The following is a 144,179-nucleotide window of genomic DNA, read 5'->3' on the forward strand; positions in this document are numbered from 1 at the left end:
CGCTCCACGGGACTCCAATTCCCAGAGTCCCGCGGGCGTAGATGACGCGCCGCGCCTCCCGCGACGCATCTCGGCAGGACGCTCGCCGCGCCTGCCAGCTGCGACGCATCCTCATCGCATCTTCCAGCACGTCTCCCGCGGGCCTCGTTTTCTCAGAGGTCCCGCGGGTGGATTCCGCATTGAAGCACCGGCGCACCCCGCACGGGGGTGCGGCCGGTCTATGGGCGTGGCAGAACTACTCCTCGAGCACCGGGAGTCTTCTAGGCAACACGCCCGATACACCTGACAATCCCTACTCCGGACCCCGCCCCCAGGCCCCCAGCCTCTCGCCTATTGGTTGTTGATCGACATAATATTGCAGATCACCCTTCAGTCAGTACCAGAGCGGCCTGGCTCCGGCATGTAGGTACCCCCCATGGTATTCCCTTTGGAGTGGTAAGTGTTGGCCTCCCTGGCCCCTTGGATATTTTCTTTCACCCTTCTTTCCCTCATTCTGCCTAGCTCCTACCCTGTTCCTTTCCCCCCCTTTTTTTCCTTTTTTCCAGTTTTTCTCCTTCTTCTCTTCTCTCTGTGTCCTTTTCCCCTCATTTTCTTCTTTTCTCCTTCTTTCCTTTTTTCTTTCTTCCTTTCTCTGTCACCAACCGCCAACCCTAGCCCCCCCCCCTCTTTTTTCCCCTTTTCCCTTCCCTATGTCCCTGTTTTTGCTTTCCCTGTCTTTCCTTACTTCCCTATCTAGGTCTTCCTTGCGCCCTTATGTTCTGCCCTTTCTCTACACATTTTTTATCTTCTTCTCCCCATTCTTCCCTACTTAAACGCCTAATCTCCTCAGAGTGTGACTAAAAGGGAAAACCCCTCCCCGGCATTAGCCAGACCAGAGGCAAATCGCCCCCTACCCCTGAGTAAGTCACATCTGCATGCGTGTGTGATTGCCTTTTTCATTATTTTTACATATTTTCACCTTGTGCTGTGTGCTTTGCCACGGTTTTTCTCACTCTAAATATGTTCTGAATAATTGTGGTTTATCTATCTTCTATCACAGACCTACCCCACCGTGAACTACCCGTTCAGGTAGGCCATTCATTATCCACTTTGAGCACCCCACTTATTGCGTGTGCTCCGACCCTGACGAATGCCCCTGACCTACCAGCACCTAGTGAGGGCAGAAACATGTTGGTCATCCATTTTTTATTTTAGACTCCAGGAGACATTACTCTCGAACGAGCCTTTTCCCCTTGCTTTTAGTCTTACCAGCATGCACCTATATTAAAACTAGCAGCAACTATCAGTGACATGCTTGGTAATTTTATTACTCACCTCAGCTGGATCTAAGTAACTATCCAGTAAGTTTAATTTCAGTACTCCCTCCGGTTCTTTTAACCAAGAGGTTGAGTCCGCCCAAGCAGTATCATCTTGCTTGGGTGGGGCTAGGTGGTCATATGATGAATCATGACACTATTATGTGTGTGAGACCACCTAGTCCGTAAGGGAGACTCCCCCTTCCCCTGTGGGACTACACAGCACCCCCCCTGTCTGGATATTCTCCAACAATGATTCCCCCGCGTTAGGATCCAAAGCCACCTAACCAACACCGATTTAAGACTGACCCAGTCTTACTTTCGGTTCCCTACTACCCCACACCTTTAGTGATTATATAGATTTCTTTAGGGAGGCGGTGTGGGCTAGCAACACTCCCAGTGCTCTTCTTTTGTGTATTTGTAGTGAGCACAGCAGCTAGCTGTGAGAGCCTTGTTACATATTTCTCCATACCTGTGACATACGCACAGGATTCTTGGATACCCTTACTTCCCTTCCCCTATCATGGCTGAAGGGCTTGCCTTCAGCGAGGAGGAGCTCCAAGCCATCCTCGCTGCACCCTCACTTTTAGGAGATGCTTCTCTTTCCAAGACAATAGCTCAATTAGGGGACTGGGACACTCTGATTGAACTTAAGAGGACACAAGTGAAAACAATATTACAAGGGGCTGTCCTAACTGAATACTTAAGAAAAAACGCAGCACCAAATGGTTTGATTATCACCACCGAACCACGTATCTTCCTAGAGGACAAAGAATTTAGGAAGGACTGGTCACTGATAGCCTGGAAATGCACACGTGATTGGCTAATCCTAATCATCAAGACAGCCACCAGACTATCAGAGGCTCTAGTGCTTCAAATTAAAATGGCAGAAAGTAACCTAAAGACTGGACTTACAGTCACAGCATTCAAGAAGAAACTAGAAGAAACTAACAAGACAATCGGCGAGTTCAAAGACTACTTGACTCACCGGAAAATTACCAAATTCCAGAAAGTTCTGGACAGGTTCTCCCTGGAGAAAGTACATCCCTACTCCAGGGAAGACTTTACAGCCCAATCCTCTTTGCCCTCCGACACATCGTCCGGAGGCTACTCGAGCTCAGACTCCGACGCCAGCCGCACACAACTTACACGGCCAAGGCGGGGCAGGAGGGGGAATACCCGGAACAACTGGCCCACTCCATTCACAGGCCACCCACCCCCCCACCCCCACCCACCTCTGTTGCTCAACATGCCCCCCTGGGTTTGGCCCTCCCCCTATGGGCCACCAAACCAATTCCAAGCCCCGTTGTATCCCCAGCCACAAACGACCTGGTCCTATCCCAATGTTCCTTTTTTTGGGAGAGGCCCCGGACGGGGAAAGGGCAGGAAAAAAGGAGTAAGTTGGAACCTAAAGGAGGGATTAACAGACGACGAATCCCCCAGTACAAGCAGAGTATAAGTAAGGGATCCACCACCGTTGTTAACCTGAGCCCAAAGGTATTAAATACCAACGAGCTCAAAGCCCTAGAGAAAGGTCTGGGTTTTGTCCCTACCCCAAAACTTGATATCTTCAAACTAAGGATAGAACTAGCAGAGTTCTTTCGCAAGATCAGACTGAGAACCTTTTTTCTTATGAACCCCGAATCAAATATAGAACAAGAAAGGAACACCGGGCTACGCCCCAAATCCAAGTTCACCCCCTCCCCTCACTTGATGCCACCAGAAGTCTTGGCATTTGAGAAATCAGTGAGTAGGAGGATCGACAACTTACAGGATACACAAAGGGAGATCTTCCACAATATAAGTACCGAAGAACTCTCAGCCCTCCAGAACCTTAGCAATGACTCCTCCATTACTATTAAACCAGCCGATAAGGGCGGGGCCATAGTGATAATGCCCACAGTGATGTACAATACTGAATGTCTACGCCTGCTGAACAACAATCATCACTATAAGAAACTATCGAGGGACCCGACAGAAGAGGTCAGGGAAGAAATCACTTTCCTGATTGACAAGGGTATGAACAACGGGTGGATCACTAAACATGAGGCCGCCTTCCTTAACCAATCTGACCCTAAAACTCCGTACTTCTACATCTTGCCCAAAATTCACAAAAATAAACACCCACCCCTGGGAAGACCAATAGTCTCCGGGATTGGCTCCATATTAGAACCATTGTCCCAATTTTGCGACTGGTTCCTCCAACCACTCGTGAAACAAATTCCCACATACCTCAAAGACACAACAGATGTGCTCTCCCTTCTAGATACCCTGGAATTTGATAAAGACAAAGAACATCTCATAACACTAGATGTGGAATCATTATATACCAACATTCCACAGGAGGCAACTCTGGAAGTGATCAGTGACCTACTAAATAGGGGTATCTGGGACTACATTACCCCCCCAGAATTTATCCTGGACTTAGCTCATCTGGCCCTTACTAGAAACTTCTTTGAGTTCGATAAGAACTTTTTCTTACAGATCCAGGGCACCACTATGGGTAGCACCTTCGCTCCAAGCCTGGCATGCCTATATGTGGATCACTTCGAGAAAGAAATGGTCCTCACTGAAGAGAACCCATATGTCAATCAGATCAGGCTATGGAAGAGATACATCGATGACATCCTGGTCATCTGGAGAGGCACAAGGGAAGAAGCAAATATTTTTGTTACTTGGCTGAATACCCTGAATCCCTTTCTGAGATTCACAGCCACACTGGGTGACCCAGCGGTCTCCTTCCTTGACTTATTAATCACAGAAAGAAATGGCTCACTGGCAACAGAAGTATTCTACAAACCTACTGATCGAAACACTCTCCTTCAGTTTCAGAGCTTCCATCCACACTCCCTCAAGGAAAACCTGCCAGTGGGCCAATTTCTCCGTCTTCGGCGGAACTGTACCGAACTAACGGATTATAAAAAACATGCGCAGCAGCTCACTAAGAAACTCCAAGCAAGAGGATACCCGGACCATCTATTGAGAAGAGCCGACAAACGTGCTCGGGTGAGCCCCAGGGACACTCTACTACATCCTAGCAGCAGAGCCAGTAAGGGAGAACCATTGATCTGTGTGACTACATTTAACCCAGCGTCTAATATGATCAAAAAGATACTAAATGAAAACTGGAAAATCCTCACTTCTGGGGGCCTCCCCTTTCAGATCCCAATGAATGCCTACAAAAAAGCAAAAAGTATTCGGGATATGATCATACATACACGCCCACGGGTAAATCCTACCACAAGTAGACAAAGGACCCTCTGGGACCTTCCTCCTCCCAAAGGACACTTTCCATGCGGCAACTGCAGCGTGTGCGCACTCACCAAGAAAACCCTTACACTTGATTTAGGACTACGGACGCCCTGGGAACTGAGACAATTAACGAATTGCAACAGCAAAAACGTGGTATATATGATTACATGCCCCTGTGACAAGAGATACATTGGGATGACAACGAGAAAAGTGGGCACACGCATCGTCGAACATAGGAGTACCATCCGTTGTAAAAGAGATGCCACAAGACTCACTGAGCATTATATCTCCAACAACCACCATCCTGACCAAATGCAATGGGTGGTGTTGGACCAATTGAAATCAACAACAATCAATGCCAAGCATAGACTACTACTATATGAACAGAGGTGGATATGGAGGCTGCAAACAGACACTAGAGGATTGAATGACAATATCCAGTGGTCATCTTTAGGTTGATGACTAGATATCTTTACGGTTCCCTCGCCACATGAGATCCCCCCCTGGGGCCTTACAATGCCCTACTATGGGTTCCACTACCCTCTCGTTTGTGTTTATTTTTATATTTATTTTTATTTTTACTTTTGACCAGGGGAGTACCCCTATTAACCAGACTAGTCTCCCCTCTCTCCTGCCATCAGAGCTATTGTCGCTCATTTTCTCTCTCTCTCTCACATCTTGTTACTTTTCTCTCCTGCACTTACCCCTCTATTCTCCCGTCGACTGTCTTCTTTTCCCTCCTCTTTCCCCGTTCCTCCTTCCTTTTCTTTTTTCCCCCCTTCTCGTCGCTCTCCTTCTCTGATACCCTCCCCTTTCCGCATACATCCCGGCTGTCTTCTCTCCCCGACCCTTGCGTTCCTTCCTCAACTTTCCTTTGTCTTTTTTCTTTCTTTTCCTCTCTTTCCCACTCGCCCTCTTTTCATGTTTTTTTACCCTCTTTTTTCTCCGCTTTGTTTCCTCCCCTTCCCCCCCCTTTTTTAGCCTTCCTTTCCATCCCTTTTGATCCCTTTTCCTGTCTTTCTTGTCTCTTTCCCCCTTTTCCCCCCCCCCCTCCTCCTTTCCCTCTTTATCCCCTGGCTTCACCTTTTTTCCCCTTCCCACAACCACACCCCCACAACCCCCCCCCCCCCCTTTTTAGTCTTTCCTCTTGTATCCGTTTTCTCCTTTTTTCTTTCCCCTTTTTTCCTCCCCCCCCCAACCCCCCCCACTCCTCCTTTCCCTCTCAGTTCCCCCGGCTCCCCCCGCCCGCCCCTCCTCTTTTCTCCTCACTTGGCCTGGGCGTCCTACATGGACTACCAGGCGCGCTCCACGGGACTCCAATTCCCAGAGTCCCGCGGGCGTAGATGACGCGCCGCGCCTCCCGCGACGCATCTCGGCAGGACGCTCGCCGCGCCTGCCAGCCGCGATGCATCCTCATTGCATCTTCCAGCACGTCTCCCGCGGGCCTCGTTTTCTCAGAGGTCCCGCGGGTGGATTCCGCATTGAAGCACCGGCGCACCCCGCACGGGGGTGCGGCCGGTCTATGGGCGTGGCAGAACTACTCCTCGAGCACTGGGAGTCTTCTAGGCCAGTGTTTTTCAACCTTTTTTGGGCAAAGGCACACTTGTTTCATGAAAAAAATCACGAGGCACACCACCATTAGAAAATGTTAAAAAATGTAACTCTGTGCCTATATTGACTATATATAAAGTAATTCTCTTGAATAGGAATCAAATAAACACAAAGAAAGTATTTTATAATTACTTTATTATGAAATAGTAAGTTAGCAGAAATATGAAAAATTATAAAATACTTTATTCAGTGCGCAACCTGGGCCTGTTTGGCTGAACACAAAGCTGATATTCTGGCTGGAATCGAAGAAAGACACACACGTAGCTCTTCGTCAACAGCTCTCAGTCTCTCTCTGTATTTAGTTTTTATAGCAATCATGCTTGAAAAGCTCATCTCACACAGATATGTAGTGGAAAATGGAAGCAATGTCAAAATAGCTTTGTTTGCCAGAAGGGGGAACTCCTTGGCAGTATCCAACCAAAAACTGTCCAAAGGTAGATCAGCAAATCTTAGCTTGAAACCACGATTTTGTCTCAGTTCAGTTAGTTCCTCCTGCTCCTGTAAAGTCATGTCCTTTCCACCAACTGATGCTGAGCTATAAGGGTCCCTAACCCAGTCAAGGCATTCAGTGGAGACTGAAGAGAAATAAAATGACAACTTCTCCTCGAGAGTTTTTAAATGTTTAACTATTATCTCACACAGTGCAGCAGTGTGAACACCTTGCCATTGCTTGGTGAGTGTGAACATTTCAAGATTGCCACTTTCCACGTGTTGATGCCAGAGTTGCACCTTTGAACGGAATCCATTTATTTTATCTGTACTTGTAAGCAGGTTTTCATTTTGGCCTTGCATTCGTGTGTTCAGTTCATTCAGATGATGAAATATATCTGCCAGGTATGCCAGCCTTGCACACCACTCATCACTTGCAAGCAGCTTTGCGTAATCTGACCTCTCATTTGTCAGAAACACTTTAAGTTCCTCCCGCAGCTCATACACACGAACCAAGACCTTGCCACGCGACAACCACCGGACCTCCGTATGAAACAGCAAGGTTTTATGCTTCGCTCCCATCTCCTCACACAAAGCTGCAAATATGCGAGTTTTCACGGGTCGTGACTTTACAAAGTTTACCATGCGCACAACATCATCCAACACATGAACTAGGTCTGCTGGTAAAGTCTTGGCTACGAGGGCCTCACGGTGTAAAAAACAATGCGTAACAATAACATCTGGATTTCTTTCCTTCACTCTGCTTACAAAGCCTTTGGTGCGCCCGACCATGGCTGCAGCTCCATCGGTGCAGACACTTGTGCAGTTTTCCCACTTAAGTCCTCCTTGTTCAAGGTATTCTGATGTGACCCGAAAAATTTCTTCTCCTGTTGTTTTTTCTGGCAATGCCTTGCAAAAAAAGAAGTTTTCTCTAATTGCATCACCATCAACAAATCGCACATTGGCCAAGAGTTGAGCATGTCCACTGATATCAGTAGACTCGTCAAGTTGCAATGCAAATTTCTCACTGATACGGATCTTTTCCAAAACCACACTTTCGATGTCTGCAGACATGTCATTAATACGTCTGGAAATTGTGTTGTCTGAGAGAGGGACTTTGGCTATTTCCTTAGCTGCTTCAGGTCCGAGCATCTCCTGTACAATAGCATTGCAGGCGGGAAGTATTAATGTCTCTGCCACAGTGTGCGACTTTTTTGACTTGGCTATAAGTTCAGCAACTTGATAGCTAGCTTTAAGAGCTCTTTCATTTACCTTTGTGGTTTTTCTCATGAAAGTTGCCTCTTTCTCCGTGTTTTCACGCAGGCGAACAAAATAGTCTGCATTCTTGTTTTGAAGCGAAGGGTGTTTCGTTTGGAGATGGCGTTTAAGTTTGCTTGGGACCATAGCACTGTTAGCTAGCTTTTCACCACACACCACGCACAGTGGAGTTGGTTTGTTTGCATCTCCGGTGAAAGTAAATCCAAATGAAATATAGCTTTCGCTATATTACCTTGTGCCAGAGAATTTGCTTGAGCTAACCATCTTTGCTTTCTTTTGATTCCCACTCATACTTGGGCTCTCATCTGGCTCCAAATTTTGTTCAGAGTCCAGTTCTTTCCTTTTCAAAAACTTTTCCATCACTGCAGTATCTCACTGTCACTCAGTACTTACTGCGCTTGTCTCCTCCAGATAGCCGCTGTCCGTCACACTCAGCACTCTTCTGCGCATGTCTCCATCCAGATCCATCAGTCAGCGCTCTTCTGCTCTTCTGCTCATGTTTCCTCCAAATCCAGATCCATTGGCGCTCTTCTGCTCATCGGCGATCTACTGCGATGTCTCCTCCTGTCCTCCTCCTGTTAGTGTAACAGTGACACCGGAGCTATTTATAGTCCTTAACATCAGTGGTGGGATTCAAAAAGTTTAGTAACCAGTTCCGACATTCAAGCATGGTTTAATATTTGTTTCTTTAATGGCAAACAAAAACGTTGCACACGCCAGAAGGATTAAGATAGCATGGTGTTTTTAACACTAACGGCGCAGTTTCAAGGGTCAAGTATCAGGTTTTGGAGACTGAGTTCAATCTGAAACCTCGGAGACGCTGGTTTAGAAGCATCTGGTTATGTAGACATCAAATTGGTTCAGCACCTCTGCAGCAAGTTTATGCGGCATCGGGGTCCCTGGAAGCCACACACTGTGACTATTCTAGGGCACTGAACCACTTATCTTTCTAATCACCTGAAACACCTGTGGTTTGTGTCATCTTTCTACAGTTAAAGTGCTGGAACTTTCATTGCTATGGGGCTCAATGTTACCAGAATAAAAGTACATATATGCATAACTCCATGATGAATTCCTCCATGAATTCCACCACGATGCCCCCAATGAAATCTTCAATGATGCCCCCGATGAACACTTCCATGATGCCCCCGGTGAACTCCTTCTGTGAGGTAAGTGCCATTCTAGTTTTGAATCCTAGGTACTCTGCTTGAGAAACAACTTGTGTTTTGGTGTGTATGAGAGAAAGAGGTGTATGATACATCCTTAATTCTTATTAACTCGCTGTAGCTCACCTCAATTTTGAGCACTCAATTTTACTAAAATTAGCTGTAACTACAACAATAATACTGTTAGACCTGGCAGCCTTGCTATGGTTTTCTCTAACTTTTTGCATTCAGACCACATGTTTTAGAACTAGACCACAGATATGTGTAACCTTACCTTCTCCGTGGTAGACCCCCTTCTCCTTGTCTCTCGTTACCGCCGCTCTCTCGTCCTCCTCGTCCCGCTCCTCGACGAGACTCCTTCGTCTCGTCCTGACCTCGTCGCGCTCTCCCTCTCTTTCGGCTCCGGCCCCCTTTTCACCACTCCCCCGGAAGTCCTGAAGCGTTTCCCTGGAAACAGGGAAACGCGTCATCGACGCCCGGAGCGTTCCCATGGAGACATGGGAACGCGCAACGGGCTTTCGAGAAGCTGGTTGGCGCTGGCGCTGGCGTGGACGTGGTCGTAACGACCCGTTCACAATGCCACAGTCCGGTGCCCGCCGCCCTAGTGGGCGGAAATGTGACATTTTTTTTTTTTTTTTAAATCTTTCGAATTTTTCCTACGGCACACCAGGCAACATCTCGCGGCACACTAGTGTGCCGCGGAACAGTGGTTGAAAAACACTGTTCTAGGCAACACGCCCGATACACCTGACAATCCCTACTCCGGACCCCGCCCCCAGGCCCCCAGTCTCTCGCCTATTGGTTGTTGATCGACATAATATTGCAGATCACCCTTCAGTCAGTACCAGAGCGGCCTGGCTCCGGCATGTAGGTACCCCCCATGGTATTCCCTTTGGAGTGGTAAGTGTTGGCCTCCCTGGCCCCTTGGATATTTTCTTTCACCCTTCTTTCCCTCATTCTGCCTAGCTCCTACCCTGTTCCTTTCCCCCCCTTTTTTTCCTTTTTTCCAGTTTTTCTCCTTCTTCTCTTCTCTCTGTGTCCTTTTTCCCTCATTTTCTTCTTTTCTCCTTCTTTCCTTTTTTCTTTCTTCCTTTCTCTGTCACCAACCGCCAACCCTAGCCCCCCCCACCCTCTTTTTTCCCCTTTTCCCTTCCCTATGTCCCTGTTTTTGCTTTCCCTGTCTTTCCTTACTTCCCTATCTAGGTCTTCCTTGCGCCCTTATGTTCTGCCCTTTCTCTACACATTTTTTATCTTCTTCTCCCCATTCTTCCCTACTTAAACGCCTAATCTCCTCAGAGTGTGACTAAAAGGGAAAACCCCTCCCCAGCATTAGCCAGACCAGAGGCAAATCGCCCCCTATCCCTTGGTAAATCACATCTGCATGCGTGTGTGATTGCCTTTTTCATTATTTTTACATATTTTCACCTTGTGCTGTGTGCTTTGCAGTGGTTTGCCACGGTTTTTCTCACTCTAAATATGTTCTGAATAATTGTGGTTTATCTATCTTCTATCACAGACCTACCCCACCGTGAACTACCAGTTCAGGTAGGCCATTCATTATCCACTTTGAGCACCCCACTTATTGCGTGTGCTCCGACCCTGACGAATGCCCCTGACCTACCAGCACCTAGTGAGGGCAGAAACATGTTGGTCATCCATTTTTTATTTTAGACTCCAGTAGACATTACTCTCCAACGAGCCTTTTCCCCTTGCTTTTAGTCTTACCAGCATGCACCTATATTAAAACTAGCAGCAACTATCAGTGACATGCTTGGTAATTTTATTACTCACCTCAGCTGGATCTAAGTAACTATCCAGTAAGTTTAATTTCAGTACTCCCTCCGGTTCTTTTAACCAAGAGGTTGAGTCCGCCCAAGCAGTATCATCTTGCTTGGGTGGGGCTAGGTGGTCATATGATGAAGCATGACACTATTATGTGTGTGAGACCACCTAGTCCGTAAGGGAGACTCCCCCTTCCCCTGTGGGACTACACAGCACCCCCCCTGTCTGGATATTCTCCAACAATGATTCCCCCGCGTTAGGATCCAAAGCCACCTAACCAACACCGATTTAAGACTGACCCAGTCTTACTTTCGGTTCCCTACTACCCCACACCTTTAGTGATTATGTGGAAGTGGCTGTCTTGGGTGCATGCTTGTCGGAGGTAGGCTTGTGTGTGGTGGGTGTTGGGTGGGTGAGTGAGGGCGTTTATGTGTCTTGGGCTGAGGGGGGATGGAGGTGCGGGGATGCTAAGTTGTCTGTTAGGGTGCTGACTGAAGATATGGTGGATGTGCTGCATATAGGTATGTCTGTGGTGTATGTGGGTGTGGTGACTGGGGTGGATGTCTGAGGGTCTGCTGAGGTGGTGTCTGCGGGTAGGATGGGTGTGGTGGCTGTATCAGTGACTGTTGTGGTGTTGTCTGTAGGTATGCCAGATGTCGTGTGTGTGATGCTGGGGGTGGGGAGTGTCAGGGCAAGTTGTGACTGTTGCTGTGTCTGCGGGTGGATGTTGTTTGTGTGTGTGCTGGTGTGTCTTGTGGTGCTTGTGTTTGTGTGCGCTACCCTTGTCTGTTGAGGTGGATGCATGCAAGTCTGTCTGTGTGCTTGGAGTAGGTCGGGAAGGGGGAATTTAGACTGGGAAGAGGAAGGCAGAGGGGGGACAGAAGACAAGGGGTGACTGGCTACCACCAGTATGGAGGCCAGAACTTAAAAAGATCTCTGTAGGCCAACTATTGCACTGTGAATGCCCTCCAGGAACGTGTTGCTCTGCTGGACTTGGGTTGCCAGTACCCGGATTGGATTCATGATGGCGGTCTGGCCCACAGAGATTGACCTCAGGAGGTCCTTAGCCTCCTCAATGAGGGCAGCAGGGGCAGAGGTGCCTGCAGGTGATGCCCGCTCTCTTGGATGAGCTGGCACGGCCAAATGGGTGGGGAGCAACAGGGAGGGCGGTGATAGAACGGGGAGTGGCGGACAATGATGGTACTGGGGGGGGGGATCCCCGATGGGTGCGCCACCACTAGGGAGTGCCCACTGGAGGAGGAATCTGAGGATAATGATGCAGATCCTGTCTTCCCTGTGGCACTCTCCTCGCTCTCCGGGCCACTGGGTCCCTCTGTGTCAGTGGTGTCTTGACCCAAGGTCCCATGGCCAGATGCTTCCCCACTCAACTCAGCCCTGTCTCCTTCGCCTGGTACTGATGCTGCCAAAAAAAGTGAAGTATGGTCATAACATGTACATGAAAACACTTCCATCACAACTCTGAGAGACAAAACATACCATCATGTCAAGTGCTGCCCCTGACCCCTCCCACCCCCGCAGGGAGTGCCAGCAAAGTGGTATCGTCATGTGCCAATACGAAACCATGCATGCCATCTGGAATTACAAAAGTAACACATGAGCAAATCTTGGTCTCAGAAAACTATAATAGCATGGGTGAAGTCTAGCTACCACACTAACCATACCACAACTAGGTGACCACTCCACTCCATACCTGTGCCACATGCAGCACACCCCAGTGAACCAGTAGCCAACAATTGGATCCCATTGTGAGGTATCTTACCAATTACACAGACACAAGCCTATGCACACATCTGAAATGCACTGATGTAATGTACCAACAAAAGCAGATGTTGCTAAGGAAATGCAGACAACACTGGTACAAATGTGCCATACCTGGATTAGGTGACATGGAAACATTCATATCACTATGGACACATCCCAACAATGTACAGCTCCACAAGTGATACCTGCCCAAAATGAGTCAAGGAGATAGTAGCAAGTTCACTCAGACGTACCCACATGTGGTGTGGAAAGGAACAACAGTGATGCCAGATCCTAAACCTCATGGAGAGATATATCCAGAATGCACACAAGAATGATCCTGTAATTCCCAGGATAGCCCCTGCCAATGTCTCACACCCATTTCCATGTTTACATCTGAGCGTGTTTGTAGTAGACAACTGTACTGTGGAGGAAGGAGTGACACAGACATTTCAATCACTAACAGAAGGACCCCAACTTTTTGTCCAGTGAGAAGCAACATCACTACCCACATCTCACACATGGCAAACATGGCATCTGTCTGTGGATGGATCCCTGACCCCAAACACATTTTATGCAAACATCACTGCAAGTCAAACCATGATGCATCCCAACAGTCAGGGGACAATCCCCAATCATCACATAGGTGCTGTGTACCTACAACCATCATTCCACATCAAGGGTACAAATTATCATGAAGTGGATACACACCCTGACCATACCTGTCATGTTCCTCATAGCTACTGCAGTTACACATGACTAATGACATGCTATGAGGCATGAATGTATCTCTCAGACAAGATATGATGGTGACACAGTCCTGTCTGGAGCATCATAGTAAATGGACAACCACTGCAGATGTACCATTACAACAACAGGACCCCACGCACATATATGTGAGAGATTCCAGACATCATCCCATCCGCATGTCTAGCACATGCCTATATCTAATGCATATATATGTATCCTAGTGGGAATGGAGCACATGCAGGCACATAGGCACAATAAATATTGGCCACACTGATGACAGATCATACATGACAGTGCACATTCCCCACATACCAAGGGAAAGTAGTTTGGTACAGCTGCCAAGATTTAGCCATGTAAGTCATGTCACATGTATGATGCACACCCATGCATCACAGACTTCTGCTGTGAGGCACCAGCACCCAACATACAATGGAGAAAACATGCCCCTGGGTGGCAGATGTCTGCCTACACAAATCCCCAGACATGTGGCAGAGGACAGTGAGCCACATCCTACCTACCTTTTTACTGTGACATTTGGGAGGAGTAATCTGTTGGTGAAAACTAACACCCACCAGAGTAGGTAAAGCAGAATATATGTACACTAAACACAGTCATATGTGCTCCCTGCTGTGCAATTGGACTGAGTGTTCCCCACAGTTTAGTCCTAGGTCCCAGCTCCAAAAGGATGAGCACATCAGTTGGAAACACATGGCCCATCCATACCAATTTGACCCTGGATTTTCTGTGACACATTACACATCCCACATTGTCAGGGGGAGCAGCCAGTCCCTCACTCAATCACCTGGCAAAGGGTCAAGCATAAATTTGCCTTGTACTCACCCCTTGTGGCTGCTGTGCTGCCCTTAATGCCCATCCAAGGCCGGGAGTCCCCCGACAAAAATGCGGGCCATTAGGGGGAGTCATTGTCTAACGGGCACCCCGTCCTCATTGGGAGGACAGTCCCAGCTGGATCTCTGCAATCTTCCGGGCCCAGCATCTCAGGTCCTCCCACCTCTTCCGACAGTAGGTGCTCCGCTGTCTCTGCACCCCCAGGGTCCGCACCTTCTTAGCGATTGCTCTCCAGATCCTTTTCTTCTGATGGGCATTGACCTGCATAAATGCAAAGGACAAGACAGGATATTATGTCCACAAGTCCCATGCAACATGGCTGAGTCACATGCATGTCAGTGCGCCAAGCTAATAACATCCTGTCTTCACAATCCTGTCCACCTGTGGCACATAGCAGTCATTAGACACAGGAAATGAGCTAGCAACATGACATTGACCAGGAACACTATGGAACATATCACACAAAGTGGCAAGTGACAGGTAAACCACCCAGCAAACAATGCACACAAGCATCCACTACCTCTGAATGTCACCCGCTGCATACAGCCCCTACAGGTTACTGCCAGCCTACAGACTGACCCATCACGCTTGGGCCACAATGAAGGGAGTCACATGTTGGGCACACAAAGAGTCAAGCCTGTCCATGTGTGGACATGTGCAGATACAGATGCAGGCTACTGCTACTAACGGGGGTGGGGGTCCGTGTGTCACATCAACATTTCAATACACACTTCCACGCATGTGTGTTCACTAAACATAGAGTACCTTAAGAGAAACCTGGCCATGCATTGTGCATGTCCTGCTATATGCCCAAACATCAGAGTCCGATATCATGGCACATCAGCTAACAACACTGTTTGGTGATGTGCAATGACCAAAATGCAACAGCCCTGCACAGGGCACATTAGAGGTGGATAAAAGAGACAACAGGGCTGTGGGATCAAGGGGCATATTAAGGCTATGTAACACATGTTGTCAAAGATAATAGGAGTACATCAGTCACAGATCACCACCCTGCCCCCAAAGCAACTCTCATACTAATCAGTAGACAGAGGTTCAGGAAGCTGCATATTGGAGCTGAGGCATGATTTTGCACTATCACATTGTTCTGCAGGGATACAGGATATGGGCACAGTATCACACTTGCATTGCAATAGGGAATCAATACCAGCCCAGATTTTGACTGATACTGTGAGTAACAATAGTCAGGCCCCGGTCTCTGCAAACTGAGCAGACAGTCCTACAAAAAACATCATATCCGACAATCACATGCATCACAGTACATCATTTTGCCTATAGCCAATTGCCATTGGTGTCTGTGTGCAGAGCTGAGTGACATAGTGAGTAATTACCTGGCTTTTTAACAACAGTCCAACAAGCCAGATGTGGCCTGAGATTACGGTGCTAACATAGACAGAGCTCAAACAGTGGTCAACCAACACATACAACATGCATTCACCCCTCCTGCTCTCTTGTAATCACTTGTGACCACACATTGATAACAGCTTCTGGCAAGAGTTGCCTGGGGATGGCTGTCATGACACCCCACCTAGTCATGTGCATCCATCACAAGTTGGGTCAGGGAACACTCCATACACACTCACCACATTGTCTAAGGAATCCAAACCTGTCACTTGACATAGAAACATGTCAATTGACTCACCCATTAATGCACACTGACAGCAACTACAGGGCTTTTACTCCACAATCTGACAAACTGGGCCTAAGCCTAGGCTAACTAAAGTTAGATAAATAGAAGTACTGAGAAACGTGTGCACATGGGGCACTTAGTTGCTCCTCTGGTGCACCATAGAGCTGTCCACGTAGGTGTTGAACCTCATACACCAGCTTCTCCAGCTCTTCCAGTGAGAAGGCAAGGGTCCTATCACCTGTAGGACATGGCATGTTTACTCCTAGAGGCGGGTCACAGCAGCTCAAGTAGTGGAGGTCTTGCAGGCAGCAGTGTCAGGAGTCAATCATTTTAGTAATCATATTGGTATGTGGTCCAGCACATATGACAACATAATTAGGGGCACAGCCACCTCCCCCATGGGCAATCCAGGATTTGGGGCATTGACTCACAGTCCGAGTGGCAAGTTACATGCACACATTGTTGCTGGACAGATAGATGATGTGAACACATATGTGGAAAAGCAAGGGGGTAATGTGTTACTAATGTGTAATTGTTAGTGGTGATGTATGCTGTGTATCATGTCGTCAGCGAATCACATGACATGTCACAGTTTGTATATGACATGTATTATGTAAATTACAAGAGACACAATGAATGACGGCCATAGTCTCCTTTTGTCCCACATAATTACTTTGGGAGGAGACGGATCAGACAACCTCCTGTGTACCGTCCACTGGCAGATCTGCAGGCCATGGAGTACAGACATGGAATCCAGATATACCACCTGGATAGGCAGATAATCATGGATCTTTGCCGTCAGTTGGAGCCAAATCTGATGCTAGCCATCAGTCATCCAAATAGTAGCATACCACCCATTGCACAAGTCATGTTTTTCTTGCACTTCCTGGCCACAGTGTCCTCCCAAAATACAGTGGCCATAACTGCTGGGATGTCCCAGCCTATGTTCAGTTCGGCCTTGAACGATGTTCTCTCAGCAATATTGGAACACCTGGACAGCTACATCTAGGTTTCCTCAACGTGAGGATTTTGCCAATGTAAAGGCTGTGTTCTATGCTTTGGCACATATCCCACATGTGGTGAGAGCCATTGATGGTACCCATGTAGCCTTAGTTTCGCCGCATGGCAATAAACAGGTCTATCGGATCAGGAAGAACTTCCATTCCATCAATGTCCAAGCAGTTTGTTTGGCCGACCTCTACATTTCCCAAGTATGTGCCTGTTACCCGAGTTCGGTACACGATGCCTTCATCATGCGGAACAGCGATGTTCCAGAGCTGATGCCACGACTTTACGCAGAGAGGGCCTGGCTGGTTGGTAAGTAACATATGTCATGTGTGTTTGTATGCTATGTCTGCTGCTAGTAAAAATAAAGTTTGGGACTCATGGTTGCAAACCTGTTGCATTCCCTTACAGGGGACTCTGCATATCCAAACTGTCCATGGTTGTTGACACCGGTTAGGATCCCAACTATGACAGGGGAAGTCTACTTCAACAAGGCACATGGAAGGACATGGCATGTTGTGGAGCAGGCTTTTGGGCTCCTGAAAGCAAAATTCCAGTGCATTGACAAGACTGGTGGAGCCCTCCTCTACTCACCCGGAAAAGTGTGCAAGATCATTGTGGCCTGCTGCATGCTCCACAACCTTGCCCTGAGGAAAAACATCCCCTACATCCCTGATGAGGGGAAGATGGCAGTGCCACAGGGTGAGCCTCTGAAAATGCCAAGTGAGGATGACAGTGTTGAGGATGAAGGTGGAGTTCTGCGGGCAGATCTCATCAATCACTACTTCACTTGACTGTAAGTATGTGATATTCTGTGATTAAGATGACTGCAATGGGTATTGTAGGGGTCAGGATTTGTTGAGAACGGTATCTCTGTCACCATGAGACAGGGCATCTCATGCTATGCATTATACAGCCAAGGTTTGCTGGCTACATCAGACTTGAAGATGTGACTCTCTTGATGATCTCCTTTGTTTGGGGTAATCACATTGCACTGTCAGTGAAACAACTGAATGTTGAAATAGGGTTTGTGTCTTATGTATACCTTTACCTGCCGAAACTCCTTGCAAGTAATTTTTTCCTTCCAGGTGCCATGCCATCCTCATGTGGGCGTTTCAGAGTTGTGTCATTGCAGGTGGCTGTTGCTGGTCTGAAATGTGAAGTGGACATGGATTGATCCAGGTAATGTTGGTCGCAAATTTGGGGTATATGAGTCCTATGCCCAGGCTGCCTGGACAGTGTGAAGACAGGAATCAGAGCTACACAACAGACCTGTTTGCCCTGGTGTGTTGGTCCAGTAGTCTTATGTGTGTGATCATGTGGACTTGTAATATGTCATCCTGTGCATTCCATTCCTTCTACCTTCACATTGTGTTGACATTGATCCTGTATGACCTGTTTGTGGCTGTCAATGTGTTTCCTCATTGCAGGCCAGTGTGCCTGTGCCACAGCACTGAAAAGGGTTTGTGACATTCCACCAGAAGCTTGCTCTTTGTTAAGGGAAGGGTCTGGGCACAGGATCTGTTGTACTGCCCTCTTTCAATCAGTCAATCAATCAATCAGTCAGCCACTTGTATAGTGCAACTTATCTCAAGGTGCTGTTCTGGGTGTGCTGTTCACTCAAAGAGCCAAGTCTTGAGGTCCTTCCTACACTGCTTCAGCAAGGTGGCCTGTCTGAGGTTGAGTGGGAGCATGTTCCATGTCCAGGCTGCGAGGTAGGAGAAGGATCTGCCTCCAGCTGTGCTCTTCCTGGTTCTGGGGATGGCAGCGAGGGTGAGTTGGGATGATCGGAGCTGCCTGGTGGGAGTGTAGAAGGACAGGCGGTGGTTGAAGTAGGTTGGTCCGATGTTGTGCAGTGCCTTGTAGGTGTGTCAGTAGCTTGTAAGTGATGCCTTTGTCGATCAGGAGCCAGTGCATGTCCCTGAGGTGGGCGGAGATGTGGCTGTGATGGGGGATGCCCAGGATGAGTCTGGCTGCTGATTTCTGGATTCTCTGAGGTGTTGTTTGAAGCGTCTTTGTGATGCCGGCACAAAGTACATGCCGTAGTCCAGTTTGCTGCTGACAAGCGTGTGGGTGACCGTCCCTCTTGTCTCAGTGGGGATCCACTTGAATATCTTCCAATGGTTGTGGAAGCATGACAATGAGACGGTTTTGACTTGACGGGTCACGGAGAGCATGGAGTCCAGGATGATGCCCTAGTTGTATGTGTGGTCAGTGGGGTGGGGTTTCCTAGAGCAGTTGGCCACCAGGAGTTGTCCCAGGCAGAGGGGGTGGACCTGATTACAAGGATTTCTGTCTTGTCTGAGTTGAGTTTGAGGCAGCTGATTTCCATCCAGGCGGTGACTGCTCTCATTCCGTTGTGGAAATTTCTCTTGGCTGTTTATCGGTCGTCGGTCAAGGAGAGGATCAGCTGGGTGTTGTCGGCGTAGAAGACGATGTTTAGGCCGTGCTGTCTAACGATTTTGGTGAGCGGCGCCATGTAGATGTTGTAGAGGGTGGGGCTTAGTGAGGATCCATGTGGTACTCCGCTACATGTTTCCTTGGGTGCCGAGGTGAACAACGGAAGTCTGACACTCTGGGTTCTTCCGGTGAGGAAGGATTGAATCCAGTCCAGTGCTTTACCGTGGATGCTGGCGTTGTGGAGTCTTGTGCAGAGGGTGGAGTGGGAGACTGTGTTGAACGCGGCAGAGAGGTCAAGGAGGATGAGGGCAGCTGTGTCTCCATGGTCTAGTATGGTACCAATGTCGTTGGTGGCTACGAGGAGGGCCGTTTCGGTGCTGTGGTTGCTCCTGAATCCGTAATGGGAGGGTCTAGGATTTTTTTTGCTTTGAGGAACTCTGTGAGTTGTATGTTGATGGCCTTTTCAGTTACCTTGCCTGGGAAGGGAAGGCAAGTGGTGGGTCTGTAATTTTTCAACTTCCTTGGGTCGGCAGAGGGTTTTTTGAAGAGCAGGTTGATCTCTGCGTGCTTCCAGTCCGATGGGAAGGTGGCAGTCTCGATGGAGATATCGATAGTCTGGCAGAGCTCTGGCCAAGTTGAGATGGAGTTCATGAGTTTCTGGGTGTCTTCTACAGAGCTTTTCTCTCTGGGTTCAATGTCTGGTGTGTCGTGCGGTCTGTGGTGGTGCTGGTGGGGGCGGGTTTTGGTTCTTGAATCCTTCACAAATGTCTTGGATTTTCTGGTGAAAAAAAGGAGGCACGCTCATCCCAGAGGTCTTGGGAGGGGGGGATGTCTGAGGTGTCTGTTCCGGGGTTCGTGAATTCCTTGACTGTGGTGAATAGCTCCTTGCTGTTGTGTGCATTGCTGCTGATGCAGCTTTCTTGGAGGCTCTGATGAATTGGTGGTGCGTGGTGACTGAGCTTTTGTAGGCTGTGTGGTCTTCAGTTGTTTTGTTGTTTCTTTAGTTTCATTCTAGTTGTCAGCAGGTGTGTTTTGATTCTTGGATTTCTGTTGTGAACTAGCTTGGTTTCTTACTGGGATGGTTTCTGACTGGTTTTCTGAAGGGGCCTTTGCTGTTGGCACATTCTGTGATGAAGCAGTGCAGGTTGCGTGCTGAGTCGTTTGCGGATTCCAGCGGGGGAGTGGCTGAGTGCATGCTCTGCCTGTGCCATGGCATATATTAAGTAGGCAGGCCTGGTTTTGGTATGTGATAAGGGTCAAACTGGAGACAACTTCCCATACTCTGTTAGCCTTATTTACGGGACAAGGTCTTACAAGCCCTTTCTGGTGTGGTCTGGGGCATGCTTGTAATAGGATATCTGTCCAGACTCCATATGGCTAGGACATTCTTGGCTATGACTGTGCAGACATTCTTAACACCTTATGTGCAATACAGTACAATAAAACATTTGCTGTGACCAGACACTTGTGACATTGTGTTGCTAGTCATCCTCAGCATGACACTACCTGAGACAATTCCCTCTATTTATTGCCTTATGTCTTGATCATGTACATTACATGTGATTCACATTCAACATTCCAGACAGTTAAAAAAGAGAGGTAGTAGGCAGTGTTGTAGTGATGGGTGTGCTCATTTACATTACTACAGAACTCAATAGTGATAATGGAAATAAACATTGATAAGGAGAAGGGATCAGCCATGGTGGATGCAATTACTAGAGTAGAGGCCACAACACATGAGGTACAGAGTCCAGTGTCATACTACCATGGATAATGGAAAGTAGTTAAGGAACAGTCAACAGAGTGAGTCCATGGCACACTAAGGAGTGACATCAGGAAGTTGTCACATGCTGGCAGTGGTCGGTGTCTTGCCATCCACACCTCCTGAATGCTTGGCTGGATGTCCCCACTTGCTGGGGGGTCGGAAACTACACAGGCAGGGTTATCTGAGGTGGGTGCTTCCCCTGGCAGGGCATCACTTCTAGTGGCTGGCACCAATGAAGGACTTGGTGTGGATGCGCCAAAGGAAAGGGTGGAATGTTGTTGCCTGTCAGGGGGGCCATGTTGGAATTGTGGGCCTCACACTGTTCCCGCATCTCACAATAGAAATTCCTCTGTAGCTCCTTGATTCCCCTGAGTTCAGTGAGTACTGGCCCATCATGCCTTGGGACTGCTTGGAGGCTCCCAATACCTGACTTATGGTATCCTGGCCAAGGGCATCACCAGCAGCCTCTTGCCACTGTACCACACCATCCCTCCCATGCACCCTACCCCTACGTGCCTGTCCCCATGGTGCAGGCTGCCCACTTCCACTAGTTCCAGGTCCATCATTGTTAGGGTTGACAGGTTGTGACTCAGGAACCTGCACTGGGGTGCACACGATGTTAGTGACTGTTGTAGGGATGCAGGTCTGGGTGCGATGTAAAGGCCATGGGGCTGGGAGGAGTCAATGTGGTCAGGCTGAGGCTGACCAGTGTCATCTGGCCAGGTTGCCCTGATGGCCCCTCAACATCCTCAATGCCCAGAGGTCCAGGAGTGTTCTCCCCATTGAGGGCTTTGTCCATGTGGGTAGTGGCAGACTCCTCTGTGGTGTCGGTAGTAGCAGTTGTAGTGGCAGCACAACCTGTTGATGTGAAGAGACAATGTTAATGGTTGTATTGTGACATCTTCCTCCAATAGTTTACTGTGACATTGGGTTTAGGCCATGTTCACATTGTATTTGCTGATTTCCCTTATGTGACAGGTACAGGTATTGTCATTTGTAGTGAGCTGACATTGTTGCCACATACCACTTCCTGTTCAGTGACCTAGCCTCAGACTGTCTGGAATCATTAGCTGTTGGAGGGATGAGAAGAGACTCATATCTTGCTAGCAGTGCAGGCAGGACATTGGCTGGGCAGGATGTTGTTTGGGCCACCTTGAAAGCTATTTGTTTGTCATGCAGGCATTGTCAGAAGCTTGGATGATATGTGATAGTTGTCATCCTGTGGTTAGAGCATTGTGGATGTGACTGCTGCCAATGCCATACAGCAGACACAATTTGGGACCTTTGATCTGTGTCAGAAGTTCTTTCCAGGCACTTTGAGCTGTCCTTTCTGTTTACACTATTTTCATCTTCGCATAGCAGCTCTGGATGGATCTGGGTGTGTTGCCACATTACAGGGTGTACCATGATCTGTATCCTTGTCCCTACCAAGTGAGTCACGTTCATCAGTGGGTTTAGGTACTGTGGCACAATGTCATATAGACAGTCACCTGGTGTTTGGGGTGGCATTGCCTGGTCCTCCTTGAATTTAATCAGATGTTACTCTTATCACAACTCACAGTTCACATTGTCCATCCACTGAGGTGAGTGAACTTTCATAGCAAGTATACCAACAGGGATATTTGGCCATATGCAGAGTTGGTTGGGTAACTAGATTGGGTATACAGAGCCTCCTGGCCTCAGCAGTCATGTGACTCTCTGTGCTACATGCAGTTTTTCAATTTGACTCCCAAGCGTGTGCACCTCGTGTGTGTTCACAGGTAAAGGTATTTTGGCAGGTGTACAGTGTACTGTTGCTTGGAGTGTGACTAAGGGATCCTCCTATGAGTACTAACCATTTCACTCCCTTTATCCCACACACTGTAGAGTTGCCCTCCTTTCAGCTGAGTACAGTTCAATGGGTGGGTAGGGGGAGTAAGGGAATTTTGTATGGGGGTACTCTGTATTGGCTGGGGGTGGGTAATACTGCATTTGTCCCCTGGCCTTGGCATTCCTGTCATTGTCTATCCTACTCCCACACACCGTAGAGTTGTCCTACTCTCAGATGAGTGTTCACTAGGTGTAGGAGGCTGGCCTGGCTTGTAGTGGGTACCAGAGGTACTTACACCTTGTGCCAGGTCCAGTTATCCCTTATTAGTGTAGAAGAGGTGTTTCTAGCAGCTTAGGCTGATAGAAGGTAGCTATGGCAAAGCAGCTTAGGCTGAACTAGGAGATATGTAAAGCTCCTACTATACCACTGGTGTCATATGCACAATATCATAAGAAAACACAATACACAGATATACTAAAAATAAAGGTACTTTATTTTTATGACAATATGCCAAAAGTATCTCAGTGAGTACCTTCAGTATGAGGATAAGATATATACACAAGAAATATGTACACATACCAAAATTATGCAGGTAATAGCAAGAAAAGTAATGCGAGCAGTGTAAAATTACAGTAGATTGCAATAGGAGCACATAGGTATAGGGGCAACACAAACCATATACTCCAAAAGTGGAATGCGAACCATGAATGGACCCCAAACCTATGTGAGCTTGTAGAGGGTCGCTTGGACTGTAAGAAAACAGTGAGGGTTAGAAAAATAGCCCACCCCAAGACCCTGAAATGTAGGTGTAAAGTGCACCTACTACCCCCAGAGAGCACAGAAGTCGTGATAGGGGGATTCTGCAGGAAGAACAAACACCAGCAATGCAACAACAGTGGATTTCTGGACCTGAGTACCTGTAAGACAAGGGGACCAAGTCCAAGAGTCGCGACAGTGTCGAGAGTGGGCAGGAGCCCAAGAAATGCCAGCTGAGGGTGCAAGGAAGCTGCCACCTGTTTGAAGAAGCTTGGTGTTCTGCGAAGAGGACTAGGAACTTCCCCTTTGGAGGATGGATGTCACACGTCGTGAAGAAGCTTGCAGAGGTGTTCCCACGCAGAAAGACCACAAACAAGCCTTGCTAGCTGCAAGGGTTGTGGTTCGGGTTTTTGGATACTGCTGTGGCCCAGGAGGGACCAGGATGTCGCCACTTGGATGAGGAGACAGAGGGGGCGCCCAGCAAGTCAGGGAGCCCTCACAGAAGCAGGCAGCACCCGCAGAAGTACCTGAACAGGCACTTGGAAGAAGAGTGAACCGGAGTCCACGCGAAGTTACAAAAGGGAGTCCCACGACACCGGAGGACAACACAGAAGGTTGTGCAATGCAGGTTAGAGTGTCGGGGACCCAGGCTTGGCTGTGCATGAAGGAAATCCTGGAAGAGTGCACAGGAGCCGGAGCAGCTGCAAATCACGCGGTACCCAGCAATGCAGTCTAGCGTGGGGAGGCAAGGACTTACCTCCACCAAACTTGGACTGAAGAGTCACTGGACTGTGGGAGTCACTTGGACAGAGTTGTTGAGTTCCAGGGACCACTCTCGTCGTGCTGAGATGGGACCCAGAGGACCAGTGATGCAGTCTTTTGTTCCCTGTGGTTGCAGGGGGAAGATTCCGTCGACCCACGGGAGATTTCTTCAGAGCTCCTGGTGCAAGAAAGGAGGCAGACTACCCCCAGAGCATGCACCACCTGGAAACAGTCGAGAAAGCCGGCAGGATGAAGCGATACAAGGTTGCTAGTAGTCGTCTGGCTACTTTGTTGCAGTTTTGCAGGCGTCCTGAGCAGTCAGCGGTCGATCCTTTGGCAGAAGGTGAAGAGGGAGATGCAGAGGAACTCTGATGAGCTCTTGCATTCGTTGTCTGGTGAGATCCCCAAAGCAGAGACCCTAAATAGCCAGAAAAGCAGGTTTGGCTACCTAGGAAGGAGGATTGGCTACCAAGAGAGGTAAGAGCCTATCAGAAGGAGCCTCTGACGTCACCTGCTGGCACTGGCCACTCAGAGCAGTCCAGCGTGCCACAAACACCTCTGTTTCCAAGATGGCAGAGGTCTAGGACACACTGGAGGAGCTCTGGGCACCTCCCCTGGGAGGTGCAGGTCAGGGGAGTGGTCACTCCCTTTTCCTTTGTCCAGTTTCGCGCCAGAGCAGGGCTGGGGGATCCCTGAACCGGTGTAGACTGGCTTATGCAGAGATGGGCAGCATCTGTGCCCATCAAAGCATTTCCAGAGGCTGTGGGAGGCTACTCCTCCCCAGCCCTCACACCTATTTCCAAAGGGAGAGAGGAAGTCCTTTGTTCTGCTTTCCTGGGCCAGGGCTGCCTGGACCCCAGGGGGGCAGAAACCTGTCTGAGGGGTTGGCAGCAGCAGCAGCTGCAGTGCAGACCCTGAAAAGACAGTTTGGCAGTACCCGGGTTCTGTGCTAGAGACCCAGGGATCATGGAATTGTCCCCCCAATGCCAGTATGGCATTGGGGTGACAATTCCATGATCTTAGACATGTTACATGGCCATGTTCGGAGTTACCATTGTGACGCTGTACATAGGTAGTGACCTATGTACAGTGCACACGTGTAATGGTGTCCCCGCACTCACAAAGTCCGGGGAATTTGCCCTGAACGATGTGGGGGCACCTTGGCTAGTGCCAGGGTGCCCACACACTAACTAACTTTGCACCCAACCTTCACCAGGTGAAGGTTAGACATATAGGTGACTTATAAGTTACTTAAGTGCAGTGGTAAATGGCTGTGAAATAACGTGGACGTTATTTCACTCAGGCTGCACCGGCAGGCCTGTGTAAGAATCGTCAGAGCTCCCTATGGGTGGCAAAAGAAATGCTGCGGCCCATAGGGATCTCCTGGAACCCCAATACCCTGGGTACCTCAGTACCATATACTAGGGAATTATATGGGTGTACCAGTATGCCAATGTGAATTGGTAATTTAGTCACTAGCCTGACAGTGACAAATTTGGAAAGCAGAGAGAGCATAACCACTGAGGTTCTGGTTAGCAGAGCCTCAGTGAGACAGTTAGGCATCACACAGGGAACACATACATATAGGCCACAAACTTATGAGCACTGGGGTCCTGGCTAGCAGGGTCCCAGTGACACATAACAAACATACTGACAACATAGGGTTTTCACTATGAGCTCTGGGCCTTGGCTAGCAGGATCCCAGTGAGACAGTGAAAACACCCTGACATATACTCACAAACAGGCCAAAAGTGGGGGTAACAAGGCTAGAAAGAGGCTACTTTCTCACACAACCCCCCCCCCCCCCCCAAACGAAGGACAATAAGGCTAACCTTGGCCAGTTGAGTCTTTATTGTCTAAGTGGTGATAAGTGGAGAGTAGCTCTGCAATAGACTGGTTACTCCCTTTATCATCCACCATATGGTTACTTCCCTGTGGGGATGTAAACCACCCTGTTTGAAGTTTTTTAGCTAACCAACAATGTGAAGATATATTTTCAGAGTTCCTATCAGTAAGTTTTAGTTTAGAACAGTGGGAATTGTCCACTGGACCTATTTCTAGTGATGAGAATGCCAGACAGGGATGCTGTCTCAGTAAAGCCATAGCTGGGCAAAAACTTTGTCCATATGGCTGTAAGAGAGAACAGGGATGCTGTTTCTCTTGAGTTGCAGCAGGGCAGGGATGCTGTCCTATGAGCTCCACACTGGGGCAGGGCTGCTGTCCTAAGTGTTGTGAGGCAGTGCAGGGTTTCTGCACTAAAGTTTCTGGGAGGGTTGGAGGGATGCTCCATGTTATCTAAAATGGTGCCCTTTTTCTCACCAATATTAGTTATCCCACAGAGAGGTACTTTCACCTCAGGGAGTACAGCTGTGCCAGCTGATGATTCCCTTGGTACAGGTGCCACCCCAGGAGAGGTTTCTCCCACCACAGGAATGGTATCCTGAATGGCAGGGTGGTTAGGGGATACTATGATACCCTTTTTACCTGTTGTTGGAGAAGGATCCTGAGTTTTCAGGCCTTTTTCTCTCCTTTGCTTTTTCACTTCAGCTGAAATGAGAGGAAGCAATTCCTCAGAGATACCCAGCATGGCTGCATGGGTATAAAACTCTACCTCAGCCCAACCTGAGGTCTCTAGGTCATTACCTAAGAGACAGTCTACAGGTAAGCTAGGTGATAATACCACCTGCTTAGGGCCAGTAACTCCACCCCAACTAAGCTGAACTATAGCTAAGGGAAGAAACTTAGTGGAGTTATGGACATCAATAATCTTGTACTGTTGTCCAATGATGTGTTGTTCAGGGGGCACTAGGTTTTCAGTCACCAAAGTGATACTGGCACCTGTGTCCCTGTAGGCCTGGCCCTCAGCACCATTTATTTAAACTGTCTGCCTGTACTTATCCATTGTAAGGGGACAAGCAGCCAGTGTGGCAAGGCCAATGCCACTAGGTGTGACAAAAACTGTCTTGGGACTGACTACCACAGTTTCTATGATGGACCCATAAGTGAACCCAACTACACCCTTACTTTGACTGTTGCCAGCAGTCCCACCACTATTACCACTACTGCTAGAGGCGCTAGAGTTTGATGTATTAGTGGTGGTTGGCTCAGGGGGTTTAGTTTACCTGGACAGGACTTATCCCCTTGCCAATGGCCTTTATTTTTACACACATAGCACCAAGGCTTTTTAATGTGTGTATGTTGTGAAGAAGAGGAAGAATTTGATTTATCCCCACCCCCTGAAGAGTGTTTAGGATTTGAAGAAGGATCTTTGGTTTTACCTTTATCCCCATGCTTATCCTGAGATTTCTCACCATCTTTCTTCTTGCCATCCTTGTCACCCCCTGTATGAACTTTTCTGTTCACTCTTGTTCTGACCCATTTGTCTGCCTTCTTTCCCAATTCTTGGGGAAAGGTCAGATCTGAGTCCACTAGATATTGGTGTAACAAGTCAGACACACAGTTATTCAGAATATGCTCTCTCAGAATAAGATTATACAGGCTTTCATAGTCAGATACTTTACTGCCATGTAACCACCCCTCCAAGACCTTCACGGAACAGTCTACAAAGTCTGTCCAGTCTTGAGAGGACTCTTTTCTGGTGTCTCTGAACTTAATCCTGTATTGTTCAGTGGTTAAGCCAAATCCATCCAAGAGTGCACCCTTCAAAACTGCAAAATTGTTAGCATCACTTTCTCTAACAGTAGGGAGCCTATCCCTACCCTTTCCAGTGAAAGATAGCCACAATATAGCAGCCCACTGCCTTTGAGGGACCCCCTGTACCATACAGGCCCTCTCAAGTGCAGCAAACCACTTGTTGATGTCATCCCCCTCCTTGTAAGGGGGGACTATCTTGTGCAGATTCCTGGAATCATGCTCTCTAACAGGATTACTATCAGGAATACTGCTGCTGCCACCATGGGGTCCAAACCCCAATCTCTGTCTCACCTTCTCTAGGTCTAGGGATTCCCTGTCTAGAGCCACCTGTTGCTGTTTAAGCTTCAGTCTGGTCTTTCCACTCTCAACTTTTTGAGTTCCCTTTCTAACATGTTGTCTTCAGGGTGGGCGAGTTGGGAATGCTTGGACACAGAGGATAAATTGGAAACAACAGAGGGAGATCTGTCCCTAACTGACTGGAATCTAACAACCTGGCCTCCAGGAATAAAAACATCCCTACAATGATGGGAGCTCCCATTACTACCAGCATTGCTAGGTGGTCTGCTAAGGGGCAGATTTGGAACGGAACCCTCTCCACCTCCCTCAAGGAGTTCCCCTAAGTCAGAATGGGAGCCATCTATTAACTTCTCATTTGAAGTGCCTGCTTGGGACTCATCATTCACAATGAGCATGTTATATAGAAACTCTCTTGTAGGGTTCTTTCCTATCACTAAACCTCTATCTAAGCAGAGACTCCTTAGGCTCTTGTAATTTAAATAGTCATAGGTAGTATTAACCATTTTAAGAGCAGACTCTACATCAGACATGATAGAAGAAGGTTTAGAGACAGTGAGAAGAAAGAAAAAGTTTCAGGACTTTTTAAGGAACAGAGAAAAAAACTTTTTCAAACTTTTTGGAAACTTTTAGAAGTTTTAGGCGGTCATTCTGACCGCGGCGGGCGGTGGTCGCCGCCCGCCATGTGGTTACCGCCGAATGACCGCCCCGCGGTCAAAAGACCGTGGCGGCCATTCCAACTTTCCCGCTGGGCCGGCAGGCGACTGCCAAAAGGCCGCCCGCCGGCCCAGCGGGAAAGCCCCTGCAACGAGGAAGCCGGCTCCGAATGGAGCCGGCGGAGCTGCAGGGGTGCGACGGGTGCAGTGGCACCTGTCGCGATTTTCACTGTCTGCAAAGCAGACAGTGAAAATCTGTATGGGGCCCTGTTAGGGGGCCCCTGCACTGCCCATGCCAGTGGCATGGGCAGTGCAGGGGCCCCCAGGGGCCCCACGACACCCATTCCCGCCATCCTGGTTCTGGCGGTGAAAACCGCCAGAAACAGGCTGGCGGGAAGGGGGTCGGAATCCCCATGGCGGCGCTGCAAGCAGCGCCGCCATGGAGGATTCCCTGGGCCAGGGGAAAACCGGCGGGAAACCGCCGGTTCCCCTTTTCTGACCGCGGCTTTACCGCCGCTGTCAGAATAGCCCAGGAAGCACCGCCAGCCTGTTGGCGGTGCTTCCGCTGCCCTCCGCCCTAGCGGTCAGAGACCACCAGGGTCGGAATGAGGCCCTTAGAGTACTTTTCAGCACTTAGTAGAAAGTGTAAGAGGAGAAAAGCAAAACTTTTTGGTTAAATGTACATACACTGAACTTGTTTTGTATATTATTCTCTTATGAAAAGTACACAATGACAAAGTAGTAAGTAGTTACAAGTACTTATCCCACCGCTGCACAACCAATGTAGGAGGCTGGCCTGGCTTGTAGTGGGTACCAGAGGTACTTACACCTTGTGCCAGGTCCAGTTATCCCTTATTAGTGTAGAAGAGGTGTTTCTAGCAGCTTAGGCTGATAGAAGGTAGCTATGGCAAAGCAGCTTAGGCTGAACTAGGAGACATGTAAAGCTCCTACTATACCACCGGTGTCATATGCACAATATCATAAGAAAACACAATACACAGATATACTAAAAATAAAGGTACTTTATTTTTATGACAATATGCCAAAAGTATATATGTACACAAACCAAAATTATGCAGGTAATAGCAAGAAAAGTAATGCAAGCAGTGTAAAATTACAGTAGATTGCAATAGGAGCACATAGGTATAGGGGCAACACAAACCATATACTCCAAAAGTGGAATGCGAACCACGAATGGACCCCAAACCTATGTGAGCTTGTAGAGGGTCGCTGGGACTGTAAGAAAACAGTGAGGGTTAGAAAAATAGCCCACCCCAAGACCCTGAAAGGTAGGTGTAAAGTGCACCTACTACCCACAGAGAGCACAGAAGTCGTGATAGGGGGATTCTACAGGAAGAACAAACACCAGCAATTCAACAACAGTGGATTTCCGGACCTGAGTACCTGTAAGACAAGGGGACCAAGTCCAAGAGTCGCGACAGTGTCGAGAGTGGGCAGGAGCCCAAGAAATGCCAGCTGAGGGTGCAAGGAAGCTGCCACCTGTTGGAAGAAGCTTGGTGTTCTTCAAGAACGAAGAGGACTAGGAACTTCCCCTTTGAAGGATGAATGTCCCAAGTCGTGAAGAAGCTTGCAGAGGTGTTCTCACGCAGAAAGACCACAAACAAGCCTTGCTAGCTGCAAGGGTTGCGGTTAGGGTTTTTGGATGCTGCTGTAGCCCAGGAGGGACCAGGATGTCGCCACTTGGATGAGGAGACAGAGGGGGCGCCCAGCAAGTCAGGGAGCCCTCACAGAAGCAGACAGCACCCGCAGAAGTACCTGAACAGGCACTTGGAAGAAGAGTGAACTGTAGTCCACGCGAAGTCACAAAAGGGAGTCCCACGACGCCGGAGGACAACTCAGAAGGTTGTGCAATGCAGGTTAGAGTGTCGGGTACCCAGGATTGGCTGTGCATGAAGGAAATCCTGGAAGAGTGCACAGGAGCCGGAGCAGCTGCAAATTACGCGGTACCCAGCAATGCAGTCTAGCGTGGGGAGGCAAGGACTTACCTCCACCAAACTTGGACTGAAGAGTCACTGGACTGTGGGATTCACTTGGACAGAGTTGCTGAGTTCCAGGGACCACGCTTGTCGTGCTGAGATGGGACCCAGAGGACCAGTGATGCAGTCTTTTGTTGCCTGCGGTTGCAGGGGGAAGATTCCGTCGACCCACGGGAGATTTCTATAGAAGCTCCTGGTGCAAGAAAGGAGGCAGGCTACCCCCAGAGCATGCACCACCTGGAAACAGTCGAGAAAGCCAGCAGGATGAAGCGATAGAAGGTTGCTAGTAGTCATCCGGCTACTTTGTTGCGGTTTTGCAGGCGACCTGAGCAGTCAGCGGTTGATCCTTTGGCAGAAGGTGAAGAGGGAGATGCAGAGGAACTCTGATGAGCTCTTGCATTCATTATCTGGTGAGATCCCCAAAGCAGAGACCCTAAATAGCCAGAAAAGGAGGTTTGACTACCTAGGAAGGAGGATTGGCTACCAAGAGAGGTAAGAGCCTATCAGAAGGAACCTCTGACATCACCTGCTGGCACTGGCCACTCAGAGCAGTCCAGTGTGCCACAAACACCTCTGTTTCCAAGATGGCAGAGGTCTGGGACACACTGGAGGAGCTCTGGGCACCTCCCCTGGGAGGTGCAGGTCAGGGGAGTGGTCACTCCCTTTTCCTTTGTCCAGTTTCGCGCCAGAGCAGGGCTGGGGGATCCCTGAACCGGTGTAGACTGGCTTATGCAGAGATGGGCAGCATCTGTGCCCATCAAAGCATTTCCAGAGGCTGGGGGAGGCTACTCCTCCCCAGCCCTCACACCTATTTCCAAAGGGAGAGGGTGTTACACCCTCTCTCAGAGGAAGTCCTTTGTTCTGCCTTCCTGGGCCAGCGCTGCCTGGACCCCAGCGGGGCAGTAACCTGTCTGAGGGGTTGGCAGCAGCAGCAGCTGCAGTGCAGACCCTGAAAAGGCAGTTTGGCAGTACCCGGGTTCTGTGCTAGAGACCCGGGGGATCATGGAATTGTCCCCCCAATTCCAGAATGGCATTGGGGTGACAATTCCATGATCTTAGACATGTTACATGGCCATGTTCGGAGTTACCATTGTGACGCTGTACATAGGTAGTGACCTATGTACAGTGCACACGTGTAATGGTGTCCCCACACTCACGATTTGCCCTGAACGATGTGGGGGCACCTTGGCTAGTGGCAGGGTGCCCACACACTAAGTAACTTTGCACCCAACCTTCACCAGGTGAAGGTTAAACATATAGGTGACTTATAAGTTACTTAAGTGCAGTGGTAAATGGCTGTGAAATAACGTGGACGTTATTTCACTCAGGCTGCACTGGCAGGCCTGTGTAAGAATTGTCAGAGCTCCCTATGGGTGGCAAAAGAAATGCTGCGGCCCATAGGGATCTCCTGGAACCCCAATACCCTGGGTACCTCAGTACCATATACTAGGGAATTATATGGGTGTACCAGTATGCCAATGTGAATTGGTAAATTTAGTCACTAGCCTGACAGTGACAAATTTGGAAAGCAGAGAGAGCATAACCACTGAGGTTCTGGTTAGCAGAGCCTCAGTGAGACAGTTAGGCATCACACAGGGAACACATACATATAGGCCACAAACTTATGAGCACTGGGGTCCTGGCTAGCAGGGTCCCAGTAACACATAACAAACATACTGACAACATAGGGTTTTCACTACGAGCACTGGGCCCTGGCTAGCAGGCTCCCAGTGAGACAGTGAAAACACCCTGACATATTCTCACAAACAGGCCAAAAGTGGGGGTAACAAGGCTAGAAAGAGGCTACTTTCTCACACTAGGGAGTTACAGGACATGGTAATCTTAATTGTGGTATGCAGTTCTGGTCTTACTAATGGTAGTACGGTGCCTGATGAGAATTGGGGTGCAGTCATTTCCCTGTGCTACACCCAGTATACGGAGACGTGGTTCCCCCAGGTGGGTCTAGTTCCCATGTGAGGTGGCAGACCATGGTCTTTTGACAGGTGGTGACTGGGCTGGTGGGTGGGTTGACAGTGAAGGTGACCAAGGGTGGTCAGTGAGCATGCATGACAATACATTTGTGTGTCCCTTTTATGGTTGTGACTTACCCGACTCCACTCCCCCAGGTATTCCTGTCAAGCCCTCAGGATACAGGATGGCCAAGACCTTCTCCTCCCATGATGTGAGCTGTAGGGGAGGAGGTGGGAGACCACCACCAGTCTTCATGACTGCAAGCTGGTGCCTGGACACTATAGAACGGATCTTCGCCCTGAGGATGTTCCACCTATTCCTGATGTCGTACCTTGTGCGCGGGGAGCTGCCTACAGATTTCACTCTGTCAACTATCCTTTGCCACATTTCCATTTTCCTAGCGACAGTAGTTTGCTGGACTTGGGCTCTAAATACTTGTGGCTCTACTCTGATAATTTCATCTACCATAACTCTTAACTCATCATCTGTGAAATGGGGATTTTTCTGGGGTGACGTGGTGGTGATGGAAAAAATAAATGAGTGGGTGCTAAAAAGGTGACGGGAAATATACACAATGGAGATGTGCGCTGGGTTTGTTGAGGCTGTGGGATGTTTGCTGAGTGAGAGATGGGTGGGTGACTATTTAATTGGAAAGTTTATATTGGTGAGCGCTCTCAATGGTGTATTTTGCGTGGGAGTTGCAAAGGATTGTGGTGTGTGAAGGGGTGTGTTTTATAGTGTGCTTTGCCGGTGTATCGAGTGTGGGACTATTTGTCAGCTGTTTTGTTTTCAAATGCATCCAATGTGGTGTCGTCTATTACTGTGGTGACCGCTGCGGTTCGAACTGCCATTGGAAGACTGCCATTGCGATTTTCGACTTGTAATAGGTTCAGTGGTTGGTTAACGAGCTGGCGATTCCGGTGGTCGGACTGCCTATTTCCCACCCTTCAGAGTCCTGGCAGGGTCTGGTTTTTAGCTGGCTTTTGGCACGTCTGCCTGTGTAACTCGTAATACAGCGGTCTGTAAGACCACCAACATAGCGGTCTGTAAGATCACCAACATGGCGGTCTTTTGGCGGCTGCACCACTAACTCCAGCACTGGTGAAAGTGCATACGTTTGGGGGTCAGGTCAGATTTACTATTCTAACACCAAACTCATAAACATTAGTCAAAGTTGATATACTTTGGGAGGGTTGAATTTACTATTCTAAAACCAGCCGTACCAACATTAGGAAAAGTGCATGTTATTGTGGGAGGCAGACTTACTATTCCAACCCCATTCCAACAAACAACAGGGAAAATAAATGTATTTTTGGGGAAGATTTACTATTCTAACACCACAAACATTGCAGAAACTGCTTACACTTGGATGAGCCTTACAAAAGAAAACAAATAAATAAATAATTCTGAACCTGAATTATCACTGTTACCTTATCTTTAAAACTACACATATTTATTGAATATCAATGTTTTAATTATACAATAAAAAAATAAGCAACTTATAAGGTAAAAAAAAATGTAAATACAAAATAACATTTATAATAGACAATAATGTAACCACACTATTTTACAAAAAATAAATAACACATTTATATGTTTCTTAAAAATAAATGACACGTTCGTAAACCCCAATGATTAATTAAATTTTTGTCATTAGTTTATATAAATCATTAAATCAATTAATTAAATTAAAAACATAGAACCTAATTACGATTACTATTAATTAGCATATATTTTATATAAAACATTACCCATCTAAACCACCAAATGACCCTAAAGCCCCCTAAAACCTAAGATAAAACATTTAGGGGGTCATTCTGACTCCCGCCGGCCGCGGTATCCGCAGGGCCGGCGGGAGCCGCCAGAATACCGCTGCGCGGTCACAAGACCGCCGCGGGTATTCTGGGTTTCCCGCTGGGCTGGCGGGCGACCGCCAGAAGGCCGCCCGCCAGCCCAGCGGGAAACACCCTTCCACAAGGATGCTGGCTCCGAATGGAGCTGGCGGAGTGGAAGGGGTGCGACGGGTGCAGTTGCACCCGTCGCGATTTTCAGTGTCTGCATGGCAGACACTGAAAATCATGGTGGGGCCCTGTTACGGGGGCCCCTGCAGTGCCCATGCCATTGGCATGGGCACTGCAGGGGCCCCCAGGGGCCCCATGACACCCCATACCGCCATCCTGTTCCTGGCGGCCAAAGCCGCCAGGAATAGGATGGCGGTATGGGGGTCGGAATCCCCATGGCGGCACAGCAAGCTGCGCCGCCATGGAGGATTCCCCAGGGCAGCGGAAAACCGGCGGTACACCGCCGGTTTTCCGTTTCTGACCGCGGCTGTACCGCCGCAGTCAGAATGCCCTTGGGAGCACCGCCAGCCTGTTGCAGGTGCTCCCGCGGTCCCCGGCCCTGGCGGTCCATGACCGCCAGGGTCGGAATGACAGCCTTAATATATTTACACATGAAAGTAAGCAATAAACAATTAAAATATTGTACATACATAATTTAATAATTAAACAATAACCACATTGTTTATGTAAACACTATCCACCAGTCCCTGAATAAACCCCAAATAAATAATTATTATGCAACAATAAAATATGCAAATAATATAAAATAATACGTATCTTAAATAAAACACTACTCATCCAATTCCCAATACTCTGCCACCTGAAAAATAAAGAATAAACCACATTTATAAGAGAAATAAAAAAATAAACATGTAAATAATTAACAATAAATAAATAAACATAAAATAAGAATGAATGAAATAAATGACACACTTTAATTAAAACTACCCCCCCAAAAAATTCACATACCTAACATATTTAAAATGAAACAACTAAAAATATAGTTCTAAATAAAATACTTTGAAAATTAACATAGGACAACACTTTGAAAGTTAATATTTGTTAAAAAGAAAAAAAATCTATACTTTACATTGACGTTTCTTTCCTCTATATTTTTGTATTCACAATATTCTGACCACAATATTATTGTCGCATTACATTCTGGATTTGATATTCAAGATTCATTAAAGCCAGAATTATTATAAAATAATGTTTACTTTGAAAGTGTGAATTGATCAATAAAAGAAAGTCATCAACTTCATTTATAACATTTTAGCAAATCAGTTCACCACCAAATGTATGCATTTACCCCAATGAGTGTGGGATTGCACATCCCCACATCAAATTATATTTATTTAATGTTTGTAGAATTGAAATTAATACGATTTGTTTTTATTTTTTTTATTCATTTTATGTTGTTGTTTATTATTGTTTTTTTAAGCCTTTTTTGATGTTTCTAAGTTTAGTTAGTTTGTTAACAAATGTACAAAATGAATACATTATTTTTAATTTATATTCACTAGCTGCATGAATAATATGTTTTTTTAATTGCATCTTTATTAATTCTGTCATGCTTAATGTGTAATTTTATTTATATTTTAAGAGCTAATAAATATGTTGTAACAATAAATAGCCCTTTCTTTAAATCATTGTTGTTTCACATGTGATTTTTAAAGTATTGAATAAAATGTGTATTGTATTTTTTTTAAATTACAGTTGTGCTTATTTTTTTCCTTTTTATTTAGACAAGTATTTTTAAATGGCTTATTGTTTATAATAATAAGCTTCTATAATTATGGGTAATTAGTAATATGTATAAATAATGTAAAATATTTTACAGTAATAATGGAACACTATTTTAGTTGCACATATATTTAAATTATATCATTGAAGTTAACATACTATATTTTTCAGTAAATATTTTGGTAGTAAGAATTTTTGTAATTGATATTTTAGTTATGTCGTTATTATCTAAGGAGATTCGATATTTTGATCTGACATATTTTAACCTCAGTTTTTTTTGTAGGTGATACGTAGAACAGCATCCCCCTTAGCCTGCTTAATTATTTCCTTTATTCTGTTAAAACAATAAGTTTTATTGTTGTACCAACACACAGTTCTCTCATCAATAATTTTATTGCAAATGTTGCAGTGAGAATATGAAAGATGGCATAGAATATGTCATCAATGATATACCATGTGGAGTAATTAGCTGTACATGGCGAAGGCGCAAGTTATAGTTACCTTGGGGCACGAGTTTTAGTTACTGGAAAGAACTCTAAATATAACAGCTGAATTTCTATGGTTTTCTGCGAGTAAATTCGGAACCTAACAATAACGTCCCTGTAACCTTTGTTTTTTTCAGTAAATTTCTATGTTTTTTTTAACGTATATTAATTTTCATTGCTATACGGGAATCCAACCACTGCCGCTCACTGCCTTTGGCCTGTGGCCAGGCACTGAGGCTAACCCCCTATACACACCTAACCTTGCACCGTGCACAGCCTTCTCCTGTGTGTAGTAGGGGTTGCCCGTAATGGCTGGCCTGTAGCCAGTCCCTGCTGCCAACCCTCCTAACTACCCAACCGAATGCTGTGCACGGCCCTTTGCGCAAGCAAGGTGGAAGTTGCCTGTGGCCTCTCATGGTGTAAGAATAGGCGTGAGAGGCTGTATTGGGGGTAAGAGTGGCTCTCCGAGTGTCTGTTTGAATGTGAGAATGCATACATCAGTGTTTTAGTGGGTGCGTCGGTGAGTGGGTACATCAGGGTGTCAGTGGGGCTATGAGTGGGTGTGTGACGGTCTGAGCGGGTGTGTGAGTGGGCACGTAGCTGTGTGAGTGAGTCCGCGTATTTTAAAAGTAAAGCCTTAGGGAAGTGGCGGTCCCCAGGGCAGAAGGGGGCGCTGGTCCCCTGCATATTTTAAAATGAAAGCCCTGTGGAGGTGGCAGTCCCCATGGCAGCTGTGGGGCCATGGGCCCCCGCATATTTTAAAATAAAAGCCCTGGGGAGGCGGTCGTCCCCAGGGCAGTGGGGGGGGGGGGGGCAGCTGGACTCCCCCTGCATATTTAGAAAGCAAATCCCTGGGGAGATGGTGGACCCCAGGGCAGCGGGGGACTCCGGCCCTCACATATAAAAATGAAAGCTCTGAGAAGGTGGTGGTCCCCGGAGTTGTGGGGGGCCGGGAGGACCCCCACTACATTTTTAATGTACGCGGGACCTGGCACACACAGGGGCTTATAAACAAACAAGCGCAGGAGCCTGTGCTCATTTTTTTTTTTTTTTAATTTGCCAAAAATTTGTGAATATCGCGAACCCGCAGCAGAAAACATATTTTAAAACAATGTTTTTATGACCTGGGGTGTCCCTCTGGGACCCCCCACTAGTGCTAAGGGGTCAGGGTGTCTCCACCCTGGCCCCTTTTATTTCAATTTTACTTTTTTTCTGGGGCTCGGTTCAAGCCGAGTCCCAAGATGGCTGTCAACACTTCCTGGTTCTAAGAGTTGGCAGCCAATCAGAGCTGTGCATTTCCCTGCATGAGCTTGTCTTTGTTCGTGAATACTTTGCGCAGCCAGAGATATGCAAATTTGAATTTCCCTAAATTTCTCAAAAACTACTGAACAGATTTACTCCAAATAAGCGAAAGCGTAATCTGTGTACCGACAGCTAGCTTTTTCTGCCAAATTTGGTGTAATTCCATCCAGTGGTTCGGGCTGTAGACGTGTCTAAAGATTCCTATGAGAATTAACATGGGAAACACAATGTTTTGTTTAGTCCCCTTTTTCTCGGCTCCTGCATGAAGGATCACCCTGAAACTTTCTGTGCATGACAAGAATCACTGCAACACTTTTTGGGGAAAATTTCTTGAAGATTCGTTAAACAGTGCCAAAGGTATAGGAAAGTCAAAAAACTATTTTTCTATGAAAGCATAGTCCTACTGTAACTTCCTAGTGGTGACCACTAGGATATACATATATATATATATATATATATATATATATATATATATATATATATATATATATATATATATATGAATCCAAAGACAAGTCACGAAATACAGAGGCTCAAAAAAGTGGCGGGCCGACCATGGTTTCAGGAATATCCATCAATTAAATCAAACAGATTCTTGTAGCCACAAGAAAGGTCAGGACACTTCCAGTGGATATAAAAAGTTTTACTGTCACAAAGATTCTTCCTCCCAACGCGTTTCAGCCGTAGCCTTGTTCACAGACTGTGGCTACAAGAATCTGTTTTATATATACAGGGAGTGCAGAATTATTAGGCAAGTTGTATTTTTGAGGATTAATTTTATTATTGAACAACAACCATGTTCTCAATGAACCCAAAAAACTCATTAATATCAAAGCTGAATATTTTTGGAAGTAGTTTTTAGTTTGTTTTTAGTTTTAGCTATGTTAGGGGGATATCTGTGTGTGCAGGTGACTATTACTGTGCATAATTATTAGGCAACTTAACAAAAAGAAATATATACCCATTTCAATTATTTATTATTACCAGTGAAACCAATATAACATCTCAACATTCACAAATATACATTTCTGACATTCAAAAACAAAACAAAAACAAATCAGTGACCAAGATAGCCACCTTTCTTTGCAAGGACACTCAAAAGCCTGCCATCCATGGATTCTGTCAGTGTTTTGATCTGTTCACCATCAACATTGCGTGCAGCAGCAACCACAGCCTCCCAGACACTGTTCAGAGAGGTGTACTGTTTTCCCTCCTTGTAAATCTCACATTTGATGATGGACCACAGGTTCTCAATGGGGTTCAGATCAGGTGAACAAGGAGGCCATGTCATTAGATTTCCTTCTTTTATACCCTTTTTTGCCAGCAACGCTGTGGAGTACTTGGACGCGTGTGATGGAGCATTGTCCTGCATGAAAATCATGTTTTTCTTGAAGGATGCAGACTTCTTCCTGTACCACTGCTTGAAGAAGGTGTCTTCCAGGAACTGGCAGTAGGACTGGGAGTTGAGCTTGACTCCATCCTCAACCCGAAAAGGCCCCACAAGCTCATCTTTGATGATACCAGCCCAAACCAGTACTCCACCTCCACCTTGCTGGTGTCTGAGTCGGACTGGAGCTCTCTGCCCTTTACCAATCCAGCCACGGGCCCATCCATCTGGCCCATCAAGACTCACTCTCATTTCATCAGTCCATAAAACCTTAGAAAAATCAGTCTTGAGATATTTCTTGGCCCAGTCTTGACGTTTCAGCTTGCGTGTCTTGTTCAGTGGTGGTCGTCTTTCAGCCTTTCTTACCTTGGCCATGTCTCTGAGTATTGCACACCTTGTGCTTTTGGGCACTCCAGTGATGTTGCAGCTCTGAAATATGGCCAAACTGGTGGCAAGTGGCATCGTGGTAGCTGCACGCTTGACTTTTCTCAGTTCATGGGCAGTTATTTTGCGCCTTGGTTTTTCCACACGCTTCTTGCGACCCTGTTGACTATTTTGAATGAAACGCTTGATTGTTCGATGATCACGCTTCAGAAGCTTTGCAATTTTAAGAGTGCTGCATCCCTCTGCAAGATATCTCACTATTTTTGACTTTTCTGAGCCTGTCAAGTCCTTCTTTTGACCCATTTTGCCAAAGGAAAGGAAGTTGCCTAATAATTATGCACACCTAATATAGGGTGTTGATGTCATTAGACCACACCCCTTCTCATTACAGAGATGCACATCACCTAAAATGCTTAATTGGTAGTAGGCTTTCGAGCCTATACAGCTTGGAGTAAGACAACATGCATAAAGAGGATGATGTGGTCAAAATACTCATTTGCCTAATAATTCTGCACTCCCTGTATATATATATATATATATATATATATATATATATATATATATATATATATATATATATATATATATATATTTAACAAACTAACCAATTGCTGTTTGTAGTCCGACTTGGATGGACTATATGTGGTTGCTTTTAAGTTACTCTGCATGTATTAAACTTCAAGTAGCCCCTCCCAGCTCCATTGCTCCTTTCTCACATGTTCTGTAACCCATGCAGTACTGCAAACACTTCTTACAAATTTATTTACACCCCGAACTAATAACAAATGCAAAAACACCTTTGTGCAAATAACATTGCCATCTAGTATCTGGTGCAAAATGCATTCACTCCTAGTGACGTTAACCAGAGGCTGACCCATTGCCCCATGCTATATGCTGTAGTGAACCAAAGCAACATAGGAATGATACAATAACAGACCACTGAGTGAAGGGGGATGGCTGTAAGCCTCTTCAAGTAAGCATATTATAGACATTATTTTAGTAAATTCAAAAGGTCTTGGCTAACGCCAGACCAAAAAGAGAAGCATGTGCAATTTGCCCTAAGTTGCCAACTGGAACAAGTGCTAAAACTCAAGAAAATGCTATTTGCACCCATTTTAGCACTTGCTCATTGTCCTAAATAACCAGTTATCCCAATCAAAAATATAAGAATATGCAAGGGAATATATATTCATTTTAGCATATTAAGTAAATACCATGTTTTTCTTTTCTTTGTGTTCATGTTGTACGTATCTGATACTGAATTTTGGCTCTCACTCACAGTATCCATTTGTCCTTCCTGCATCTCAGCTATACAAGTACATCATTCACTTTCTCTTTGTGGGCCCCACTTAAATAGCCATTGTATGTGCACTAATTATAGCTAAGGGTGACTGCGGGCACTGCTTGGGGTCTTCCAGGCAGACCTGCAGATTGCTGGTCTTGGGATAGTTTCTTTCATTCTGCAGCCTGGTCAAGGCCTGCGCCAGTCTGATGTCTGAAGTTTCCTGGTATGTGTTTCGTTCATGTGGGCACAGTACATTATTGTACAAGTAGCTCTTTGGAACAGTGAGTAGTTTTGTCTTCTCTGGCTGCATAGCGAGCTGGGCCAGTCCTAGCCTGGATCATTTCCAAAACAAGTCTCACAGGCCCGAAGTGGAAATTGCAAGTGGGAGAATGTCCCTCTTTGTTTACATCGTTTACATCTTTACAATATTGTAGCTCCAGTTTCTTATGTAGAATTCACAGAAGTGACAAACAACGTTCAAAGGAGAAAACTCGTTACTAGTTCAGAGTAAGCCTTCACAAATTATCTTTCTGTCCCTCATTTTATCTCAAGAAATCAAAATGTGCATAAAGTGAGCCCTTTGTTTTGTTCAGACGTTTTGCCATGATTTTTAAAATATGTAAAAAAATGTAGAATTCTACAGAAATAAGGGAAAGTATGAGGCCCTCGTTACGTTATTTTGTGCCCTGTTAATTCCGATGGGACTGGTAGTAAGAATTACCACTCCCATATGGATTAAAGGCCTGTGGCACTAAGAGTGCTCAAAACAGGCAAAAGTGTCTATGTCAAATGCTGGGGGAAACATGAATCATCACCAATTTTTACTTCGTAAAGATTCATAGTGGGGGGGGTAATTGTGCCTCAATCTGAATTTAACAAAGTCAGTAATTCCAGTGTGGGATTGGGGCAGGGTTTAGCTACTGGGTCATTTGGCAATCCACTTGCATTAGGCCCTTGGATGTGTTATTTGATACATTCACATTGCATTGGGTAAATAATACCTGGTGCAGTACTTACCTGAGGAGGAAGTCTACCCCATCCTGTGATTTATTGTGTAAGTTTTAACGATAATTTGCAATTATGATTGGACCTTTAGACTTTGTTCGTTAACGCCCTATTTCCACCGTACATTTCACTTCTCTGCAGCGAGTAAAAGCCCTATTTAAGACATAAAATATTACATAAATAAAATCAAATAACTACAACTGAGCAATGACACTTTTGGGTTTTAAAAGAAACCATTCTTGTACTTCTCTTCAAACTCTTCCCTTTTTATTTTCCATTCTATTGTTCTCCATACGTGAACAAATTGACCCATATATATAAATGTTTTGACAGAGGATTTGAATTTTCATTTATAAAACATGCGCCACATTCAAATGAGAAAGGACAAAAGCCATTTTGATCTTCTGCAGCAATAGCTTGGGAGAAGGAAACATTGGATGTGGGCAATTTACTTCATACTGCAGTTCCCTTCAAAAGCGAAGACGGCAAGACAAAGTGATATTACATAGAATTCGCAATTGCATCTTAAAAGACATTTTATTATACCGAATGGCAGTGCAGTACTCGTGACAGCCCCGAATGCTTCATCATAGTTTTCCTGTAATGTTTTATTTTCATCTCCCTACTAGCCTCACCCATTCCACAAATACAAAATGAAAGCCCCGAGTTCAGCCACATCTGTAATTTCTACACCGCTACGTCTCCCCTCTCTCGTTCTCCTCGAGCTTTCCTCCCGCTCTCTCAGCTCAGCGCTGCCCACTCGAGCGTGAAAGAAAGCAGACGCCTGCGTGTTGATTGACACTGATTGCATTTAACTTAGCGTTTCCATTTCGAGCAAACATTTTGTATATTGTTCCTGCGGTGGAAAGATAGGAACGTGGACTGCAAACGGGCGGGCGACACACATTTACATTTCCAGAAATATTTACACTCAAATAAGGAACCCTCTGGCACAATATGTTAGCTTCTTATGGCCTCTACTATGACCTCTTGTCAGGAAAATACAAAGAAAGGACTTCAACTGGTGTCTGCACTATGACTGAGAGGTATAAACTCGGAAAAAATGGGGTTCTCAAACAGGAGGAGAGGTGTCCCGTAGAGTGACAGTGGTGTGCTACTCCAAAGACAGACAATCTATACCGAAAAGGCCCCACTGCCCATCCACACTCTATGATGTGCTAGTATGTGCAGATGAGTGGTGATGGTTTGAGAATGAGCGTGTTGAGTTGGAGTAATATCCGGGAAACCCGGCCAACAATAAGTGGGTAGCCTCCTTGTAATGGGCATGTGGCTGGAGAGCATTAACTTGAGCACTACACGTTTGGCTGTAAAAAGGCAATGGTGATTTCTAAGCGCTAGGCCGATATTGCCTCTCTGCAGAAGACTTTGGATCTCACAACGGACCTGATTCACAATGGTATGTTTACACTTTTGTGTAAGTTTATGATTGTTTGCTATTCACAAGGATATTTTACGAGTAGTATCTTCACAACTGCAAAGACTCCGAACATAAAAAGATAGAACAGTCCCTTTGTCATATGTGCATAAACTCCACAGCCGCAAATATACTGCTCATAAAATACCTTTGTGAATGGCAAACAATCATGAACTTACACAAAAGTGTAAGTTTACCTTTGAAAATCAGGCCCTACAAGTGGGCTCTTAATTCCATTAGAGCTGGTAGCAGAAGTTACTGACCTCAATAAAATTATAAGTTTATTACTTTTACAGAGAAATTTCAGCTACTTAATACAGCCTCAGTGGAGGGGAATACTTCGTCACAAACGTGACAGATATCCCATCCTCTGTATTACAATCCTATCATATCTTGTGGGCATCGTAATAGGCAGACAGGATATCCGTCAGATTTGTGACAGAGTATTTCTTGTGCCGACATCTAAATTAGGCCCTTTGTGTGAAAGTCTGGGGAAAAATAAGAACTACTGGGAAAAGCAAACCAGGGTTACTGATCCCCCTGATAAATCCTGATTTCTTAGCTAAGCCTCAGGGTTCAACTTAATAGTGGTCTGGATATTCTCCACCCCTCGAGTTAGTGGTACACATGGTGGTGTAATGAGGGCCTTAGAAAGAGGTGAACTGATGCATTTTGCAGTCTGTGCAAATGCCTTAGCTTTATAATGAACAGGGCTATACATCCAAAAATACGGAAAGACAAAATTGAAAGAAAAAACTATTGCACTATTCACATGTGAATCTGGGTAACTAGACATAGCAGCAACTTTTTTTTAGTAAGAGTTGTTCAATAAGTGGTTTTACAACTTAACAGCAACATTGCTGAACAGCAGATATTGCTCTCATCGCCCTAAGAGATGCATATATTCCCTAAACAGAATATTCAAAAGGACACCTATACAATAAATGTTTGTTAAGCTTATCTCAACTTGCAATACAAAGTTATCATTTAACACTGCTGTTGAGCGCAGACCTTCCTAACATTATCAGTATAGGGGTGTAGTGCAAAATAATGGGGTCCCGTGCATAATGTGGTAAGGGCCACCTGAGTCTCCCATATCTCACAGATATTCATTGGTTTTGGGATTAATAGGGCACCCATTGGAGGGGGTTGGGACCCCTGGGGGATTGGGGGACCCCTTGGGCCACAGGGGTCTGGATTATGACCCTATATCAGTGCCATTTTGTCGGAAGTGCTGCTCTTGTACTTGTATAACTTTTCAAACCCAGTTTTCCACTTTACAAATTATATCAGTAAAGGTGGGCACGCTGTTAAAAGCTGCAGCCAGGCTCAAGCCTGAAGCATGACATTGGCTCAGCTTAAGCTACCGTTTGAACCTAGTGCCCACAATGAGCAAAGATTTCAGGTGGCTTCTGCCTGCCACCCATGCTCCATCCTCATTAAAGTTTGAAGTGAAAAGGAGAGGCACATAGATACCCATTTAGTGGCTGACTTGTACAAAGTGAAACCAGAAAACCTGGATTAATTGCGTCTTCCCCACTTTTAACCAAATTGTGTGCTCTCTAGCAATATTTTTTTGTTTTACTGATCCTCTTTATTTTTCTTCACTATCACATATGGTAGCACATTCAAGTATGTCATTTCAGTATACCAGCTGTACAAAAACTATTGTGTGTTGATTTATTAGACTATAATGTTGCTCTGTCTATAAAAATCTAGGCCTTATACAGGGTGACTAACAGAATAATTCCTGCTGCACCCTGGCAACAGTGCTACGTTCATGTTTTAAAACCATCACTTTTAATAAGTTCTTCTCAGTGCAGTTCTATAATGTGACTTACTAATGTCAAAGCTTCCCCCCCCCCCCCTCTCTGCAAAATACACGAAGGCCCCCCTGAGACTTACTCAGGAGCTCTCAGGTCAGGTTCTGTGCTGAGGGGACCCCATGGAGCTCAGAACTCCCCCCTGCCCTTGCACTGAGGCAGGGGGGACGCAGGGACATTTGTTGTGCCACTGACTCAAGCAACATCCTGATCATTCGCAGACACCATAATTAAATAAAGAATATCTGCCTGCTTTGATTTTTACAGAGATAGATGCACATGGTCCGTAAGCAAGCGGCTTCTGTTTCATAGACTGAGTTATGAACAGACCTAAACATGCCAATTAAACAGAGAGGAAGCAGTTGGTCTTGGATTGTTGTTATTATTACTCCTCTGGCCCACCTCCTAAGCTTTTAATGAGCTGTTTGTTTGCAGACTGAGAATACATCTGTCAACGCTAATCTAATCAAATGCCGCTAGTTCTTGGCGTCCACTGGCAGAACCCCTGCTTTCCTGGAAAATATCGGTACGCACTCACGCGGCTGATAATGCAAGGCAGTCATGTAACCTGGTGTAAACATAGAGGAGGGGTTAAATACACCTCAAAACAGCATCAGGCGAAATGACACAAGAGGAAGCAGCAGACACTAATTAAGAGAGCAAAAGGCTGCTTTATTAAGATAGGTCTCCAAGCTAGCTTTCAAAACATTACACCTTTAAAATAATGCCCGCCCCTCGAAATCATCAGTTTTACCTACGTCCCCACCATCCTTAAACCTTCCCCTAGTTGTCAGCTGTTTCAACCAAGCAACCTAATCATCCACTCTAATTATGCTCCCTCTTCGATCACTATCCTTTCGAATATAACCACAATGTTGTGTTTCATGTGCCATTCCCTTCTTAAACATCTCTGATGATCCTTTCTTGAGCTCACTGCCAGCCTTCCCCGATCCTCCTCGCCAGCTGCATGCATCCACCCAACATCGCCTCAGCCCTTTAGGAGTGGTGCATCAGCCCAATCTTTTACAGCCCTGGACTGACCTACAACAGCAGCGAAACACAGCTTACCAACCTGCCTGATGTAACAGCGCGACCACTGTAAAACTTACAAAATGAAGAAGTAAACAGAAACCCCAATGCTCCTCTGTTTCCCCTGGACCCTGAAACAGAGAGGGAGGGCAGATGAGAGCAGCCAAAGGGCTCTCCCACTCTCAAGATCAACAACTTAACTTGGAATGGGACTCCTCAGCCATTAGCCCTTTCCCTAACTGGCCAGCAAACTCTGACCCTGACCTAACTAGACCAATCTGCGAGCCGCATCCTGGACTGTGCAACTCGCCCGAAGCATCTTGGAGGTAGATGTCATATGAACAAATGTATGTCAGGACAACGCATGCTGGAACAACGCATGCCTGAACAATGAGGTCGGAACAACGACCGCATTGTTACCACTAATGCCTTAACAACGATTTTTCGTTGTAAAGGCATTCCTGGTAAAGGCATTAGTGATAGACATGCATGGTTCCAGCTGGGCCCCCACCCCCATCCCTAAAAATTACCACGACCCCCGCACCCCCTTCCCTAAAACCACACCAACCCCCCATCCTTGCCCCTAAAACTACCCCAAACCCCACCTCGTCCCTAAAATTACCGCGACCCCCACGCTGCCCCTAAAACAACCCCAACCTCCACCCCATCCATGAAACCTAAAGTACCCCAACCCCCACCCCTTAAACCTAAAACCACCCCGCCCCTAAAACTACCCCGAACCACCACCCTGGCCCTAAATCCCCCCAACCCCCCACCCTGCCCCTAAAATTACCCGACCCCCCAACCCACCCCTAAAACCACCCCAACCCCCACCCCTAAAACAACCCCAGCCCTCACCCCATCCCTAAAATCTAAACTACGCCAACCCCACCCCAAAAACCTAAAACTAACCCAACACCCCGCCCCTAAAACTACCCCGAGCCCCCACCCCGCCCCTAAAACCTAAACCCCCCAAACCCCCTGCCCGCCCCTAAAATTACCCGACCCTCCCACCCCAAATACTAAAAATACCCGACCCCCCCACCCTGCCCCTAAAACTAAAAACACCCCTCTCCTCCTTCCCCTGCTCCTAAACCTAAACCGCCCAACGCCCCCTCCCCTAAAGCTAAAACCCCAACCCCAACCCCCACCCTCCCCTAAAACTAAAAATACCCCAACCCCCCACCCCGCCCATAAAACTAAAACCTCAACCCCGCCCCTAAAACAAAAAATATCCCGACCCCTCACCCCGCCCCTAAAACTAAAAATACCCCTCCCCTCCCCCACCCCTAAACCTAAACCTAAACTGCCCAACGCCCCTCCCCTAAAACTAAAACCCCAACCCCCCACCCCGCCCCTAACACTAAAACCCCAACCTCCCACCCCTGCCCCTGAAACAAAAAATACCACAAACCCTCCACACCCGCCCCTAAAACTAAAACCCCAACCCCCTACCCCCGCCCCACTTACCTGACTCATTGCGTCGTCCTCTCTCAGTCGACTCCCTTGTTCTGTGCCTTAACCACGCATATGCGTTGTTCAGCACATGCGTGGTTAAGGCACAAAACAACAAAGTCGTGGTTAACGAAAGCGTTGTTCCACTTTCGTTGTCCATGACTTCGTTGTCCACGACTTTGTTGTTACGGAGTCAGCGTTCAGGGCGTTTCCCCATATGAGCTTCTTATACGGACTGTGAATCAGAATCTCTATAGCACAAGCACAAGAGAGTGTCAAGGGTTTGCCATGACTGAGTGTGGGTGGAACAGATTGTGAGTGAAATAGGGGATGTGCCTTTGGAGAAGAGGGATTTGTTTTTGGGGGGAGGGATTGGGGTCAGATGTCACAGTCAGAGTTCGTATGCAAAAAAAGAAAATGAACTCAGTCACCATCTCTTGCAGAAAAGGTTATGGTGAATACTGTTGTTCTAACAAGCCAATAATAAAGGACAAAGACCTGATTGGTTAATTTAAAAAAGGTACCTTGGACGTTTCAGGACTAATCTCTTTTTAAAAAAAAGTTTACAACAAACACAGTTGACCTGACTTACTTATTGTGAAAATAATATGTTAAAGCTAATAGGAAGTTAAGTGAGGGTTGTTATTATACCTTAATAAATTCTGTAGACATGTAATTCCTTACAAGCATTCCACTGTAGTAGGCATGGGTTTTGGCACTGACTTCTCCTTCTAGCTTTCCCCTCTGACAAACGCTGTGGATTTAAGATTTGCACTTTTTATAATTTTGTGTGCACATATATAATTCTGCGGGTGGAAGACTGCCTTGTGGGAAAGTTTATGAAAAAATCAGTAACCCTGAGCTGGTTATGTTGACAAGTCAATGTTAAATGCTGTGGGCCTAAATGGTTCTTTGGAAAATGTATGTCAGATGTCTTAGGACTGATATGTTTATTAAGAAAAATTACCAAAACCGTACTAAAGCTGACCAGTTTATTGTAAAAAGCATTTATTAATGGCAATAGACCTTTAAGGGCAGGCTGTCATTACACCTTGTTAAACGGTTTTTGTGCACTTACCCCATTTGACAAACTGTTGAAGTTGAAGAGTTGCAATGTGATTGTCATTGTTAGGCCATTTTTTTCAACTTTAATTTTAAATAAATTTGGAATTTTAATATTGTTCCTGATGCTTGCCAGCTTATGTGCAATACGGCAGGGCTTAGTCTGTTAGCAACAAGCCAGTGTTGAAGGCTATCGGCTTGACTGGTTCACTGGGACTATAGGATGCTAGATGCCTTAAGACTGATCTCTTTAATATAAAAAGTTGCAACAAAGGTAGCAGACCTGACTTATTTCATTTAAAAATTAATTTATTAAAGCAAATAGGGCATTATGGATGTATTCCAAGTACACTGCGTTAAAGGACGTAGACTGGTATTTTGTTACATGTAAACTCACAGATTAATTTAGTAAGCATGGGTTTTGGTGTTGGTTGCCACTTCTGATTAACCCTTTGGGATGGGTAATGCTGTGGTAATACTTATTAGACCTTCTTAAGTACTTACTCTACATTCATAAATATACCTACAGAAAGGGAATTTGGGCCAGCCCTCTTCAATCTGTTCAAGTTGCATTCTCATTCTGCTCCTCCTCATGACAGCATATTGCATTGGGTAATTGGTTAGCTTATTTCTACCACTGGTTCTGTTGCCCTGTGAGTAACGCCATTGTCCTGATCACGTGCTAATCCACCCGAAAGTGCGTGCGCTTAATTGTTTGGGATTGTTGCCCATCCTTTATTTTGTAATTTTCCTTCTACAGGTCCCCTTTCATTTCTTTTGTTCTCCTTCTTTAAGCGTCCTACAGCTTCCAGACAGGGCTGCTCTCTTGCCCCTCTTTTCCTTTGCAGTGTGCTGCATCCTGTGTGGCCACTATTTCTAACCAGGATGGCTTTCTTGAAATGTTGTTGACTATAGCGTATCATTGTTTTACCGTTCAAAGATGGCACTATATTTAGAGGTTTTGTGTTGGCTGGCATGGCTTAGCACAGCAGTTATGCACTGTATACTTTAGCCTTCAAAGTTGGCTGTCCAGTGGGATGTTTACTGATCAATTACCATGTCATGGTATTGTGAATAGTGTATCATTGGTTTACCACTCCAAGAAGGCCAACACATTACTTCAAAATGAGACAGCTATGTTGGAACTTCATATCAATCGTACACTATATAAAATACACTTGGCCTCCTCCTACCATGTTCAAGTTTATCTTTGCAAGGAAACATAAATACACATCAGGGGGTAGCAATTATCAGCTAGCTGCATAGTAATTAACCCATACACCTTCACTCTTTTTTGCTTTTTCCGTTACTGAAAAACGTTTTTCTTTTAAAATCCTGTTTCAAAAGACCTTCGTACAGTACATTTTATCCAAAGTTTCTTTACAGTGGTAACTTTTTTAATCACATTTTAAAACAAAGTACAAGTCCCATGAATAGTTCTTGATACTCTGATATAGTCACAGCCAGCATGTGTTTCACAGCTCACCAACCGCTTCTTCAGGGATCATGTGAAAAAATTAAAGGGAAAAGTAATGAGCGGATTGTAGGTCTCGTAATCAACGCATGATAGATTGTGTTGGTATGTCTTTTATCCTCAATGAATTGCTGCCATACTATTTCTGTACTAAGATGATCTTTTAGCACAAAACAACTGTCAATTCAATTTAATGATATCATATCCATGTCATATTATGGTCCTTCAATCTATATCAGGGTCTTAAATTTCACCTTGAATCCGCATGACATGACTTTCAACCTCCCATCTTTGGGGTTTCTTTGAATAGGAGGTTGAGTTTAGGCACCTGCTGCAGAGGTCTTGGTGTGCCCAGTAAATCTCAGGGAAAAGTAATAATGATAAGATAACTCTGGAGATTAACATACTTAATGGAGAGATCTGTGTTTTGTCTAGTGTCAATGTTGAATCCAAGTAGCATAGAGGGTTAGTTGTCTCCTGCAAAGTACATCATGGAATATGCTTATGACAGACTTTTATTTTATGTAGATAGGTAAGTGGGTTATTGCTTTTAACACAGAGATCCCTTTGTTACTTGAAAGTCAGAAATTGTAATACTTCTAATATAGCACAGTGAGCTATGAAGGACATGTGACTCCTACAACTTGTAACCCCCCACGGTCTTATGTAACACATCCTGTACATTGATTTACAATGTGACACCTTGTATTTGGATGAGTAACGCTATAAAAGAAATAAAACAAAATAGTGGTATTTAAATTGTTCTTGTGTAAACACTGGAACAGACCAACATATATAACAGTCTTACAGTGCATGCATGTCTCTTATTTACAGGGACTGAAAAAAGTCAAAAGCATGCCTCTCTTAAGTACCTGTAATGTGTTCCCCTCCATTGCATTTGCATCTAGGTGTGAGGCTCCAGGTAGCTCCCAGCCCAGATACTTAAACCATAGGAGGCATTATGGCCCCTTATATTCGGTCTTTGTCTTGGGCCCAGCGGGAATTTAAGCTAACAAAAGCTCCCATGCCGCTTGCATATTGCTAGATGGAGAGCAGACTAGTGCAGGCCCAGCTGAAGGTGAAACCGAATTCAGCACATTTCAATGGGGCCCAGCCTTTTGGCAGGGAAGGCAGCGTCTGCCATGTGAAAAGAGTGGAAAGATGCGGTCCACCCGTGTTTACCCCTGACTTGTGCATTAGCCAGTGTTGTAAATTTCTTTTTCATTTTACTTATATTGTTGAGACGGGAGTCAACCAACTACCACACCCTAATGGTTGTTGGCACTTTGAAATCAGAGCATGAGTCCAGTGTTCCTATGACATATCTGCAGATCTTGTTCTTCGAGTTCAAGGGTCATTCCCATGTCATGTGTGTAAGTGATGCTGTAGGGCATAATCATTTAAGAAACCTGACTGTATTTTTGTTATTTATTTTATGTGTGGTACACCGGGGTCATGTATGTGCAGGTGCAGAGAGTTAAATTGTTTTAGCTTAAACTTGGCGCTACCAGAAGCTTTGGGCATTATGCCTACATGCCTTGGGCCATTCTTCACCCATTAATTCTGTCCCACGGACAACTTGTTGTGCCTTATAGACATAAAGATGTTTAGCCATATGCAGTTTTGAGATCAGCTGTGCATCGCTCATCATACTTGTTATAGTTTAAAGAGTGTCAGACATTTTGGAACATTCTGGAAATGGAACTCGTGTATCAGTAGCTCCTTTAAATATTCCACCGTGTTGTAGAAAATGTATTTGAGGGACAGCGGAATGCTGTTGTGCTTCAATAAATGAGATATACTTATTATTTAGAAACAGGTCTTCTATATGCATAAAACATTTCTCTTTCAAGGTTGAAATATTAATATGATCATCCGTTTTTCTGAAGTTATGCATTTCCAACAATGGTTCCATTTCAGCAAACGGTGTACTTATTTTCATCAGTGCTGACAAAAGAAAACGTTGGTGTGAGGACAGTTTTGTAGGAGGGGACAATTTTGAGCCTAATCCAGTAGGGCTCACGAGACGGTCTCATTGATCTGTTTTTGTACATAACCCGATGTAAAGTGTGAACGGAGAGCCATGCGGGCTCTCCGTATTTTAGTAACGTGCTCGACGTGTCCGGGAGGGGCACGGAGCAGCCGTCTATAAATAAAGAAAGGAACTGCGGTGACGCAGTTCCGAGTGTGATAGCAAACCTGAAGGTCCATGCGTGGTTATTGAGCTGTGCGCCACGTGTCTACAATGGCGACGAGCGGGATGCGCAACATCACGCTGTAATTAAATTTAAAAAAAGGTATGAGTGAGATAAGAACATACCTGAAAAGCTGTTAAACTGATCGTTGGAAAACAAATCCACGCAGTGCGGTGCCGGCTGCGCTGAGGAGATAATACTCACTGTGGGAGCTGATCTCTGCGTGGCTCAGACGAGGGTGGTGCCGTGTGGTTCCCCGGCACTGCGTCGAAGGAGGGTGGTGCCGTGTGGTTTCCCGGTCAGGGAAACCCAAGAAGGTGAGCCCGGCCCCGCCCCAGAAGAAGACTGTCACGTGGAGCGGAGATCGCTCCGTCGAAAGTTTTGCCTTCGGGCGTGCTGTCACGTGGAGCGGAGATCGCTCCGTCGAAAGCTTTGCCTTCGGGCGTGTACGCGCTGCTAATAAGCAGCTGAAACTGACGACCCAAGCTTTTCTCAGCCGAGCGCTTCGTTTATGAGCGTCTCGGGACTGAGACAGCAGAAATTGACGCTGGTTTCCCCAGGCGAGGGATCGATTTAAACAATAGAAGAGGAAGGCGTGTCTCAGGAGAAACTGACAACGCCAGAGAGAAGGAGGGGGTGAACCTGGCAGGTGGACCCCCAGGAAAATAAACAAAAAAAACAAGAAGAATAATAACAAAGGGAAAAAAAAAGGGGTGAAAGAATAATAAAAAAAAAAAAAAAACAAGAAAAAAAAAAAAATAAAACAAGGACATTATTAACCCTTGCAATACACCAAACTGAGGGAGTGTGAAAATGAGTGCCCCACCACAAGACAATGCGAACAATGCCAATCCTCCTCAACCACCAGGGAATCCTCAACTCCCAGCACAACTAAATAATAGTCTGCACTCCTCGTTTACCTCTATACCACCGTTTAGCCAACTGATTGACCCGGCCACAGCTGCGCCAAGGTGGCGTCTGTGGATAAATCGCATAGAAAACTATTTTTGCGCTACCCGAGAGACGGATGGAGCAGTGCGTAGATCGGTGATGCTGCTGATGGGGGAGATGAACTGCAGGAGCTGTTTGATTCTCTGCCTGATACAGGGGACAAGTCTGATTTTAACGCAGCGGTGACTGCTTTGAACAGGCATTTTGATCCTCAACTTAACTCGGATTATGAACGTTTCAAACTGAGACAGGCGCAACAGACTGAAGTCGAGTCAATGGATATGTTTTATGCCAGATTGAGAAAGCTAGTGAGTTCGTGCACGGGTCTCAACCAACAAGAAGAAATCCGAGCACAGATTATTCAAGGATGTCGGTCTAATGCTTTGAGAAAGCTTATCCTTCGGCAACAGGGCATGTCCCTTGATGACATTCTGATTCTGGCGAGGTCACATGAGCTATCGGCAGTATGAGCAGATGCTATGGCGGCAGTGAGAGGTCAGTCATTGGCTGCTGCTTCATCGACTCGTGTAGTTCAAGTCAAAGAAGAACAAGTGGATGCCGTCCAGACACGTCATGCAACACCTCGCAAGACGAACCCTAATAAACCCAGTGAGAGAGCCTGCGGAAGCTGTGGTTATGAACATCGACCGAGTGTGGGGTGTCCTGCAAAAGGGCAGTCGTGTAACCGCTGTGGAAAACCCAATCATTTTGCTAAGATGTGCAGGTCCAGGAGGAATAAGCCCGGAGAGCAGAGAGGAAGGGACACGAATGTCAGGGCTGTATCCAAAAGTACTGAGGAAGTAAGGGACCAGGCGCCAGCAAGTGGTCCAGTTTTTGAGGAGGATGAAGAAGAGGACATTTTTGTAATATCATTTACGGGAGGAAAACCAGGAAAAAAGAGACCCCCACCCATGAGTGATGTTCACGTCAATGGCACGTTAGTTTCTGTACTTATTGACACAGGAGCGTCTGTCAACGTCATGGACGAAACTCTTTTTAAGAAGCTAGTACCTGCCCCGCCACTTACCTTGACAGCTACCAAAATATATAATTATGGGGGAAGAGATCCTCTCCCCCTTAAAGGAACCGTAGAAGTGGCCGTAAGCAGTGGAGACAGATCAACAGAGGCAAAGTTTTATGTTGTGGCTGGGGATCGTGGCACCTTGCTAGGATGTCACACGGCTGAAGAGTTAGAGTTAGTGTTCTTTGCGCGTCAAATATATGACACTCAAGTGGAACGCCTTCTCCATGAGTTCCCGCAGCTGTTCGAGGGGCTAGGATGTTTGAAAGGAAAGTGTATCAAGTTGCACATAGACCACAATGTGGTTCCTGTGGCCTTACAACATCGTCGAGTGCCTTTTCATCTACAGCCAATTGTTGAGAAGGAGTTGCTGTCGTTGGAAGAACAAGGAGTCATTGAGAAAGTGGATGGGCCTACGCCATGGGTGTCACCGTTGGTGATCGCACCGAAACCCAAACAGCCGGGAGCGATTCGTCTGTGTGTGGACATGCGCCTGCCGAATAAGGCTATCAGGAGAGAGAGGCATATAACCCCTACTATGGATGACATCATTGCAGACCTGAACGGGGCCCAATGGTTCTCAAAGTTGGATCTTAATGCGGGTTATCATCAGCTGGAGCTAGACCCGGAAAGTAGGAATATTACTACATTCTCGACACATGTAGGGCTAAGAAGGTACAAGAGACTCAGTTTTGGAGTGTCGTCAGCCGCTGAAGTATTTCAGAATGCAATTCGAGAAACGCTGTCCGGATTACCGGGGGTAATCAACTTAAGTGATGACATTTTGATATACTCTAAAACTAGAGAAGAGCATCATCGCCATCTAAGGGCGACATTGAAAAGATTGACTGAAGCGGGGCTAACACTTCATAAGAAGAGGTGTGCCTTCTATCAAAACTCGGTAGAGTTTTTCGGATATGTGTTTTCAAAAGATGGTCTGCAAGTAGACCCCCGGAAGGCTGAAGCGATCCGTCAAGCCCCTGTTCCGCAGAATCCAACGGAAGTTCGTAGTTTTTTGGGTATGGCCACATATTGTGGAAGATTTATACCCCAGCTTGCCACCATGTCTGAACCGCTTCGACAACTCATGAAAGGACAGCACCGTTGGGACTGGACTCCAGATGCGCAACAGGCATTTATGGATATTAAAAATGCTTTGCTGGATAAAGTAACAATGGCTTATTTTAACCCAGGGAGGAAAACTGAAGTGGTGGTGGATGCGAGCCCCGTTGGGCTTGGAGCGGTGCTCTTACAGGAACAGAGGAATCAAGAGTGGATCCCTGTTGCATACGCTAGTCGAGCGTTGTCAGCGGTTGAAGCCCGGTATGCGCAGATCGAGCGTGAGGCGCTAGCCATCCGATGGGCTTGCCGCCATTTCCACCTGTATTTGTATGGACATGAATTTCAAGTAGTAACTGATCACAAGCCTTTGGTCCCTTTGTTCATGGGTAGTCCGCGTCTTGCACCTCCGAGAATTGAACGATGGACTGTTCTACTTCAACCTTATAGATTCACGGTGGTATATCGGCCTGGTGCGAATAATCCTGCGGATTATCTGTCTCGACACCCGTCTCCAAAGGGGTTTGATGTTCATCAGGAACAGGATGAAGAGAATACTGAAGTTTTTGTTAGCATGGTTGTGCAGTCGGCATGTCCTAATGCTCTCCTCGTAACTGACATTGTGAACGCTACCAGGGAAGATACGCTGTTGAATAATGTCAAAGAGGCGTTAAGTCACAAAAGGTGGAAGTATTTTCTAGAGAAGACCCACATGTCATGCCCTGATCAAATAGTGGCTATGCAGAGTATCTGGAAGGTGCGTGATGAGCTATCTATGGATGGTGATGGGTTGGTTCTGAGAGGAAGGCGAATCGTGCTTCCACAATGTCTCTGGTCAAGAGTGATCGAGTTGGCTCATCAAGGGCACCAAGGGACTGCTAAAACTAAAGCAAGATTACGAGCTAAAGTCTGGTTCCCGGGTATGGATACTCAGGTTGATGAAATGGTAGGAAGATGTCATTCTTGCATCATCACGTCAATTGAGCCCCCGAGTTGCCCAGTGGTAACTGAACCGGCCACTCTGAAACCATGGGCTAAAGTGAGCATGGACTTTGGGAGTTTCCCAGATGGTAGATTGACTGTAGTTTTAATTGACTCTTATACCAAATTCCCTGTGGTGGACGTTGTGGCCTCAACATCGTTTGAAAATGTGAGGCCAATTCTGCAAAAGACATTTGCTTTGTTTGGTTTGCCGGATGAAATCCGAACTGATAATGGTCCTCCTTTCCACGGACAAGAGTTTAAGTCATACCTTGACGGTCTTGCGATTCGTCACCGTAAGATAATGCCTTACTGGCCTCAGGCAAATGGGGATGTGGAAAGGTTCATGCAAACTTTGAACAGGGCTCTCAGGATCGGAGTGGAGCAAAATGAGAATAGTGAACAATGTCTGTATCAATTCTTAAGTGCTTATCGTCAAACACCTCATAGCACCACTGGTTGTGCTCCCTCCTCCTTGATGTTCAAAGTGTCTCCACGTGATTGTATTCCCTCCGGTCCTAAATGGAAACCTTCTGTATTGGATGTAAAGGCCACTCAAAGCAGGCGAGAAGCCACTAACCAGAGGGCGAGTATCCAACGACGAGCTAAGTATCGAGGATTCCAGGAAGGAGATCGAGTGGTTGTGAGATGTCGGCGAGGAGGAGGGAAGTTCCGAACGCCGTTTGAGCCTGATGTGTGGGAAGTGATTGGCATAAAAGGATCCATGATAACGGCAGCAAGAGGGAGACAAAGAGTAACACGAAACGTATCACATTTTAAGAGGGCTGGTCTAAGAAAGTTGGCCAGTGAAGATGGAGAGATAGAGGACATCTCCTATGATTCACCAATACTGGTGGAAGAAAGGAAGGATGTTACGGAGCCAACGAGGGTCGAACAAACCCGGCCTGGTTTGGTTTCTGAACATGGAAGTGGTAGTACCAGAAGTGCGAGATATGACTTACGCCCTAATCCTGTGCCGAACAGTCAGCTAAAAGACTTTGGGGGTTATTCTAACTTTGGAGGAGGTGTTAATCCGTCCCAAAAGTGACGGAAAAGTGACGGATTTACCACCAGCCGTATTACGAGTCCATTATATCCTATGGAACTCGTAATACGGCTGGTGGTATATCCGTCACTTTACCCTCACTTTTGGGATGGATTAACACTCCTCCAAAGTTAGAATAACCCCCTTTGTTTGTTGAATATTTCGTTGGACATAAAGTGTCGGAGTTGTCTGGAGTGTAAGCACACTGTGAGAAGAATGTTGGGAACAGTGTGCAATGACCCCCAGCCGTCTAAAAGGGACTCTGTGAGCGACACTAGGGTTCAGGGTGTTAAGAAACAAATTTGTGGTGTTTTTAGTTGTTTGTTACCAAAGTGATAGTTATTTCAATTTTATATTGAAGCTTTTCATATGAAAACGTTTGGTCGTTTGTTTAAATTCTTTTGGTTAATCCCTGTCCATGTGGAGTAAAACATGGGGGAGATGTAAAGTGTGAACGGAGAGCCATGCGGGCTCTCCGTATTTTAGTAACGTGCTCGACGTGTCCGGGAGGGGCACGGAGCAGCCGTCTATAAATAAAGAAAGGAACTGCGGTGACGCAGTTCCGAGTGTGATAGCAAACCTGAAGGTCCATGCGTGGTTATTGAGCTGTGCGCCACGTGTCTACACCCATGACTAGCTTCCTTTCAGTGCCATCATATTGAAAACCATCCAGTTACAAACTGCAATTGTGCTGTCAGACAGTAGCTCTCTGTGTCAGAGACTTGTAGCCACAATATTCACTGCTAAGGATAAAGTGTACAGCTTGTCTCTATTTGTTTCCCATCCCATGAAAGAGGCATCAGCATTTTTGCAATCCTCCAGAAAATCTATTGAGGAAAGTGGCAGATGCATCCCTGACACATATTCAAACACCTGGCTAGTGACACGATTTTAGATACATCACCTGATTTAATTTTATTAATTAATGTAAAGATTTACATAGCGCCGTATCACTGGACAGGTATTAAGACACTCAGGGGGTGATTCTAATTCTGGCGGGCGGCGGAGGCGCCCGCCAGAATTCCGCCCCCATAATACCGCTCCGCGGTCAGAAGACCGCGGAGGGTATTATGAGTTTTTCCCTGGGCTGGCGGGCGGTCTCCAAAAGACCGCCCGCCAGCCCAGGGAAAAACTCCCTTCCCACGAGGATGCCGGCTCGTAATCGTGCCGGCGGAGTGGGAAGGTGGGACGGGTGCAGTAGCACCCGTCGCGTATTTCAGTGTCTGCAAGGCAGACACTGAAATACCTTGCGGGGCCCTCTTACGGGGGCCCCTGCCGTGCCCATGCCATTGGCATGGGCACGGCAGGGGCCCCGCGACCCCCCCTACCGCCATCCTGTTCATGGCGGCTTTCCCGCCATGAACAGGATGGCGGTAGGGGGGGTCAGAATCCTCATGGCTGCGGAGCGCGCTCCGCAGCCATGGAGGATTCAAACGAGCAGCGGAAAGTCGGCGGGAGACCGCTGACTTTCCGCTTCTGACCGCGGCTGAACCGCCGCGGTCAGAATGCTCGTTGGAGCACCGCCAGCCTGTTGGCGGTGCTCCCGTGGTCGGTGGCCCTGGCGGCCACCGGCCGCCAGGGTCAGAATGACCCCCTCAGTGGTGAACCAAGCAGTTTACATGAATATGTTGAGGAACGTCAAGAAACAAGAGGAAGAGAGAAAGGCTGGATGGGTTGGTTGTGGAGATGTTCGGATGGAACAAGGTGAGGTCAACAGTATTAAACAGATGAATATAACTCATGTAGTCTTTTCAGATAGACAGTAGAAAAACACGTGAGGGCAATGTTGAAAGTGGTGTTCTGTGTGGGCTTCCGATATGCTTGTTTAATCAGTGCAGAGGTAAGATTTAATGACATTAGGGGGCGTGGCCAAGCTGGCTACCAAGATGGCCTTGCGGCTGTGAAACTCCGCCACCGATCACCCTAAATTGCTGCTGCAAATCTGATCACAGTGCGGCATCGCCAGTTTAATTCATGGCGCAATGAGCCCCCGAGTCCTGGGTTGCAACTGGGTAAGCCTGACGGTGTGGCAACCGGCGTCTGTACCCTGCCGTGAATGGGTGCGGCCCGCCTGCCTCAGAGGCCCCATGGTGACAGGGACCACGGGTGAGCCTGAGGCTGTAAAGCTACTGAGCCTCCTGCTGGGCCACCAGGACCAATCCGTGAGGTACCGGGACTTGTGGCCCATCAGCTACATCTGGAAGGGCCTGGAGGCAGGTGCTGCAGTGAGCCCCTGTGCAGAGTGAAAAGCCTGACCGAGGGAGGCTGTGTGCTGCTGGGATGGCGCTAGTGGGGCGGCCGCCCTCGCGGGCCCCCACTATTCCGGTGGCAGGGCCGGTGATGCTGAGTGGCCAGGACCTGCTGAATGACATCCATCTTGGCTGGCGGTAAGGCTGCGGGCAAGGAGCATGTCCGACAATATCGGCGAAGATGGCGAGGCCGTCTGCAGCTTTACAGGTGGGGAAGGGTTATTAAGGCCTGGAGCGGAGTTGGCGAGGCGCTCGGTTGGGGGATGCTCCGCTGGGGTAAGCAAAACCACATCACTGAGGTAGCCATTGGATTGTCTTTTGGGGCCATGTTGAGATGTTGAAGCGCTGCATCCCCTCCCCAGTCCCTGCGGCGGGCGGGTGGTACTGGAATACCCGGACTGCACAATTTCACCAATCACTTCTGCATTCTGAGAGACTAGGGGTGCTCCGCTTGGTACTACATTTATTCAGACCTACTGGCTCATGATGGGTCGGGGATACCCAAAACAATGCAAGCTACAGTTTGAGCGCACCAGAGGTCCAGAACGCAGGGACAGCAATGAATGTGGAGGGGGCCCCCCATGGACACAACCACCATCATAACTGAATTGCACACTGGCTTTAAGGCCATTGATGCTCGCCTTGACACCCTAACAACTCACATAGATTGCATGGGGGAAAGATTAGATCGCCAAAAGCAGCAGCTAGATGGTGCTGAAGATCGCATTTCGACCCTGGAGGATTACTCTGGTGGCATACAGAAGCAGCTGAAGAAAGTGGGAAAAGATATTAAAAACAGTGGCGATAAAAAATGAAGACCTCGAGGCATGATCTCAATGGAACAATCTACGCATTATTGGCCTGGTGGAGACCATGGACACTGACTGCATGGATCATTTTATCGAACTCCTTCTCATCAATCTGTTTGGAAAGGACAATTTTTCCACTGCTCCCTCCGTGGAGAGGGCATATAGGTCCCTGGGCCCCAGGTCGCCTCCAGGCACTCCACCACGGCCTGTCATAGCACATTGCTTAATTATCGTGATCGAGACACCACCCTGAGGTTGGCGTGTGAAGCTGGGACAGTCACTTTTCAGGGTATGCTCATTGCGTTTTTCCCCGATTATACCATGGACATTCAGGGTTCCCTCCGCCAATTCAGGGACGCCAAGGCTGCACTCCACAAACCGGGACTCACGTTTGTAATGTTATATCCGGCTCTACTGCGAGTGCAGGTGGATGGCAAAGCTTGATTCTTCGAAAACTCAGAGGGCATGATGGCATTCTGCAAACAATACAGGAAAAATAAGTCTCCGAGCCGAGACAGGGCACGGTGTCCCCTAATATGCCACAACAGCTGTCCCCAGGGATCTGACCCGGCTACATCGGACTGATTGTATTGGCAGTGACATTTCCATTTAGCCACCAGGTCGCCCCGGTATTGTTGCACAACCTACACTGCAAGAACTTTGACGAACTATTTCCATGCTGGAGTTACGCAGCACGACAAATACTTTAGACAGGTCCATACATAGGGTGAGGGGACTTGCAGTGTTGCCAACTACCCAGGCATGTATAGCCTCTACGCTGCCTTCCTTAGTGTGTTGGTATGCCTTTGTTTATATGGATGTTGTTTGTTGTTATTTTTTGGGATGCTCTGGGCACAGTTGGGTCCGGTGCGGCAGTTTGGGTAGGTGTTATATCTTTAAGTATGTTTGTTATGTATGGTCATCACAGTTTCAGAAATCTGGCCTATGAAGATTCAGAAACACATCGGGTACACATGGCACACACACTTTCTGACTAATATATATGCAGTCACACAAGAACCACAACACCATGCTGGAACTACATTTCCTGACGTGGAACATCAGAGGCATCAACAACCCATGCAAGGGCAAGTTGGTACTCCAATACCTCACCAGGCAGAGGATCAACATCGCATTCCTTCAGGCGACACATCTGTCCTCAAAATGTTGCCTCTCACTGGGGCCTGCACAGATATTTCTCAAATTACAGCACATATTCCAGGGGTGTATGTATATTAATCCACAAATCTATACCATTCCACCCCACTGCACAATACACTGACATTGATGGAAGGTATCTTTTGGTTTTGGATACGCTGGCCGGACCAAAAATCCTATTCCTGAACATATATGCCCCTAACACACCAACCCGTTTTTTTTCATTGTGTAGGGACTTTGCTGGATCGTGTAGACAATTCACACATCATTATGGGTGGTGATTTTAATTTACTTATTGATCCTTGTGTAGATTCCACATCTCGGTCCCCCAACTCTAAAACCACATTCAAGGCAGGCATTCCATTCCATGTATGAGGCGCATGCCCTTCGAGAAGAATAGCGGCTTCTGCGAAGTGCCTGCCCTGGATACACTTTTTACTCAGGGCCCCACTATACTTGGTCGTGACTCAATTATTGGATAGTATCCACCACAGCTGCGCCCTGGATGGGAGAGATCTGCAACCTACCACGTACACTCTCCAACCATTACCCGGTGTGCTTGGTGGTCCAGATCCTGTACAGTGGGGGTCGGGAGCACTACTGGTGTTTTCCTGGCTCAGCCTTGTCAGGTGAGGCTTTTTGTGATGAGCTCCGCGCCTCTATCACAGAATTCTTTGACCTGAACAAGGGCTCAGTGTTGACACAGGCAGTTCTCTGGGAAGCCTTTAAAGTTTTCATAAGGGGCACTGCTATATCTAAACATTCCTGTTTAACTGAAAGCAATTCGTAATTTGCTTACCCGGATAAAAAAATTATCTCCAAGCTATCGACGACCCTGACTCCATTTCACAATGACCCTCAGTTGGTCAAATGACATCTGCTACTCGAGGAGTTCAGGGAAACTGCAGAGCGTGAAGTACTGTTTCTGGGCAAATATACCACGGCACGGCAATATAATGAGAAAGAAAGACCTGGGAGCACCCTGGTTAGACTACTCCAACCCCCCCAAAGTAGTTCTTACATCCCAGAGTTGATAGACGGTACCAGTACCAAGCTTACCGACAATATAGAGATTTTGCAGGCACTGCTCCGTTATTATATTGCGCTATACAGCCCACGGAGATCATGTGAGGACTCAGCTCTAGCGGAGTATCTCTCCGAGATAGCAATGGTCTGGCTATCTCACCCACAACAACAATTACTTAGCGAATCCATTGCTTGTGAAGAAATCATCCAAGCGATTGATGCCCTTGCGGGATCCAAGGCCCCTGGTCTGGGCGGTCTTACGGGCTCTTTTTATAAAAAATATAAACAGTTGCTTTCTCCTCAACTCCTGGAGATCTACGCAGAATCTTTGGAGACCGGCAGTCTACCCCCATCCCTGTGCGAAGTACTGCACATCTTACTGCCCGCTCAAAACATTTGGCCACACAATTGTCCCTACTGCTTGATACGATTATATCTCCACTGCAGTTGGGGTTTTGTACCAGGGCGTTCCTCCTCTCATAACCTGTGTACCTTTTTCACGGTACTCCACAGAGTCTCACCCGAGGTATCTGCAGCATTTGTCTTCATTGACGCCGAAAAGGCATGTGATTCTCTAGAGTGGTCATTCCTGCTGGAAGTCCTGTGTAAGTTGGGGGTCTCTCACGGTTTTGTGTCTCTTATACAACTATTGTATACACAGCCACAGGCTCGCATTCAAGCCTATGGCTTTATTACTGCCCCTTTTGATATTACAAAAAGGACGAGGCAGGGGTGCCCCCATCACCTATTCTTTTTATCTTGACTATGGATCCTTTGGTCCACCACCTCAGTGAAAAGCATCTCTAACGCAAACTACAGTTCCGCGCTAGTCCCTTTCTCCTTTCTTTGTACATGGACAATATTTTACTCTTCGTCTGACGTCCTGCAGAAAATGTGACCCCCCCTCATACAGGAGGTCACCAGATTTGGTGTATTCTCTGACTTTGCATTAATTGGGGAAAGACTGAGTTGTTTCCCCTCACCAATTCAACAGGTCCATTTCCATGCCCTTATCCACTGGAGTGGAATGCTGGTCCTATTCGCTGTTTGGCTATGTGGATGCATAGGGACAAGGAATAAATAGTTCAGTTGAACTATGGCCCCATGATCGATCTCTTAACCTCTCAGATTGAGCGTTGGTGTCATCTCCCGCTCTCTATAGAGGGACGCATCGCCATTATTAAGATGGTAGTGCTCCCACTTTTTCAGAACCTATTTCAGAATATACTGATTCCTCTCACTAATGCTTTTTTTGTGATGGTTAAAATTTTAATGCTCCATTTGATATAGGCAGTCCATCGACACAGGGTGGGTTGGGCGACATTGGTGCTGCCATGTGAAAGGGGTGGATTGGGGGTCCCTCATTTTCAGCTTTACTATTTAGCTGCTCAGTGTCACTATTCATATCAATGGTTTCACCCAGATGCACGCCTACCCTACGCCATCCCTGAGTGGGAGCAGGTGTTCCCTGTGCCATAAGCTTCCATACTCCTGAAGGGTATCCCGATTGACCCTGTGGATATACAACCCCTTTCTACTACCTGCTGGGAAGTGGCGGCGACTACTGCGTTTACTTGGAGGAGAACTCCTCTACTCTGCATCAATGCCTCTGGTGAACAATCTTTGGGTACCCCGCACTCAGGACAAATTAGTACAACGTACACTCTTGCATCATGAGCTATATACATTTGGTGACTTATTCCCAGAGAGGCATGCCCTGTCTCATGGTGGCGACATTCGATTTGCTAATGCTTCATTGCTTGATCACTTTGCACTACGTGTATACACAGCGCATCGTGCGCCCATGTCCCCACATATCCCTTCGCCGCAGATTATTTTTCCCCTTTGACTTTAGTAATTGATAATCATGAGGAAAGAAGGCTATTATCTACCTTATATCATACCTCACTGGGGCTGCTGCCGGCTCGCGACTCCAGACTAGGGAAGAGGTGGCAGCTGTCTGATAAGATATTGAATTTTTGCTGTACTCAAACCAAGCTGATCTCCCCTAATCATAAGCACAAATTAATACATTACAAATTCCTTAGATGTACTTACCTCCGGACCAGTACTTTGGCCAAATGGGATCCCACCTGCTCCTCTCACTGCCCGAAATGTAGAGCCCCTGATGCCGATTTTTCACACATGACATGGAATTGTGTACAAGTTGCCACATATTTAAGGGCGGTGTTCATGCACCGGACTAGTACTTGGATGGGAGACCGCCTGGGAATACCAGGTGTTCATGATGGTCGACATCACAATAATACCGACTCCTTTATTGGCCCTACGGGGCTATGTGGCTGACATACCACAGGGAGGCTGCCGATTTGTGGTGATAGCCCGACTACTGGCTAGGAGGGAGATTGCCAGACACTGGGGTAGGAAACGCTGCCCATCCACGACTGACTGGATGAGCAGTTTGATATACTGCGACACAGCTAGTGAGGTTTATGTGACACTTTTACCCCCACTTCTAGGCAATGAGACATATGGCAACCTCTTAGAAATTACTTGGCATTACAGGATAGTTCTGATGATGACTGAATGAGGGCAGTACTTAACTTTACAGCCGTACCTATACAATCATCTGGCTCTTTTCAAAACAGAATGTTTACAATACAGTATTTAGAATCTACCCAAGGATGCCTCTGCTTTGCAATGCAATATCTATTGTTCCTTACCCTCAATGCTATTATAACACTCCATGTGCTTTATTATTCCTTATAATGTGTGCGCTGATTTAATGCAGTGTTAGTGACCAGTGTTAACAAATGTGGCATGGCGATGATCTGTTTTTTGTTTATTATAAAATTATAAATAAAGCTTTAAAAAAAAGATTTAATGACATTAATTACAAATTTAATTTTCCCCAAAAATCCACAGTTTTTTAGATTAGTCACTATTTCCCCAGTTTTTGGCCCAAGTCCATATTATTCAAAACTATGGGGACCAGATATCTAACCACTCTCGTTTTTTTATATAAGCAGAGTAGTCCTAGGGTGGCCCCAGTTTCAATCCTTCAAGCTCCCATAAGGAAAGACAGTGATTAGTCCCCAATTACTTTGGAGCAGACTTTCACAAAGGTAAACTTAGATGTTTGGTCTAAACTTAGACCAAACGTCTAAGTTTACAACTTTGGGAATTCACAAAGGGCATTTACGAGTAGTATCTTTAAGTCCGCACTTGGGGCAAAGATCCAATGTTAGAGTATATAAGTCAGAGCACTTCTTTTACCACAATAAAAGGCACCTTGACAGCAGCGGCATTTAAGCTGTAATACCATGTTTGCGATTGTGGTCAGCAGCCACCTTTCCTGGGGCTATCTAAATCTGTAGCCAGTCACTTCAGGGCTCCTTTTCATTCATGGACTTTTTTCTCACACCATTTCACTGGAGTTCATCCCAAGTCTGTGCCACATCATTGTACCAACAACAGTGATTAGTCAGTGTGACCTTATATTCCAGTGACTTCCATGTTTCAATACAGGAAGTTGACACCTAATTGTTGCTTTTACTTTACTCACATGTCATTTTATTGCTATGCCATTTGTGTATATCAGCACTACGATTTCCATTTAAGTTATTGCTGCCTAGCAATTAGCAGTAAGGGCATATTAACAGAACTGTCCATGCAGGTACCCCACCCACACTGGAACCACACATCATCCCAGCTGAACTAATGTCTTGTTCACACTTTGCTACATGCACACTGCTTACGCCTTGATTTTGCCATGTGTTTATGCAGAAAATGTCCTGTTGTGATCCTCAGTCTACATGGTGTATGGGCTTACCACAGCAGTGCTGTGCTCAACTGCTACAGCCCTGTCCCAAATCACCACTCTGTGTCAGTAATGCTCTGGTGTATGATGATGTTTCCACTCACCACACCAGCTCTGCCTCTTGTTCTCATCTCAGGCAGACTCTTCTCAGGCAGACTAAGCAGTGATAGATCAAGCCTCCCACCAATATCCAATCCAAATCCTGGTATTTGGCACAATGCTATCCACTCCAGGAGAAAGGCAGCTCATCTGCCTTCAGCTGACTTCTAAGCGTCACCTTGTTCACACTTCATACCTCTCCACTAGGAAGTAAGTTTCCCTTTCCTTTCTATTTCACTGCTCATGGTGGATCTACCCAATCCCCAGGGCACGTCCCCACTTCTTGTCTCTTATTTCTGTTGCAAGGAAATTCAAAGCATAAACAATGGAAAGAAAGACAAGTTTCTCTTTGGCAATGTAAAGTCAGCCCTTTACTGTCACAACAGGGAAATCGACCCTCCTCACGGAGGCAGAGGGGCCGGTCTTTATTTGCTGTAGCACAGATAGCTTCTTATAGAAAGAATCCCACAACGTTTTTTTTTACAAAACAGTAAATAATAATTGACTGGGCAGTAATAGACTGAAACAGAAAAACATTTGAACCCCTGTGACCCCATAACCCCTAAACTCTAAACTAATCTTACACATTTGTCACTTGTAGCTTTAACAATGCTCGGCAACCTGACCATTCTTCACTCTAGTATACATACATATTTGTGGTAAATACAACTTTAATATCATGTGTGTCATATCATTGTAACCCTAAGACCTCAGTATAGTCTGAAATGATTATATTGCCTGCACTCATTGCCTAATCAGGTTGCAATCTATTTGGAAACAAAAAATACATGCCTGTGTGCTAAGAGTCATAACTATCTACATATTTGCTAGACACTAGTTAGATTTTAACTGCAACCCCTTTAAGTTACTTATTTCATTTTGCTCTTAACCTTGTTTACTACGTACAGCATATTATACATTTCCTGTAACATTTCACTCATGCTACTCTGCCTCACGGTGACCCTCAATCACCACTGTTGGGCAGGAGTTTGGGGAATCTGGTTCAGCATCAAGTTTCCTCCACAACCTTCAATGTCAATCCATGGTTGAGTAACCCCATTCTGCTCTGAATGGCTTAGGGCCTCATTATGGGGTAAAAAGAGATGTTAGGATATTTTATGGAGTATTCAGTGCACCAGTGAAGCCAGTGTGTAGCATGTCTGCTTTACAGGACACTTGGCTGTGCCAACCCCTTTGTTGTGGCTCTTTGATAGTGTTGACATTCAAACTCAATTAACTCTAAAGAGAGTCAATTTGTGGGAAAGGGAGAATCCTGTGCTCAAATAATCAGTGAAGACCATTAAGTAAAAATATGCTCAATTAGGTGTATTCAAGTTATCAGCTTTTAGATGTATTCAAATGTCTAATTAATCGTTACAGCAAGTAAAATGTTTGAATCAGAGGAAAATTAATTTAATAAATGCAGTAATGCACTGTGACTTTATGAAATTAAGTAGCCACAGCGCACATCGCAATAGCCAATTTACTAATAACAAGCCCAAATACAAACGACCCACACTGCATTTAGCCCCCTTCTAGATAACAAGCAGTTCTCTCAAGTTCAAAAACATAATGTGAAATGAGATTGAAATAAGATTGAACAAATGTGTGAAAATGAATGAATTAGCGCCTCCTCAAATAGCACATCATGTATAATGTTTCAACCAATAAAAGCACACAACTTCTTAGCATGACATTACATAAAAGTGCAGCACTAAAATGGACAGCAAGCCAATCAAACTATTGGCTTCCGATCCACCCTAAATAACACCTACTTGCACATAATTTTCAATAGCTCTTACTTGCACAATTTAGTTGTACAGAGGAAATAAACAGCAACTGATAATTATTAGAATTAACTGTTCTGCACGACAATATGGACAAACATAGCAATGAAAATTCAGCATATGCCCTTGTAATGTTTCGAAACACAACACTTCGGCCAACAAAGCTAGAGAAAAATGTTGTTTGCAAGTTTAGAGACAGGCTGTGGCTGCAGCAGAATTTCAGTGATTTTCTGAAAAGAAACGAAAACCAATGCTCGTATACAAAGCACTTTTAATAATATTGCCTAGTGCCTAGTTACTTGTTATGTCAAGTAAAACAAACCTATGTTAAACATTACTTTCCTTAAAAAAAATAATTAACCACAACCCTCTCTCTAATAATTGAAAATGATCACAGCACCAAACAATTACAACTCAGGCCCTCATTATGACATTGGCGGTAAATTTCGATTACCGCCGCAGTGACAGCCTCCAACATTCTGCCATGGTGGTGAATATCCGTTCTCCATATTATGACACACACACCTATCCGACAGAATACTGCCACATACACAAATCCGCCAGCCCAAAGGTCAGTGTTAAACTGTTGATACCAACACCCATATTGTCACGCCAACAAAACAACGCCCACCACATCATGACCCACGAATCACCACAGTGGACATTCAACGGCGGTAAACCATTGGCGGTACATACTGCTGCGCTCAGAATGGACGCCCAAATACAAAACAACACTACATTGGCCAATACCAAAAACACACACATGACACTCATACACCCACCCCACCCACCCACAGCACCATAAAACACCCACCCACATTACCCACAACACTTTACAAACAACAATTACTGCCGGAGATTGACACAAACAGCACAGAAACAACTAGATATACACACCATATACACCCATACATCCCTCAGGCACCCCACATCACACACCCCACCACATTATTCAATATACTTTCACCAACACACACCACACAACAACCATGTCTCCACTAAGGCACCCCCGTTTCACTGATGAGGAATTAAGGGTCATGGTGGAGGAAATAGTCAGGGTAGAGCACAGCTGTTTAGAGCACAGGTGCAGCAGATATCCATTGCCAGGAAGATGGAGCTATGGCGGAGAATTGTAGACAGGGTGAACGCTGTGGGTCAGCACCCAAGAACAAGGGACGACATCTGGAAGAGGTGGAACGACCTACGAGTGAAGGTACGTTCTGTGGCAGGAAGGCACCAGCCCGCCATACAGAGGACTGTCTGTGGACCCCCACTTTCTCCCCCACAGCTCACAGTATAGGAGGAGCAAGTCTGGACATTACTGCATCCTGAGGGACTTGCTGGAGTAGCCGGAGGACTGGACACTGGTAAGTCAACATTTACCACTTATCACCCCCCATACCTTCATGCCATCACACCCCCTCACCCTCACTCCCATCACTCCACTCCATCCCACACACTGCACCTACACATATGACTAACCCAAATGCCAAATCCTGCATGCCATACCAATGCATCGACAGCCCTCCCGGTCCTGCATGAACACCCATCACTAAAGCATGCACAGCATAGGGAAACTAACAATCCCACAATACATCACCATACACAACCAAAGGTGGCAGGGCAACAGCAGCGATATAGGGGAAGCCAGGGATGTAAAATATGTCACAGGCATGAAGCATAATACATCACTTACATCCCCATGGTGCCCCAGCCAATGTCAGCGAAGAGGAGGTGCCACGACTATCCAGTCCCTCAATAGAAGATGCCCAAAGTGATGACAGTAACTCTGGACTTCAGGATTTGGATCAACAACCTGGCCCATCAGGAACCACTGGACAGTCAGTCAGCCCAGCCCACTCACAGTCCACCACAGAGCCCCCCCCAGTAGCAAACACCACAGCACCCACCCAGTGTACCCACACCTCTGTCCCCTGGACACGTCAGTCAGCAGTGTACCTGTACAGGGACCCCAGTCCACACCTTGCCCCCAAGACAATCAGGGACCTGGGGTTAGTGGCAGTGGGAACACCATTCAGGGGACAGAGGCACAGGGCAACAGGAACACTGGGAGTACCGCTGTGCACCAGGGGGAGGTCAGGCCCAGGGAACCGACTCTCCAGGAGGCAGTCACAGAGATCCTGGGAGCCTGCCAACATTCCCAGGACACGCTGGGCCAGATCATTGACAATGTGCAGGAGAACTGGCGGCTGCAGGAGGAACAGTATCAGGGGATCAGGGAGGAATTGCAGGCCATCAACACCACCTTGATCTCCATAGCAGGGGTGCTGGCAGACATGGCCAACATTATGAGGGAAGCAACAGCAGCAGGCCGCTACCACTAGCCAGTCCATTGACCAGCCCTCCAGTTCGGCTGCAGCTAGTGGGCAGGAAGCCCCGCCACAGGACCCACGGGCCACCAGCACCCCTCCCCCTGCAAAAGATGAACCACCCCGCAAACGTTCCCCGCCACCCAGACAGAAGCCAGAGACACTTGCCAAGACCACTGCTAGGAAATGAGACTCTCCTGATTGCCCGCCTTGTGTCCCACCCTGTCACCTTGTCCACTTTGAACTGCCTTTGCTCTCCTTCCTATGGCCCCTTGGACACGGGACCTGTGCTACAGACCGACTGAAACAATACTCTGGACTTACCTCTACCATCACACCATTCCATTGCACTTTTCTCTCAATTTCATAGCTCTCAGGTAAACACCCTTGAACACAACTTTTCTACTAGTATTTTATGTGTTGAAAATGTGCATTTATGGAAACAGTCACATCTAGTGCAAATGATCTGAAAACTGTGAGAGCATAGAAATAATGACCTGTAGCTGTCTGCAGTCATCACAACAGGACACTGTTGTCATATCACCAATATCTGGAAAATGACAAGCCATAGGTGACAGTAAGTTGAGAGGCAATGGAAGTTAATGCCATCATGCTACAGCCACACAGAAAACCCCAATAGTCAGAGGAATGGTCAGTTGCACTGTCTCACCTGTGTGTCATTGGAAGTATTGACGTATAACTGATATTCTGTTGTCCTCATCCTCATCCTCTGCCTCCTCATCCTCACTGTCCTTAGGGTCCACTGCTGCCACAGGGGCATCTCCGATCTCCTCCTCCACCAGTAAAGGTCTGAGTGCCAGTTTGTACAACATGCAGCATGCCACTCCTATCTGGCAGACCTTCCCGGGTGAGTAGTACAGGGATCCACCTGTCAGATGGAGGCACCTGAACCTGGCCTTCAGGAGTCCGAAGGTCCTCTCGATGATCCATCTGGTTCGCCCGTGTGCCTCATTATAATGTTCCTCAGCCCCTGTCCTGGCATTCCTCACAGGGGTCAGCAGCTACGATAGGGTTGGGTAGCCAGAGTCACCTGCAAGTATTGAGGGACAACATTTAGCCTCACACAATGCTATGGGGATGACACCTGAAGGCATACACTAACATACAGTGGGTGGGGACCCTGGCTCACCTATTAGCCACACCCTGTGCCTCTGTAGTTGGGCCATCACATTTGAGATGCTGCTATTCCTCAGGACAAAGGCGTCATGCACCAACCCAGGATACTTAGCAGTGACCAGGGAGATGTACTGTTCTGCTAGGCACACCATTTGCACATTCAGTGAGTGGAAACTCTTATGATTCCTGAACACCTGTTCATTCTGGCGGGGTGGGAGGACAAACACTATGGGGGGGTCACCCCCGCCAGAACACCGCTGTGCGGTCAGAAGACCGCCGCAGTGATTCTGGCTTTCCCGCTGAGCTGGCGGGCGACTGCCAGAAGGCCGCCCGCCAGCCCAGCGGGAAAGCGCCTTCAACGAGGAAGCCGGCTCCGACTGGAGCCGGCGGAGTTGAAGGCGTGCGACGGGTGCAGTAGCACCCGTCGCGATTTTCAGTGTCTGCATAGCAGACACTGAAAATCATGGTGGGGCCCTCTTACGGGGGCCCCTGCAGTGCCCATGCCATTGGCACTGCAGTGGCCCCCAGGGGCCCCACGACACCCCATACCGCCATCCTGTTCCTGGCGGCCAAAACCGCTAGGAACAGGATGGCGGTATGGGGGTCGGAATCCCCATGGCGGCGCAGCAAGCTGCACCGCCATGGAGGATTCCCCTGGGCAGCGGAAAACCGGCGGTACACCGCCGCTTTTCCGTTTCTGACCGCGGCTGTACCGCCGCGGTCAGAATTGCCCTGGATGCACCGCCAGCCTGTTGGTGGTGCATCCGCGGTACCCTACCCTGGCGGTCTCGGACCGCCAGGGTAGGAATGACCGCCTATATGTGTCCCGTCAATCGCCCAAACAATATTGAGGAGATGTCCCATTGCATAGAATCTGGCCTTCACAATGGCCAAACCTTCCACCTGCACATGTGTTTCACCGGGGGAGACAAAACTCTTGTCAGCACAATTGAAATCATTGGCTGTGACATTCCTGCTGCCAAGCCCACTGTCACTTGGAAAGAACCAGTTGCCAGGAAATGGAGCACTGATGGCACTTGCACAAGGGGGGGGATCCCAGACGGATAGCTGAGATCAGATCAGGCTCCAATAAAGCACATAGCTCTTTAATTGTGGCCCTGTCCAGTCTATATGTGAGTATAATGTGCCTGTCCTTCAGTGTAACCAAGTCCACAAAGGGTCTGTACACAGGGGGGTAGTCTCCTCCTCCCTATTCATCCGCAGCGGTAGGTATCTAAAGGACACAAGAGTGAGCAGGCTGTCACAACTTGAACAATGGAACCACCACCTCAGTGTACAGAGTGCATTTATGCGATGGGACAGTGGGAATGGCAAGGTATGTGCAAATCTAGGCAGTGATGCAGTTAAGGTTGATATGATCATTGTCCACCACCATGAAATGGCGACCACCTGTCCTGTATATAGGGACAAGTGGAAGTGAGGTAACTCTGCCGACGCTGGGTGTCGTGGCAGAAGGCAGTCTTGCATCGCCATGCAATTCCTCATTGGATAATATGGGGCTCTATGGAGTACAGTGGCCAATGGGGATCAGCACTGGCAGTGACGGTGTACACTGCCACGGACGTGACTGCCATTTTCCATCAGATTCCTCACTTGTTTCCTGACCTTCAACAGGGGAACACCTACACTGCATGTGCTGCTGTGATGTGTGTCTGGAACCTACCATGGCCCGTGTGACCGGAGAAAGGGTCCCTGCCTTCACTGCGGAGGAGTTAGAGCGATTGGTGGATGGGGTCCTACCCCATATGGGCTGCTGTAGGGGCCTCCAGACCAACAGGTGAGTACACCTTAGGCACGATGCATGATGGAAGGATACATGGAGATGTGTGTGCAAGCATTGTGTCATGGGGGGATGTCTTGTGGTGGTGGACATGGTGTGCTTCGGGCGATGTGTGTGCCAATGGGGATGGAAACGGGATTAGTGGGCCATATGTGTGACAGGCTGGATTGTATGTGCAATGGTGTCCTCCTGTCTGCATGCAGGTCAGCGCCCATCAAAAGAAGGGATTATGGTGTGCCATCGCCAAGGACGTGCAAACCCTGGGGGTCTATGGCAGGTGGAGCACCCACTTTTGGAAACGCTGGGCACGGTAGACAGCAGAGGATGGCCTCCCAACAAGGAAGGGGTGCCCTTAGGAACCTGACCCCCCCCCCAATGGCCTGCATACTGGCGGTGGCCTACCCATAGCTGGATGGGCACTTGAGGGCATCACAGCAGCCACAAGAGTGTGAGTACAGTGGGAGTTACAACTATAATTGGTAGGTGGGATCCGGGTGGTGCGTGTGAGTTAGTGGGTGCCCCTTAATGCCAGGTCAGAGATTGCAGAGTGATCCAGCTCAACGGAAGTGGATGTGTGGCAAATGCAGGTAACCTTGCTTAGCATTCCATGTCAGTCAGACTTTGTGGGTCCCAGGTGGGGTGCAGTTGGCGGTGTTTGGCCCTCATCTTGCCGTGGCATCGAGCCAAATCAATGGCAGTGCAATGCATAGTGCTCAATCCTGATCCCTGTGTGTGACGGTGCTGTGTATGCCAACTGTGGTGTTGGTGCAGTAATTGACCCAGTGTTTCCTTTCTCTCTCTCTCCCCCCCTTTTTTCTTCTGTCATCCTGTCCATGTGTGCATTAGCATCATCTGGTGGAGGAGCAGGGGCACTGGCGACAGAGGGAGCTGCATCCCACAGGACCCAGGAGACAGAGTCCACCGACGCCGAGGGAACCAGTGGGACGGAGGGTGAGAGGAGCACCACGGCGGAGACAGGAGGTGACAACACTGACTCTGATACCCCCTCCGATGGAAGTTCCCTGGAGGTGGCGGACACCTCTGTGACCACCCCAGCTGCAGGTGCAGCCGTTGCCCCCGTACCAGCATCGCCCTCCCAGTAGCCCCTCAGCGAGTTGCCCGTGCCCGCTCACCCAGGAGGGTGGGCATCTCCTTCGCCTCAGGCACCTCAGGCCCTGCCCCAGTGAGCCCCAGCTGCCCTGAGTGAGGAGGCTATTGACCTTCTGAGATCCATCTCTGTAGTGCAGTCAACTACTGTGAATGCCATCCAGGGGCTGGCATCTCAGATGCAGCAATGCAATGCATTCCTGGAGGGCATCCACGGTGGATTGATGGCGCAACAGAGATCGATTCAGGCTCTGTCCTCCTCTCTGATGGCAGCCATTGTCCCTGTTCCTACCGTCCCCCCTCCAACTACCACTTCCTAGTCCCAGCCTACTGAACCCCAACCCATCCCATGCACACATACATACGAGCATGCACACAAGACATCACACAAGTGGCACAGTCAAACACAGGCACCACACCTCATCCCACAAGCACTCACGCAAACACCAGACAGTTGCAGACACAACCACATCCACTGCCTCCACTCTCTCCCCCCTCCTCCTCCTCCACCTCCTTCACAGTCACAGTCATACTCACACCTGCCTGCACTGCATCAACAGCCACCACCAGCATATCCACACCAAGCAGCACACACACCTCACTAGCAGACACCTCCACAACATCCATCCACATGTCCCCTGTGTCCTCTCCCACCCTGTCTGCCCCCTTCCTAAAGGACACAAACACAAGCACTCAGCCACCCAACAGCCATCCACCTCACATCAGCACACTGCCCAGGTACCTACACCCAAATCCAGCAGACATACACCTCCAACAACCACCCTCTCAACCTCCACTCCCATCCCTCCTCCCTCATTCCGACCCGCCGTCCCTAAGAACCTTTTCCTTGCCCAACTTGACCTATTCCCTCCCCCTCCTGCCCGTAAGAGCAGGATTCCAACGACCCAGCCCAGCACCTCAGCCAAACAGTCCACGCGGACAGTGGATGCACCTCCTAGTCGTGGAGGCAAGACAGTGAAGGATCCCACTCCACCAGCCAGGAAGGGTACGGATCCCACACCTCCTGCCAAGAAGGGGAAGAAGCCCTCAACTCCTGCCATGAAGGGGAAGGACCCCGCACCTCCTGCCATGAAGGGGAAGAAGCCCTTAGCTCCTGCCAAAATGGGTAAGGAGCCCACACCTCCTGCCATGAAGGGGATGAAGCCTTCAACCCCCGCCAGAAAGGGTAAGGATCCCACACCTCCTGCCATGAAGGGGAAGAAGCCCTCAGTTCCCGCCATGAAGGAGAAGGAGCCCGCATCTCCTGCGATGAAGTGGAAGAAGCCCTCAATCCCTGCCAGGAAGGGTAAGGAGCCCCCACCTCCTGCCATGAAGGGGAAGAAGCCCTCAACCCCTGCCAGGAAGGGTAAGGATCTCACACTTCTTGCCATGAAGGGGAAGAAGCCCTCACCTCCAGCAGAGGCTGTCAGGGTGACACCACCACCACCACCACCAGTGGTCACGGAGCCCTCACCGCCAGCTGAGCCAGTGCAGCCCACTCCTTCTGCAGAGGCTGCCCAGGAGGCACCTTCACCTGCTGAGACAGTGCAGCCCTCACCTACAGCAGAGGCTGCCCAGGAGGCACCTTCACCTGCTGACACAGTGCAGCCCTCACCTCCAGCAGACCCTGCCCAGGAGGCACCTTCACCTGCTGACACAGTTAGCCCTCACCTCCAGATGAGACAGCATAGCCCTCACCACCAGTGGCGGGCATGTAGGCCACTCTCCAGGGACTGCTGTACAAGGCGCCCCCTCCAGAAGCAGTGGGCATGTTCCCCACCTGAGAGACTGTGACCTTGCACTCCCCAGCAGAGAGAAATGGGCATGGAGCCCCCTCCAGAACTAGTGGGTATGTTCCCATATTCGGCTGAGGTGCCCTCCACCCCCCATCACCCTGAGGTGCCTGCCCACTTGCAAACTGATGCCCCTGCAGAGTTCTATCCGGATGATGTCAGCAGTCGAGTTGGGCCTTAGACTGTGGCCGTGTGGGCCATTATTACTTTGGATTGGGCATTGGCCCTTTGTGTACATTTGTACATATCTGTTTTTTGTACAATTGGTTCATTTGGTGGCTGTTTCCCTTTCAATACATTCTCATTACTGCCTTCTTGTTGTCCTTGCATTATTATGCTGTGTGTCGTGTGCCATTGGTTTGCGTCTGCAGCTGGTTGTGTGTATGGTGTGTGTGTGTCACTCTCCTTTTCCTCCCTCCTTCCCTTTTGTGCTAGCTGGCTGTACTCACCGCTTCGTCGGCGTTGGTGTTCCAGGTGGAGCATGACATAGATGAGCATGGGGAAGACTTGCAGTTCCATGATGGCTTTGTCTTTCTCTGTGTCTCTGATGGTGAGTCTTTGGTCTTCTGTGTTCTGTTTCCGCCAGGCTTTTGATCGCATTGGTACTGCCCTGGAAATCATGGCGGTTTTCTGTGTCATGATATGGTAAGCGGTACTTTGTCTTCCGCCTGGCTGTAGGTGGCTACCGCCGTGGTCAGTGGTGTTAACGCCCTGGTGGTTGCTGTGGTACATTGGCTGTCTATGGGAGGTATCATTGCCATAGTCATAATTTGGGGGTAATTACCACTAGCCTCTTGGCGTTAATACCAGCACTTTAACAGTCACTGCCAATGTCATAATGAGGACGTCAGTCTTGATTCTACATACACTGCATTCCTGCCCTTCCCCTGTCATGCAGTAAAGCGCAGCAAGGGGACTTGCTGCGCTGCGAGACAAGTACATAAATGTGCCACTTAATAATCACTTTAGAAAAATCACCACCTCTATTATTACTCCCTGCTGATGTAAAATGTAGAGGTCTGCTCACTAAGTATACACACCACTTCTCCTGTCCTACAGAACAAGGACTAGAAGAAAGTGTAAACATTTAGCAAAAGTACTGTACGTTCATTTATGCAAAAACACAAAAGCCATGCTTACAATCTTCCAAAACAATTTCAAAGTAAGACCCAACCAATACCAATTTATGATAAATTGGGATAATTTTCAAGGGATAGCAATGTTCCAGTTTTTTGGCACTAACATTCAGCAAATCAGGAAGCTTCAAACACAGCAGTGTCTCCAAGAGAAAACCAGGCAAATGTTCTAACTTACATGCACCATGCTCCACAGTATGAAATTAAGGATGCTATTTTCTGATTATAATCATATATCCATTTTAACAAGAATCTATTACAAACTGAAACAAAAACATTTAAATGTCTAGAAATGTATTTTCCTAGCCTGTGCAAAACTAGGCCCTAACCACATCATGTCTCCATCTTTGAAAGGATTGCTTCTGTCTCATTATAATCATTGTGTGTTTATTTTTCTCATTTGACACCACATGCAGCAAAATGTCTACTGTTTGTTTTATAATGATATGCTGTTCTCAAAGAACATTCAAGGTTCTTCCTGCTCACTTGCTGTAGACAGACTATCCATGAGTCTTTCCATTGTTTATTGTAACACATTTGTCTAGTCACTTCTGATGATATTAGGTGAGAAGGGGTGACTCAGTGTTCATGCAGTGGGAGAGTGATAACATGGTGGGTTTATATAACTTTTTATAATGCCGAACTGTGATTTGCCATTCCAATGACTCATTTGCTCATCCAATTCTGACTACAGATCTTAGTTGCTTTCTATGGTAAAGGACATTATTATAAAGTGAAGTTGGGGTGAGACAGATCTTTTTGTTCTCTACTACGGATGCTGCCCAATTTCTTGTTGATTTGTTGCACATTTTGGACTTTAACTGTTTTTCTGATTTTGCTCATTATTGCCTCCATTTTTTTACTAAGATCACTTATAGCAGTAGGTTTCCGATGGCCTGTGATTGATCTGTTAAACTGAGCTATAGTTCTGCTTTCTCTATTGTTCTTTAATATTTTAATAAGCCTTTGTGGTTTTCTCTAAATTACTGAGCTCGAACTCCCTTTTTGAGTCAGTCCTTTCTTCATAGTGACTGTATTTTTGCAATGCTCTTTTGAATCTTGTCTTTAGAAACACTTTGCCTCATCTATTCTTGAGGTCAACACCATCCCCGACCCCGCAAACAAGGCATCGCTATCATACAGATTATCTAGGTGAGAGTGCCACAATACCCTGTGAAAGTGTTGATGAAACTATTTGATGATGTTTCGAATCCAGACCTCCTTGTGAAGTTTCACGCTGCGTCTATACCAAAAATAACATGAAGAGGGACTCCAACTCCTCACAAAACATGCACAAGCTGCTCTGCAAACAAACATTAAGGGTAGGTCACAACAATCTAGGAGTACATGCCAGCAGAGCTAGGACAAAACCCATAGAAAAACATGCTACGCAATTCTGCATGCACAGGAGAAGTGCCAATACATTATTTCGGTGCAAAGCCCTACAAACTAAAAGATAAATCTAAAAGCAGAATGTAAGTACCACATACAGGAGAGGTACACCACCTAAAGAAGTGAAAAGAACGTAAGGAAAAGTCCCCGAATCAATTATCCAACTAAATAAAAATATACACTATACTGAAAAACCCCAAAACAGACAGAGAGCAAGATGATATGCTACACACTACTGAGCACACTACATGGTATTTAAATATTGGCTCACTGTGAAGAATCCCTGACACAAACAAATAGTGACCAAATACAGGATGAGCCACCACATACATGCTATACATTAAAAAAAACTCAGACCAAGACTGAATGAGCCAATAATGTGACATGTTCCCCAAGTAAAAAGGAGATATACTTCCTCCTATCCTACCCCAAATACAAAGAAACAACTGCTGTTATGGGGAATTCTGTAAGATAACAAACATCCCAGAAGATCTGCATCCTTCACAGGGAAGAACCAGAGATGGCTGAAAAGGCAGCAGATTACTGTTAGCCGTGGGCCTCATCAAACACTCAATGTGTCTTATGAAAAAAAAGCATACTGAAATACCTGTGGATCTGCAAATCTTCTGGAATACTTGTAAACTGTCATGACCCCCATTAAAGAGTTCATAAGTGCAGACATCTGACACCTGTGACTTCTGGGCAATGGCACACAGATTGGACCAAGGCATGGAGGTGGGATGAATGCAAACATGATCATCCCTTGGTTCTCAGGAAAAGCCTCTGCCTCCAGCCATTCACCCGGGCCATAATCTCTGGAACAGCTACTCCACTTAAAGAAGCCTAATTAGGTGAGATATTGAGAGTAAGCATACATTTGAAGTGGAAGCATAACTAACTAATTGTCTCTCTCAGTTACTATCTCCCCTCCCACGACTTGGGCAAGTACATTGGTGTGAGTCTTGTGATGGTTGTTTCACATTATGTATGGAGTTTGATGATATTAACCTACCAAAAGAAAAATTTGCTAATAGAATATTGAGTTCTTCACGTCGACTACAAAAAATTGACTCCATATTATCGACTAACACTATTGTCAAGGGAAGTATTGTTGGCGCATCTGACCTTAATAAGCAAGGGGACGCAAATAGGGCAATGAACCTGTTGACTCGATTCAAGGTTTTCCCACCTTATGTCCAGTACATGCACAGATCAAAAATAATTGTCAATCAATAACATTAGTAATCAATAAGAGTCAGTAACTGTCACACACCATGACCTTGCAGTCATGAATAACCACACCTTCATGTAAAAGTTAGAATATTTATTTCCCTATATTAACAATGCTGAAGTGATATATGTTAATCTCAAAATCAATTGATAAACATACAAAAACAACACTGGCTGGCTGAAACGACAAAAGAATCGCAATCTAATCAAGGCTTGAGCTACCACACATTCTAGAATAACGTTGCAAATTATTAACAAGAACAACTGTGCAATTGATTTTACGTACATTTAGGGCCAGATGTATGAAGAAATGGCCTTCCGAATCGCAAATAGCGATTTTTAAGAAATCGCTATTTCCGAGTCGCAATAGGCCATGTATCATAATTGCGATTCGGAATTAGCGATTTCCTAAAAATTGCTATTTGTGGTTTGCGAGGCCCAATTACCGAATCGCAATTAGCATTTTTGCAAATTGCGATTCGGTAATTGGAAATCGCAAATTGCGAGAAATTGCGAGAAAGCACACCTGGAGGAGTCTGATGACATCACAAGCAGGAAGTGAGTCATCCTAGGCAGTTTCAGGTGCCACACCCAAACCAGCACTCAGAGAGAGCCAGCCCAGCCACACTGAGCAAGTCTCTGGAGAAGGTAGCAGCATGGCTGAACAAACATGGACACCTCTGCCCAGGGACAGGAGAAGGGAGAAAGAAAGCGTAAGCTGAAATTTAGCGAGCAAGAGCTGGAGGTGCTGACAGAGGAGGTGGTCCGGAGCCATGATCGGTTGTTTGGCAAAAGCTCACTCCAGGTGCCTGAGAGTGAAAAAAGGAGACTCTGGGCAGAAACACAGACAAAGATATGCGCTGTTGGAGTGGCACAGCGCTCGGTAGAAGAAATCAAGAAGAGGTGGTACGACCTGCGGTCCCGTGCCAAGGAGAGGGTGACAAGACGACTGCAGGAGGCCAGGAGCACAGGAGGCGGCCCACCCACAGAGACATCCTCCACCCCGATAGAGGACCTAGTGGAGTCCACACTCCTCCCGGAAGCAGTCAGTGGGGTCACTGAGATTGACACCTCCGGCACACCAAGTACCAGAAAAGGTAAGTACAATATTGAATTGTAACCCCATATGTGTATGCACAAAAGCCCCTTAGGAATAAGCAAGTAATGTAAAACAGTGTGATAAGTAGTCCACAACCCAGAGCTGAAAGTAGCACATACAATGTAATTAAGCAGAGCGACACCCAAAACAACACAATACCCACAACACAGTGAAGAGAAGTACCTGTACCTTTATTACCATTGTGTGACCTTAATTGTAACAAACATAACTGACATGCTGCATATTGTCGTTGCAGGTGGGTCTGGCCCAGCAGCCACAGCATGTGCCAGTTTAGGGGAGACTGACACCCATCCTGCTTCAGACTCCAATACGAGTGGGTCTCAGAACATTGCGCCACTCCGACGCAGGCCTAGGGCACTGCCACTGCCAGAACTGAGTCTGGACTCCGATGAGCAGCAGGAAGGCCCACAAACACCTTCCCCAACTGGCAGATGCACACAGATGCAGAAGCCCCATTCGCAGCAGACCACAGCACCCCGCAGGATGCCGACATATGCAGGTGCCCAGGTGTATGAGGCAGGTGAGGGAAACTCCTTCTTTGGTGGCCTGGGATCCGCTATGTTGCAGCAGCAGCGCCTGCAGAATAAAAAAGATCACTGCATTACATAGGCAGATGCAGCAACATAATGCCAACTTGGGGGGCCTGCATCGCCAGCTGGAGTGCCTGAATGCAAACATTGAACAGCTGCATAAGGGATAGGTCCAGGTATCACAGGACACAAGGGAGCTCACTTCTGCTGTGAGGTAACTATGTCAGGAGCTGCGCCATGACAGGGTGAGCCACCGCAGGCAGGAGCGACGCTTCATGAGTATGTTTGGGGGATTTTGTCGCTCTGTGACTAGGCTGGCTAATTCCACCTCCCTGATTTCACGTCGTGCAGTGGCTGCACAGGTTGAGGCAGCACACAGCAGCAGGGATGTGGCTCAAGGACTAGTCCAAATCACCAATGTGATAGACAATATCATGGGAAACAGGTCAGCCACACCTAGCGAGCTTGGACTGGGGGACACGGAGGACACATCCAGCCTCAGCAGCCTAGCTGTGCCCACAATGGACACCAGACGGCGCAGTGCCAGGCACAGCACTGCCACAGAGGCAGACAATCGAGGTGCCAGTGAGGCAACTGGGCACTCGAGTGGCATGCGTGGCCGCAAGAAGTGACTGTAGTGGCCACTGGGGTAATGAGTACACTAGGAAGGAATAGTGCTTTACTGTGAACTGCAATTGTTTTTTTTTAAATCACTTTTGTTGGTATTCGTTGGACTAGCATTACTTGACATTAAGGTAATAACTTTACTCACTACAGGTACATTTGTCAGTGGATTTCTGTTAAAATACTTACATCTGAAATGGTCGTGTGTGATGTCAGCACGCCTTTGCCTTCCCTCTGCTGCACTGGTCCTGTCTGGTGGCTGTAGGGGTGGTATGGGATCATCATCCTCATCTGAGTCTGGCTCCGATATTTCCACAGGTATGCCCCTGGTGGCCGCTATATTGTGCAAGATTGCACAAGTAGCTACTGTTCTACATGTTGTCTCTGGGCTGTACTGTAGTGCCCCTCCACTTTTGTGGAGGCACCGGCAGCGACTCTTCAGCAGCCCAAAGGTGCGCTCCACCACGCTGCGGGTCTCCCTGTGTGCTGCATTGAATCTCCGTTCTGCTGGTGTTGCAGGATTGAGGTAGGGCGTCATCATGTAGGCACTGTTTCCTGGAAGGGACAGAGGGTATATTGAGTAACTGAGCCATCTGACATCAGCAAGCCATCAATGCGCCAGTGTACAGAGTGTAAATACCTAGTAGATATCCTTCTCTAAACTCCCAAGCTAGCATTTTGTGTGAATCCCACTATGGTGAAAGATGTATGAATCATGTGTGATCCCTGGGTACCTGGCCACGAGATCAGTTATGATATAAGAGGCATTGCATATCACCTGTATATTCATTGAATATTGGTATTTACGGTTGCGGTACACATACTTTGTGGCTGATGGTGGACATATTGCAACATGTGTCCTATCTATGGCACCTAGGGCATGGGGGAACTGTGCTATCTGGTAAAAATCTATTTTTGTCTGCTGTATTTCCTGTGGGGTGTGGGGGAATATGATGTAATGGTGTATCCTGCTCAGCATGGCGTTGATAAATGCATTGAAATTTCTTAAGAGGGTACTCTGTGAGACCCCTCCAGCTGCTGTTATGACCCCTTGATAGCTCCCTGAGGCAAGTAGGTGGGGGGAGCATAATACCTGCACATGGGTGGGGATGCTCTGAGTCCCATGTGTTCTGCGCTGCAGTATGGGTTGTAGCTCAGCTATCAGATCAAGTATCATGGCTGAGTTCAACCTATACCTCTCAAATATTTCCTCCTCTGTCTGGTCAAAAAGTGTAATGCGCACTCTGAAAATGAGCTCCTGTCTCCTCCTCAAACCTGCCAAGATCCTCATCCTCCTCGCCATTACATAGAGTGCAGCCATTGTGGAAAAGAGTCTGAGGCATTCTGGGCCTCTTTATATAGGTTGCACCTGGTTACCACCTGGTTTCACTTAGTGGTATTTTGCATGTGCAAAATGCCATTCTGTGAAAAATCGCAATTTGCGATTTTTTGATGCATTGAATTGCGACTTGGATTTTGCAAATCGCATTTTGCGCCTCACAATTTCCTACTTGAAATACCGAATCGCAAAATGCGACTCGCAAAAAGAGGCTGCAACGCAAAAAATCACTATTTTTGCGAATTCTGATTTTTGGTCTGCGAATGCCTTTCATGCATCGCAGACCATGTTTTTGCATTCACAATCGGTCAATTTTGCGATTCGCACCGTTTGCAAATGCAAAAAAGTTTCATACATCTGGCCCTTACATTCAGCAAAGAAAAGACATCAACTGTTACTCCATATAGCGAACCTCATCAGTGAGCTCCCTGACTAACATCAGAATAGAATAAGCTTGTTGGGCTTCATGCAAAACAATTTAGTCAACACAAATTTGGAAAAACATCTAACTATGGCTCTATCAAAATTAGCGCGGTTGGTACCTAGAAACAAAAGCAAATAGACACAGCAAACAACATGATAGTCAAAATACCTATCCTTAGTTTGGATCAGCAAGCTGTGACAGTCTTTGTCATCAGGACATCAGTCTGGTCAGCAAGGCATCAGGATTCAGCATCAAAGTTCAGAAAAGGCAAAGTATTTAAGCAGTAAAAATAAGCATGTCTCTTCTCAAGATTGAAAAATGGGGAAAATGGGGTCTAAACTCTCAAAAAGAATGTGAAGAATGGCTAATGGCAAATGATGGTTTCTTCTCTGTGCAGTCCAACTAAGTTAGATTTCCTAAAACTACTTCCCAAGTCCCTATTGGTCAAGGGATTGCATGTTCACACTTTGTCCAATAAAACAAAAACTTCAAATCTACATTTCTACTAGTACATGGTTCACATGTCGATGATTGGCTCCTTTCGTACTGTTCTTATCATCTGACTCGTCAGGTATCAATATTGTTGCAGCTTATACTCCAGTCGGAGTCTGCATTGTCTTCTCCTGGGAAAGCCAGTCTCACACACATTACATTAACAATGTTGCATTAGCTAGTACAACATCTTCTAGGAAGCAGTTCTCATGAGAAAGACTCTTAGCTACGAGCATTTGGTCAGCACAGTGGAAAATCTCAATTTAATTCTCTAAGCATCCATTTTATTAAACGCTTAAGAAATGCCGCTTGACATGAGGCTGTGCAACTAGGCCAAGACCTCGGCTAAGTTAAGACTTACAATTAATAAAGCTAATACATAATGCAGAACCCTCAATGTGACATTTTACTACATTAATCATACATAAGCTCAATATTTCATGTTCAGAAGCCATTAATAAGTACACTTTGTGAACATTGACGGCCACTCACGTGGTCACAACTACAAATGCATGCATTATTTTCTCTATATTATTACATTTTCTATGCAAATTCACCACTCAAAATACATGAATATTCATTAATAATTTCAATACTGAAATCAGCGTTAACATCATAACTAAGTATAGGTTCACAATTCTGAACTCCACATATTTTGCAATGTAGTAGTCATATAGTGTATGTGATATTTTTGTCATGCCATGTAATGCATTTGCTATAGTGTAGGCATACCTTTCTAACACATTGCAGTTTTCTTGCAACCAATGAGATGTTCTTTAATTCACATCATAGTCATAATTAGATTTTTTCATAGCCTGTAAAATTTCTAAAATTGAACACCCCAGCTCTGTAGTAAGGCAAAATGACAACGATACCTCAGAACAGAAAGTCTTTAAGGATTACCTGAAGAACAGAACAAAAAAGTCATTAAGGGCTGGATGTATAAAAATACAAGTTTGCACTTCTTAAATAGTAACTTCATAGAAATCGCTATTTAAGAAATACAAAATACAGTGTACTAAGACACCGATTTCCTAACAGTGATTCCTACAAAGTTGGAATCGCTATTAGGAAATCGGTATTAAGAAATCCCATTGCATTTGAGTCAATGTGCTGGTTTTGAATTTCGTAAATAGCAATTTCTTATTAGGAAATCACTATTTAGTAAGTGCAAAACCAAGGATGGCAATGGGAAAAATGCCCCTCTTGGTGCACCCCAAAAATAGGTGTGTACCTGTAGAGCATAAATATGTCTAAGGAGCACATGTGTGCTCTATTGGAATTTAAAAAAAGCACTTTGGGATGCTTTTTCGAAATTGATCCTGGTTACCATCTTCTAAATGCCAAAGTCGCATTTAGTAAATGCATGGTACATCAGAATAGGAATCACAAATAGGAAATCACTATTTATTTGCAATGTCCTATTCTGGGAATCCCAAATCGCAATTATTACAGGGTAGAAATCACAATTTTCTATTTCTTAAAGCGTTCGTACAAAAGAAAAGCCCAGTTGCATTTTTTAACGGCCATTAAGAAATGTAAACAGGCTTTGTACATCGGGCCCTCAATGCCTCTGGTAAAATGTTCTGGTCTGCAGTGGAAATAAAAAGTCACTTGCAAATGCCAATGGATCAAATTTGTACCATGCACATAGAGTAATTGGAGTACGTTCTTTGTTAGGGTATGTATGATAAACTTTACCATAGCCTACACAGGAAGTCATTAAATGTTTTCAGAGTAGGTGTAAAGAACATTGGACACGTTGGTAAATGCATGTGCTTTTGTTTCAGGTTTATACACAAGGAGAAATAAATCTATGTAGTTCATAGAAACAGTGGACTCTACTAGAAGTAGCAGTGTGCAGGATGTTTGCTATGGTCTGTTTCATAACAATACAGTTCATTTGTATCAATTATTTTCTAAGCCATTATGGCTTTTTCTGTATGATGTGGGACTACTGAATGACACTATTTGCCCGATTTAGATGTTAGTGGTCGCACCACTAAGCTTCGTCGGCCGCGGACCTGAGAAGACTGTCATGTTGACGGTCTTCTGCCCGCTGTATTTAGATGTTACAGTTCTGCAAGCAGATTGACTGGTGGCGGATCGCTGACGGAGGGAGACAGCGGTGAGACCCAATGGACTTCGTACAATGCCAGGGACTATGGAAGAGAGGTAAATAATACACACACACACACTCTACCTTAGCTATAGGTGTATCCCTGCATTACTCACTACACAACATACCAAATTCACACAATAAACCATTGTCAATCTGACTCCACACAACCCGTACATGCAGAACACACCCATTTCAATACATCCATGGCACAACATACACACACTATTGACACTGCACCCACACACATGACACAATCATAACAACCAACAGAACTACACAAACACACACATGCACAACTATACACATCACAACAACACTGCCACACAACAACACTCACATGAATGTTACTCATGGCAACACAACATGTACAACAACATCAGTCTCACAAGTGACACATATACAGACACAACCACCTCACCCACTCCAGCTCTCTCCACCTCAACCAGCCAATTGCATTGTATACACACATACATGTACTGACTCATACACACAACTCACAGCACTACACGACAAGTACAGGTCCCCGGACAATGTGTACACCGGGACACAGTTGACAGGTGTAAATGTACTCTCAGTGTGGTGCCAACAATCATTTGGCAACGAATGCTGGACCCATAATGACAGTTGTGTATGTGTGCAATGTGTTGTGTACCAGTGTTTCCCCATCCATGTCCGACCCACTGGTATCCCTGACATATGCATATCACAGTGATTTAAAAAAAAATACTGTGACATGTATATCTCTCCAGTTTTCCACACCTCCTTTGCAGTGCCCACCCAACGTACCCTTGCAATGCAGTATTCCTACCATGGAGTCCGGTGACAGGGGTTTGCGTTTTCTTCATGGGTTGGTGGCAGCAGCAATGGCAGGTGTTGTCCAGTCGATGCCGGGGCGGGACAAAGTTCCACTTACTCAGACCAGCAGGTCCCACCACCACCTTTTTTGGGAGTAAGGCACTTTCAAAATGCACGGTGGGATGGGTGGCTAGAGTCTTGCCGGCATCCTCTTTTTACTCTCCCACCGTCGACGTGGGTTGTACTTCTTGGCGAAGATTGTGTTTTGAATGTGGGCTTTCATCTATGGGACCACCAGCATTTAAATACGGCGAGCGGACAGTCATGGCAGTGGACGGGATTCCAGTCAATAAGTGGATGGCTGGACCATTACTGCCAACATCTAAATCAAGCCCGGAGTCAAGGTCAATAATATAGACTTTACATTACAATGGTAAGTATATTCAGTGCTTAATTTAAGCTGGTGGTTGCAGATGTCCCCCCCAGCACTGATTTTTGGCACTTATTTGTCCTCAGCATACGTAGATCCAGAGCAAGAGAGAGAAGACACAAAAGCGGTATGGAAGGTGGAAGACAAGGATCGAAAAATAATGAGAAAGTGGGAAATTTGGAATGAAAATGAACCTGAAAGAGTGAGATAAAGAGATAGGGAGTGTCTGATTATGGATTACAAAGATTTCAGATGGAGTCAAAACTCTGCAGCCTTTGTATTCGGCATCCTGACCTTTCTTAGTGTGTGCTGTGGTCTTCTGTGCATATTCTTTTACAAACTAAACATTGAGCATATTATTACTACTTTTATCTCTGCATCACCAACCAACCTCTATTAACTTTTCCCTTCACATATTATACTTACACATACTATGTAGTGATTGGCTTAATGCATTGAATTAGATATTGTCATAACAATAATGGAAAAGATTTAAAAGGGTCTACACGTAGGACATAGTTGGGTGTCTATCCATTTTGTTAACTGAGCCCATTCCAGGTTTTCAAATGCAAATTAATAAACCTTTTATAGCCTCTAGTGTTTTGGCACTATCTGTAACTGAAAATAAGTATATTCATATTCTTCAATGCAGGGGACTAATAATACCACCAAGTTTACATACCAATTAACCCATGCCTTCTCTTCAGTATAACTTATGGAACAGAGAGGGTTATATAATGTCACAAGTTACCCATGCCTTCTCTTCAGTATAACTTATGGAACAGAGAGGGTTATAGAATGTCACAAGTTACCTTTACACCAAAATGCTAGCCCAATTATATATGCTACATCATAAGTAATTATAATTTCCGAAACTTTTAAATGGGGTTTGCACATATTTCCCCCAAAAAATAAATAAAGGATCAGAAATGTAGGTGTCCTGTGAATTGAGTCTTACATTTGAACATATACATATTATTGTATTTGGGGGCCTACTGAATTATTCCACCTTACTTCGAACAGGAAGCATAATACCTTCTGGAATTTAACTGGCCTCTTGTTGACAACCTTTAAGGAAATGCTTCAAGATCGTATTGTCTCTTTAGCTATGCTTATGTCTGTGCCAGCTTTAGCTATCTTGCCAGCTTCATGTGATCAAACAATTCACAAATAAAAATTGGATAGGTAAATTCATATATAGAGGAGCTTTGGGTCAGCACCTCCCCATCCGTTGTTCTGTTCAAAAGTCATTCACATTTTGCTTCCAACCACCACAGCACACATGATAGGAGAAAGGGCCATCCCGCTCAGCCATAGGCTCGCTTGATGGCATTTTCACTGATCATATGTGCACATCCACATCTTAAGAGGTGCACTACTGTGCCAGGGTATGTGTCCGTTACTTTGAAAAATGTATTTTCTTCCCATTCTTTATCTTTGTTTTATATTTTAAGTCATCTAGCGTTTTCACACTATGTTTTCAGATTAAAATTATTCACTCCAGTAGACCCTTTTTTAGCCAATTACAATCACATTTTTATGTGATGTTCATTAAAACTGAAAAAAGGGTTCCTATACATGTCTATGTACAGAGGAACCAATAGAGGTCTATTTAAATTTTATATACATATTTTTTTTATTTTAAATTTTGATTGCAAGCATATGGCCGCATTTAGAAAGCGGCATCTTTTCTATTTTTGTTCTTCGTTTTCTTATTGTGGCATATGCTTGCAATACAAAATGTTAAAATTATCATGCTGTTGTAATTGCTTTTTTACCATTCCCTCCTGTGGTTACCATTTTGAGACGGCCAACCTGACACCGCAAGTTGCCTTATAAAGGACTATATAAACCTGACTCAAAGTGCATGAGAATCCATCTGTGCACAGTCAACCTATTCGGATCTCAAACAATGTATCCTGGATAGGCACAAGAAAATACAATAAGAGATGTGTATTACACTTAGCAGTGCTCTCTCTGCTCTTATAAACAAAGCAATGTTCCATCAAATTTCCCTAAAGCAACGAGTTGAGGGTTGATAAAATACATGGTTTTGCATGGTAACTTAGCAACTAGAAATCTGAATTGCTTTTGTGACAGACGAGCAGGTAGAAGGACTTTTTTCTCTACAAATGGTAAGAACATGTGAAATGTTAGCATGACGAATTCTGAAATGCATTCCCAAATAGCGGATAAGGGCCAGATGTACAAAGCTTTATAAAAAGCATTTTGGTATGTGCAAATGCTATTTTGCGATTCGGTAATCTATTTACTGAATCACAAAATAGGTTTGCTAATCGCAGTTAGGAAGGGGCGTGCTAAGGGCGTTCTTTTCTAATTACGAGTCACAGTAGTGTGTATGATTGTTTTGTGGCTGTGAACGCGGTTGCAAAACAATCGCAGTTAACACCAATTTCAGATTGGTGTTAACCCATTCGTAAACGGGAAGGAGTCCCCAAGGGACAACTTCCCCTTTGTGAATGGTGGCGAAAACGTTCTTTAAGAGCAGGCACTGTTCCCACAGACTACTTCCTTCTCTTAAAAAATAAAACCTAAACATTTCACTTTTTTATTTTTAAACACAGCCCGTTTTCCTTTCAGGAAGACGGGCTGCTTTGAAAAAAAAAGATTGCTTTATTTAAAAAAAGCAATCACAGACATGGTGGTCTGCTGACTCCATCAGGCTGGAGGCCTGTGATTCCAGTGGGTCGCAAATTGCGACCTACCTCATTCATATTAATACCTCATTAATATTAATGAGGTAGGCCTATTTGCGACCCATTGGAAATCGCAAAAGAAACTCAATGGAGTTGTGATTTCTAATTGCGATTTACATGGAATCGCAATTAGGAACTTGCAATTCCAACCGTTTGTACATGTGTCCCATAGTGCTCTATTAGCATATGAAGCCTTAGGATAATTCATACTCTTTCATCTACCAGATGGCCTGGGTCGGACTGGCCTATAGGTCATTCAGGCAGTGACAGATGAGCTGGTCTGACAGGTCAGTCTGTGGGCCTGTTTTTGGGGTGTTTGTGGGCCTGCTTTATGGTCTGCTGGGACTTTTTTTATTGATTTCCTTGATATAAAAACAAGCATTGCCTGTAGCAAGCTGAAAATCCATGTAGTCTTCCATACTTTGCAGAACACTAAAACAGCATGTCCTTACTTGTTCAAAACTTCCCCAATTTATACACATGGGCCACTTTTTTATCTGATTCAGTAATGGGACCACTTTTGTTTTGGTGCCCATACCTATTTTCTGTCCGACGCTGAAGATGGCTCTTACTAAGATTATTCGCTTGCTCCTGTTTTAACTGTAAATCACTGAATTACCACTACAAGTAGAAATAATAAAAATGAAATAAAACCAACAAACCTGTCAATAACCACAGTAATAATTTATTTGAATTATAATTAGTATTATTTGTTGAAATGATAACAACAACAACAATAATAATACAATTATTTGTAAAAGTAACAGTAGTGGTAGTGTTGTTTGTTTTCTTTAACTTTTTTAATGGCGTTTCCAAAGTGCAACATACAGAAACTACACAAAGCTTCAGTATACATGACATCATAAGAACAACTGCTCCGGTTTGGCTTGCATCAGGCTGCCTCCCTGAGGTGCAGCTGTTTAGTTCCCATAGCTGGAGGGGCCGGAGGGCCGACCTTCCAGACCAACCAAGGCCCTGTTGCAATGCAGTGATATTTGACATTGCACTGAAGTGGTTTTGTTGAGTTATTTAGGTAATGTCTTTAACATTTCTGTAAATTAACCCATAACTCTACTAACCCTCCAAACATCTATGCTCTGCTTCTCTCTCCCTCCCACAAATCCCCTGGCATCCTCAGAAGCAAGACGGGGGGTCACACTTTCTCTTTCATCGCAACCAAAATCTGAAATGAACTCCCTCTACATACCAGGATGACCATTTCACTCCTCGACCTCCACAAGAAACGGAAGTCCTGGATGTTCAACTAGGAGCACCTCCAGACGCATGCTCCTATGTCTGGATACCCTCACAGGTGGTAAGCTGCGCCATACAAATCTACATAACATAACAGTGCCTAGTGGGCCAAATGTGGTGTCTTGTGCTGCAACTAAATTGCCTGTGCAGCGATGGAATAAAGGGAATCTAAGGAAAAAAAAACCATTGTGGGGACCATCTGGCTGGTGAGGGAAGATCTATTGTCTGTGGCTTCTAAGCATATGCTATGTTGGTCATGTCCACTTATTGTCGATTCAAAACAGGGGGGATGCTTCATGAGCGAGGTCCCCAGTGCCTCATGATGGGGTGAGGTTCCCAGGGAGGTCTTCTATCATTCTTGGCTGCTTGGGTAAAGGACAGCATCAATTCATCTGAAGAGTGAACTATTGGCTACTTCCTGAGTCCTGGGCTTCCTCCTTCTGTAAAGTTTAGCTCTCAATTGACATCCATTGTACTGCTGTGTTGATCCATTGATTTTCCGTGGGGCTTTAGCGTGGTTTCAAGTACATAGGCATGGCTGTTTAGCTAAGACTAAAAGGAGATCAGCAAACCTCATTTTAACTTCACCTACCTTAGAATCTGGGCCCAGCCCCAGGATGCAGTTCTGTATCATGTTTTAGTGGTTTCTTCTGACTGTGTTTGCTAAGAGTGTGCCCACTTCCCCGCAGAACTGCTCCACCACAGGACTCCTGCAGACCGTATGTATGAATCCCACCTGTTCTGTCTGGCAGCTCAAAGGGGGCATGGAGCTCATTTCCCCAATTTTTTTTAATGGTCAAATAGACCCTGTGCAGGTAATTGTACTGAATACATTTGAACCTGCCATTTCGGGATGTTATCTTGGGATACTCCATCACATTGTCCCACTCATTCCCATGAAACACTCTGCCAAGGTCTCCTCCCATTTTCCTTTAATCGGACTAGAGGTGCCTCCATATCATGACATTACACCACTGGGGTTAATTTGATTAATCTCCTACTGCAACTCATCATATGGACGGCCTGAATATAATCATGAGTCGGAGACTCTGAGGGGGTCATTCTGACCCTGGCGGTCATTGACCGCCAGGGTCAACGACCGCGGGAGCACCGCCAACAGGCTGGCGGTGCTCCGACCCCCTCACCGCCATCCTGTTCCTGGCGGTTTTGACCGCCAGGAACAGGATGGCGGTGAGGGGTGTCGTGGGGCCCCCATAAGAGGGCCCCTAAAAGATTTTCAGTGTCTGCCATGCAGACACTGAAAATCGCGACGGGTGCTACTGCACCCGTCGCACCCTTCCCACTCCGCCGGCTCCATTCGGAGCCGGCTTCCTCGTGGGAAGGGGTTTCCCGCTGGGCTGGCGGGCGGCCTTCTGGCGGTCGCCCGCCAGCCCAGCGGGAAACACAGAATAACCGCGGCGGTCTTCTGACCGCGCAGCGGTATTCTGGCGGCTCCCGCCGGCACCGCGGTTACCGCAGCCGGCGGGAGTCAGAATGACCCCCTGAGTCTGTGACACCCCGCATTGTTCATATTCCCACCACTGGTGTTCCGTGCCACAGGAACTGTCCCACTAGGAGTCCTACATCTTCCATTAATGATTTGAAAGTGATCAAAGACCCATTTTCAAAAAGGTCTCCTATTATGACGAACTCCACTTGAACCCAGCTCTGCAACAGCTACAGTCCCATGTCAAGAGAATGCATATCGGGATCGCAGGTGCAGAGGGCACCTGTGCTGTGCCTTTTGTAATCCCCGTAGATAACAGTATTGACAGTATTGCACTGTGTACTCCAGCCTGGGAAGCGTTCTTTGCAGTCTTGTACTAGCCAGTAACAGGTTATGCAGCAGGAGACTGTCATTGGCCATCAGTTCAGCGTCGTTCTTGAGCATGTTGTACCCACTCAACCATTGGACAATCAATTGAGTCTGAGCCAAAATCCGACTGGTAGTTTCAGTTTTCCCATCCCACAATAATCCATCAGCATGTTACATTAGGTAAGGGGCTACACTTCTGATTATTCAACTAAGAGTCAGCTATACTAATACCTTTGCCAGGTCCAATGCTCCAATTTGGCATCTGCAATCGTAAAAAAATGCTTTTTCACATGCACTAATCAAATTTTAGGAGTCAGTCTGAAAAGTTTTTGACTCCTAAAATGGGATAGAGATTAGGTATTGTGAGAAATTGGGTTATTAGTGGGTGGCTAACTCGGGTAAGATTGTGGTCATAATTTAGGGCTGCTCCCAGCCTTCCTGCAATTCGCTGTCATCTGGAGCCCGACAACTGCAACCATCCCCCTTCTTATCGACACAAAGTTCCCAGGATGTGGTCACCTCTGACGGGTCAGGGATTGAGCCCTACTGGGGCCATGGCCTCAGAGAACTCCGGGCCACTGATTGGCCCCTTCCAAGATAGTGGGACGCTCCTACAACAGATCAGACGGGAACCTGTGAGACCTTGAACCTGCTGTGGAAAAAGAGGCAAGGAGCAAGGTGACTGCCCTGGGGACGGAGGTACTGTGTGAGCCTTGGGAGAGGTCCCCAGCCCAGGCAGATAGGTAAGAGGAGGCGGACTAAAGCCCGCACCCCACGTCGACGCTGAGCAGGAGGCTCAGCTGGGCTCAGATGGGTGGGGACTGCACCCAAATTTGCATGTGACCCTGACCCTTCTTTTTTCTGGGCATGGTGAGGGCCCAGGCAGAAAGTCTCTATGAAAGACCTGGTGCCTGGTAGGGGCGGCTAGGGGGCAGCCATGGGCTGGACGGGAGGAGCAGGGCATTTTGAACCATCGTGAGGCCCACTCAGGTCTGCGAGGGACAGGTCTTGGTGCCTGTGAAGCTCAGATGATGAGCTATTAGTCAAAGAGGCCTTGCACCAAACCCTGATGGTTTGGTGAATCCATTTTAAAATCCCCTTGGGACAGAGGGGTCAGCTCAGCCTCTGGCCTGCAGGCCTGTGCCCCCGTCACCTAGTGACCTTTTTCTTATTTAGCTTGCTCTGTTTTATTTCATGTATTTTACTTATTTCTTTTAGCTTTCCCTGTGTGCTTACATTTTATAAGAAGTATTTTGATTTTAATTATCAGTGCCTTTCTGAGAAGGCGCAATTATGGGCGTCACTATGAGTGATACATGTATGTATTGTCATCATGTTCCTTTCCCACTTATGTGTGATAGGAACATCATGCACACTTGTTAGGGATTGTTTATGCAACTGCTGACAAGTCTGCCACATTATCAGTTGTTTAGGAACATTCCTGCATCAGGGATCCTACATGATCTGTATAAATACACCTCACACAGGCAAAGTCATTAGAGGGGTTCTTTTCAGATGCCATCTAGGCTGTACGTCACTTTGCTGCAGACTCAGCTTTGCTGCAGAACTCAGCCTTTGTGTCACCACATAGTCTGACCTAGAGACTTCATTCCAAGGTAACAAGGGTTAGGGGGTGCTTCTCATGGGCATGGTACTGGCAGATTAGGTTTATCATACCTAGCTCTCACGAGGGTAAATAATTAGGCTTTCTTGTTTAGAAATGTTATATCTCATGTTTATTGTAAGATGGTGGGGGTTTTAAATTCACAACTCTCATCTTCACAATTTTGCTTTTATTCCTGTTTATGATCCTAATCTTTGCAGCACATGCATTTTATCTCAGGTTGCAGTCTTTTCAATAAACCTATTGAAAACTCTCCTGCATCTCCTTCATTGCCTGTGTGTGACTGAGACTGATTGCTAACGAGAGAAACGGGTAATGTCCGTTCCACCACGACTTCCCTGAGAGGTCTAATCTAGAGTCCATGCATAAGGCTGCCAGAAATCACCTTTACTGTCTGAGTTTCAGTGAGGCACTGCTTGTGAGCCGGGAGGGTTGGGCCCACAGTTGCGACTTGTTGTAGCAATGACTTAGTCACCTACAAACAGAAGTGCTGTCACACCTAAACAAGCATTCTCACTAGGGGGTGAGAGTCCAACTACGACAATGGTGAATGTGAGCTAGGGGGGTGTGCCCCTTGGGTAAGAATACATCTTAAGACTTGGCTTCACATGGACATTGAAGTGAATATGAACCTCTGCCTCTCTACTTGGACAGCCATTGCCCCCAACAGCTTTATGCTCTCCTCTTCCTGACCTGAACACTGCATCAAATGTAGTGTCTCATAGGCCTTTGGGTCAGTCAACTCGAGATGTGCAGGTGCAGGTTGGTCACTGTGTGATTGGACAGAGAAACCAGCATCCTCCAGGCCAGTAATTAAGCAGAGGATACTCCTGCAGCTTCATTCCCTTGTTCCATGTTTTCCTCTATGTCACCTATGACTTCCTTCTTGGGACCTGCTTAGCAGTGATTCCTCAGTAGAGATAAGGACGTGGGGCTGCAGACTGGGGCCTCACATGTGTGACTTGCCTTGCTTCCTCCATCTTGTTTGCTGGGTCTAATTGCACCCAAAACATATATGAATAAGACCTTAGCTTGGCTGCTTGTGCTGCCCCAAAGGGGGTAAGCGGGGCACCGGCTGCAAAGATTCGTCACTTTGCACTGGACCCTGAGGTGTGTTGGACAATATGGGGCGAGACAAACCCCACCCCCTGCCCCACCCAAACTAAGATTGACCAATATACAACATCGGCCTCAAATGCCACATGGACCACTGACAACCCCCCAGTATTGCTGAGGCAATCAGTGCAATGTGACCTTGCAATCATCTTCAAGGCTATTCAGGACTCGAGAGAGGCTGTAGAGGCTAAGGTGGGCAAAGTCAAAGTGGATTTCTCACTGCTGCGCCAAGACTTCAGGAGTGTTGCCAATCGGTTGATGGAGCTGGAAAGCTGGGTGCCCACCATGGAAGATAAAATAGCCACTCTAAAAACCCAGGTCTCCAAGTTGCTCTTGACAACGGCAGTGCTGAAGGAACATGCTAAAGATGTGGAAAAAAGATCACGCAGGAACAACCTCTGGCATGTTGGGTTCTCTGAGGGCACCGAGGCCTCTGACATGGAGCACTTTCTGGAGGAGTGGCTGTGGTCATGGGTTCCGGACAATAAGCTGTCGCCATGGTTTGTGGTGGAACACGCTCACAGGTCCTTGTCGTGGCAACCCCCACCGAGGGCTCCGGCCAACCTGATGATCACTCAGATTCTGAACCACTGTGACAGGGACGCCATCCTTTGAGAGGCCAGAAAGCAACAAGACTTCCACTTTCAAAACCCACGCATTATGTTTTTTCCTGACTTTCTGTGAGCAGTTCAGTAGCGTGGGCGCTCATTAATGAAGACTAAACAAAAGCTTTATGCCCTCAACCTGAAGTACATGTCATCTTTCCTGCAAAATTGAAGGTGATCTTTAACTCCAAAACGTCGGAGGGATCGTCTGGGAAGACATATCAACAGGCATGCGGAAACTCTTTGAGTCCCAGGGTGAGGACCCTGGTGCCCCTCCTGAAGAAATATATGGGCCTAGCAAGTCTGTCTTGCTGACACTTTATTGAGGTAGGGGGAATGGTAGTACTTTACACAAGTGAGATTATAGCAGATGTCAGGCACAGGGATCCTACAGTACAGGACCCTCACTTTAGGATTTTGGCCTAGGAGCTTGTTGTAGTCCACTTTATGACCAGTTTTATGGTGACAGATGATTCCAGGGTAGAAGTATGGTGTGGGGGGAAGTTGTGGGGAAGGGGAGTTCTATTTGTTATGGGTTTTTGAACACACAGCTCACAGACACACTCAGGTGCACTTTTCCTGAGATAGCGGACTCCTGCACAAGCCAGATCATTATTGTAACACCAGGCCTCAAGCATATTCCAGACACCCGACCAGCACAGCCTGATTCGCAGCCATTTTGGTGGCAGTTAAGCTAATATCCTGGAATGTGAATGACATGCTGAATCACATTAAAATATACGCTGTCCTTCAGAATATTAAATAATTTCAGCCACCATGGCTGTGACAGAGTCTGTCATGCAGGGTTCACCCGGAGGCCCTCTGGGGTAGACATTTTACTGCATAAAGGTTTTTTATTGGTCGTGACCCACTCACATTTTGACCCTCAAGGGAGATAGATTGGGATTGAAGGTCAGCTGGAAGTCAGACAATACAACTTCCTACCAGTTTACGTCCCACAACAGCAGCTTCTTAGCACACTGAACTCCCTGGGGTCCCTTCCTGTTAACACTCGCTGCAGGGCGTCACTGTATTGGGAGGGGATCTAGATGCCGATCCTAACCCAGAAATGGCAGGACCCCAGTGCTCATAGTGTATGCCCTGTATGTGTTCCCTGTGTGGTGCCTAACTGTATCACTGAGGCTCTGCTAACCAGAACCTCAGTGTTTATGCTCCCTCTGCTTTCTAAATTTGTCACTGCAGGCTAGTGACTAAATTTACCAATTCTCATTGGCACACTGGTACACCCATATAATTCCCTTGTATATGGTAATTAGGTACCCAGGGTATTGGGGTTCCAGGAGATCCCTATGAGCTGCAGCATTTCTTTTGCCACCCATAGGGAGCTCAGACAATTCTTACACAGACCTGCCACTGCAGCCTGAGTGAAATAACGTCCATGTTATTTCACAGCCATTGTTCACTGCACATAAGTAACTTATAAGTCACCTGTATGTCTAACCCTTACTTGGCGAAGGTTGGGTGGCAAGTTACTTAGTGTGTGGGCACCCTGGCACTAGCCAAGGTGCCCCCACATCGTTCAGGGCAAATTCCCCGGACTTTGTGAGTGCGGGGACACCATTACACGCGTGCACTATACATAGGTCACTACCTATGTATAGCCTCACAATGGTAACTCCGAACATGGCCATGTAACATGTCTAAGATCATGGAATTGTCCCCCCAATACCATTCTGGTATTGGGGGGACAATTCCATGATCCCCCGGGTCTCTAGCTCAGAACCCGGGTACTGCCAAACTGCCTTTCCGGGGTTTCCACTGCAGCTGCTGCTGCTGCCAACCCCTCAGACAGGATTCTGCCCTCCTGGGGTCTGGGAAGCCCCGGCCCAGGAAGGCAGAACAAAGGATATGCTCTGAGAGATGGTGTTACACCCTCTCCCTTTGGAAATAGGTGTAAAGGGCTGGGGAGGAGTAGCCTCCCCCAGCCTCTGGAAAATGCTTTGATGGGCACAGATGGTGCCCATCTCTGCATAAGCCAGTCTACACCGGTTCAGGGATCCCCCAGCCCTGCTCTGGCACAAAACTGGACAAAGGAAAGGGGAGTGACCACTCCCCTGACCAGTACCTCCCAGGGGAGGTGCCCAGAGCTCCTCGAGTGTGTCCCAGACCTCTGCCATCTTGAATTCAGAGGTGTTGGGGGCACACTGGATTGCTCTGGGTGGCCAGTGCCAGCAGGTGACGTCAGAGACCCTCTCTGATAGGCTCTTACCTCTCTTGGTAGCCAATCCTCCTTTCTTGGTAGCCAAACCTCCTTTTCTGGCTATTTAGGGTCTCTCCTCTGGGGTATTCTTCAGATAACGAATGCAAGAGCTCATCAGAGTTCCTCTGCACTTCCCTCTTCGACTTCTGCCAAGGATCTACCGCTGACTGCTCCAGGACGCCTGCAAAACCGCAACAAAGTAGCAAGATGAGTACCAGCAACATTGTAGCGCCTAATCCTGCCGGCTTTCTTGACTGCTTCCTGGTGGTGCATGCTCTGAGGGCTGTCTGCCTTCACCCTGCACTGGAAATCCCGAAGAAATCTCCCGTGGGTTGACGGAGTCTTCCCCCTGCTAACGCAGGCACCAAACTTCTGCATCATCAGTCCTCTGGGTCCCCTCTCATCTCAACGAGCGCGGTCCCTGGAACACAGGAGCTAGATCCAAGTGACCCCCCACACTCCGGTGATCCTTCAGTCCAAGTTTGGTGGAGGTAAGTCCTTGCCTCCCCACGCTAGACTGCAAACCTGTGTACTGCGTGATTTGCAGCTGCTCCGGCTTCTGTGCACTTCTCCAAGGATTCCTTTGTGCACAGCCTAGCCTGGGTCCCCAGCACTCCGTCCTGCAGTGCTCAACCCTCTGAGTTGGACTCTGACGTCGTGGAACCCTCCTTTGTGGCTCTGAGTTGACTGCTGTCCTCAGATCTTCCAAGTGCCTGCTCTGGTACTTCTGCGGGAGCTGCCTGCTTCTGTGGGGGCTCTCTGAGTTGCTGAGTGCCCCCTCTGTCTCTTTCCTCCAAATGGCGACATCCTGGTCCTTCCTGGTCCCCAGCAGCACCCAAAAACCTCTACCGCAACCCTTGCAGCTAGCAAGGCTTGTTTGTGGTATTCCTGCGTGAAAACACTTCTGAAACATCCAGCATGCCATGGGACATCTTCCCTCCAAAGGAGAAGTTCCTAGCCCTTTTCGTTGTTGCAGAATCTTTGGCTTCTTCCACCCATAGGCAACCTCTTTGCACCTTCATCCGGGGTTTCCTGGGCTCCTGCCCCCCTCTGGACACTATTGCGACTTTTGGACTTGGTCCCCTTGCCTTGCAGGTCCTCAGGTCCAGGAATCCGTCTTCAGTGCTTTGCTGGTGTTAGTGGTTCTTGCAGAATCCCCCTATCACAACTATTGTGTCTTTTTGGGGTAGTAGGGGAACTTTACTCCTCCTTTTCAGGGTCTTGGGGTGGGGTATCTTGGACACCCTGGCTGTTTTCTTACAGTCCCAGCGACCCTCTACAAGCTCCCATAGGTCTGGGGTCTATTTGTGATTCGCATTCCACTTTTGGAGTAAATGGTTTGTGTTGCCCCTAGACCTATGTTCACCTATTACATCCTATTGTAATTCTACACTGTTTGCATTACTTTTCTTACTATTACTTACCTGTTTTGGGTTTGTGTACATATAACTTGTGTATGTTACTTACCTTCTAACTGAGGGTACTCACTGAGATACTTGTGGCATATTGTCATAAAAATAAAGTACCTTTATTTTTATTAACTCTGAGTATTGTGTTATCTTAGGATATTGTGCTATATAATTTAAGTTGCCATAGCTACCCTCTGTCAGCCTAAGCTGATAGAAACACCTCTATTCTACTAATAAGGGATAACTATAACTGGACCTGGCACAGGGTGTAAGAACCACAAGGTACCCACTATAAGCCAGGCCAGCCTCCTACAGGCACCCCCGAGAATTTCTGTATACTCACAATTAGGTGGCTGATAAAACCATGTTGTGTATGAATATTTTTTTGGCTCTGGGCTGTGGACATCCTGTAATTGTCTCTGGTTAAAGCCTTATCCAGGACGATATCAGATCACGCTCTACTTCTTTTAATGTTGGGATACCCAGAAGCTACCCTGCGACCTATGTGGTACCTCAACTGGTAAAGATTGCTCTAACTACATAGAGTTAGAGATTCAATCCTACTTCTAGACCAATCGGAGTACAGTGAAGTCAGCTAGTACTCTGTAAGCGACCAGCAGGCCCACACTTAGGGGCTTAGTTAAGGGATTCATTTGGAACAGGGAAAGAATGAAATTAGCGCAAATCACAACCCTAAAGGCCAAAATCCTTGCCTTGGAATGTCGGGTGCCACTGAGACCAACAACTGAGCTTGACCATCGGTTGGTCATGGCAAGAACACAGATCTTGCTGGAGGAGGCTCAGCGTTGCTGGAGGGCATCAACCCAGTAGGTTTGTGTCTTTGATATTGCACAAGTCTTTGTGGACTACTACCGTACACAAAGTGGTGCACCTAGTGTTGCAGGACATTGCGCTGCCCTTGATCCCCCTATCGCTGGGTAAGAACCGTGATCAGCTGCTCACATTCGAGGAAATTGGGGAGGCGTTACCAGATAAGTCCCCAGGTAAAACACCGGGCCCAGATGGGTTTCCTATTCAATACTATCAGAAATTCCATTGTTTTATTGCTCCCTATTCTACTGGCACTGTACACTGAGTGGTAGAACCAGGGGTCTTCCCCTCAGAGCTGGACAAAGCTACAAATGTGGTGATTCCTAAGCCAGGCAAACCATTGGAGAAGTGTACCTCATATAGGCCTATTTCCATTATCAATTCCAAAATCAAGGTGTTTGCTAAGGTCCTGGCCAAACGGCTGCAATGGACATTGCCTTATTTGATTCATCCAGACCAATATGGCTTTATGAGGACCCGGTGCACCAAGCATTGTATCCAAAGAGTCCAAGCGGCCCTTACACAAGCACATTGACTTTGCTACCCCTTGGCCCTGCTCTTAATAGTCTTCAAAAAGGCCTTTGGCACCGTTAACTGATCCTTCCTAAGTGTTGTGTTAGAATGAGCTGGTTTGGGATTTGCTTCCGTACTCTAGTTAAGCTTTTTACACTCATCCAACTGCTCATGTCCAGGATAAAGGGACTTTTCCTCCTCTTTTCCTATCCACAGAGGTTCCCCATAAGGTAGCCCCCTTTCTCTTCTCATATTTGCCTGAGTAATTGAGCCCTTGGCTCGAATTGTATAATGCAATGCCCGTAAACAGGGGTGGTCATGGGATAATGGCCCTGAGGATCACATTACTCCATTGGTGGATGACATATTACTTTTTTTTAGTGAACCAACAGTCCTCAGTCCCACGATGTCTAGAGATACTTGAAATTTATTAGGAAGTCTCGGCTCTCCAAGTGAACAAAACCAAATCCCTGCTGGTCCCAATAATGGGCAACTCAGGTGTCTGCTCTTAGCTTTCCATGATCCCCATGCATTACTTATCATTCCAATACCTGGACATTTACATTTCTCATCTCCCAGGGCTGTTGTGGAGCCTTAATTTGACCCTCTTAGTAACTAAAATCAGAAGGGACTTACAGAAGTGGAGGTGCCTCCCACTCTATATCCTGGGAAGAGTGACCCTCTTCAAAATTATGATATTGCCCCGATTTTATTTATGTCTTCTAAACAAATCCCCATCCATTCCCCAGGCATTGGCTCCAGAACCTCAACTCTTTAATCTGTACCTTCCTTTGGGCAGACCCCTGAATAGCCAAAGTTAACTGTTGGCACTCCCCCTATGACGGAGGAATGGGAATGGCAGACATATACTGTTATCACATGGCCTCACATTTGGTTGTGATAAATGACTGGTTAAATGGGGGGATGAGATGATCCAACATACTGTGCAGATCTGACCTTGCTTGGCCTCAACAGGATCATGGAAATGATTTATGGGAGCCAAATCCTTTGATCCCTTCTGGAAATCACCTGGGCAATATTACTCTGCAGGGCTGCACTCTGCCTCACAGAATGGGATCACAAGCTAACAGGGATGACCCTCTCTGGCAGGGGAAATGGTTGACCCAACCCACAAGGCTAGAAAGTTTTGCAAAGTGAGACAGAAATCGCCCATCTTCGAGACGTCTGGTTGGTAACAATATACAGACATTTCAAGAGATACAGCAGAAGTATCAACTGTCTTGTATTCAGTTTCATAAATGCCTGCAATTGTGACATGCTCTTGGCTAATATTCCCCCAAACACGGACGTCTCGGATTTCAGCACACTTGAGGCCAATCTGCTGTCGGGGAAGCTTCACTTGAGCACAATCTCACAGATTAAACGATCCCTAGTCATTAATGCCCCAAATCATTTCCCCAGCTTGAGACAGAAATGGAAGGCTTGGGTGGGGGAGCTTGAAGGTGCTGAGAGGAGTGAGGCAAGAAGGGCCCCAAAGCGTGAGCTATTTTCACTCGTCTTAGACTGATCCAACTCAACTACTTGCAGCTTACTTACATGACCCCCCTGCGCCTTCACTGAGGGGGTAAGATTTCCCAGGCTAACTGCTTCCATTGCTACTTGCTGGTTGCAGATTTATTCCACATGGTCGGTCCTGTCCTATGTTGGTCCCCTACCATCGGAAAATAGGGAGAGAACTCCCATCAGTCTTTAATTGGCTGCTGGAACTTACCCGAAGGTCACTCTCCTGGAGTTTCTGGAGGATGCGGGATGGCAGAGAAGGGAGTGTATCTTTATTGGGGTTGTAACTTTGGTTGCCAAACTTGATATCGCAGATAAATGACGGTCCACAACCCCCCCTCTCCCAATGGTGGAGTGGCAAAATGGGGTATACTTTTGTGATCAACAAGTGAGGCCCATTTACGCAGCTTGAGGTTGCCAACGGAAACATGAGAAGATATGGGGCTAATGGGGGCAATATCATGGGCTGGAATGTTGTGAACAGCTAAGTTCCAAATATGCCTTGTGGTTTACTGTGACACGATTAGGTGGGCTGTGGTCATGTTTGTGTGTGTTAGTGAAAGCAATAAAACAATAACATTTGTTTATGTAAAAAAATTGGTGTTATTATTTGGGGCAGTGATTACCCACCTCAAGCTATAATCACAACCCTTGTCAAGGTGAACCCTTAAATCCCAAGCCAAATTAGAGTAAAACAGAGTAAGATTTAATAAAATGACACCGAAATTACAAAAATATCGTAAGGAGAGTCACAGATATGATTTTCTTAAGATTTAACTAGAATTAGCCTTAAGCACCAATGATAGTCTATGGCCATGGTAGACTGGGGACCTAGACGTGGTTTCATGCTGACAGCAATGGAGTTCAAGACGGATACACCAACCAGGTCCATCTGGGTCAAATCTTTTACCTTCCCACTTAGTCTTTGAAGTCCCAACATTTCAGGCTTTCTAGAGGAGCAATGCTAGGTCATTTCTAAGGCTCCTAGGACCTCTAGGGCAGAACCTAGGCCCCAAAACTCACTCCCAGTAAAGGCCACCAATAAGATACATTCCTGGTCCAGTTGCTACTGGTCAGCTGGGCACTCCAGAGAAAAGGCCTTATGCAGCTTGTTGTTTCCCTGTAGCCACACAGGAGTCATACAACTGACACTTGTAGACTACTTATTTGTCCTGAGTATAAGGGGTAACAAGTTTGGTTCTTTGGGGCTGTTCACAGTTACCGCCCGCAGGTCCAGTCCTCTTCTGGAGGAGGTGTCACATTTATGCCTGGGACAATCTTGTGGGTGGGACAACTCCTTGGCACTCTCTAAGCAATGGGGTAAAAGTTCCCTGGACCAACTCTTCCCACTTTTTAAGTAGTACCTGTTTGCCTTATGGAAACATGCCCAAAATGCCATGGGTCAGGACATATGCCAGATGACAAACGTTTTCAGCCTCACTACACATGGTCCCTGAGGACAGGGGGTATATGTGGGAGTGGGAGCGTCATAGGGAAATCGCCAAGGCCCTCCCATATCTAACACAAAAATCCAGTTAGGAGCAGAAGCAGTACTGACAAAAAAAAAAAAAAGACAGAAGTCTGATGGCACAAAAGCAGAGTCCTTCAGCAACCAGAGAGGGAAATACACAAGAATTGTCTTGGCATCCTCTTCTCTCCCTTTCGTGTTACGTGTAGCATAAGAGACATGTCAAACAGTATTTGACAATGTGATCTCACAAGATACCCAGTGTCCCCACTTTGAATATTCTGTGGAGTTCATAAGAGTCATCTCTGCCGACTCAAGTGAGCCCGTTGTTTGCTCCTTGGAGGCATTTCACACCTTATTTACACCCTATTCAAGCCAAGTACAGGTTGGGAGAATCTAGCGAGCTAATGCAAATTACCCACCAGCAACTTTAGGCAAGAAAAAGGTGACTAATGACTCTTTAATAGTGACTTTACTTAATGTTTATTATACATCCAACTTTACCATGAAATTGGATTTTTAATAAGATTTAAAAATAGTAGTGTAATTATTTTTCTAGCTGTTCCTATTTCCGAGATACAGTATTAGTATTTTAACCTGCAGTCTGGTTTTCTACATATTAAAGCTATTCATGTCACTGTGAAACTAGCTTTTGGGACCTTCTCATAGTAGGCATATGGTATCATTACTTTTCTAAATGTTGCACTTTTAAATTCCATGCACCCTATCATGTGGGCAAAAAGGCCTTCATAGTGGTGACTTACTTAAAAGGGTTATTTTAACAGGTATTTTGAAGGTTTTACACTGCAGCAGTCCAGTTACAATGGTAGGCACGAAGCTGTGTTGTCTTGTGTCACAAATACTGGATGGCGCAATAAGTGTTGCAATCCAAATGTGACAGTTAATTTGTCATGCCACTGGTGTATTTCAGGACCATATACCATGGCCTTAAAGAAATGTTAGGGGGCTGTGGCCCATGCTGCCAAGATGGAGGATGTGTCTTAAGGATGCTCTTGATGCCTCCTCCTTAATCCTCGCTCATCTAGGTGCCCTGGGTCCCCTGCCATGTAAATACTACCTTTATCCTCCTGCATGATGGGGACAGCTCCGCTTTGACCCCCTGCTTCCCAGGAGGGCTGAGAACTGTGAACATCAAAATGGACCAGGCTAGCCCTGTGTCCTCTCAAAGTGGTGGCAGCTGGAATTCTGTGTCCCTGAAGTGCAGCACATTCTTCCGAGTGGCGTCGCTGGTGACGGATGCCTATGACTTTCATTGCTGCTTGCTGGCCTGTTTCTGCCACTGCCACTTCTGTGCTGGGGCTGCCTATTTGGGACCACAGTGCTGTCCTGCCATACCCCTCACACTGAAGCTGAACGGCGCCAGTGAGAGGCATTAACTGGAGCCACTTAGCTGAAGTCGTGGCTCAGACCAACCCTGCCTCTCCTGCTAAAATGATGCCATGCCAGGGGAGATATAACTCGTGCAGTGGCACAACTGACTTGAGGGCCTGGACCTGGATGCCTCAAGAGAAATCAGTTGGGGTCATGGCTCGCTCTTTGCTGCAGAGTGTGATGCCTGATCGAGCACCCAGTTCATGCAGACAGGCCCATGGCTGCGGGGAGGAGCGTCCTGTGTACTGTTCAGCCTTGAATCTACAACTGCAGCGGTGAGGTACTGGGGGGCTGGGTCCACTCTTATTGCCCTGCTGTCCTGAAGGGCACCTTCCTGAGTCCCTGGGAGGCTGATGAATTTGGACACCGGAGATCCGGTCCCCTGTACGCCACTGCTCTTCGCCGCCTTGACTCTACCTGCATTGACAGTGTGGTGGAGGGTGAGTTCGCCTCCTGGCATGGAGAGGCCCTCGAAACTGCATGCAGTCTGTGGATATGCAGTCCTCCTCTTATTTGACGTTGCTCCCATATTTACTTCTTTGCCCTCAAAAGGGAGGTGAATAGGACTTTTCAACCCACTTTGGACTTTTTGGGGGAGCCCTGCTTGGTCATCCACTGCTCATTCTATACCCTGCCATGACTGCTTGTGCTGTCCCATGGCCGGGGTAAGTGGACTGGGTGGTCACCCACTAACTCCTCACGGTCTGCTTTAGGCGCTGAGATGTGGTGGGCAAGGAATCCCTTCTTTTAGCACCTCTGCATTGCATCCTGCTGCTCTCTAGATTCTGCCATGTGTGTGCCTCTCAAGGGGACTGGCCCTGATAATTTCTCAGGGCAGTGAAAATGCAGAAAGACAAACCATTAACATCGAAGCTCCCAGTCAAAAATCAACAAGTTTGCAAATCCTGCACCCCACCTTCACGAGAAGTGAACAGGAGGGAACCCTCCTTCTACAGGCACAGCATCACCAGATGTGCACCACATACTCAAGGCCATCCAAGCATCCAAAGTGTCCCTGGAATCCATAATTGACGAGGTTGGTGTTAGCATGGTCCTACTGAGACAAGGCTTCTTCAATGTGGCAAGTCAGGTGACAGAGGTAGAAGATCACATATCCACCTTTGAAGATGATTCCTCTGACATCAAATTCTAAATGACAACCCTGCTGGCAACAGTTCAGGCCCTCAAAACCAGGGCAGAAGATGTCAAAAACGTATCCCGACAAAATAACCTCCCCTTGGTGGGGTTCTCCTTGGGGGTTGAGTCTTGCCACTTGCCGACTTTTGTGGAGACTCTGATTCAATCCTAGATGACTGAGGGCTCCCTCTCGCCATGGTTCGTAATGGAGCAGGCGCACTGTTGATTGACGCGAAAGTCTCCTCCTGTAGCCTAACACACCTGTTGATCATATGGATCCTTAATTTCCTTGACCATGGCGTGATCTTATGTGAGACACGCACCCAGTGCAAACTTCTCTATCAGTCATCACAAATAATTGTATTCCCTGATTATGTTAAAACGGCCTAACTGCAATGCAAATCCTTTGACGTAGTGAAGCAGAAACTCAGGGCCATGTCTGTCCCTTACATGCTGCTTTGTACCATTAGGCTATGAGTAGTGCATGGCTCCTGCGCTCAATATTTCAATGCCCTGGAGGCTGCTTGGGAGTTGGTGACTGAGCAGTGGTCCCAACCCTCCAGGAGACGCCATGCAGGTTGGTCCCAAAAACCTCCCAGTCAACTGCTGCCCACTTTTGATCCCATAAACGCCGTAAGTTTAAGGGCTAATGGGGGGGGGCGCACACGATCCCCTGCATCATCTGTCTCTGATCATCCTGGATCTCAGCCCACCCCTGGAGACAGTGCTACACCCTAGCTACCCGTGGCAAAGGACATTGGTGCATCCAATGACGCAACCTCTTTGACTGTTACACCGTGATATTTAACGTTTCACAGACTAACATGTAATTGTCCTCAGCCCAGGGTGCCTAACAGTACTTGTATCCTTTACTTTGATGCTTTTGTATTGAGAAGATCCTCTTCAAAGGCCCAGTTATGTGCTTTACGATTTTTGAGGAACGATATTTGGTGAAAGATGCTTCTGGGGTGTAGGTGTGGGTTGGGGGAGCTAGGGGTACTGTTGTCGGTACTGATTGCTTGTTTTGACTTTGTTTACCATCTTTGTTTTTTCTTGGGTTCTCTGTCCCTTGCCACTGTCCGATCTCCCTGGAAACCCTGCCTGTGCTCTTTCCGATGCATACACACTTCCTATCCAAACCAACTCCATGATGGGCCATAGTCTCCTCTCATGGAACGTAAACAGTCTCCTAGACCGCATCAAGTGTACTATCATCCTCACATTTCTCCACTGATACCAACTAGGAATTCAATTCAATTCAATTAGTTTTTGTAAAGTGCAACTACTCGCCCGTAAGGGTCTCAAGGCGCTGTGGGGATGTGGTCCTTTGTGAATCAGTTAAAGAGCCAGGTCTTAAGGTCCTTCCTGAATTGAGGTAGTAATGGTGACTGCCTGAGGTGAAGAGGCAGGGGAGGTCCAGCACTTTGCCGCAAGATACGTGAAGGATCTTCCTCCAGCCGAGGTCTTCCATATGTGGGGTACGGTGGCCAGTGCCAGTTGAGCAGATCAGAGAGGCCTGGTGGGGGAGTAAAAGGTGATGCAGTGGTTTAGGTAAGTAGATCCTAAATCGTGGAAAGCCTTGTATGTATGGACGGTCAGTTTGAAGTTTATCCTTTTCTTGACAGGGAGCCAGTAGAGGTCTCTTAGGTGTTTTGTGATGTGTTTGCAGCAGGGGATGCTCAGGAAGAGTCTGGAGGAGGCATTTTGGATGTGCTGTAGTTTATTCATATTCTTCTGGGTGGTGCCAGCATAGGGAGCATTGCCATAGTCAAGCCTGCTGGTGACCAGGGCGTGGGTTACGGTCCTGCTGCAGTCATTTGGGATCCATTTGAAGATTTTCCAGAGAAGTCAGAGTGTGTGGCAACAGGAGGATATGACAGTGTTGGTATGGCAGGTCATGGCGAGAGAAGAATCCAGGATTAAACCGAGGTTGCATGCGTGGTTCGTTGTGGTGGGGGGGTGCTGAGTGTCACAGGCCACCAGGAGTCAACCCAGGCAGATGTGGAGGGTCTCAGGATGAGAATCTCGGCCTTGTCTGAGTTGAGTTTGAGGCAGCTCTCCTTCATCCAGGCTGCTATGGCTCACATCCTGTTGTGGACGTTCATCTTGGCAGTTGTAGGGTTTTCAGTCAATGAGGTGATCAGCTGGGTGTCGGCAGAGGAGAGGATGTCCGTGGCTTCTGACGATGGATGCAAGTGGGGCCATATTGATGTAGAAGAGCACGGGGCTCAGGGAGGAGCCCTGAGGCACTCCGCAGCTGATCTCTGTAGGTTCCGACCGGTATGGCGGGGGTCTGACTCCGTGTTCTGCCGGTCAGGAAGGAGCATGTCCACTGTAGGCCCTTGTCGCCCCATGCCAGCTGCATGGAGTCTGGAGCAGAGGGTGTGGTGGGAGACCATTTTGAAAGCGCCCAAGAGGTTTAGTAGGATGAGGGCTGCTGTTTGGCCGCAGTAGAGGAGCGAGCGGATGTCATCTGTGACGGCCAGGAGGGCAGTCTCTGTGCTGTGGTTGCTCCTGAAGCCCTACTGGGAGATGTTCAGGATATTGTCATTATCAATGTGTTTGCAGAGCTATGCATTGATGACCTTTTCAATGTCTTTGGTTGGGAAAGGCAGTAGAGAGATGGGACAGTAGTTCTTGAGATCCAGAAGGTCAGCCATGGGTTTTTTCAGGAGCAGTCAGAATTCGGCGTGCTTCGAGTCTTCGGGGAAGGTAGCTGTCTCCAAGGAGCAGTTGAAGGTGTGGCGGAGCTCAGGCGAGATGGAGGTGTTGGCTTTGTTGAATATGTGGTGGGGACAGGGATCTGTGGGGGCTCCAGAGTGGATGCTACTCATGATGGAGCGGTTCTCCTCTGTGGTGAGGGTAGCCCAGCAGTGCAGGGTCTGCAGAGGTTCGGGGGAACCGGGCTGGATGGTTGTAGGTGTGTTCGGATGGTTTTGGGGTCCGAAGCTGTCGTAGATGCCCTTGATTTTTTGATGGAAGAAGGTGACTAGTCTGTCACAGAAGTCCTGTGATGGAGGGATGTTTGCAGCTTTTGATTGGGGTTTGGCGAAGTTGTTGACCATGGCAAAGAGCTCTTTGTTATTGTGTGCGATGGAGTTGATACGATCCTGGAGGGTGGTTTTTCCTGCTGGATCTGATGAGGTGGTGGTGAGAGTTGATGGCGGATTTGAAAGCTGCGAGGTCCTTCGGGGTCTTGCTGTTCCTCTGTCTTTTTTCTAGATGTCTGCAGGTGCACCTGGAGTGCAGGGGAGAACCAGCTGGCCTTCTTGGGGTTGTGTTTGCCTGAGGTTGTTCGGAGTGGTGCTAGGGTGTTGGCCCATTCAGAGATCAATTGGTGGAAGATCCATGGCGAGATGTTTGTGTTCGTAGCGGGGGAGGTTGCGACTTCCCAAAAGTGTTGGCGAGTTGCTCCTCAGTGATCTGGTTCCATTTCCTATATTGGGAGCAGAGGGTGCTGTTGCAGATGGTAGATGTGGTGATGGAGAAGTGTACGCAGTGGTGATTGGTCCAGTGTATTGTGAAGGTGTTGCCGAAGGTGATGTTGTTGCTGGCGGAGAAGATGGGATTGTGTGTGTGTCTGGTGATGTGGATAGGTGAGGTGACCAGTTGCTTGAAGCTGATGTTGGCGAGGTTCTCGAGCAGGGAAACGGTGTTGTGGTCATTGCAGTTGTCGATGTGATAGTTGAGGTCGCTGAGGAGAAGGTAATTCATGGAAGCGAGTGCATGGGGTGCTATTATGTCAACAATGGAGTGGCTGAAGGCAAGGTGGAGGCCAGGTGGCCTGCAGAGGAGGGTGCAGTGGAAGGTGGAGCTTGGGTTAGCGTGGACCTGAAAATGGAGGTGCTCCACAGTGGGGTAGTGTTCTTCTGTGTTGGTTGTCAGGCGGAGGGTGGATTTGTGTGTGATGGCTAGACGGCCGGCCGGTCCTTGCGGAGCAGTTTGCAGTCGCTGGGGATGGCAGTGGCGATGTCCAGGCCTGATGCTTGGTTTGTCCATGTTTCGGTGAGAAAGACAATGTCCGGACGGGTGGAGTCTAGCTGGTCTAGCAAGAATCGTTTTATTACAAGTGACCCATCTTCTTTTTTTTTACTTTCTTTTTAAAATTTCTTTATTGTCATTTATCATTGTGATACATATGATGCGTCAGATTCAAACAATTATGCATTGGATCATGTATATCAGTTATGCAATTCCATAATGAAAAGTAAACACATATTGAACTCAATATACCCAGACTAAAAGCACTATATACTCCACCAAGTAGTCCCTCTCCAAGCTCCTCGAACCTGAATAATCATTTTAGCAGATATCATGGGCGGGGGTGCCCATTGGTATCCCATGTAACCCTTTATCCGTGTACATTGTGGCCTGAGAGAGTAACGGAGGGATTGTAGCTCCTTGAGGTTAATCTCTGTTGGGTGTCAGCTGTGTCGTGACCTCTTGGCTCTTAGAGGTACTATGTAGTAACGTATGGGTTATGGCCACCCAAGCCAGCAGTACATCTTGGACTTTAGCATTGGTCCTAGTTTTCCCCATGTGTACCTCCTCAGCATTCGCCCACTCTAGTAGATCTTCCCTCCAAGACGTCTCCGGGGATGAGGGCTCAGCCAGTATATGGCAATGCTACTCTTGGCTACTATAAGACACATAATTGTATATCATCTAGTGAGTTTTTTTATTAGGGTTAACCGGTAAGAGCCCCAGCAAGCAGCTTTTAATAGATAATGGAACGTCTCATCCTGTCACTGTCTTGAAGAGACTTAGGACTTTGATCCAAAACTCAGTCACTTTCGGACAGCACCATATCATTTGAACAAAGTTCGCTACTGCCACCCTACACCTAGGACAGGACCCGTGCATAATGTGATAAATTCAGTGGAGGCGCTGAGGGGAAAGGTATTTCATATGAATAACATTATATTGAATCTGTTTAAATCTAGCACATGCGGCTGTCTTACGGACCCCCTTATGTATTTTAGTCCAGTCTCGGGGTGTAACCTGTCCTGCACTATACTGTTGCCAAAGGTCCTCTACCTGTAGCGGCTGAAGCTGCTTGTCGGAACGGAGCGCACGATATAAATGTGTAATGAGTCGGCGTCCACCTGCCATAGCCAACAGTGTGACCACAGTGTGGGTGAGCTCCGGTGCATTGGGGAACGTAGGCTATAATAGACGTGCCTCAGCCGGTATTTTGGAATATTGTAGGAACAGTCCCCTGCTGAGGTTAAAGGTTGTCTGTGCTTCTTGCAAATATATAAAATGCCCATTATGATAAAGATAACCAGCATTATGCAACCAACCTCCCGCCACCTCTCCGTTACCAAAACTTGGGCTATATGCTAGAAGGGGGAGATTATTCAAATATCTAGGTCTGGGGCAAAAGGGGCTCGTCTAAGCACCCGTTTTACCGCTCTCTCCCATATCTGACCCACTAGGCGTATTAAATGTGGGAGGTTTTTGGGCATCTCTGCTCCCATCATCAGCAGTTCCCCTAATTGATGTACATGATCTAAAAGATTTCTTTCCCAGTTCAGCTCCCCATCAAGCCAGGAGGTGGCGTGCTGGAGCTGGGCAGCAAAGTAGTATAGCTCCAAATCCAGTAGTTCTAAGCCTCCCGTAGCCCATCCCCTCCTGAGAGTGGCCAAACTAACCCGACATAGTTTACCCTGCCATAAAAGTTCCACCAAGAGCATATCTAGCTCACTGAACACTTATTTCTGGATTTCGTAGTATGAGCCCTGCATGATCTATAAGCATCATGGTAAAACAATAATTTTCGTGAGAGCTATTTTCCCCATTAATTAAAGTTGGAGAGTGTTCCTTAATCGTATGCAAGACTGTAGTCCAGACACGACTCACCCTATATTACTGGCATAGAACTGGTCTTGATTGTGCGCTATATACATTCCCAGATATTTGACTGTATCTATCGCCCACAGCAGCTCCGTTCTGGGGAGACTCTCTGAGGATTTATCCGCCAAAAGGCCGAGCGGGAACAAGGTTGACTTCGTTGTGTTGACTTGCAGGCTTGACACCCCCCAAAATTTGTCCATAACATCCAACATGATGGGGACTAATATATCTGGACAGCAGAGGTAGATTAGGGCATCGTTCGCATGTAGGGAAACAATATCCTCTTGATTGCCTACCCTAATTCCCCAGCCCCATAGGATTTATTGGAGTCTACATGCTAGGGGTTCCATGGCTATTGAAAATATTAAGGTGGGACAGCAGGCATCCCTGTCTGGTTCCCCCTTTGTAGTAGTGTTTAGTCTGATACATACTCGCCATGGAGAACTCTAGCTCTGGGCTGAGTGTACAATAGTTTAATCCATTGAATAAATCGGCAGCCTAATTGCATTTATTCCAGTACCGACCAGCCATAGTCCCAATTAAAGGAATCAAAGGCCTGTTCAATATCTTGAAAGGCTAATGCGCACTGATTGTTCTGTAGTTCTGGGATGAGCAACACATGTTCCAGGCGTCGTAGGTTACGAGGGGTGTTTCTATGTGTGATAAACCCCGACTGATCCTCATGTATGAGGGCCGGGCGGTGGGGAAGCAAATGGGCAGCCAAAATACTACTAAGAATCTTAATGTCAATATTTAGCATTGATATAGGCAGATAGGAAACGGCATCTGAGTGATCTTTGCCAGATTTGGGTGTTACCGCTATTAGTGCTTCCGGTCTTGACTGAGGAAGATGTCCACTTTCATAAGCTTCCACGAATACTTCCATTAATCGATCAGCCAAAACTCCCGGGAAGGCCTTATAAAATTCAGAGGGTAAGCCATCGCTCCCAGGGGCCTTAGCCATCTTTAATGCTTTGATTGCCTCTAAGATTTCCCGCTTGCTAACTGGGGCCCCTAAGTGTTCGCGGTCGGTGAGGAGATCATTTTCAGAGGCAGGTTGTGCAAACAGGTGCGCCTGGATGCCTCTGTGGACTGAGATCCCGGTCCCATAGGTGGTCCACAAAGACAGCGTTAGTCGCTTGTTGGGTAGAAACTTTGTGGCTCTCTTGGTTTCGCCTGGTCAGTATCAGTATGGGAGCTGTTTCCGCTTGAATTAATCGGGCCAACAATCTTCCTGACTTATCACCCTCTAAATACCATTGCTTACAGGCTGCTGTTTTATCGTGTTTTTCCAGCTGAAGCAATAAATTAATCAGTTTACATTTCTGGTGGTCCTGGTCTGTCGTAAGTGAGGGACCCTCAAGAAGCTTCTTCCCCAACCTTTCCATTTCTGTTTCATTGTCTGACAATTCCCTTTCTAGTATGCAATGCACTCCCGCTGAGGTAGACATACAAACCCCGTGGAGGTTCATCATTCTAGTGCCCTGCTCCCAGCAGTTTGCCAGTTCTCAGTAAAGTAATGTGTTAAAGTCTCCAGGACTGTTGTTTGGAAGGCTTAGTCAGTTAGCGTATAGGATTGTAATCTCCATAGGGGCACTTTAGGGGGATACCTCTCCAGTCGCTAAATAGCAAGAAGTGGTTAGTGATCAGATAGGTATCTAAAAGATAGTGTCTGTGCGTAATGGAATAGACGGTTGCTGTGGTTATAAAGAAAGTAATCAAGTCGGCTGTGTGTCGAGGTGGAGGGAGAGTAAAAGGAATAGACTCTAGCGTTTGGGTGGTGTTGGCGCCAAACATCTATTAAATCAAGCTTATGAAAGACCTGGTTGAGTGTGGCGGTCAGATGGGGCTTGGTATTAGCTTTAGGAGGTGACCTATCTATATTGCCGTCTAACATACACTTGCAATCCCCCACCATAATCACCTCAGTCCAGGACGGAATCTGGGCCGCTATCAACATAGAGCACAGAAACTCATCATCAATGTATGCACCATAAACATTGATAATGTAGATATGGTGTTCATCAAGAGACCCTTCCAGTATAACATACTGTCCTCCCTCATCTATAATCATCTTGATTGGCTTAAAAGGGATCCCTGGTGCGATCCAAATGAGGGCTCCCCTCACGCAACTCAAATATGAAGTGGCGAAAATCTGACAGTGCCAGCGTATATGCAGGTATTTAAGGCAGTCCCCCCAAAGGTGTGTCTATTGCAGAAGGGCCACAGCCACCCTGTACCATCTAAAAAATATATAGATTCTTTCTTGTTTTATCGGGTTATTAAGACCCCACACATTCCACGTCAAGATCTTATAATTGGTCCCTGGGTTTGCCATTAATACGTGATTGATGGTTGGGATCCCCTCCCTTGTCATGGGCCTGCTAGGAGAAGGACATGGGTTCTCCAATGGAGACCTTCCCTCTGGTGGATGTAATATAGCGTGGTGTCTGGTCTGGAACTAACAACATAAGTCATCCTGCTTCTGTTGAGAAAGAGCAGGGAAAATCAATAAAAACAATAAAGAAGGAAAACTCCCTTCCCGTCCCCAAATCCCCCCACCCCAGGCAGTTGCTACGAAACTCCTCCAGTGACAAACTACCAAGAGGAGCAGAAATCCCAACCCAGAAATCCCCCCTGAAAAACCCAAACGTAAGCAGGCTATGGTAGAATCTGTCTGAGCCCACTAGTGTCCCTTCACAGCAAGCTCAGAAAGAGTTCAGCAAGTCGTCTGCACTCTGGTCTCAAATTGTCCCACCCCATCCCAACCTTTACTGTATCGTCCTCTGCCATCCCTGTAGGTTAACAGAGAAGAGTCTTCAAGTAGCTGTCTATGTTCAATCTATTGCAATAAACCTGACCCTGTGGGCATTCCACTCCGCCACCCATAGCAGAAGGATCTGACCCACCTATAGGAATAAACAGGTAGATTCAAGTCCCTGTTTCCCCCTCCTCCCCAATAATATTATTTAATCTGGTGGAAAGTCAGTATTTTGAGTGTCTGAAAGGTGAGTGAGAGGTTTGGTGTAGCATCAGTCTCCCGTTCAGTCCGAAGTGTCCCGTCTTCGAATAGTAGGATTATGTTGACTGTGGAATGTAGAGGCTGCGGGCCTGCCGAGCAGGTGCCTTAGAAGAACGGGATGGTCGTTGAGTTTTCCTCTGGGTTCTCACCAACCAGAAAGTTCTCCCCTTGATTCAGGCCCAGAACCTCCATCCATTCTAGTGAGTCTTGGGGCTTCTTAAAGAAGTGTACCTTATTGTGTTGGACTTGCAGTTTGGCTTTGAAAAAAGAGGCCATATTTAACATTATGTTCTTGCAATCTCCTCTTGACTCTGAGAAAGTCTCTCTGGAGCTCCTGAACTCTCCTCGTATAATCTGGAGTATGTGTATAGGTGAAACTTCGTAGTTAGGGGACAATGAGGCCTCACATGTTGGAGGATGACGTCCCTATCTCTATAGTTAACAAGCATGATATTATTGCATGTGGTGGACCTCCAGGTCATGGCGCTGACCCCAGAGCTCTATGTGCTCTCTCCAACATGAAAAACTTTGAGAGGGGTATAGGCTGCAATGCTGTGGCAATCCATTCCTCGAGAAAAAGTTCTGCAGAGGGGCCCTCCGCCTGCTTCAGAAATCCTATTAGTCTGAGGTTATTTCGGGGCAAACAGCCCTCTGCATCTTCCTGGCACTCTGTGATATGGATGGAATCTTTTTTAAGTTCTGAAATCGTTGTTTGCATCTCCTGAACTGTGGTGCTTAGTGTAGCCACTTCCTTTTCTGTGGTTGTGACTTTTTTCATTATCTTGCAGAGGTCAAGACTGAGGTGGTTTGTGTCCATTGCCATTGTGCCCATATTGTTCTCCAGTGCCTCCCGGAAACCCCTAATTGCCTCTAAAATGTTGGTAGTGTCATGGGAGGATTCCTGCTGATCTGGAGTATCAGTCCCCTCTGAAGTGTGTGATCCACGACCAGTGGTGGTATATTGCATAATTTCATTTGATTGGGCTCCTTTCTCTGATTTCTCTTTGCCCATGGCAGGGTCTCCGTAAGTGACTAGCAGCATGCTGCATTCCCCATCTGTTACGTAGCTGTACTGGGATATGTATCTGGTCAGGGGGCATCTGGTCATCCCCTGGGCTTATCACTGGACCACCAGTCTCCCTTTTTCACCTTGATCAGGGAGATTAGGGTCTTTAGTCAGTCCATGGAAGAAATCTGTGCAGGTCCAGCCCCTACTGACCCTTCCCCACTGTCCAGTAGATAGTGTAGTTGTGGCTTTGGTGTTTCACTGTGGGATAAGGGGCATCTGTGTTTTTAGCAGAGAGCCAGAGGTCTTCAGCCAAGATTTTTAGTTCCCTCAGTCTCCGTGTGCAGGTCCTTCTGCCGCCTTCCCTCAGTTTACGTCATGCACTGCAGCCCACTCCACCGAGTCACATGCAGGTCTTTGTCATGCAGCAGTTTCATGGAATCAGGTAATCACTGCCCAGTGTGCCTCTGGGATAGTCTGCCCTGGTAGCACTGCCCCACTTCTCAGCAGCACTGGGAGAATGTCTATGGTGGGGCCTGGAATCTTGACTCCTGTGACCCTCGAGATCCAGTAGTCACTCCCCATGTGGCCAATTTCCACTGCAAATATTACTGTTGCTTCTGATTAGTGTTTGCACCATGTGGGGAATATACAATAAGAACTCATCTCGCACTGTCTCCCCTCAGTGCTGGCGTCGCAGGGACAGGGCTGGAACTGATTATACCGCTGTGTGGCCCCCCTGCCCAGCTCAGCTCAAACATCCATAGATCAAGAACTCCAGTCTTGCTGAAACGCTTCCAAGTGCACATCAGGGGTTTATCCCCTAGTAGCAGGCCTGCAGCAGTGCACCTCAGACACAACGGACATTTAAGTCAGCCCCGGCAACTCACCTTCATCTCCTGTTGCGCCCTCATCCGAGAATCTGTTCGGGCTGATTTCTTGGAGGTCGGTGTAATTCACACCTCTGATGCACACAATGCTGTTCTTTGCCCCTGCCGGGCGCCGCTGCAGGCCATGCTCTGTCCCGAGTCTCTCCCAGCCTGCCGGTCCTATGCGAATCAGGCAAGGCCATTTCCTGCCTCCAAACGTCACACCTGGATTGGGAGGGTGGTCAGCTCAGGTTTGGGGGGAACCTTCAGGAGGTCTTACAGCCGTCTAATAGTGCCTCAGGGCGCCGGGGGACTCAGGATTATTATGGAGTTTTACACCCCGGACAGGAGCGTCTGCAAGACATGTCGAGGTAGCCATTTTGCCAAGCCCCCCATCCCAGCAGCTATTCAGAGACCCATCTTATGGGCACTATGCACCCTTTTCTTTGCAGATTTGGTAACAGTTGTGTCTTTCATGCTGACTTTGCCATAGGATCCAGAAGTATGATGATCCTCCTTCATAAGACCTTACCTCTAGTTGTCACCCAGATACTACGCGATCCCCTGGGTAGACATGTGGGGGTGATGGGTGGGCTTGAAGGGAAACCCTATAACATCTTTAGTGTCTATGTCCATCCACACTTGCAAACACAGACCCTGCACGTCATGAGTCATAGCCAACCTACCCTGGGGCACATTGATCCCTAGGAGCGAATTCAATGCTGTGCCTGACACACTCATAGATGTGATTGGCTCTGTATCTTGGGATCTTCATCCTCAATCCTGTTTCTTAAACAGCTGGTTGACCTCCCTTGGTCTCTGTGATGCTTGGAAGGTTTGGAATCCACAAGATGGGGCCTACTCGCCCACATCGGCCTCCACTAAGATGATGCCCAGGATTGATTCTGTTTTTCTTTCGGCGCCAATCGTTTCTGTCACTAAAGGAACTTCAGTGCTTCTTCGGGGTATATGTAAACACTCCCCACAGCTTCTTCTGCTGGGTACTTCGATGTCGTCTACTCACCCCACCAACTTGATGTAGACAGAGTCGCATTACGGTAACTGGTCTCTTGCGAGGCACACCGCTGCTGGTGTGCGACCACCCAACGCATCTACGAGCATGGCAACAAAAATGGGTCACTCCTGTATCGACTGGTGACCCAGGATATTGCCTCATGGCTTACTCACATGGTGAGTGACGAGTCGGATCTACAATCTCTACAGCCACTGAGATTGCAGCAGTGTTCATTGCTTATTATCTGCAGCTCTATACTTGCAATCCGTGGCCTTCTCTAAAGAGTACTCAACTGCTCCTTAATGACATACCTCTTCCTTCTTTGACTCAGACACAGCAGAAAACCCTAGAGGAACCAATTACAGAGGGTGAAATGTATGCCACCATTAGGGACTTGAAGTCTGGTAAAGCTCCAGGCCTAGACGGTTTACCCCTCGAGTATTATTCTACATTTCGTGACAACCTTGTCCCTCATCTACTCCAGTGCTAAACGGAAGCCATTGGAAAAGTATTGTTTCCTCGAGATCTAGAGCTAGCAACCACTGTTGTTGTTCCTAAAACTACTCCGCCCTCATTGGATTGTGGGTCCTACCTCCTCATTTCTTTGATAAACGTGGACATTAAGATTTATGCCAAGATCCTAGCAACCAGGCTCCACCCAGTCTCACCTCCCTAATACCATGACTAGTGTAGCTTTATGCCAATCCATAGTACCCAACACTGTATAAGTCACCTGCAAACTGCTCTTGCTCATGCAAGGGAACTGTTGGGGGACGTAGCTTTGCTTCTTCTCAAGTTGGAAAAATCTTTCAATACAGTAGATTGGGACTATCTTGCATCAGTGTTGTGCCACATGGGCTTCGGGGCCCGCTTCTGTGCGATATCTCTTCTCTACTCCCACCCGACGGCTCAGGTCAGAATCAACAGGATATTGTCCAGCTCATTCTAATTCAATGGGGCACCCAACAGGGCTTTCCCTGCTGCTCTTCGCTCTAGCCATTGAACCCTTGGTGCGCTTGGTTAGCTGCTATGCGCAGCTTGAGGGCTGGTGATGGGCAAGAGCCTCTGAAGACAGAATCGCGTCATACTGGGACAATGTTCCCCTCTCTCTCACTGACCCGGCGGTCTCCTGCCTACGCACCCTCAACCTATTTAATCTTTTTGTGGAGGCTTCTGACCTCCGCTTCAACAAGGCAAAATCACTCCTAATTCCTCTGAGATGGGACAGTGGATCAGCTGACTGGAGGGCGGGCATCTCCATTCACTGACTCAACTTCAAATACTTGGGAATGCATATTGTGACTGTACCAGACCTCACTAGGGCCCTTAACTTAGCACCACTCTTGAGTAGCACTAAGGCCAGCCTAACTGCGTGGTGGGATCTCCCGTTGAATCCTCTTCGTAGAATCACATTAACAAAAATGATGATATTGCCCTGTTTCTTATACATACTACAGAACTATCTGCTCCAAATCCCTAACACCTAGTTTACAGTGGTTGAAGCACTACTTCGCTCCTTCCTCTGGTGTGGTCATCGTCCATGTATCACTCAAGATACGTATTGTTGTTCAGTTTATGAAGTAGGTGTTGGGTTGGTGGGTAACCACCTATATTACTGGGCATCCCATCTTTTGGATATTAATGACTGGCTAACGGGTGGATGAGATGATCCGGCATGATAGCTGGAGCTATACAGCATGGGTCTGGATGGTGGATGCACTATTTGTGTGGTCGTTCACTTACTTTATCACTTCCAGAAGTCACCAGAGTAGTCTTCTTGATATGGGGGGTGGCTCTTCGATTTATGGGCTGGAATAGGCGTCTGACTGGGCAGACCCCTCTGAGGAGGGGTTGTTGGCTGGAGCGATTGCTGCAACTTGAGGAATTCAGCCAATAGGACTTAATTGGACTCTCCACCTTTGGAGCAGGCCCACCATGTCCTCCTTTGATGAACTCCAGACCCAGTTCTGTCTCTCCTGTACCCACTTCCTCAGCACTTGGAGGTGCCAGAAGCTCTTGATTCCTACAGTGAGATCTACATGATCTCCCAGGCTTTAATCCCCTAGTGGCCTGATTGTTGAGTGGGAGGTTGAGTAGGGGTGGGATTTCCCAGCAATATCGAGCCCTTGTGGGCAGTGCATCAGGATCACCGGAACTACTGTGTCAGAGGTGGGAGGGATGGATTGGGGACCTGGATGAGGTTGAGTGTGGGAGGCTTGTATGGCTCCCAGAGAGTTGGCGATGGCCACCTTGCTACGATTAATCCACCTGCATTATCTTCACCAAATTCATATAACTCCCCACAGACTGGGGCATATGCAGGTCCTCACTGACGCCAGGTATGCCTGCTGCCAATCCCTGGTGGCTGACTTCTTTCACATGGTATAGATATGTCTGCAGATTGACCCGTACTGGTCCCGGGTTGGTGCTACCCTATCAATGGTCCTGGACATTTTGGCACAAGAAGCTTTTGTTTTGAAACACTGTCTTGTTTCCTTTAAGGAAAATAGCACTGCATTTATTTTAAGGTTATATAGAAGTGATCACAGGCATGGTGGTCTGCTGACCCCAGAAGGTTACCATCTCTATTGACTGTCTTCAGTCATAGTGAGTCACAATGTGCGAGCTACCTCATTAATATTCATGAGGTATGTCAGATTCATGCACTCTGATTCTGAATTGTATTAACTGACTTTATTTCTACATCAGTCAGTTAGTAAAATACCTTACAGGTCACAAAACCCTGGTCATAATTTTCAACCAGTATTTTGCAACCAATTAGTCATACATCTGAACCCAAGTCTCATAAACATCTGTCAGGAGTATGAATATGAGTTCTGTAGGACAATTGAAGACTGTATGCTGTTACAAACAATTAAGAAAAAAAATCCTGACCCTTTAAATCACTTTAATGATAATTTTCCATTCCAGGGAACACAATGAGCCAGTGCCTTATAACACAGAAGAAAGCAAAGCTAAAATCCAATGAATGCTTCCCAAAGGTGCAATGCTCATATACTGGTAAAAATCCTCATTGGTAATAAATAGCCTGTTTTTCAGCAAAAGAACCAATTAACAGGTTTGTAGTGGACAAAGTTTATGGAGTAACTTCAGGCAGACAGCACTTCATTAGCATACCCCTCCGTATATAAGAAATAAGCATGAACAAAAATACATATTATGCAGAGGACCTATTCCAACTGTCTGAATCAACCTTGTTGGAGGGTGAGAGTGCAAAAGCAGGTGATTACCATTTTATGTATGCGTGGAAGGGAGTCCATATCCTCTCATGTCATATAATTCTAACTCTGACCATTGCTGTCAACTTTTCAATGGCATATAGGTATCAAAACTTTGTCTACCATAAGTCTGTGGTAGGGAGATCCAGGGTTTTCTAATTGACAATTGACAGTCTAGTCACCATTAGAACTGAGAAATGCTTGTAGAAGAGAACAGTGGACACAAGCCCTCATTGTCAACATCTCCCAATAAAACAATTAGGGCCTGATTTAGAGTTTGGTGGAGGGATTACTCAGACACAAATGTGACGGATATCCCATCTGTAATACAGTGGACGGTGTTTTAATCATGTTTGTGATGGATTAACCTGTCCGCCAAACTCTAAATTGGACACTAAGGGCCTGATTACGACCTTGGCGGATGGGATACTCCGTCACAAATGTGATGTAAATCCCGTCCGCTGTATTACAAGTTCCATTATATCCTGTGGAACTTGTAAAACGGTGGGCGGGATATCCGTCACATTTGTGACGGAGAATCCCATCCGCCAAAGTTGTAATCAGGCCCTTAGTGAGTCAATAGGCAGATATAAGCACAGTATCTCTTTAACACACAGCAAGACTTCCTCCCAAAATCCTGCTATGCGATGGCACATCTAACAGATGTGGATATATGAGCCCATTTCGTATCACCCTTTCCAGTACACATCCGAATCATTGACATTGCTTTCAGTTTCACAGACATTAGAAACCACCTCATCATTACCTTGGATACATTTCCTCTGTAAGAAACGTAGAAATGCAAGTAGAGGACTTCTCTGCCCTCTTCCGAAATAACACCAAAGAACTCTCAGAAATGTCCAAGTGGAGCTCCTTGGTCCATTTCTGAACATAAATAAAGGACTAAAAAGGCCAACCCTCCTCCAGCACTCTTTTCAAGCGGGATACAACTAATGTCACTGCGCTCATTACAAAAGCATACAATTTATTTTTATTTCTCTCCCTGCTCCCAGTTTCTCCTTGTCCTGTTGTACTCAATGAAAGTGTTGGGTCAGCCTCCAGTCCATATTCCGAAAAATGTTTGCACACTGATCTCTGCTCTTTAAGATGCCAATATTAACAAGCATTGGCAAAACCGATAGGTTTCACCCTTGTTTTTTCTTTTGCATTCTGTCTTACTAACTGGATTCGAAATATTAGAAAAAGTTATAATAATCTTTATTTTAAATTTGATAAACCGTTAGTAGTTGTTTATGTTGCGATGTATGTTGAATTAATATCCCAGGATTCCAAATGTGTAATTTGTACCTAATTTAATATGGCATCGTATTAGAGAATAGCAATGTTTAGTTAGTAAAGTGCCAAAGCACCAGCTGCACCATTCAAATTATGCCCCTTTTCTTCTGTATCAAGACATGCCCAACCCACCCACCCTGATGACAGAGTGTTAGAAAGGGAGCTCAATAGATTGAGAGTGGAACAATCCAGACTGAAGCTCAAGAAGCAACAGCTGGATTTAGATAGGCAGTCCTTGGAGATAGAAAGAGAAAGACAGAAATTGGGTTTTGAAACCCATGGTGGCAGCAGCAGTATTCCAAATAGTCATCCTGCAAAAGAGCATGATTCTAGGAATCTGCACAAGATAGTTCCCCCTTACAAGGAGGGGGATGACATTAACAAGTGGTTTGCTGCACTTGAGAGGGCCTGTGTTGTTCAGGAGGTCCCTCAAAGGCAGTGGGCTGCTATCCTAGCGCTATCTTTCAGTGGAAAGGGTAGAGATAGGCTCCTTACTGTAAAGGAAAGTGATGCCAATAATTTTACAGTTCTTAAAAATGCACTCCTAGATGGTAATGGCTTAACCACTGAACAGTACAGGATGAAGTTCAGAGAAACCAAAAAGGAGTCTTCACAAGACTGGGTAGACTTTGTTGACCATTCAGTGAAGGCCTTGGAGGGGTGGTTACATGGCAGTAAAGTTTCTGACTATGAAAGCCTGTATAACTTAATCCTGAGAGAGCATATTCTTAATAATTGTGTGTCTGATTTGTTACACCAGTACCTGGTAGACTCTGATCTGACCTCTCCCCAAGAATTGGGAAAGAAGGCAGACAAATGGGTCAGAACAAGGGTGAACAGAAAAGTTCATACAGGGGGTGACAAAGATGGCAAGAAGAAGGATGGTAAGTCTTCTGACAAGGGTGGGGACAAATCTAAAAATGAGTCTTCATCAGGCCCACAAAAACACTCTAGTGGGGGGGGGTGGGCCCAAATCCTCTTCAAATCAAAACAAAGAAAAGAAACCATGGTGCTATTTATGTAAAATAAAAGGCCATTGGACAACAGATCCCAGTTGTCCAAAGAAAAGCACCAAGCCTCCTACCACTACAACCCCTGCTGCTACACCTAGTGCCCCTAGTAATAGCAGTGGTGGTGGGAGCAAACCTACTAATAGCCAATCCAAGGGAGTAGCTGGGCTCACTTTTGGTAATTTAGTTGGGGTTGGTCTTGTTAGGGAGACCACAGAGGCTGTGTTAGTCTCTGAGGGGGCTATTGATTTAGCCACCTTGGTTGCTTGTCCCCTTAACATGGATAAGTACAAGCAACTACCCCTAATAAATGGTGTTGAGGTTCAGGCCTACAGGGACACAGGTGCCAGTGTTACCATGGTAATAGAGAAATTGGTCCACCCTGAACAACACCTACTTGGTCACCAGTACCAAGTAACCAATGCTCATAACAACACACTTAGCCACCCCATGGCTGTTGTAAATCTCAACTGGGGGGGGGGTTAATGGTCCAAAGAAAGTTGTGGTTGCCTCAGATTTACCTGTAGACTGTCTACTAGGAAATGATTTAGAGACATCAGCTTGGTCAGATGTGGAGTTGGAGGCTCATGCAGAAATGCTGGGCATTTCAGGGCATATTTTTGCTTTAACCAGGGCTCAGGCCAAAAAGCAAAAAGGACAGGGTGACTTGGATCCTGTAAGAATGGACCAAGTGCTCCCTAAAGCTAGGGTTAGTAAAGGTAAATCACTACCTACTATCCCTCCCTCTACAGTGGATTCAACTTCTGAGGAAGAAGAATTTCCACCCTGTGCAGAACCTACACCAGAGGAGCTGGAAGCAGACACTGCTGAGCTTTTGGGTGAAGGGGGGCCTGCCAGGGAGGAGCTGAGTGTGGCACAGCATACCTGTCCCACACTAGAGGGTCTAAGGCAGCAAGCTGTCAAACAAGCAAATGGGGATGTCAGGGACTCTCACAGAGTTTACTGGGAGGATAACCTTTTGTGCACTGAAGCAAGGGATCCAAAACCTGGAGCTGCCAGGAGATTGGTGATTCCTCAGGAGTACAGAAAGTTCCTCCTAACTCTAGCCCACGACATTCCCTTAGCTGGACATTTGGGGCAAATGAAAACTTGGGACAGGCTTGTCCCCTTGTTTCATTGGCCTAGAATGTCAGAGGACACAAAGGAATTTTGTAAGTCCTGTGAAACCTGTCAAGCCAGTGGCAAAACAGGTGGCACTCCAAAAGCACCCCTTATTCCACTGCCTGTGGTTGGGGTTCCCTTTGAAAGGGTAGGGGTTGACATAGTTGGCTCCCTTGACCCTCCTACTGCTTCAGGCAATAGGTTTATCTTGGTGGTAGTGGACCATGCCACCAGATATCCTGAAGCAATCCCTCTAAGGACCACTACAGCTCCTGCAGTGGCAAAGGCCCTCCTGGGAATCTTTTCCAGGGTGGGCTTCCCAAAAGAGGTGGTATCAGACAGGGAAAGCAATTTAATGTCTGCTTACTTAAAGGCCATGTGGAAGGAATGTGGTGTGACATACAAGTTCACCACACCCTATCATCCACAAACAAATGGACTGGTGGGGAGATTTAACAAAACTCTCAAAGGTATGATAATGGGACTCCCTGAAAAACTCCGCAGGAGATGGGATATCCTATTACCTTGCCTCCTTTTTTCTTACAGGGTGGTACCCCAAAAAGGAGTGGGCTTCAGCCCCTTTGAACTCCTATTTGGACACCCTGTAAGAGGTCCTCTAACACTTGTTAAGGAGGGTTGGGAACAACCTTTAAAAGCTCCAAAGCAAGACATAGTGGACTATGTACTTGGCCTAAGATCTAGGATGGCTGAGTACATGAAAAAGGCCAGTAAAAACCTTCAGGCCAGCCAAGAGCTCCAAAAGCAATGGCATGACCAGAAGGCTGTTTTGGTTCAGTACCAACCAGGGCAGAAAGTGTGGGTCTTGGAGCCTGTGGCCCCAAGAGCACTCCAAGACAAATGGAGTGGACCCCACATAATTGTTGAAAAGAAGTGAGAAGTCACCTACTTAGTTGACTTAGGCACTGCCAGGAGTCCCCTTAGGGTGCTCAATGTCAATCGCCTAAAACCCTACTATGACAGTGCTGATCTCACCCTGCTCATGGCAACAGATGAAGGACAGGAAGAAGAGAGTGACCCTCTCCCTGATCTCTTCTCTTCCACAGAACAAGATGCTCTAGTGGAAGGTGTAGTTTTGGCAGATTGTCTTACTGCTGAGCAGAAAGACCACTGCATAAATCTCCTAGGTCAGTTTTCTGAACTCTTCTCTACTGTGCCAGGCACCACTTCTTGGTGTGAGCACACTATAGATACTGGAGACAGCTTGCCTGTCAAAAGTAAGATCTATAGGCAGCCTGACCATGTCAGAGACTGCATAAAGCAAGAAGTGCAGAAAATGCTTGAACTGGGAGTGGTTGAGCACTCTGAAAGTCCATGGGCCTCTCCTGTGGTACTTGTATCAAAACCTCATTCCGAGGATGGAAAGAAGGAAATGCGGTTTTGTGTAGACTATAGAGGTCTCAACCAGGTAACCAAAACTGATGCTCACCCTATACCCAGGGCAGATGAGCTAATAGATACACTGGCATCTGCCAAGTATCTAAGCACCTTTGATTTGACTGCAGGGTATTGGCAGATCAAGTTATCAGAGGATGCAAAAGCAAAAACTGCATTTTCAACCATTGGAGGCCATTACCAATTCACAGTAATGCCTTTTGGATTGAAAAATGCACCTGCCACTTTTCAAAGGTTGGTGAACACAGTCCTGCAAGGGCTGGAAGCTTTTAGTGCAGCATATCTAGATGATATAGCTGTCTTTAGCTCCAGCTGGGATGATCACCTGGTCCACCTATGGAAAGTTTTGGAGGCCTTGCAGAAGGCAGGCCTCACTATCAAGGCTTCAAAGTGCCAGATAGGGCAGGGGAAAGTGGTTTATCTGGGACATCTGGTAGGTGGAGAACAGATTGCACCACTTCAGGGGAAAATCCAAACTATTATAGATTGGGTTCCCCCTACAACTCAGACCCAGGTGAGAGCCTTCTTAGGCCTCACTGGGTATTACAGGAGGTTCATAAAGAACTATGGTTCCATTGCAGCCCCTCTTAATGACCTCACATCTAAGAAAATGCCTAAAAAGGTATTATGGACAGCTAGCTGTCAGAAAGCTTTTGAGGAGCTGAAGCAGGCCATGTGCTATGCACCTGTCCTGAAAAGCCCCTGTTACTCCAAAAAATTCATTGTCCAAACTGATGCATCTGAATTAGGGGTAGGGGCAGTCTTATCACAACTTAATTCTGAGGGCCAGGATCAACCTGTTGCTTTTATCAGCAGGAGGTTGACCCCTAGAGAAAAGCGTTGGTCTGCCATAGAGAGGGAGGCCTTTGCTGTGGTCTGGGCACTGAAAAAGTTGAGGCCATACCTGTTTGGCACTCACTTCATTGTTCAGACAGACCACAAACCTCTACTTTGGCTAAAACAAATGAAAGGTGAAAACCCTAAATTATTGAGGTGGTCCATATCCCTACAGGGAATGGATTATACAGTGGAACATAGACCTGGGAGTAGCCACTCCAATGCAGATGGACTCTCCAGATATTTCCACTTAGACAATGAAGACTCATCAGGTCATGGCTAGTCTTATTGTTCTTCGTTTGGGGGGGGGGGGAGGTTGTGTAGGAAAGTACCATCTTGCCTGGCATGCTACCCCCATATTTCACTGTATATATGTTGTTTTAGTTGTATGTGTCACTGGGACCCTGCCAGCCAGGGCCCCAGTGCTCATAAGTGTGCCCTGTATGTGTTACCTGTGTTATGACTAACTGTCTCACTGAGGCTCTGCTAATCAGAACCTCAGTGGTTATGCTCTCTCATTTCTTTCCAAATTGTCACTAACAGGCTAGTGACCAATTTTATCAATTTACATTGGCATACTGGAACACCCTTATAATTCCCTAGTATATGGTACTGAGGTACCCAGGGTATTGGGGTTCCAGGAGATCCCTATGGGCTGCAGCATTTCTTTTGCCACCCATAGGGAGCTCTGACAATTCTTACACAGGCCTGCCACTGCAGCCTGAGTGAAATAACGTCCACGTTATTTCTCCGCCATTTCACACTGCACTTAAGTAACTTATAAGTCACCTATATGTCTAACCTTTACCTAGTAAAGTTTGGGTGCTAAGTTACTTAGTGTGTGGGCACCCTGGCACTAGCCAAGGTGCCCCCACATTGTTCAGGGCCAATTCCCCGGACTTTATGAGTGCGGGGACACCATTACACGCGTGCACTATACATAGGTCACTACCTATGTATAGCTTCACAATGGTAACTCCGAATATGGCCATGTAACATGTCTAAGATCATGGAATTGCCCCACCAATGCCATCCTGGTATTGGGGAGACAATCCCATGATTCCCCGGGTCTCTAGCACAGACCCGGGTACTGCCAAACTGCCTTTCCCGGGGTTTCACAGCAGCTGCTGCTGCTGCCAACCCCTCAGACAGGTTTCTGCCCTCCTGGGGTCCAGCCAGGCTTGGCCCAGGAAGGCAGAACAAAGGACTTCCTCAGAGAGAGGGTGTTACACCCTCTCCCTTTGGAATAAGGTGTCTGGGCTGGGGAGGAGTAGCCTCCCCCAGCCTCTGGAAATGCTTTGATGGGCACAGATGGTGCCCATCTCTGCATAAGCCAGTCTACACCGGTTCAGGGATCCCTCAGCCCTGCTCTGGCGCGAAACTGGACAAAGGAAAGGGGAGTGACCACTCCCCTGACCTGCACCTCCCCTGGGAGGTGCCCAGAGCTCCTCCAGTGTGCTCCAGACCTCTGCAATCTTGGAAACAGAGGTGCTGCTGGCACACTGGACTGCTCTGAGTGGCCAGGGCCAGCAGGTGACGTCAGAGACTCCTTCTGATAGGCTCCTTCAGGTGTTGCTAGCCTATCCTCTCTCCTAGGTAGCCAAACCTCCTTTTCTGGCTATTTAGGGTCTCTGCTTTGGGGAATTCCTTAGATAACTAATGCAAGAGCTCATCAGAGTTCCTCTGCATCTCTCTCTTCACCTTCTGCCAAGGAATCGACTGCTGACCGCGCTGGAAGCCTGCAAAACTGCAACAAAGTAGCAACGACGACTACTGCGACCTTATAACGTTGATCCTGCTGCCTTCTCGACTGTTTTCCTGGTGGTGCATGCTGTGGGGGTAGTCTGGCTCCTCTCTGCACTAGAAGCTCCAAAGAAATCTCCCGTGGGTCGACGGAATCTTCCCCCTGCAACCGCAGGCACCAAAGAACTGCATCACCGGTCCTCTGGGTCTCCTCTCAGCACGACGAGTGAGGTCCCTTGAACTCAGCAACTCTGTCCAAGTGACTCCCACAGTCCAGTGACTCTTCAGTCCAAGTTTGGTGGAGGTAAGTCCTTGCCTCCCCACGCCAGACTGCATTGCTGGGAACCGCGTGTTTTGCAGCTACTCCGGCTCCTGTGCACTCACCGAGGATTTCCTTTGTGCACAGCCAAGCCTGGGTCCCCAGCACTCTAACCTGCATTGCACGACCTCCTGAGTTGTCCTTTGGCTTCGTGGGACCCTCTTGTGCAACTTCGGGTGAGCTCTGGTTCACTCCACTTCGTAGTGCCTGTTCCGGCACTTCTGCGGGTGTTGCTTGCTTCTGAGTGGGCTCCTTCTCTTGCTGGGCGCCCCCTCTGTCTCCTCACGCAATTGGCGACATCCTGGTCCCTCCTGGGCCACAGCAGCATCCAAAAACCCTAACCGCGACCCTTGCAGCTAGCAAGGCTTGTTTGCGGTCTTTCTGCACGAAAACACTTCTGCACGACTCTTCACGACGTGGGACATCCATCTTCCAAAGGGGAAGTTTCTAGCCCTTGTTGTTCCTGCAGAATCCTCAGCTTCTACCATCCGGTGGCAGCTTCTTTGCACCCACAGCTGGCATTTCCTGGGCATCTGCCCACTCCCGACTTGATCGTGACTCTTGGACTTGGTCCCCTTGTTCCACCGGTACTCTCGTCAGGAAATCCATCGTTGTTGCATTGCTAGTGTTGTTGTTTCTTGCAGGATTCCCCTATCACGACTTCTGTGCTCTTTGGGGAACTTAGGTGCACTTTGCACCCACTTTTCAGGGTCTTGGGGTGGGCTATTTCTCTAACCCTCACTGTTTTCTTACAGTCCCAGCGACCCTCTACGAGCTCACATAGGTTTGGGGTCCATTCGTGGTTCGCATTCCACTTCTAGAGTATATGGTTTGTGTTGCCCCTATCCCTATGTGCCCCCATTGCATTCTATTGTGACTATACATTGTTTGCACTGTTTTCTATTGCTATTACTGCATATTTTGGTATTGTGTACATATATCTTGTATATATTTGCTATCCTCATAGTGAGGGTACTCACTGAGATACTTTTGGCATATTGTCATAAAAATAAAGTACCTTTATTTTTAGTATATCTGTGTATCGTGTTTTCTTATGATATTGTGCATATGACACTAGTGGTACTGTAGGAGCTTCATTCGTCTCCTAGTTCAGCCTAAGCTGCTCTGCTAAGCTACCTTTTCTATCAGCCTAGGCTGCTAGACACCCCTCTACACTAATAAGGGATACCTGGGCCTGGTGCAAGGTGTAAGTACCCCTTGGTACTCACTACAAGCCAGTCCAGCCTCCTACAAACCGCAATTGCGACTGCCTGTTTAGTAGTAAAATATAGCAATATTTGATGTTTAGAGGAGCTATGAAACCTTGTGGCACTTGCACAACTGCACCTGCTGCACTATTAAAACCAGGACCCTAGTTCCTGCAAAATAACTGCACTTGTGACTGCCTATTTAGTAGTAAATATTTAGCAATAATCTATGTTTAGAGGGCTTCTGACACCCTGTGCCCCTGATGCCACTGCACCTGATGCACCGTTCAAATCGTGACCCTAATGCCTGCAAGATAACTGCACTTGAGACTGCCCGTTTAGTAGTAAAATATTGCAATACTTGGTGCTTAAAGGAGTTATCACAAATTTTGGCTCTGTTGCCACTGCACCTGCTGCACCATTCAAATCATGACCCTATTGTCTACATGGTAACTGCACTTGTGATTGACTGTTTAGTAGTAAAATAGAACAACATCTGTTGTTTAGAGGAGTTCTGACAACTTTTGGCCTTGATGCCACTGCACCTGCTGCACCATTCAAATCATGGCCCTAGTGCCTGCAAGGTAACTGCACTTGTGACAGCCTGTTTAGTAGTAAAATATTGCACTATTTGGTGTTTAGAGGAGTTATGACATATTTTAGCCCCCATTGCCACTGCACCTACTGCACCATTGAAATCATGACCCTAGTGCCTGCTAGATAACTGCACTTGTGACAGCCTGTTTAGTAGCAAAATTTAGCAATAATCTCTGTTTAGTGGGGTCCTGACACCCTGTGGCCCTGGTGCCACTGCATCTGATGCACCATTCAACTCATGACCCTTATGGCTGCAAGGCAACTGCACTTGTGACTGCCTGTTTAGTAGTAAAATATAGCAATATTTGGTGTTTAGAGGAGTTCTGACAACTTTTGGCCCAGGTGCCATTGCACCTGCTGCACCATTTAAATCATGACCCTAGTGCCTGCAAGATAACTGCACTTGTGACTGCCTGTTAATAAGTGACTGAGAGAATAACAACTTTAAATAAACATTGCCCAATTATACAAATGACTTTTCTTTAAAAAATGAGTGAGAGATAATTTAAGAAACAAACACAGAAATAATTTTAATATTTACACTGTTATTCAGCAGAAATGTAGTTATTAAGTAATGAAAAATACAATATAGTGAGCCCACTCGCTGCTTGCTTTACATCTACACTAGATACTCCATTGGAAGATGGCTGACATGTTTGAACACATTTCAACGCAAATTGACTTGCATTCAGTTCATCTTGTCACGTAAAACACAAACAAGCAACCAATTAACAAAAAACGGAAGGTGTACTTCGGACACAGTCCATGCAATGGCAAAAGCTGAAAAGAAAGCAGAACTGAAGAACAGAAAGTGACATGCTATCCATTAAAAAGCAAGTAAATTCAAGCAACGTTGGAGCGACTTTTGACTGAACAAACCGAAAGTTCAGGTAAGTAAGGGGCGAAGCATGGGCGGGTTCTAAGTCCATTTAAGGCATTTGGTTTAGTAACATAAGACTTTGCAAGTAGGCAAAACCCGAAAAGGGCCTCTAATGTGGGAGGGTGGATCTGTCAGCCAATCTAAGGTGCAACCTATCGTGTGTGCCTGGTAAGAAATCCAGGTTCTCTACTATCGGTGACAGAGGAGCGTATAACTTGTGACATGGCTGGTCCTTACCACCTTTCCCCAGTACATTAGAGCTATTTGGTAGATTGAAGCAGTGGCCCTTGGTATTTATGGGATCTAGAAGACATCCATAAGAGAGGTTCTCAGGGGTACCTTACACATCTCCTGTTCTAGTGTATGCCACTGTTTAGCTGGGGCTGCAAAGGACCTCGGAAGGACTAGTACTAGTTGGGTCACCAAAATGTACCAGTTGACTTCAGGTACTCCCAGATCACCCTTGAAAGGTGTCTTAAATAGGACAGATTTTGCAATGTTTGGGATTTCATTATTCCAAATACAATCTAACAGTTTATTTTAAATGAATTTACTACTTCCATGGGATACAGAATGGAGTAAGCTCTGGCAATATAGGGTCACATTGGCAAAACATGCATTTTTATACAGCTAATTCTACCTATCCTCGAAAATTTCTAATTTACCCCATCGTTATAGATCTTTGACCAAAACATTGAGCAAAGGTGGACTGTTTCTCTCATAATCTAAAAAAGACTGGGGGGAGGACCAATCCTAAGTATTCGCTATCTGTTGTAACACAGTAAAAGCTGAAGGTCATAAGTATCCCTACACTGTCCGTTTGATTTACAGGTAGTCCCATGCCCTGTGATGGAGCATTTTCAGTATGCTCGTATTCAAGGCCAATGGTCTTGAAGGCCGTGCAGGGGGTTAAACAAAACATCAATAAACATATAATTTACTGTGTAACCAATTTGGTACACAATGAAACCCGACTCAGGTTATTATAAACAAATCTCAAGAAAATAGTCACCAGAAGGCATACCAAACACTCAGTAGTTGCAGTTGAAGAATTTGATGCTCCGAAAATAAACACTGATCATGTATCTTTCACATTAGTGCACGTTAAAGCAATGTAACTGAATTAACTCTGGGCAAGTAGGATTTCTCCCAAAGTACCTAAACCAATGTAAAAAGGAGTTTAACGAAGGACATAAGGGCAAAATGTAATAAGCAAAAACAGGGCAAAAGGGATTTGAAAACATGTCATCTGGGGCAAAACAAAGTTAACCAATAAAGACAAAAAGAAGATGACAGTAGACGGTGTCAGCATTTCAAAAGCTCAGTCAAGAGTCTTCTTAGAGAATTAGGTGTAAGTCTAAATCACACTCAGCAAGCATGGGGAAAATGAAGGGGAAAATCATAGGTCTGTACGTCTCAAAGTCCAAGGGAATTTATTCTACTATCGATTAGTGAAAGACCTAGTTAAAATTGCACGTCTTGATCAGGTAACGCCCTCTGGATCATGTCATCACGTGGTTCATTCTTCTTCCATTTCACAAGGTAACTTGCAACAGTGGAGTTTGGTCCCATGGCAACTCTGGGAAGATTGCTGTCCTTGGTCTCCTGTACATCTTTTGCAGCATGTATGAATAGTGGAAATCTTCACGTTCTCAATTTCTCCAGATTCCTTCTCCAAGGTTGTTTTTACAGACTTTCTATGAGTAAAACAATAGCACATCCATATCCAAACTAACATTTCATGGGAAAACATCTAAAATAAAATGACACGTTAGCAGACATGGAAAACAGTTTCTCATGTTCAAGAAATTCAGGCCTAGTCAAGTCAAGCTAAAGCAGTACTTTAATTGAATGTTTAATTCAGGTTGTACTGTGCACATTTGAATTTGCAATACAAAAGTGAGTTACACTTTCTCATTTAAGCTTCATGTTTCAGTTAATATAAAACCAAAATAGAACTGTTAGTACATGTAAATGAAAATGATGGAGAACTACATTTCTCAATGTTAATCAACAACATTAGTACACACATTACATGAACTGTTATCGTTTTAAGGGTAAACGCTCTCCAGTAATGTGAGGATGGTTGTAAAGTCATAATAAATGGTTGCATTTCAATTAATAAAGTTATAGCACACAGTACATTTTCTCCTAACACTACAGTGAATTCACTTCATTACTAATTTCTAGTGCACCACTTATATTATACAAGAATTAAACCACACTCTTTGTTATGTCTGATGAGTAAATATATGTCATTTTTGAGACATCAGGACTAACAGCAAATTCTCTGCTGCAGCACCTGTGACTTCTTGCAGTTAACATTACAACCCAAGAGCTCATAGAAACTTTGCAGAACTGCTTGGACAGAGACTGTGGGTTCATTTAAAAAACGTAAAACATCATAGGCAAACAAAGGCATTTTGACTTGGCAACTATTCATGTCTTTTCCCTTGATATTGTTGTTGGCAATGATATTTTGCATAAGTGGCTCCATCATTAGAGCGAATAACAATGGGGATAGGATACAAATTTGTATCACCCCATAGACATATTGATAGGCTCCAACAGGTAAGACAATATTTGTAGTTTTGTAGATCGGCATACGCTATGAGCTCTGATAAATGAAAACATTATTTGTTCTAGTCCTTATTTGACTAAAGTTTGCCAGAAAAAGCTTTTGTCAATCCCAACTGTCTGAATCCAGTGAGAGAAGGACCATCTGGGTGTTGTTTTGAGTGGGCTTGCCTATTACGCTGTATGCCAATCAAGTGTTGTCTTCCATCTGACTTATTTATGAAACCCGCCTGATATGGTGAGATCTGAATCAGTAAAACACTCTAAGCCTGGAAGTGAGAATCCTTGTAAATATTTTTATATCACTTTTTTAAAGTGCCATCAGCCCATAGGAGCTATATAATAGAAGATATGTTTTTCAACAGTAGCGCCAATACTGACTCCATCATGGTGGGCATGACAGCACCCATTTCCTGAAAAGAGTTGACCTTGGTCAGAGAAGGAACCAATATATCACAGAAGTGTTTATAAAAATGTTGTAAATCCAATGGGGTCATGACCTTTAATAGTTGAAAGGGATTTAGTGGTTTGCCACACTCCCTCCTTTGATATGGGGTAATCTAGACCCTCTTGTAGACCCAGAGGGATTGTGGAGAAGTCAGTAGGTGCCAAGTATTCATCTTGGACCATACAATTGCCTGATTATGTCAAACGTTTTGAGAGTGGAACATTAAAAAATAAGTAAACATGATATCTGGATCCGAGGAGAGTGACTTCATGTTGTCATACATTGAGTGTATACAATTGCAGGGCCTAGCCATTCTAATTTTGTGAGCCAGTTATCTATCATCTTTGCCTCCCTTTTCATAATACAGTAGCTTATTGTCTGTATAGCTTGTAAGGACAACTTCTAGCTCTCCTTGTGCATTATGTAGGTCATGATAAGAATACGTGTAACAAGAATCCTTTATGTATCATATCTCAGTCTCAAATTGAGTCCATAAATCCTTTGCTAGTGTCAGAGTGGGGATCGCAGTGAAATATTGGTTTGCAAAGACAGCCTTACCAACTCATCTGGGTAGAGATCCTTGCATCACAAGCTGACAGACCTGGAACATAAATGAGATTAACCAGGAGCTGCACATCAATTAAATAATCATCACAGTTTAAAATATAAATTTTCAGTCAATGTTGAGAGTTGGTGTGAATTCCAAAGCTATATTTATAAATTATTTTAGTTGCTTAATCTTCATTGAACTCGGCATAAAATATCATCACTATCGATTAATAATGAATAAAGTATAATGATCAATCATTAACAGATTAAAATGCATTAAACACATTGCATAAAGGAAAGAATTCCTATTCTAAGTCTCAGGATGGATTGGGGAGAGATGAGAAAAAGTGTCAGCCAGGACACCTAAAGAGCTCCAAATAGGTAAAAGCATAAAGCTTCAGAATCAAACATCAATTGTGAATGAAGGCAGAACTTCTCATAAAGACATGTTCAAGAAATTGGGTAGAGACCCAGAGCAGCAGTAATTTGAGTAATAGGTTGTGTGGCAAAGAATGAAAGTGGAGAAAATCTCCTGCAGGGAGAAGGTCTGGGAGACAAAGTCCTAACCTACTGTAGGAAAATGCACCAATATAAACATAGCAATCTAAACTTTTGCAACATGTTTCATCTGCTTCTTCTCTTCAACCAATCAGCTTTCAGTGTCTTCATGGGAACAGGAACATTTTGTTGTCATCTCACCACAAAAACAACAGTCATTAAGTAACAGTGTTTAAATGCAACATTTTTAGCAAAACTTTGTATATTTCCATAAGATTTCTCATCATGGACTCTACCTATGAAACTGAAATTTTATGGTTAAACTTTGACATCATTTTTCTAAAGCACAAGCTACTTATTGATTCCTTATACTAAACCATTATATGCTTTTCAACATTTTGTGGCGTTAAGCTAAATCATGTAATACATGTTAACATTCAATGAAAAATATGTCTATGGGAAGGTAAGAGCTAACTTCTTTTACATTAAATCATCATGTTCACCGGATGTCAGCGTGTCAAAAGTTTAACATTTCACATTCTTAACCTAGGTCAGTTCTGCGGAAGGTGCAATATCAGGTACTCAAGCCTTTTATTTGTAAATGTGACAGCCTACTGCTTTTTTAGCTTGAATTAAAAGATATGGCATTTTCGTCTAAGGCCTACATGTTAAATCTACATGGCACTGCATTATTTTCATTATTTTAAAATTCTTTTACACTAGCATCGTAAATGTAGCTGTATGAGTTATAGGTTCCACTCTCATCACCATCCTTGCAACATAACATTTAAAATGCAACTTCATTAATTTTTCAAAATTGAGGTGACTGGGAGGAGTGTTGATCAATAACCAAACATGGCATAACTTGTACATGATCAGATGGGACCTGGGTACCGATATTGGTCAAAGCAACCACCACTGACATGATAAAAAAATAATCAATACAAGAGTGGGATCTGTGTACATGCAGAAAGAACATATAGAGAAGTGGAGTGTGATGATCAGTAAGATGAATGTTGGTCATTCCTACCAAAACGAATGGGGCACCACTTAGTGATGCCAAGAGAGGGAAGGAGGACCTATTCACAGCTGGGCCCAGAGCTATATGAAAAATCTCCAGTTATCATATTTACCCTATGGAAGGAAAACATTGAAAATAAAATGTTTCTTCATCAACATTTTATGGTTGCATACACTGAAGAAAGCAAAAAGGCCCTGCCATAAATGCCTTTATTATTATTTATTTGTATTATCTTCTAAAGCACAGCTAGCACCATAAGGTATCTTAGTGCTAAAGCCCTACTAGAGACAAAACCTCCACTAAGTCAAGCTGCTAAAGAATTTTAAAAAGCCACATATTTCTCTCCTAGACTTTAAAAGAGATCTGTGAATCTTAAGGATAGCGGCAAACAGTTCCAAAGCTTAGCTGCTGCCCCAGAAATAGCATGCACTGCAAGAGTAATCATACAGACTTTAGGAAAGGCCACACTGAAGGCAGCAGCAGAGCACACACAGACTGCTCAGGGGTGTGGATAATGGAGAGGACATGGATCCAAAAAAGAATTGTGTGCTAGATTTGAAGCCACACACTGCTTCACAGGAGACCAAAGACAAGCTACCAGAGCTTTTGAGATAGATTCAGGTCTTTTAGAGTTGAGGGCTAGTGCAGCAGCAGTGTTTTGAACCAATTGGTGTTTATTCAATGCCTTATCCAGAAGCTTTTGATAGACTGTGTTGCAATAGTCCAAAGGAGATGATGTAAATACACTGAGAGTGGATAGCGTAAAAGATGACTAATTCCATTGTTACTTTGACTCAATATGTACAGTTCTCCATCTATTTTAACTTTTTTATGCAATTTACCGGTTCTGGTTGCTCATCAAACAAGGAGGCCAGAATGGAAAATCCTTTAACAGGCATAGACAGACAGGCAACAACATTTTAGTGCTTCAGTTTCTAGTTAGACATCCAAAAGTCAACTGGTCGAGGGCAATAATATAAATATAGAACATCAGCATCCTGACTACAGTCGCCTGAGATCTTGAAAATAATTTGAGTATCAGACGTCAAGACTGCTTCTCAAGTCCAGCCCTCTTCCATCTCTACCCTTGTCAGTAGATTCCAACATCTAAGGAGAACCAGCTTTAAACAAAATTGCCACCCACCTAGTCTATGTCTGCTAAGGTTAAACTATCAGATTCTCTATTGGGACTTCTAATGCTAGGATATGCATCTTTTGAAGAAGTATCACCTTTGCCCCTTTCGTATACACTCACTTTAGGAGAGCCTTCCTTTTAAAGGAGGAATTTAAGTCTTGAGCAGTGGATGCTCCCTAGCCTCTCTCCTCTATACATCAAGGTGAAGGTAGCTGCTTTGAGAATTCATACTGCTGATGGAGTGTAATTGCTCATGTGCAAAATTAAAATCATTAATTAACAAAGTGTGATTTACAACATAAAATAACGTATGCATATTCATCATATAAGTGTTGTAGGTTACAACACTTAGGCCCTCATTATGACCCTGGCGGATGGTGGTATTTTGGAGAAGAGTACTGCCAACAGGCTGGCGGTACTTGAGCCAAACCGCCAATGTACCACTCCGTCCGCCAGGGAGGTAACAGCCGCCGGGCTGGAGACTTCAGTCTCCAGCCAGGCTGCCATCAGTGTCCCACCCACGGGATTATGATCCCGTCTACCACTATGGTTTTTGTGGCTTCCATACCGTCACAAAAACGATGGCGGAAGGCACTATCAGTGACAGGGAGATAGGGGTAACCCCCAACCTACTCCCCCTCCCCAGAGTCCTCCCCCAACCTCCCCCCCCACGACAGACATGCACATTGACACATCATCATACACACGCAGACACACACTCATACCCACATTCACCCATGCATGCATACATCCATTCAAACAAACATCCACACCCTGTTACATACACCCACGCATTCACACAACATACATGCACACTCACTACCTTGTATGCACACACGCATTCCACACGCCACACACCTGCATGCACTCACACTCAAACATACACCCACACACACACACAACACCCTCCTACCTCCCTCCCCTGTCGGAGCACCGGACTTACCTGATTGCAGGGGGTCCTCCTGCAGGAGACGAGACGGGGCGCTGCTGCCAGCAGCAGCGTCGGCCAGCAGAACACCGCCAGGCCGTATCATTTGTCATGATACGGTCTGCAGCGGTCTACTGGCGTGACGCTGCTGCTAGCATCAGCGCCACCTTACCGCCGTCCGCCGCCATGGCCGCAGCCGGAATTCCGACATCCTTCAGGTGGAATTCCGGCTATGGTCATAATATGGTGAACGGTAGGTAGCTGCAGCAACAGTAGTTTGGCGGCCGTTGTAGGCGGTCAATAACACTGTTGACATAATGGGGGCCTTAGCTATTATAAGCAAACACACAAGGTAACTTTGTTGTAACGCATCAAGTTAGCCTAATATCAATGCCATTTTGAATGTTGTCTTTAAGCGTTTAAGGCTAAGAGCCCTGTCCACACATTTTTGGTTTGTTTTGCACGATTCGTTTTCTCTTTTCTTCCCACTGTAGATGCTATATTTTTCCAGAAGCCTTCTGTTAGCAAGTGAGTAGGCATTTATTATATATTTGAAAACTGAAAGATGGGCTCCCACTAGGAGGAGAGGAAGATGCCAAGAAGTGTGACATGTGGGAAGAGCTGTCTGTACCAATGATTCTGTCTAGTGTAACATTTCATGGACATAGCCATTTATGGACTATTGTAATAACAGATAGACCACACACAGACTCCTTTGTGAAGAAGATTGCTGACTTCGGACTGAGAAGATCCTTCATGCCTCTGCTAAGCTCCATAGAGTGAGTGCTAAGGCTTCATGCCTACACATTCTTATTCTCTCATCAGAAACCTTATTTGGTTTTCTGAAGTTGACACCTTACCTTATTTCCCTAAACCAAATGCCCTTCTTGGCCTATCCTTCTTTAATATAGCTTAGGGATTTTCCTTTATGGAACACACTTGTTGCATATTTTGTATTCTATTTGTAATACATGTATTTTACCTTATTTTAAATATCAACTTCTTGACTCTTTGAATCTGTAATAATGATGACTAAAATATGACTACTTAATGAACTAATAATCGATATTAAATTAAATTGTTGGGGGCATGGTCTGGCCACGAACTAAGATGGCCACCTAGTGTTGGTGCTCCGTGAGGCTTGGGGCTCTGATCGGGGCTGGGGACGCCCTGGGCGCTGCAGCCTCTGTCTTTTCGGCCCAGGAGCTACCCCCATGTGATGGAGTCTGTGCCGGGCTGGGGCTGCTGCCAAGGTGCATTGCTCCTTTGTTGTAGGGGAAGCACTAGAGGTGGAGGCCTGCCGGGGGACGGCAAGTTGCGGCCTACAGCCGGTGCAGGGCGTGGCCACCAACCCGGACCAGCTGCAGTTACGAGAGGCGCTGGAGGTTAGAAGGCCCGTCTCCGTGTTTCGGAGCTCCGGAGGGCGGGACTCCGCCTCACCTGCGATGCTGTTTACTGGGGGCCAGACGGGGAGCTCGAACACAACAGCCGGCGGCACGATCTACATGCTTGAAGCAGCGGGGCTGCCTACAAAGTCTTGCCATCTGGTAGTTCCTTTCCCCCACGGTCTGGAGACCTAGGGGGTCCTGGCAGATCTTGCAGGTACTTGGCCTGTGAGGGGTGTGACACGCACTGAGCAGGACTGGTGAGGAAGAATTCCCCCCCCCAAAGCAGTCGGCCTCAATTGTATGCGGAGCGCAAGGGGAGAGTTCCGGCTCAGGCGCTGATTGACTGGCCCACAGCCTGGGCCTCCCTCCAGTGATTAGTACAGCAGGGGGAATGCATACTAACCTGACAATGTTCAGTAAAAGCAGACCGGATACTCGCCTTGAGACTGGTACCTATCTTTGGGATGGCAAGGGGTGACGGGGGAGCCTAGATACAGAGACCTTCAGGAATAGCCCCGCCTCTGTCTCCATCATTTCCTCCTTCCTCCCTCCTGCATTGCCTTCAGAGGTGTCCTTTACTGCATGGGACCGCATATAGGGATACCATCCCCGCCGATACGAGATCTGAGGCCCAACGCAGCCAGCTGGAGCGGATGATACTCTAGTTCTCGGAGAAGAGGCCTTGCATGGGGACCCACCAATGCTTCTTCTTTTCCGACTGCTCTGTTTTGTCCCACCTTCCCTGGCCGAGACGCACAGGTGGGACATCCACCTCATAGCCCCGGAGTCCAGCCCATCATCTTACCCAGCGATGCCCGGCGGGAGGTTGGCGAGTAAACATTCTTGCAAACCTGCTCAGCAGCTACTTTTCTCAGAGGCCCTCCAAAACAATAAACCGACACCCTCACCTGTACAGTCTCTGGAGATGGCTGGCACGGGGAGGCAACAACAATGGGCTGCATACTCCAGGAGATAACGGCGGTCAGCTGTAGGCTCTAGGGAATGGACCTAGCAATAACCTCACTGACATCGGAGACCAAATCAGTGCACTTGGACATAGCATAGTCCAGGTAACAGGACTAGAACACCGAATGGTGACTGTGGAGGGCCACATGCACACAGTACTAGACAAAGATCAGGAACTTGAGTTCCTTTGTAGCAAACTCATCGACCTGGAGGACAGGAGTCGGAGAGACAACATCCGTCTCTTTGGTTTTCTGGAACAAGCTGAGGGCGCAAACACCCCCTCCTTCCTCCACACTGTCCTTCCACAACTGACTGAAACAGTCTTTGACCCACAGTTGGAGTTCCAGACAGCACATCGCTTAGGCCCTAGGAGGAAAGATGGCTCCTCCAAGCCTCGCCCGATCATTGCTTGTCTCCTGAGGCACAAGCAGGTCCGCCAGCTCATGATGGTAGCCCGTGCACGCAGGCCCTTCAAAACGAATGGCTATGAAATCTGCATAAAGGCCAACTTCTCGAGAGAAGCTAATGAACGCTGGAAGGGGTTCCTGGCACTTCACCCAAAAATGAGGCAACTGAAGTAAAATATGGCTTGTTTGACCCCGCAAGACTGTGGACCACCAAGAATGGAGTATCCAAGAACTTTTATGATCCAGAAGACTTGCGACTATACCTGGACAATTTGCAATCCCTGTCCATGGACACAACGGACTCCAACCACCCTCTGAACGCATCCTGTGATAATCGAGACACCTTGCTCCCATCACTCGAACAGTAGGGAACAGACCGCTTCAAACCCGATCTCCGACCCAGGGGCAGTGACCTGGATAGACTCGCAAAATCCCATGATGCACTAGGTCAAATCCTGCAGGCCGTGGCGCTACACACGCAGCTCTCGGACAGAGATAAGTCCCGATCCCCCGTTAAGCCTACGCCGTATCCCACCTGAACTTGGACTTACTTGGTCTCATCTGCACTTGTCCTAACTCATAGTCGTGAGGTACAGGTCCTGGAGGCCCAGAGACTTGCTGAAAGAACAGGGGGCCTGC

Source organism: Pleurodeles waltl, chromosome 10 (assembly GCF_031143425.1).
Source record: "Pleurodeles waltl isolate 20211129_DDA chromosome 10, aPleWal1.hap1.20221129, whole genome shotgun sequence".
In the NCBI taxonomy this organism is placed as follows: domain Eukaryota; kingdom Metazoa; phylum Chordata; class Amphibia; order Caudata; family Salamandridae; genus Pleurodeles; species Pleurodeles waltl.